At 32.9% G+C, this 144,179-nt stretch overlaps 3 protein-coding genes and 2 non-coding genes across 8 annotated transcripts in view; 4 read left to right on the forward strand and 1 right to left on the reverse strand.

Moving 5' to 3' along the window:
- Positions 1-18,911: 18,911 nt before the first annotated feature.
- Positions 18,912-51,468, reverse strand: LOC125072192 (inactive ubiquitin carboxyl-terminal hydrolase MINDY-4B). 4 transcript variants are annotated; one of them, XM_047682725.1, is made up of 11 exons: positions 51,385-51,468; positions 35,945-36,030; positions 35,635-35,864; positions 30,174-30,357; positions 29,069-29,134; positions 25,153-25,223; positions 24,569-24,716; positions 24,128-24,265; positions 21,731-21,810; positions 21,105-21,239; positions 18,912-19,248 (listed from the first exon to the last, which is right to left on the reverse strand). In XM_047682725.1, exons 1-11 carry the CDS (start codon positions 51,419-51,421, stop codon positions 19,185-19,187), a joined length of 1,239 nt encoding a protein of 412 aa, XP_047538681.1. In that variant the 5' UTR covers positions 51,422-51,468; the 3' UTR covers positions 18,912-19,184. The 4 variants fall into 4 exon arrangements, with proteins under 4 accessions (XP_047538681.1, XP_047538675.1, XP_047538688.1 ...); XM_047682719.1 differs by lacking the exon at positions 51,385-51,468 and adding an exon at positions 37,391-37,672; XM_047682732.1 differs by lacking the exons at positions 29,069-29,134; positions 51,385-51,468 and adding an exon at positions 37,391-37,672.
- Positions 35,204-35,276, forward strand: Trnaf-gaa. The gene has a single exon. It is a non-coding gene; the product is annotated as a tRNA-Phe (tRNA).
- Positions 51,469-72,787: 21,319 nt separating the features above from the next.
- On the forward strand, positions 72,788-72,860 carry Trnaf-gaa. The gene has a single exon. It is a non-coding gene; the product is annotated as a tRNA-Phe (tRNA).
- Positions 72,861-103,884: 31,024 nt separating this feature from the next.
- LOC125074237 (U-scoloptoxin(19)-Tl1a-like) lies at positions 103,885-106,746 on the forward strand. The gene is made up of 3 exons (XM_047685518.1): positions 103,885-103,996; positions 105,220-105,366; positions 106,593-106,746. Exons 1-3 carry the CDS (start codon positions 103,930-103,932, stop codon positions 106,730-106,732), a joined length of 354 nt encoding a protein of 117 aa, XP_047541474.1. The 5' UTR covers positions 103,885-103,929; the 3' UTR covers positions 106,733-106,746.
- Positions 106,747-137,649: 30,903 nt separating this feature from the next.
- LOC125068848 overlaps positions 137,650-144,179 on the forward strand; it is a 12,064-nt gene continuing 5,534 nt past the window's right edge. Inside the window, exons 1-6 of the mRNA XM_047678185.1 lie at positions 137,650-137,787; positions 138,162-138,289; positions 139,520-139,647; positions 139,822-139,939; positions 143,057-143,081; positions 143,771-143,848. Coding sequence (XP_047534141.1) covers positions 137,650-137,787; positions 138,162-138,289; positions 139,520-139,647; positions 139,822-139,939; positions 143,057-143,081; positions 143,771-143,848 — 615 coding nt within the window. The remainder of the gene's footprint in view (positions 137,788-138,161; positions 138,290-139,519; positions 139,648-139,821; positions 139,940-143,056; positions 143,082-143,770; positions 143,849-144,179) is intronic.

The raw sequence follows: 144,179 nt of genomic DNA on the forward strand, positions 1-144,179 counted from the left end.
AATATTCGAGTATAAAATATAACCGCACCGCATAAATTCTACTAAAAGAAGAAAATAATGGGAACATGAAATGCGAACAAAGGATTAATCCACGTCCGCGGCTCGGCTTAAACTCTGGTTCAACCGTAATTCACGTGTCATCTGCAATTAATCCAGCTGGCTTTAAACTTTACGTGGTAATACCGGTTGCAGCCAGGAAAAGGCTTCCTAGGTATAAATACTCTCCAGTTTTCAACTTCATTCATTTAATCGCTAAGCACTTTATATAATGCGATATATCTGGCTAGTTCGTATATAAAGGTAATTTTAGTTATATAGTCTCTTCCAATCGAAAATGGTAAAAAGAGGTAATTAAGATTCGTTATAGACCTAAATCTTGATAGTTTATGCACTACAAATAGTTCCTGATTAATGAGTTATCTACTATTTGCAGCTTGCGCAATGGTTTGAGGTCCACCTAGCGAAGTAAAAAGCCTTTGGATCGATCCCAACTCCTTGGGTTATTGTCGACACACATTACAAGCAACACACAAACTTTAAGCTTAATAGGAGTTTTGTTGGAATTGATTCAGGGTCACCTCTTATCTTTTAAGCCCCGGATGTCGGGGCAGAAGGAGGGCCAAGACGAAGGCTTTATCGTCTTCACCGAGCAGCCCTTTCTCGTTCGTGCTTCGCTGTCTCCTTCTGGACCATGACGATTCACCAGAAGGAGGCTAGGGCCTTCAACTCCGATTCCCTGCAGAACATAGCTGACACGATTGCTCGCAGGGAGAGATCTCGTCCAATACCGTGAGGTTTGATCTGCCTCTCCGAGCCGAGATGGCCCAGTGGCTAGAACGCGTGCATCTTAACCGATGATTTCGGGTTCAAACCCAGGCAGGCACCACTGAAATTTCATGTGCTTAATTTGTGTTTATAATTCATCTCGTGCTCGGCGGTGAAGGAAAACATCGTGAGGAAACCTGCATGTGTCTAATTTCAAACGAAATTCTGCCACATGTGTATTCCGCCAACCCGCATTGGAGCAGCGTGGTGGAATATGCTCCAAACCTTCTCCTCAAAGGGAGAGGAGGCCTTTATCCCAGCAGTGGGACATTTACGGGCTGCTAATGATCTGCCTCTCCGCATTCCATACGAGGCACGCCTCCAGCTTATGCAGGGCGGGGTCCTCGTCCGCGCCACAGTGGACACGCTGTAAGTGCTCTTTACCTGCGTAAGGCGGAAGGTGGATTTCGTCGAATCCAGGCTTCGAAGGGTGGCAGGATGGCTCCAACGACGCGTTTGCGTGCGAACTTTTCCTTGGGGAGATGGTCGCGGTACGTTGCTAGAGGTCTCCAGTGTTCTCACCGCTTCAACGCCTCAGATTATTCACGACCAATATCAACGCGTCAATTCAATGTCAAGGTTCTTTATTGGCCTTTACTGCTCTCATTAGATTACAATGTACGTCCAATCTCTGATGAACTATCATCGAAATAGGTACTTCTAATTCAATTAAAATTTTGTATACAGTACAGAGTTGTTAAACCGTCTTTATTAGTACTAACTTTTCATCTGAATGGTATCTGAATCTATATTAATCAATACAAACGCGAATTCAGTATTTATTTTCAGACAGGATTTAATTTTTTTATTGTGTTTAGTATAATTTAATTGCCGTAAAAATAACTAAATTTTGCCGATTCTCTTATCACGATTAGATTCTAATCTACATTCCGAACCATTAGTATACATTTAATATAATATTTGTAAAGTACCTGTAATTATTTAGACTAAAGAATATATAAACTCGATATGATTAAAAAGTTACCAGATATCACAAAGACGAGTAACGTTCGCTGTGGAAATTTGTGATCTCTAAATAATTATAAAGATTAAACACATCAGTTTTAAAATTTTAGCGCCATCTATTGATTTATTTTTGAATTCAAAGGCTTGTTGAGAAAGCTTGACGGATATTATACGAACTAAAATTATTCTACGTGGTAAAAACTTTTGGTAAGCCGCTAGAGATGGCGTTTTTTAGTAAATACACATCGATGCACACACTGTTAAATTATTTAATATGAAAGTAAATACTTATAACATTATTATTTATTTCACCTACAAAATTTAAGTAACGTTAGCTAATTTATAGAAAGATCAACTAATATATCGTTTGTGTGAACTAAAACAATAAAAAAAAATGAGTTAAATTATGTTATATTAAACCTATTAAAGAAAGAGTAAGACGGGGACAGGTCGCCTGGTGGGGCCAGCGCTTTATCTTTACGTGACGATTTTTACCTCTACTGAAAAGAACTTCAATTCTAAAAGCAGGGCCGGATTGTAAGTTTAGGGGGCCCTGGGGTAAAACTTCTTAGGGGCCCACGTAAGACACATCTGAACGTAGACATGAATTAAATTAATTGAATCAATTTGATTAATTGGACTCGCAGGGCTGCAAACCATACGATCTGTTTAATTTAAAAAAGCTATGGATTCTTTCGCATCATCGTCTATTTTTAAATTTGACTTGACCTAGCTCAAGCAATATGGTAGATCCGGCCCTGCCAAAAAGTATATCTTCACATTTTTTTTGCGTTGCATTGGTGGTGGAAGATTTAATTTTTGGCAGGGGCGGATCTACCATACCACCAAGGCTTAGAGTCGAGACGAAAGAAAAGTTGATATATATTCAAACAGACGTTATTCGAGATAAAAGAATCTAATTTAAAAAAAACTTCCAAAAAAATGGTACCAATAGGTATTCGAATTTATCTTATTAAATTGCAAGGCTTGGCTTCACGCACCTTAATCCCCGATACAAAATTCAAATGCGTAGCTAAGCGTTAGTCAATGAATGTAAGATTAATTAACGGGCTATCACGATCTGCCATATGAATAATTTATCGAATGATGTACCTTCGTCCCTTTCACATGCATACATTAAAAATGAAACGGCAGGATCATGCTAATCACATAAGGGAGATCGAAGCACATTTGCGAAAGCATTTTCGGGCGCCACCGTTGGGAATCGATACGAAACTACAGAGTTAATTGAAAAAAAAAAATACACGCTTTATCATTAAGCTGAATTTTAACTCAGGGGAAATTGAATGTATCCCAAAGTTCTTGAAATTGTTTATTTTTGACGTTTTCATTTTTATGCAATTATTTGTAGTTGCAATCAAAATTTCAACTACATAAGTCGGAACAACTAGTTCCTGTGATAATAATCTTAATCAAAGATTGCTAATTTCAATAAGGACTGAAGTACTGTTAAATTTTAAAGTACTTAATGTGTGTTATAATTTATAACGTGTTCCACAATGAAAGAGAAAATCGTGAGGCAACCAGTATCGGCTGTGTAACCCTTTGGGGTTGTTACTGTATTTTGGATAAAATAAAGCTGTCAAAATGAAAATTAAAGAGTATAAATGATAAAAGAATAAGAAAAAGTTTGTTTACAATTAAAACAAAAGAGTATATATAATGATTTGAAAACAATGACTGCATTCAGTAGAGTTATTCTATAACAAGAAACTCGAATCTCGCCGCAGAACACCAGCGTGAAATGTCAAATTGGTATATGTGACATTGACTATAATAATTATAAAATTTATACCATACACCGTGTATCAAAATGGCGTATCCCTGTAAGACGATGGTGAACATTTCGCGAGTGAGATACGATGTGAATTCTTACAGAATCGCATTAAAGTTGAATACCGAATGCTGATTTTCAAAGGTATCCATTGTAGCTATGACGATCTGTAACAATGCGTCTGTATTACGACGTAAAATTATAATATTTATATTAAAAGATCAAATAAATACGGAATAATAATATTTAAAGTTCATGTAAAGAAATTCATTAAAATATTACGTAGATTAAATCTCATTTTAAGAAAACATTGAAAAATTGCATTATTTAGGAGCAATGATTAAACATTTCAGCCCCCTAAATAATGCACGCCGTAGGGCCCCTTTGCCCTTTCTTATAATATATTTATTCTTCCACAGCGCAGTTAAGCCATAATTATTGTGTTTTTTTTTTTTGATTATTTAACAAACACATCCCGTCACCAAATTCAAAAAAAGCTCAATAATTGACTTCCTTAATTTCATGAACCATTAATTTTTAAAGACAACATTTTTAGTAATTACTAAGTTTTTCTTCGATTCCGAAACGGCCTGCACATTTTCACTGTTACTTTGGATCTGTTAATATGAGGTAATTATACTGCCTTCTTAGTTAAAGTGAAAACTCATCACTATAACTTTTTGAGGTGGACCGCTAAATGGGCCTCGATGATCTCACTCACCCTTCAAACCAAAACACAACAATACTGTGATACATTCTTGACAATCAATAGCAAGTGTAACGCTTTTATATTAAAAAAATATTTTTAACGTTTGACTTTGACAAAGTATTGTTAATTACACATAAATACCAAATACTACCCATCTTTTATATCACCAATGCGCCGCCAACTTTGGGTACTAAGATATTATGTCCAATGTGTTTATAGTTTAAATGGCTTATTCATCTCTGTTTGGCGATAAAACATTTGTTGGTGGTACCTACCAAGATTGACTTGGACAACGTCCAATTCCAAGTAAACATTTCTATAAATGCATCATAAATAATATCAACAAAACTTTTTAAAATATTTAACTCATCCCCGCCCTTATCTTAAGGTCTCCCTTGACATTCACGGGTCGATCCCCAAGGGAAGGATCCGACCGACATTTCTTGATAATAATCATATTTAATTTATGTTGACGGTTGATGTAATCTTAATTAATTGAACTTGGGTACATTAAGTATAAAGGAAATTCTCTTTTGATATTCTTCTCATTACATTATAAAGGTAATAAGAAAGCATTTCGTATTATTTTTCTTCGAAGCATATTTCCTTATTATATTTGATAAATTAAATAAAATACATTTAGTTCTAAGGTTGGTCGTACACTGGTGTAATGTGAGGTATGATAAATTCTTACAGCGCTTGTCTATGGGCGGTGATGACAACTTACCATCAAAGGCCCACTTGCTCGCCCTTTGCAAAGATATTACTCAAAAATACATATATAATAAAGTATTCAAGGATTATATCCTGGGATACGTGTTCACTATGCTTGCGAATTAGTTAAAATCCGTACTACTATAACTGTTTTAGAAGTGGATACGTTCACATTCTTGGAGCGTGCAATATTTAATGATTCGCGATAAACTCTATGTACTTAGTTTTTTTATTCTAACAACTCAATTAAATAAAGTGTAGTTCATATTACAAAATAAACTGTTTTTTTAATTAAATTTGTTCAGCTTTTGTGTTAGATCGCTTAATAATATAACAACAATGGCCGGACGCTCATTATCAAACTTATCACCACATTGCTAGACAGCCTATAAATAGTTATAATCTAGCTAAGCGAATAATAGATTTAATAAGCAAGTATTTCATTATCTCATCTCTCAGCCGAAGGACGTCTACTGCTGGGCATAGGCCTCCCCCAAAGATCGCCACAACGACCGGTCTTGTGCAGCTCGCAACCAGCGGCTTTCCGCGACCTTCACCAGGTCATCGGACCAAGTAAGCAAGTATTTTAGTATTAAGTTAATCATATTATTGATCCGTTTCCATCTTCCACTAAGTAAGTCATTAAGTAGTAAGGTAACTTGTCATTCAAAAAACTGTTTTATTTATTTATGGTTAAGGTATATATTGGATATAATAAAGTAAATTAAAACAAGATACAGGTTGATAAAAATATATCTATAACGTTTTAGTATACTGAGTAATAGCTGGAGAAATGTTCGATGTCCAATAAAGATAAATTATTACATACATTGATGTAGGCCATGCGGGTAGGTACTTGTTTTGGTCTGGGATAACATGTGCAGCAACTAACGCGTAATTGTTGTTAAAACAATATGTCTATATTTTGTTAATATTAAGCCTGTATAATATGAAAACGCAAATAAAATTAAATGTTACGAAAAAAAAAACAGAGGTAATTCTTTTTCTCCAAATTTAAATAGGATCAAACGGGAAGTAATCCGGTTCATAAATTATGGAGGTCTGAGCAACATAAAAAAATACAACTGAATTGATAACCGTCTTCTTTTTTTGAAGTTTAAAAAGTCTATTGAGATTATATAAGGTTTATTTTAACACGTACTTTACGAAAACCAGCACGTCCTTTTACTGTAAAATACGAAAAATTATAAACACAAAAAAACAAACAGTAAACTGTCTAGATTGGAAATCTAAATTTCTAATTTCATTCTAAATCTGAACCGAAAATCTGGATTTAATATTCAGTATGAATCGTACATTAGTTCGAATATATTTCAAAGAACCTTTGTTGTACTCAACGAAATTGCAATGAAACGTTTGTAGAAAAATGACCAGGAAATCTTAAAATAAATGCATTAGCGCGGACGACGAGATAATAACAAAAAACGCAACGTAAAGGGAAAACAATGTACAAAGTTACGAAGCACCAGGAAAAAGCTGCATAAATTGTCTGATTGTATACGAAAGTTTTAAAAACACCGGCCAAGTGATGCCGTTTTTATCAAGAGTTAAAGTTTTTGTTCAAAATGCTGTTCGCGTTTTAAACAATATCCCTTGGAAGCGGATTTCGTTGTTTGGGACGGTTTTCTTGGCTTGAGTTGTTGAAAAAATATTGCACTGTTGGTAGCCTGATACGGCTTTTCTGGTTTCCCATTTATGCTATTAACGCAAATATTTTTCTTGTTTAGCAACAGCTTGTCTGACTTTGGGCAAAATCTTGCGCGCCTATTAGGGATAACATTTGTAACAAATTCCACCATGCTTCTCCATTGCGAGCACTGGTTTCTAAAGTAGGTACACTTTAATTATAACCTTTTACTGGTTTTTACACAAGCTTTACTTAGTAGAAAATCTTGGCTAAACTTTGGTAAAAGTTAAAGTTAATGAGTTCTTCTGTTTTTAACTTGCAGTGCTAAACTCGTACCCCTGAAAGCACGCAAACCTATTGGTCCACTCAAATTATGAAGGTTAGAGAATAGAGAGGGCATCAGTGTTTTTATATAAGCTTGTATTTACAAAACCATAACAATTTTGAACTTATTTGTCGGTGACCCGTATTCTTTGAGAACAATGCTAAGTTTACACAGGTCTGATGCACGGAGAAGCAGTGTGTAGGCATAGCGGTAGCCATCCATCCCGTTTTGAAAGTTTCCAACTGAACTTTAATCCTGACTAACGTAATTGCTAAAGTTGGAATACAAAACCATGTTCGCGGAACGCGCGATTTAGTGTCAGACGTTTTGTAATTGATGTAGAGCCTTTGCAACTTGGATGAAATACGGTTCCTTGGCAAAAAATCTCGTTAGGATGATAATTTCGGACGGTAATTTACGATTCTTATTTCAAATTAAATTTCTTCGTTTACACCTGTTTTAAGTTGTATCTGTGTCGACATGACTTCGGTAATAAAATTATTATGATGAAATATTTTTATATTGAGTATCCGAAAAATATATATACAATTCAAAATTAGACCTATCGTACAAATCATTATATATCAATTTAGATTATTTGAATGAAAGACAATTTAGCCTTGTACTGACCTGTCAATAACTTAAAAAGGTCTTTCAACTGCACGCAGTACAAAGATATAATCTGCAATTAGAGACGAATAATTGCGCCTTCTGTTCGCCAATCGGCACAGCGTTTTCGCAGTGACTCCGTTTTTAATAAACTAAATAATCATTCAATCATTATTAAAATTTCACACCCAGAAACGCTATTACAGTTTGATCGTATGCAAATTTAACTTTATGAAGGTCATTTTCACTTTCCCGATAAGCCAATTATGGACAACAAACAAGCTCATACACATAAACAACCAAGCCGGACCACTATCACCAATATAAGCAATTAAACTAGCCACCATTAAGCTAACTCTTAACTCATCTTCAGCCGATCGCACGTTCGATGCCATACATTTATTGAAATCCGAACCCTCAAATTCAAACCGTTCACGAAATTTCCGAGCACTATCGACTGAACTATTCAAAATTCGAGCCATTTTTTTTACAAATTGGTTTTACACTGAATGCGCTGGTGGAGCGAATAGAATGTGTCGTTTGAATTCTCATGCTGAACCTTTGTGGCGGTGTGTTTACCATTCTCTTATTTTTTTTGTTTATTTAACTAATTAAGTATATTAAACTCTATAAAACAACTAATTGTAAAAATTAAGTACTGTTAGCTAAATAATATAGAGGTTGTCTAGCGATGTGAAAGTATTCTTGGTGGTAGGGTTATGTATAAGCTTGCATATGTAGGTACCACAGTCTCATCATATAAACCACTGCCAAAAAATAATAGTATTGTTGTGTTCCGGTTTGAAGGGTGATTGAACCAGTGTAACTAGAAGGACATAACTTAGTTCCCAAGGTTGGTGACGTATTGATGATGTAAAAAAATAGTTAATATTTCTTACAGCGCTAATATCTGTAACCATTGAAGTTACCACCTCTTACCGTCAGGTGGTCTGATTGCCTGTTCTTGCTTCGACATTTCGACAAAATGGACGTTTTAAATATTTAGACGAATTTGGTAGTATGAATATTATTGATCACTTCAGATGTTTGTATGTTTTTGGTGATCTTAAATGTTACTTTATGATGTTGTGGTGTGTGTGATGCTGACTCTACAATGTACATCATCTTATATGTGATGCTGGCTCTACAATGTACATCTCACTGAAGTAAGAGTCACCTTGTATATATTGCATGGAATACATCACAACGATTGTCTTCTAAGTAATTTACTTCAGTCTAAGTTACAAATTACCCGTACTGAGGGAGCTCCAGAAGCTTTATAACTCTGTCCTCTTCGAAGGGAGAACTCCGGAGGCGTGGAGTAGGAGTGTGGTCGTCCTGTTCTTCAAAAAGGGAGACAAGACCCTGCTGAAGAACTATCGACCCATATCCCTAATGAGCCACATCTATAAGCTGTTTTCAAGAGTGATCACGAACCGTCTTGCGCGAAGATTCGACGAATTCCAACCCCCGGAACAGGCCGGATTTCGGAGCGGATACGGCACCATAGACCACATCCACACAGTGCGGCAGATTATACAGAAGTCCCATGAGTATAATCGGCCCCTGTGTCTCGCATTCGTGGACTATGAGAAGGCCTTTGACTCGGTTGAAATCTGGGCTGTTCTGGAGTCCCTGCAGCGTTGCCAAGTTGATTGGCGATACATCCAAGTGATGAGATGTCTCTACAAGGCCGCCACCATGTCCGTCCAAGTACAGAGTCGGCAAACGAATCCCATACCATTGCATCGAGGAGTGAGACAAGGGGACGTTATTTCCCCCAAATTGTTCACTAATGCAATGGAGGACATGTTCAAGACGCTGAACTGGAAAGGGCGTGGCATCAACATCAATGGCGAGTACATCTCTCACTTGAGATTCGCAGATGACATCGTCATCATGGCAGAAACGCTGCAGGACCTACAACAGATGCTGAATGAGCTGGCTGATTCTTCTATGCGCATCGGCCTACGGATGAACTTGGATAAAACCAAGGTCATGTTCAATGAACATGTTCTACCGGAACCGATTGCGATACACGGTACCGTCCTCGAAGTTGTTCAAAAATATGTCTACCTCGGGCAGACATTGCGATTAGGTAGAAACAACTTTGAGGACGAGTTGAATAGAAGAATTCAGCTAGGTTGGGCAGCATTTGGGAAGTTACGACGAATCTTCACATCGTCGATCCCACAGTGCCTTAAGACGAAAGTCTTCAACCAGTGCGTCCTACCCGTCATGACATACGGAGCCGAAACGTGGACACTCACGACAAAGCTGGTCCACCGGGTTAAAGTCGCTCAGCGTGCTATGGAAAGGGCTATGCTCGGAGTATCTCTGAGGGATCGCATCAGAAATGAGGTGATCCGTCAGAGAACCAAGGTCATCGACATAGCCCACCGGATTAGTAAGCTGAAGTGGCAGTGGGCTGGCCATATTTGTCGTAGAACCGATAACCGTTGGGGAAAACGTGTTCTAGAGTGGAGACCGCGTCTCGGCAAACGTAGTGTAGGACGTCCTCAGGCTCGGTGGAGTGACGATTTGCGCAAGACGGCTGGCAGGAGCTGGATGCGAGTTGCCGAAGAAAGACCACAGTGGCGTGCATTTGGAGAGGCCTATGTCCAGCAGTGGACGAATGCGGGCTGATGTGTGTGTGTGTGTGTGTGTAAGTTACAAATTGCAATCCTCGTTTTCACTGTTGTAAGAGCTCAGTTAAAAGGTAAACTTAACTAATAAGCTTAAATCGAAATCGCTGTAATGATACTGCAGTTTGATTACTGCTAAAGCAATTTTCTTAGGTTCTATGCCTACACGAATAGAAAAACATTATAATATTATGTAAATGTTCAAAAAATTCTTCGAGTGTAAGGTAACATCTTCAAAAAGTTTTATCTTAACTTTCATTTATTAAATATATATTTTTAAGCCTGTACTTTTTTTTTGGAAATTTAATATTATATGTATATATACGTAGTAGTTTTTAAATTGTCAGTGAATAAGTACGTGTCATGCTATTATATTAAAATAGTTGTTGCCCGTGGCTTTGCTCGCGTAGAAGTTGAATATATTTACAAAATATTACGTTAATTTAATTTTCTCTTTGTATAACAGATTAGTTTGTATTTCACCCCTTAGGGTAGAATATCTAGAAACGCCTTAATAAGTCTCTACTCATTTTTAATCAGTATTCCAAAAATAAAGTTTCATGCTTTTAACTTTTTTTTAAACTTTTTAACTTCTAAAATGACGGAATTCCAAACAAACTTTCAACTCCTATTTCACCCCCTTAGTGGTATCATTTCCAAAATTTCTTCCTTAGTGGGTAACCCAATAAAACAATGCTACTCACCAAATTTAATTGCCCTAACTTTAACAGTGTGCGCTCGGCGATGATGAATCAGTCAGTCAGGACATGTTATTTTATAATTATAGATAAGAATAATTTGATTTGATGGAAAAGTGACAGATGTCAAATGGAATGATAATGAATTTGTCTCTCGTCACATAATCTTTTTAAATGGAATATATATCGGAAAGACAAGACAAAAGCCTTAATTCGAAATTCAATTCTGTTGCATAATCACTTCAAATGGAATTTGAATAATTAATACTAAGTCAACTTCCACGTAAAGAACAATCTTATTTAAATTTCTGTTCAATGATAAAATATAATGGTCGAATGGGGCAGGGACCCTGTGGAATCGTAATTTTTTATCGTCTATCCCCCGGGTGCGTTTTCTGTTACAGACGCACGTCGGCGAAATATCCCGCTGGTTTATGGTCGGCGAATTTCGGTAATATCTAGGTCGGTTGGCTAATTCCGTTTATCCATATCCCGTGTAAACCGTTTCCGGCTCACAGTATTAGGTATTAAAAATTTACAGTGAAGCTTATGGAAAAATCTTTTATAATCCTTTATTTGAAAACATATCTATACATATATTTGTAATTTATTGTATATTTTATGGATTAGGGAGCAAACGAGCAGGAGGCTTACCTGATGGAAAGTGTCTGCATTGCCGGCCTTTAAGAAATGTGTAGGGCGAGACTCTACACATTTTTTTAGTTCCATAGAGAAAGTAAAAAATAGATCTTCCATAATTCGAGCCGCTCCCATTGAATATGATCAAATGGAATAAGCTGCTACTGGGGAGCTGCAGCCCAGAGGTGAAAGCAGTACATCATCTGAGGCCGAATTCACGCCTTGGATATTTTTAGGCTACGAGCCGACATGAAGTGACCAGCTTGCCTTGCTAATCACACCGAGCTTTTTAGATGCCAATTTGGCTTAACCTTCCAATTGACCGTAGAATTGAATAAGGCGAAAAATATCAACGCCAAAAATGCCGATACTAGCTGTGGCAGCAATAAAAATATTTTCAAAGCGCGGAGATAAGACAAATGGTGATTTTTTAGCGGTTAACGCGTGTAACTTGTAAATTCGTCTAAAAGGTTGAATTGGATTATATGTTGACCCGGCCTCGGTCCGAGTTTTGGTTTAACAAATGCTCGATTTTAGATACAAATTTGTTCCGGTTTTCGTCAACGTGTTCCCGAGAAATATTAGCCCGTTGTGTAAGTTGTCTACGGTGCTGTCATCTGTCATGTTTAAGGGAGGGAGGCGACCGGACCTCCGGGACTCTCACGTACCAGACGAAACGTAGCAGCTTAGTTACTCTACGACGATTTTCAGAAAGAGTGTGATACTTTTCGGGGTTTGATGGTGGACTTTGTGCCCCAAGCCCAACTGGGTAGTACCCATTCATCATGCTCTGCCAAGCAGCAATAGCTAGTTTTGTTGAGTTTCAGTTTGAAGGGTGAGTCAGCCAATAAGAAATGGTTATTATTATTTATAGCAGCGATTATTTCTAAGAGCGGTGGTAATCTATAACCATCAGGTGGCCCATTTACCTATCAGGCATAAAATGAGGAAGGAAAAATTTAAAACGTTTCCCTGTATTTTTTTCTACAACTAATTTTATCAAAATATACACTGCAATTTAAAATTTCAGGCTATTACTGTTTATTGGCTCGACTCGGGACTTGAACCAAGGACCTCAACATCTGAAGTAAGCAGTAAAATCACGCCTGACTTGCTAAATATGAAACTATACACAGCAAAAACATGAGATATAATAAGTATTCTCTACTTATTATATAGGGTATTTGATGTGTATATCATTTTATTTAATGAAAACTTTATTAATTTACTTACAACCAACGCAATCATACAAAATATACATCATTTGTGTTAATAACTAGCTGAAGAGCTTAATGCGTACATTCCACTACTCGCGTAATATGCAACATGCAGCTGTATACGCCGGGATCCATCTTATGAAAGTCTATGGTTTAACTATTTTAAGCAAAAGGTTCACTAACCAGCGAAATATAACGTAAAAACCGTCTAACGTTGCCCACATAACCATGATCATAATTTAAAGGGATACCCAAAAATGTTTAGCACACCATTCCGACACAAAATAAACTTCTAAAATTAAACATTTATATAATGCGAGTTTGTTAAAAATGAACAGAAAAATGTAATTTAAACGCAGCGAACTCCATGCGAAATGAGATATATAAGGCTAATAAAGAAAAAAATGAGCACCGCGTAATTTCATCGCTATAAGCCCAAAGAATCCGCGAGGGATATTCATTTAGAAGATTCATTTATGTCGAATAAACAACATAATGAACGGAGCGTCTCCACGGTCGGTGCTTATCATCTGAAGTATGAACACATTTATATAAAAAAAAAACATATAATTGTTGATTCGTACTTGCCATAGTGTATAATGGTATGATTTTTTTTATAATGAGATCAAATTAAATATCACTTATCGATAAGCACTTTGCACTTAACACAAGGTTGGCCAAGGAGACCCTCTGTAGGATTTCATTTGTCAGAATAAAATGTAATGTTTTATTCAATTTCTAGACTAATGTTGTTAAATGTAAGATTTTTGGCCGTTAGGACTACATCGATGTAATATAATTACATTATTTCGAGTATATAATGACTAGCTATTGCCCGCGGCTTTGCTCGCGTAGAAGTTGAATATACTTATAGATTAACTTAAAATATTACGTTAATTTAAGATCTCTTTGTATACCATATTGGTGTCTATTTCACCCCTTAGGGTAGAATGTGTAGAAACGATTAAATACGTATATACTCATTTTAAATTAGTAGCCCAAAAATAAAGTTTAATGCTTCTAACTTAAAAAATGACGGACCTCCATAAAAAATTTCAACGGTTATTTCACCTCTTTAGGGGTAGATCCAGAAACGCTTAATCTACTCATTTTAATCAGTATCCCAAAAATAAAATTTCATGTCAGTGGGTCTAATCAATAAAATGATCCAACTCATACATTTCATGACCCTAACTTTAATAGTTTACGCTCAGATAACGAATCAGTCAGTCAGATAAGATTACGATACCTTACATTTTTATTTTTAAAATCTAGTATTCTGAATATATCAATATTCCTACTCATTTGAATAACACAAAGATAGTACGACAAAGGCTTATAAGGCGTTGTAAACAGATATTCGGACGCCATTTCAAAATCGGTATCGTCATTGGTTGAAATAATTTAGTGCAGGAAATCGGCCTAAATCTCCGTCCTATGTCGTCATATACCGGTTGCGTTGTAAATCAATTCACGTGGAATTATTATTCTCTCAGCAGATAAGTAAGTCATCATAACTCATCTTATAATTTAAATTTATAAATCATATCAAAAATTTTGATGCAAATTTGGCAGTTTTATATATATTACCGAAAAAATGTTAAATACCGTTAGATTATAAGCTATCTCGCGAGATTGTTGACCGTCGACAGATTGTCAGCGGGGATTCAACTTACAATAAATACAACAACTTCGATTGTTTATAATCTTTCGGTTAGGTTAGGTTACAATTTCTATAATTCGGGTTTATCAGTAGACTCCGTCGAAAAAAAATGGACGGCGAAAGCGAACCCACGCCGATCTATCTATTGAAAAAAGATAGATGTTGAAAAAGATTAACTACTGAGTTTGCTTGCGCTTCTTCTCGGTAGAATCTACATTCCGAACCGGTGATAGCTTTACTTTAAATAGTTTGTTAAATGATGATTCAAAAGTGCTTGCAAAAGCCTACTTGAATAAAGTATATTTTGATTTTTGAATTTAATAAAAAAATCCGTTGTGTAATTTTAAAGATCTAAGCATACATAAGGACAGCCAGCGGTAAGCGACTTTGTTTTGTACTATGTTAAGAGAATCGATTAGTCATAGTCGTATACATTTCAATACCGAAGGCCGCCTGAAGTCGAGTAAATATTAACTTATAAAAAAAAACAGATATTTATTGACACCATAATTTGAGTATAATTTCGGTTTTAATAAATACTATAAATGAAATAAAGAGGTTTCACGGTAAAGAGAATTTTCATGCAATGTTTGAATTGATTATTTCATTGAAGCTCATAGCTTAGTAAATACTATCTCCAAAACCAACACATTGATGTAAAATATAGATATGCGTTTATCCTGATGGTACGTAGTAACATAATCTAAAATCAAATTCCATTACCAAATCTACTACTTCACCTAGCAAAATATACGTAAATTTGAATGGCATATACTAAAATCAAAGCAATTTGTAATATGAACAAATTTCAAGTTCAAATTTGATGTTCTAGCGTTGACCATTTCGCAATAAAATAGCACTATCAGACCGTCACATATTGTCCGAAGGCGACAGCTTGCGATCAGTATTACTAAATCCAGTTTAAGAGATTTATGGCACTTCAATTTTAGACTTTATTACTATGGCCGTAAGATTTATACATAACTTGAAATTTATACGTTTAAAGTTATTGTACGTGATAATTATCCAGGACGGCATTAAAGGTCGTATTTTCAGAAATATCAGACCGTTACATCTATAGTGAAAGCAATGCTATTTAGCTTAAACATAATCTGAATGAACAATTTATTTTATGTTCATTATAAAATACAAAATTTTGGCACCATAAAAATTTTAATTGGCTGTTAGTTTTATCATTTATTAATGTTCTGAATGAGAGGTGTAGTTCTATTTTCAAAGGACAGTTTTCGGTACGTTTAATCTTTACATATAATAAAATTGGAGTGTCTGTTTGTAATAATAAAATAACCGCGTTCAACTAAATGCATATGTATGTATACACGGTACATATACCTAAATAACATTTTTTACAATTTTTGTCTGTCTGTTTGTTCCGGCTAATCTCTGGAACGGCTGGATCGATTTTAACGGGGCTTTCACTGGCAGATAGCTGATGTAATAAGGAGTAACTTAGGCTACAACATTAACCATTTTGTTCAATTCAAACGCGCACGAAGTCGCGGGCACCGCTTGTTGATTATATTTCTTGTTCCCTTTTTTCTTAAAATATACATTACGCATAACGTTCTATGGGGTGACAAAGTTTTATCCAAGATATGTCGTTCGTCGAGTCACACAAATAATTGGCGGGGACAATAGCCAAATGGCCGGCTCCTGTCATAAATCAGTATAGTCCGAGCAAAGTGCTACCATTCACGGAATTTGTCAGTAAATGTGGTACACAGACAAACGTTCGTATAGAGCGTTGAATTAATAAGAAATAATTTGAAAATATGAATATTATTTTCAAAGAGGAAAACGAGAAAATTCTCGATTCCTTTTATAAATCTAACTTAATATTTTTATATTGACTTTTGCTTATATAGGATTTTTTCAGAAAATGAATTATTACACATTAGGAAATAAATTGAAAAATTTAATATAACAATTAGGTCAATTCAAGTCGAATTGTGACTTTTGTGTCTAAAAATAAAATAATAAAAATTAATCAGTTATTTTATACAACAATATTGGTATATATCATTATTTCGATCAAACGTCATACTAATTGTCTCTGCAGGTTTAAGAAAAACGTAAAAAATATTAGTACAAAGTACAGGGATAATTTCACGGTATGGCTACTTGTATTGCGTGTGATTTTTCATAATAACTTATCCCGATATACATTCAGACTGAAGTATTACGTCAAAATGATTATGTTTATACAATAAATAAGGTTAACGGTGACATTGCTTTGGGACACCCACCCACAGATTCCTTTGTGTTATGGTTTCTCATTACAGGACATCTGATAGAATTCAATTGAGTTTATTCAATCAATTTTCGAGACAACTTTTTGGTTTTCCGAAGATTTTATCGTTTAGCATTTCTTTGAAGTAACGCCCAACGCCCACTTGCTTAAATATTCAATTTTGATTTAATTTTTTGTGTAAGTATTCTCGTAATATACTTACTGCTTGTACTTCAAGGTCATATGCATTTTTATATCACTTATATTTATCTAGTTTTTTTCATCCAGTATTAATTTATCACCATCATCTTTACCTCTAGTCATATCTTAAGTTACTTTTTTTTCTCTTCGTCTCTTTTGAGTCGAGTCATAGCACCATTGAATTTAGATCAACCACTCTTTCTGTAACTTTTTTTATAACATTCAGTATAAATTCGCGTTGCTTGCATATAATGAAAATCTGCTTATCTTAGATTTCTGTTCTAAAATCTTCAGTTTTAATTTTCCACGTATAATTTTTTTTATTTATTATGTTGAAAACGATAAAAAACTAATTGGTAACATGGTAAAATAATTAAATATATTTATACCACATAATATACATAAAGAGTAACAGTTATTTTTAAGCAACTGATATTGGAATCGAATAGAACATATGTCATTTTAGTATTTATATTTTGTAAACAATTTAATCGAATTGTCTATAATATGGCTAGTCTGTAACAAAGCCATAACAATCGCTAATTGCTCCCGGACTGGTCGGCCGTAGCGGACAAGATTGGTGCCAGTAAAATTTTATTCGATGATTAAACTTGTTTAATATATGCAGAGAAGTTACCCATATCAACGTTACGTTTAAGCCGACGTTAAATTTTACGTGAAAAGTTATAAACTGATAAAATGTCAGTTGCGGATTTTCGGAAAATTTCTGAATTGTGAAGTTTGTGTGCATTATGTGGACGTATTGTAGCCGAAATAGCTCACTGGTAATCTTATCTGAAAGTCGAGAAGTGAAATTGGCACAGAGATTTTAATATTGTGATTTTCGTGTGCTTAATTTGTATCTAAAATTCATTTCGTTTTCGGCGGTGATGGAAAGCAACACGACTAAATCTGCTTGGACAGTAAGTAACGAACCAAGCCTCTCTGACTGATAGAACAAGCCTCGTAAATATCAATTGTGTGAATATAATATTTTATTTACATGGACATGTTGAACAGCCTGTAAATTTCCCACTGCTGGGCTAATGCCTCCTCTCCCTTTGAGGAGAAGGTTGGAACATATTCCACCACGCTGCTCCAATGCGGGTTGGAGGAATACACACGTGGCAGAATTTCGTTCAAATTAGACACATGCAGGTTTCCTCACGATGTTTTCCTTCACCGCCGAGCACGAGATGAATTATAAACACAAATTAAGCACATGTAAGTTCAGTGGTGCTTGCCTGGGTTTGAACCCAAAATCATCGGTTAAGATGCACGTGTTCTAACCACTGGCCATCTCAGCTCATATATATGTATTTTATTTAGTGTAAACGAAATTGAACAAAAGTGACCATTAACATATTTTAATATTTCCTTTAATTCTTTACAAAATTTAATATACTTTCCAATATCCTCGTACACAGTGAGTTGCAATTCATCATACCTTGGGATTAAATGCTGATAATACATCAGAAAAAATATCATCCAGAAACGTCGGAAGTGAGGATACGTTTCGATTGACACAAGTTATGATAAATGATACTCTATAACATTCGTCAAGGGGCCCATCCATCATGGTTAGTTAAACGCTATTTGAGGTCTCATACAATAATATGTATTTTTTATATTACTTTAATTATTACGTGTAGTTGTAGGTTGTACCAATAATTGATGATGAATAATATTTACTATTATTCGTTTCCTTTGGATTTATTTACCATTTCATACATATAAGGCCTTTATATTAATAATTCTAATAAAAATAAATATTTTTTTATTGAATATGATTTAATGAAAGAATCGGAAAGTATAGATGATAAAAATAAAAATTTGGCTACACACGTTAAACAATATAATGAAGCAAAAAAATATGTCGCTTATATAAAAATAACAAATATGAGTTTCATTTAAATATATAACGAAAAATAATAATTAAAACAAAACATCAGTAAAGCATTTCATTTATTTGATTAAACAGACCTAGTGTGTCTAGGACAAAAGGACCTAAGAAACAGCATCAAGTAATCTACATCTTACTTTCCGAAATTGCGAAAACATAATGCAGTAAGTCTAATACAAACAATAATTTATAATCTATATTAAATCAATACACTAATCCCTCATTACATATATAATAAGCAAAATAATAAAATGCATCTAAAATCTGCGTCATATACCATACAATTTAGTTGAATGATATCGTAAAGCAATTATAACAGCCAGATTCAGCTCCACTAGACCAAAGCCGATTGCTGGAGCAATTAGACACTAAGCCGTTAGTTCGGCGAGTCTCCCGCAAAGGGCACCGGGCCAGACCAAGTGATCTTGGCGTCCTGCCACCTGAAACAGGTTAGTGTTTGTGAAACAATGAACAATTGTATTTCAACGTATTGCATTTGGAACTGCTAGAACGGTCTGTTGAAGATCTTATATAACTTAGGATTGAGATTGGAGACAGACGAATTGATGAGTTATACTGGAATCAATTAAATGTCTTACTTAAGTTATTTATAGGATACTTGATTGATGTAAATAGTAGAATGCAAGAAAGACATATGCTTATAAAAAAATGAAAAAAAGCTATTATCGAATCAACATATTTTAAAATTGTGTCGTACCCAATATCTGAAGCATGCACCTAATTTTAGCTAGATCGATTAAAAGTAACTGGATTAAAATATGATTAATATTACATTACATAACATTTATAAAAATAAAAACACATTTCTGTACGTTATGATTTTATAGAAAATATCTTATTTAAAACAAACTAATATTTTTATTATATGGATTTTTCTACTGTACAGAGTGCACAGTAAAACCATTTATTATTCACGACACACAGCTAGACATGTTGTTAAAAGTGTACTTTATTTTTCTTTAAATAAATAAAAAATAAACAAACAGTCCAAACATGCAAAAATATTCAACCGAGGAGTCTGACAAATACCTACTATTTAAGTCATAATACAAATATTACGTATTACAATTAAATACAAGTCTGTAGTAGTATATTTGTTGTGAAAAAGAATTGCTACTTAATACAATAATTAAAATATAGTTCCTCTATGATTACTTAAAAACAACTATGAATAAATTATATATTGCTCAAGACAGCAGTTTGGCTACTGCTGTTAAAAATGTTTAAAATTCATACCGTGTATTTCTTATACAATTCACTGAATGCTTTAAGTTTTTGATAATTTAAGTTGAGTTTTAGAAAATGAAGTTTATCATTTTAAACAAACTTTACCAGAAATAATAATCAGAGATCGTGTTACATTCCAAGAAATCTTCGCTAGATATATCAAATTAAAATCCCGCTAAGAGCATTTTAGGAAATTTTAACTATATAAGTCACAGAGAAAATTTATTTTTAGACCTGTAAGATACTGTACAAAGTTTGCAGATCCATTACCTAAATTCTCAACTAAGGGCAGAAGAGTAGGCCAAGTTATTCTGGCTCAATGCCACTTTAAGTTGGCAAGATAGTTTTACGAAATAACTACAACAGTTTCTCGTATAATTTCCGCAATTGGTAAAATTAAACTGACTTGAGATTTGTAAGTGGCCAATCTACAGAGACATGTCTCTCATTTATTACTTGCCTTACAATTAAAGATCACAAGCGGATATAATACATTTTAAGGTTTAAAAGTATTTTTGTATACGATATAAGTAATAGGAAGGCAAATGGAAGGATGGTAAATAATAAATCCATTCCTCAGATCGCAAACGCGCTACCAACCTTGTGAACTAAGGTGGTTTGTTCATTGTGCCTGTTAATACACAATGAACAAAACTCAAAACTCACTAAAGAATACTAAGTATTGACGTTTAGTAGAATATCTTATATACAAAGCCCTACCACTACTAAAATGCCAACATTTGAGCGTTTTGGATTATGTAGGACATATAACTTATTTGAAACTCGTCACATTAATTATTTCCTATTGTGGTTATTATGGTTTTGTAAAAAATATAATTGACTGAACCGAATTCAAATTTTCATTATTTTTTTCTTCATTTCATTATAAGATCGGTTCTATTTTTCTTAATATCACTTCCTCCTTCAGACCTTCGTCATTTATGAATTGATTTAAATTCATTTTTTGAGATGTTTAGCACAATTTTTAAGAAGAAATTTGGAGTCAGTTATATTTTGTGGATTTTTTTTTAGATTATGTTTTTATTACTTAGTATGAATGAGCTTCTCCAGCGGAGTTGCGCTGATGTCATCATTTCTCAGAGTCACGCTATCTTCATGAGCTCGAGTGTCAACGTTGAGAAGAACATGGCACCCCCCACAAGTGTAGTAGTGAATATCAAATCTAGAAATAAAACAGATTGTAATCTAGATACTGAAGCATTATAATATCATTATGTATATTTATTTATAACTTAAACTATGTTTTATTTTTGAAAAATTATGACAAAATATTTAGCATTTAAATGCTTTAAACTGTAACATAGTATTATAGTGTTTTATGATTATTTTTTTTACAAAATATTGTTAACTATAAAACATTCAGCTGATAATTACAAATGCGGAAAAGTACCTAGATAAAATTTTCTTTATATTATGGATATCCTTGATAAACAAAACACATATTATAAATAACGATGATATTATCACTAGTAGTATTTTAGTCTACTTTTAAAATCAGCGGTATTTTCGCTATTCATTTTTATACTATTTCTGCGAGATAGCTTTGCTTAGCATTGGGTTGAATTTGTATCATCTTATGATTCAGACCCAAAAGCAAGAAAAATCGTGCTCAGGTTTTTTTTAAAGTGGATTTAAATTTTGTTTAAGTCATACCTCCGTTCAGCATGATAGTTCCTCAAAAGCTCACGATTCGTGTTGAAAAGAACACCATAATGACCAGAGCAGCTTGTCACCTAGAATGTCAATAAAATAATAGAAATTACTTATTATTATAATTATTTATTTTAAATATAAATTTTCGAAGTCAAACAACGAACTTCCATCAATCGATAATCTATATCTAGTTAATATTATAATATTAAATTTAGTGAATGAAATATACTTGAAATACATCAACAGTTTTTTTTTTTAAATGTATATTATTTTTATATTAGGTAGGTAGACTGTTAAAGGGCCACTCGGTGGAAATTTATCACGACCACATTGATATTGACACTGTAAAATAAATGCAAAGTAAAGAACCTTTTTTAATTATTTCCTTTTAAGTAATTAAACTCGCATTCGTATTCTCAGTGACGTCATCTTATTTAATACCGATATTGAAGATAGGAATTTTAAATAAAATATTTCCGCCATCTTGGTTGTTCCGCCATGCAGGATTTAGACTGACGTTACATAATTAATCATGCATTGTCATCCAAACTGAACGTGTATACAAAATTTCAGCTCAATCAGTTCAAGATATCTCATTCAAAATTAAGTTGCAAGATTTCACCCGTACATACCTACATTGCAAGTTAAATAAAAGGTTGTAAACATAACCATCTCTATCAAAGACAATGCTCCACTAATTTTAATAACTAGAATATGTTGTCTTTTTTGCCTATACTTACTTAGTTGTAGGGCTTTGTGCAATTCCCGCCTGGGTAGGTATCACCTACTTATCAGATATTCTACTGCCAAAAACAGTAATCTGTGTTGTTGTGTTTCGGCTAGAAGGGTGAGTGAGCCAGAGTAATCACAGGCACAAGGGACATAACATCTTAGTTCCCAAGACAGCATATGTGATGTAAGGAATGGTTAATATTTCTTACAGCACCTTTGTCTATGGACGGTGGTGACCACTTATCATCAAGTGGCCCAAATGCTCGTCCGCCAACAAAAGCCACAAAAAAAACTTACCGTGGCTCACTCAACCTTCCAACTCTAACACAACATACTATTGTTGTTTAGTTTGTTCGGTTATAATGAGTTACTAGATTTTAATACCTACCCAGGCCGCACTGCAAAAAGTAAATCAACCAAGTGCTCACATACGTAAAAATATTTTCAACTCCATTGTCAAAGATGACAAATTAATCGTTCAAACAATATGCAAATTAAATAAATTACGTAGCACCTGCTATGGCCAAAATTAAAATATCTGTCAGTTAAACTGTCATTAATGCAGGTTTAGATTTATGTTTCAAACGCCGCATTCAAAATAGCAAATAAATCCTTTACATTATAATTTAATTGTGACTATCGGATTGTTTGCGGATAAAGTAACATTTGTTCCCATTGAAAATCGTTCAAACTAATACATTAATTACTCTCTTTATTTATCAACATATAATTAAAATCACATTCACTTAGTAGACTTTAACAAACAATGGTAATGATTAACAAAATAACACGGGATTATTTTAAGTACCCATTTGTATAAGTGATTCTTCAAATTTGAGTTTAATTACAACTGAACGTTAATGATTGTAATAATTGCAACACAAAACGTTATGGAACCTGGATTATTTTGCATGCTTATTAATATTTTCATATTCTATTATACAGAATATCAGTTACATCGAGGTTTAATTATACTCGTAATCAAACCCAGTTTAGTCATAGTTTGAGATATCACCGGATTTATATTCCAAATTAGGAGCAACAGTACTTTGAATGGTTTTTGTTGGTTCAAGAAAGTCAACTATTCAACTAGTAGGGGTCCTCGCGTTTTATGGGTTAGTCTTTAGGTGTTAAGCAAAAAAGTAGTTATCAAATTCGGTTAAGTGGTTTGGCTGTGAAACAGCAACACACATAGACAAACCTGATTTCGCATTTATTATACTAGAATATATAATAATTAAAATAAAATATGATTCAGATATGGCTTCTAATAACAATACAAACTATAATAATATATCAAATGGAAATGTTTGATTTTAATTTTTTATATTTTAATTTAATAAACGACGTCTCGAAATCAAATCAAAATATACTTTATTCAAGTATACTCTTGAAAGTACTTTTGAATCCTCATTTTAAAAGATTTAATAAAATTGCGAAATACTATTATACAATGAAGATTATTTATACTGGATTTTATTAATATGAAATCGTAAGATAACTAATGCAATAAGTGTAGCATAAATCCCGACAAGAGGTTCACAAGGTCAGTTTTAAGCTATTATTGTCGGTATATTTTGAAGCACGAGTCATATTAATGTTTATCACACTCAGGATCGACTGAAACATAACGTATGTATAATGATAAATATTAGTGTACTAAACCCAAATAGGAAGTGCTGGGGTTTTCAGCCTCGATCCAGGGTACTGCCTCGATATATTCTTGGTAATGTTGTCATCGTTTCCATACCAAACCAGAAGGCCAACGGGGCTCCGTGATAGCACCCCGAATTGCGGCATAGCCTGGAAATGTTTTTTTTTTTGATTAAATTTTTATACCAGAGGAAGCAAGACAAGTCTAGTCGCGACTAACACCACTAATTGTTTCTTTAAGCTGTATTTTTTTTTACAACCCCAAAATTAAAATATAAGTAATTTGAACGAGAGCAATGTTGATTTATTTGTATTGTACTATAAGCAAGATTTATTTCTAACTAAAGAAATTGCAGACAATAAGTAATGTATAAAAATAATACACCTTATCTAACAATGAGATCTAAATTTGACAACTATGTTACAAACGTTGATGGAATAAAGTTATCTTACATAATGATCTTCATCGCCAACATATTGCACTCCGTTATGCAAATAAGGGGTAGCGCGACCGGACAGAAGGAGGGTCGTCACGTTGAGTGAACCCTCCACTTGCGTCGACACGAGATAGGTCAGCTTACCGTCGAGATCTTTTTTAACGCTGTAAAGAAAAACATGTCAGGATACTTGACGGGTTTCACTTATCTTGTAATTGTATCAATCACAAAGTTCCTTTGATATATTCCTATTAATACGTTACTGCACGCACCGACTTCGTCAGAGTTTCTATAAAATTACCCTTCCAATTTTATTTCTTAGTGGATGCCTATTTTAGAAAAAAAACCCAAGTTCCAAATTGCAGCTTTCTAGACTAAGTAATATTGGATGTGCATTGATTATTATCAGTAAGGAAAGTAATTTAAATGACTGAACTGGCTGAAATAGATGAAACTGGCGCATGTGCACAAACAGGCATTTTTCACTCTTATAATCCGATGTGTCAGCATTTCGATATGACCGAAAAAATCAGGCGTAAGAACAACATATTTACGTTGTTTACGAGAAATTTAAATACAGTGAAATTATGCTATACTTACTTCTCGCAGCCTCTTGATAAGATACAAGCGTATAAGAGCAGCAGAGAACCCGAACCGTCTTCAGACTGAAACTATTAAAAAAAATCCAAGCTTAGCTGATTTTTATACAGGTCGAAAAATTTAAATTCTGTTCAAGAAATGAATGTAATTCAGATGGTATGATGAGTTTCTTGTCTATGCTTTTCAGTAGACTGCATTCGAAGCCGTTTGTGATTTCATATTTATTTATTTTAATATTTACTTAACTTTGAATTAATTCATGCTTTCATTCGTATTCCATGGTTTTTTCATATCGCTTGTATCATTGACTTGACAAGTGAGTAGTGAGTTGTAGTAAATTAAACAGATTTTGTGAGTTTTAATTATATTTATAATTGTTATAATTTTTTATAATTATAATATTTATTATTAAATTGCCATACTTATCAATGACCACTCTTCAAAATGAATTCCCCAAGATTATATAAAATCAAATGTACAACTAAATGATGAAATTTCAAGCTAAAGTCACTAAGTGCTGTGACGTCTTCCGCGTTTATAAAAAACTTTGTAAGGAGTTCGCAGTGCTTCGACAGGTCGCTCGCGGTGTTATTCGAATAGATTGTAAAGACGTTTTCAGATGGAAGATTTACATGTTGTATTAACACTAAAAGCATATCTTTCTAACAGTTTTTATAAATGTACTTTTTAAAATAATAAACTTAATATCTCATTATTGTAGCATGAACAAATTTTTAATATATATATATATTTTTAATTTTGTCGAACTCTTTCTCTTGATAATATTATTTTAGCAAACTAGCAGACCGACCACATGGCTACCTTATTCATTGAATTATTTTGTACAGTAGTGTTCAACCGAAAACATTCTCTGAAACACGCTAAATGTGATGGCACATATTTCATGTCAAAATACAAATGCGTGAAAAAAACAACAGCGTTTTTATATCCTTAGACAAATATATAGCAATTGTTTCTATTAATCGTAACAAATGATTAAGATTCGAGATGGCCCAGTGGTAAGAATGCGTGCACCTTAACCGATGATTTCGGGTTCAAACCCAGGCAAGCACCACTGAATTGTCATGTGCTTAATTTGTGTTTATAATTCATCTCGTGCTCGGCGGTGAAGGAAAACATCGTGAGGAAACCTGCGTGTGTCTAATTTCAACGAAATTCTGCCACATGTGTATTCCATCAACTGGCATTGGACCAGCTGGTGGAATATGCTCCAAACCTTCTCCTCAAAGGGAGAGGAGGCCTTAGCCCAGCAGTGGGAAATTTACAGGCTACTAATGTTGATTAAAATTCTACTAAGAATGACACTTAGGAAGTCCACCTCACGCTCCGCCTCAATCTCCGTTTCAATTTATACGCTATTAAAAAAAACTGAATAAAAATAAATTCATAGAATTTATATAGTATTCTAGCAAAGACCGGCTCGTTGTCCTGTCTGTATAAACCAATTATCGTTATTGCGATCGGTTGAACAGTATCGAAGAAGGAGTGCTGAAGCGCAATCTACTGGCAAATTGCAACAAAGTGTATAGCGTAAAAACATTCTCCATGAAGCTCTATTTGGGTCAACTTTCATCGTGATTGGTCAAACGATGTTGATGTTTATGATTTGAAACTTTACAATTTACTTGATTGACTTTGTGCAAAAAAGGTACCATCCACACAACAAAATATAATCTACTACCAATATGCAATACTTAGTATTATTGTGTTCTGGCATAAAGGGTGAGTGAGTCAGTATAACAGGCATAAGGGCCATAACGTCTTAATTACCAAGGTTGGGGACACATCGACGATGTTAAAAATGGTTAATGATTCTTACAGCGTTAATGTCTATGGTCTGTGGTGACCACTGGTCGTCGGATGGCCGATTGCCAGTCTACATACCTACCGACATAAATTTTACCATACAAGTTATCATATAGCGAAATTTTCAGGCGATCGATTCAATGAATTTCGAACATACCATCGTATAATGATCGTTCCGCGGCGCATAATCCAGATAAAATGTAAAACAGCGGTCATTTGCAAATGCATAATTAAACAGCGATGGAGCGCATAATGCAACGGTTTCGTGTTTTATTTTAATTTTTATTCTTATATAATTGAAATTATTTTAACGAATAAAATAATTTCATCTCGCATTCAACAGCTCGCACTGTTATTTACTGAGTAGTCAGAATTAATATAAAAATTTCAACTGGAATTTTTTAATTTATTTAATGTATGAATTGAAATTATTATATTGTGTTAATCTCCATTTCAAATGGGAAAAATAAGAAGTTGATCCTGAGAGAGTTGTTCACCAAGGAGTGCGTCGTGGCAATGCACCAAGCGTACAGTATTAGTTATTTTTGGTACAAAAAGACAGACTGGCAGTTGTGCCACTTACTGTCACCAATGCCCAATGGTCATTGGTTCCATAAAAATATTAAACATTCATTACATCGCCAATATGCCATCAACCTCGTGAACTAAGACTCACTGGTTCACTCGCCCTTCCACCCGGAACACAACAATACTAAGTATTGCTGTTTGTGGTATATGACGTGATGAGTGGATGGTATTTAACCACAAAGTGATTTGTCAAAAGATAAATATAATATGCCGTCGCACGATCCTACAAATACAAATTGACAAATCTCTATTTATTATTATTGAAATAAGGGTTACATATTATGATTTTTTTACTATTGAAACACGTACTTAGTTTATAATATTATACAGATACGAATAAAAGCTCTAAGAATATTGGTTAGAAGAATTCATTTATGTTTAATAAATATCATTATCTTGGAAACGCTCGTAATTGTCATTGACACAAATAATTTGTATGAATCTCGGTTATCTCAGAAATAAAAAAATACCATCATTCTTACGTATTATTGTTACGGGCCTCGCAAACATTAAAACATTGACCCTAAATAACGTAATTTTGAATTTCGAATTACTCTTTCAATCTTGACTAGACATTCCAACGCATAGCAGTCATATGAACATAAATGGTATGGTTGGATAAATGGTAAAATTATAAGCATATAATATTCGGTATCACTTTTAATATAGTTTATCAATAACCAGCAATGTTACAAGATACGCCACAAATTATGATGGTTACTTTGATGCAGAACGAAATATCCCAATTTTCAAACTTTTGGATAAACTTGCTATTGAATGGCATATTTTCTCTTCCGATTTATTTATAATTGTGAGACTAGGAACCTACTTCTGCCAAAGCTAAAAAACAATTGGTTATTTACTCTGAGATTTAAATAAGATCCAAGTCAGTGGACGATTCATTATCCACTGTAGATTTATTAATAATTAATGAATCGAATTTTTCATTTCTCATTTGTGGATACGCATTCCAGATTCAATCAATGCATCGTGGAGGGTCACCACTGATATTAACCACTAACATTATCAGTCACGGTTTTACTCGTGGAATATTAATAAATATTATTGCATTTTAACCGCATCACGTTTATTGGAGCCCAAAAATATTATAAGCATATTATTTCTCTTGGTGTACAAAGTTAAAAGAACCACAATTCAAACAACAACTCGAAGATTAAGGGAACAAGCCCTTTGTTTCCTTTTCTGTATGAAACAAAACTTTCCTCGAAATTTAAACTGTGAGTTGATAAGTCGGTCAATCCTTATAATGCCCTTTATCTTTATACAGTTTACGACAACGGGCCCTCAACAATGGTAGCTAAGATGTTATGTCCCTTGTGCCTGAAATGATATCAACTGTCTTACCATTAAAACTAAACAGAGTATTCGGCGTTACCGCTTTTTGAGTTCTCAAAATTGCAAGAATAAAAACAGATAAAAACTTGTATGTGTAATAGTTTAATATTGTTGGAAATAATATTTTATTTACACAAATACTCACCAAGTACAAGTATCTCTTCAGAAATATTTGCAAATCCTCCAGACTTTTAAATTCGAATAAGTGCAGCTTGAAACATCAACAACCAAATTAGTCTGTGGAAATAAAATCTTGTATTCAGGATCTATCCATCATTCGGTTGCTCTTATCTGATTTCAGAGATAGTATAGTGTTTTAGACATCGCATTTAAAAAAATAGATTATATCACTCTAAGTACATCCTTCCAAATTTTTTACATAATTTTTCTATAATATCTACTTCAAGCATGACTGAAATTTCAAGGTCAAACTTTAAAAAAGATTAGAATTTCTACACGTAAGACCTTTCTCTTTTTTCACACGTACGGTGTTGCAAGACTATAAGGTAGTGTTTATCTATAGCGAAAACCTACAAATATTATTCACATTTAAACTTCATATACGACTTCATTGACGACCTCCGTGGTCGAGTAGTGTGTACACCGGTTTTCATGGGTACGCCACTCGAGGTCCTGGGTTCGATTCCCGGCCGAGTCGATGTAGAAAAAGTTCATTCGTTTTCTATGTTGTCTTGGGTCTGGGTGTTTGTGGTACCGTCGTTAGTTCTGATTTTCCATAACATATTTATTATTATTATTAGTATTTATAATAACCTGTTATATGAAGTTTAGTGAACTTATCGTATTTATATGAATTTAAACTGCACTGAAGGCACTCTTCAATTTCTAGTGGTTTATGTTTTGATCGCAGTATTTTAAACTAAAGTAAATATTATTAAGACTTGTGCTTTTTATGAAGTTCGATTCGTATTTTAAATTCGAAAAACGCATATAATAATATTCATTACCCGTCTTGGTGTAATAAAAAACGAATTAAGAGAATGAGATGTGAGATCCTAGTGCGATCTGTTGTATTAAGGAACAATTTCTCATTATTTAGAGTTACCTCGGTTTGATCCGAGTTCCGAGTCATTTTTGTTTTTAAACTTATCTCTATATTAAGCTCACAAAATGTATACAACTGTAATCAATCAAATGTAGACGTAGACAATAATAAATAATTTATCAAATTGAACTGCCTACAGCTTTACGATAAAGGATTATAAAAGAAAATTAAATTTAAATTTTACCATTTCAGTGATCCCATCTTGATAATAAGTCGAACTGTGTTGCACATAAATGGTGCTGGTTGGCAGAGCTACCACTACTTTTACTTCAGTTTGAGCATTGAAACCACCGCCACAACGCCATATCACTTCGCTGCAAGCTCGCCACAAAGCTTCTTCCTGACGATCTTCATTAGGACGTAAATAGCTAAACATTAAGTAAAGGTAAAGTTGAAATCCAGAAATGTGTCATCATAAGTACCAACTGTTAACACAGAGTAGTTAAAAACCAGAGCTTACTAATAAAAATACTTTGTACAGGTTTATACTGTATTTGAAATTTTGATTAATCTATGATATTCATTTTGGTGTTGCGAAAAAATGGCGAAGTATTTACGGAAGCTTGGAAGTACAATAAAAATGGTTATAAGAAGTAATGTGCAATAGTGATTACATAAATGTATTACAATGAAGAACTGAAATCACATGAGAAATATAAATCTACGATTTGTTTATCTCTATTTTTTCTTCGAAATGATATAATGTTGTTATATTAAACCATCAAAATAAATTTCACTTCAAACTATTTAAGTAGGCTCTTACAATATCAAAATATAAAAATAAAAAAATTATCATTTCAAAGAACCAAAAACGTAAAACACAATTAAAAAAGTAAAAACAATATATTAAATAAATAAAACCATGATTCCATCGGTGTTCATGTAAGTGCAATTTTCAGCAAATTGCAGTTCAGACCGAACTCTGGGAACCATAGTTGATACCGCATTAACATGCGGTATCAACTATGTTTCCCAGAGTTACTTAAATAAACGTAAATATTAATTACCCAAATATGAATGTAAATCAAAATACAAAACGAAAACTTTTACTATGAATGAGTCTTTCTCTAAGTATTTTAAAGTCGTAAACACATTCTTGATTTATCGTGAATTTGGATATGGATATATAGGTTCTTGACATAGTTAGTTTGTAAACGTTAACCTTTTAAGTTTTTAATCATTCGTGATACAGCAACGTACATTATAACAGCTGCATTATTTATTATTGGTACGCTTAGCACATTGTACAACGACCTATAAATTCTATTTTAAAAATAGAAGCAGTAACGATAGCTTTACCACGTCTTCACTTCACTGGAAATTTACAGCGCCATTCACTCCAGTATCGGCTTCCACGATCAAAACCAATATGCTTCATAACATAATATAAATTTAGGGTTCATATCAATACGAAACCCACTCGCAACTTTGTGTACGTGTGCTTCAAAAATGGAGATAGTATTTTTACTGAGCCCCACTAAGGTTATTTTTATTACGTGGGTTGCCATATGATCCTTCTGGTGATAGTCCATGGACATTAGCGCCGTAAGAAATTTTAGCTATTCCTTACTTTGTGAACTAAAGTGTTATGTCTCTCGTGCCTGTAGTTACACTGGCTCACTCACCCTTCAAACGGGAACACAACTGTGACTGTGGAATATAAAATGAGTGAATGGTACTAACCTAGTTGGGCTCGTACAAAGCCCACCAAGTATCTAATAATATTTTCTCTGTAAAAGACAACCATATAACCAATGGGATATTTTTAACGAAATGTGTTATTATAATAATCAACAATGACAATTTTGTTTCATAATATATTTTTTCCGGTAAATAAAAGTTACCCTAGAAGTTAGTAAAATTCTGTTTTTCCATTATCCAACATCCCCTCGAAAGTTTGGTAAAGGAGGTCGTTATAGAAACATTTTAACAAGCGAAATTCCTCGGCAAATCCCAACCACACTTCGAATAGTCCATACATTGACGCGCTATTTTAACTATGAGATACTGTCAATTTAAAACTTCGCTGGTTTTACTATAATGTTCCATTTTAGTGAAATATCGTCATGCCATCGTTCGGATTTATGCTAAAGCACGTGGCATTCTAGAGAATTATGATCGGCATTTTGAAGGTACCTTATGTATCTGCGGAGTGAAGTATTCTTAGTAACGATATTATTACGATAATAAAACCACATTATTAGTTTTGAATCACAAATGCAGTATTTTGTGGAGTACACTGAGCATTTCTTTTTGGGAGCTACATCTTGCAGTAAAGTTTAACCATAGTAATAATATACATGCATTTATACCTACCGTTTTGGTCAAGCTAGTAAGCGAGAAATGCTTGCTCAATACATTGCGGCTGCTGCCATTTTATGTGGTAAAGATTCGATTATGCGCCGTCATATAATTACTTATAAATAATTCAGCTTGAGAACTTTTGAGTATATCATTTTCGTTTGTAGTTTGAGATAGCATAATAGTACAAAATGAGTACTATTAAAAAAAATACATACTGAAAATAATTCTGCAATATGATTTTAATATTGTAAGGATTGCTATGCAAGGATTAGAAGGAAACTATGAGCAGATTCTATGTATTTAGACGTAGTGTTCAAGTAGGAATAAAAGCAATAAAATGTTTAGAAAATATAACACCTAAACTTATTCTCGATCCTCTAAATATCGACCCTGATCCCACAACACCCCGTTCGTTGTAAACATTCTCTGTTTTTGAAAGGAAATGCCCGTAATTTTATTCTGTCGCCTGGTCCAACAGTGTTGTCCGGATATCAGTAAAGCCACTCCCTCTTGAATTATTGTTCGGTACAGCGTGTGAAAATGTACTTAAGCTTTGAAAATTGTTTAACAAAATCCGTGCGGTGAGGTGAAATCTTGTATTTCTAGATATGAGTGTAAACTTTGGTGATATTTTATAGGATGAATCTGAAATGAGATTGGTATTTCAGTATGGTAATTTTTGAAATAGGAACATCCTTTACAGAAATTTCCCCTGAACGTAGTTTTATTTTGTGTTGATAGTTCGATATTTATTTGACTTATTCGAGTCATATAAACAATTTAAAATATAATAATTATATTACATTAAATTTTATTATTCACTAGCTGAATCCATGGCTTTGCAATTGGTTATATAACGGAATTCCTTGTTTAGCTTGTTCTGTAAAGATTTATTTAAGTAATAATTTTAAATTAGGATGGGTATTAAATATTACGATATTATTACGAAACAGCGGTAGTTGTCGAGGCGTTGGATTTCAACGCAATAGTTTCATCAAATGGGAACGCACTTCAGAATTTAAGTTAGGTCCTTATAAGTCACTGCTTTTAAAGGTAAAGGAAAACGTAGATATAAAACCTATAACCTAAGTATAACCTATATGACAGTTTTCGAAGATGTTTAAAGTTTAAGTTGGCAATGTTCTACCGCTTTCCATCCGTACTAGGTTAGCGGCTTCTTTCGCGTTTTAAGAGTAATATGTTTTTTCAAAAAGTATCCTTTCTTGCTGTTTAAGTTTGTTTCATACCAAATTTTATCAACAATCAAGAATACCAAATATATCGATTGTTATCTCCTACTAGGGCCTAACTCGAAAACCGAAAAGTCTTAAAGAATATTAACATTCACATTTTTATATTGATATTGTACGGTAACACTGTTTGCTCTACTGTCGCCCTTCGTGATGTTTTTACAGTTGCTTTACGGTATATTAACAATTACAACTATGATGAATATTCAAAATAATATAAGTATTGTCGAAACAAATGGTGACAATCATTGTATTATACCTAGTTGCCAATTTTGCATATTTAATACATTCTTATTGGGGCATATGTGAGCCGAGATAGCCCAGTGGTTAGAACGCGTGCATCTTAACTGATGATTTCGGGTTCAAACCCAGGCAGGCACCACTGAGTTTTCATGTGCTTAATTTGTGTTTATAATTAATCTCGTGCTCGGCGGTGAAGGAAAACATCGTGAGGAAACCTGCATGTGTCTAATTTATTCCATCAACCCGCATTGGAGCAGCGTGGTGGAATATGCTCCAAAACCTTCTCCTCAAAGGGAGAGGATGCCTTTAGCCCAGCAGTAGGAAAATTTACAGGCTGCTAATAATGCTAATTGGGGCATGGTATTTGTTTCTATAGTTTCAGATTCAGATTTCAGATTCTACAGTTATATTAGGCTAGGCCTATTAAAAAATTTAAAGCTCATGTGAAAAAAACATTTATAAACAAGACATATTACTCAGTACAAGATAAAATTAATGATAAAAAAGGTTTGTGGACTGAGTATTTGTTGATTGTTGGCATGGTATATATATGTTACTGTAAAAGCTAGAACTAAGGTAAGTCGTAAGATTTTCCAGTAAAACCTAAAATTTACCGACACGAGTTGGAAATTTTAAGTTCGTTAGTTTATTATAAAGGGACGACTTTTTCGGACTTTTAAATAACTAACCTAACCTATTTAAATTATTTTCATTTCGGATATTATTTTATAGCACGTTATGACATGATTTTTTTCAACGTTTACCGTGCCTTAAATGTAAATCCTAAGATTTACTAAGTGAAAGCATTTACCGTTTACCTTTAAGAATCGGTAAATCTTAGGTTTTACTGGAAAATCTTAGGATTTACCGTAGTTCGAGGTTTTACAGTAACAATAAATGTGGAAATGAGTAAATACTTGTCGGTTAATCTCGGTAGAAACTACTTTCCGAACCGGTGGCAGCTTTAGATTTAATTTAACACTGTAACATGGATATTGAAAAGTGTTTTAGCCTATTTGAATAAAGAGTAATTGATTTTTTTTTACTACTGTTATCAGATAGATAGATAGATAGATAGATATATAAAGTCTTTATTTGGATCACACCACATGAGTAACCCCCCGTACTACAATATTGTAAGCTAACATATGTATTAATTTATACATTTTAAACTTCGAATTTGAAGAACAAATTACATTTCATGAATCGCATCCTCATCATCCCGTAATTTATCCCTTGAAACGTGAATTAGTAAAAAGTGGTGTATGTCCAACCTTGGTGAAACCCAAGCTTGTTTCGCAACAAAGCGTGACAGACAGACAGAGTTTCGAGTGATTTCGCATTTATATAAAAAGAAGCAAATACGTATTAACAGCACAATTTAATTGCAACCTAATATTTCGAGCTGTATAGTATCGCCGAAATAGCTCAGTTGGGAGAGCGTTAGACTGAAGATCTAAAGGTCCCTGGTTCGATCCCGGGTTTCGGCAATTTATTTTGTCGGAACTTAAAAACTATGGCAACACCATATGCGGCTCTTCTATTTTTAATCCCCGTCACTTTTATGATTATGAATCTTAATATCTTATAACTTTTCTGTACCTTGGGTAGGTGCAACATTTTTGGAACATTTTTATATATTTTTATTTGATAAATAGAGTTAAATTTATATTATAATATTATAAGTACGGAAGTAACTCTTTCAACAAACTGACGTATTTGTTATTTCAGTACAACTATACTACCGAACAGACCATAATTAGATTTGTCAAAGAAATTGCTCCAAATTTAAAAATGACACGAATGAAGTTCAGTGGAGTAGCAATATAATAATCACATACAACAAACCTGTCTGGTGGTTCCACAGACTTATTATCCTTTGTCATGGGACGGGAATCGAACAGCAACCATTTAATAATATGCGCTTGAAGGCCAGCTAGAAGAGATCTGGTCCCGTTCCGCGGCGCAGCGAGACCGTAACCAAGCGGCTGGTCTGAGGGTCTCATTATGAGAGGAGTATGGATCCATTCCCCGCGTGGTGGGCATGAAGAAGTACCGAATGCTGTCACACGAAGTTCCTGTCGGATTGGAAAATAGTATTTGGTCAATTTTCTTTTATATATGTGGATAGAATAATTGTTTTCAATCGCACACTAACGATTGCCAGTTCTTCAGTGATTGGATTCCCTCCTACCACGGCAGGCTTTAAGCCCGGCTGCCTGTTTCGCGCATATAGCACGCGTTCTGCAAACAAAAAGTATATTAAAGTTATCCTATCATGTCAGAAATTTTTAATTTTTCGTATTAAATTACTTTAAAAAACTTTTAATCTGCAATAGAATATATCGTGACAAATTGATGTAAAAAATGTATAATCTCAATAAACCCAGCTGTATTTATACTAATAATATATGTGTATCTAACAAAATAACTCGGTTAGCCATGTCATATGTCATGTGGATTAAAATTTTTATTACATTACATTTACATTATAATAAAGTTTTATAAGAAATTGATACTCAATAGTTTTTCATCTTTTTTTTTTAGCATTAGCAGCCTTTTAATTTTCCCACTGCTGGGCTAAAGGTCTCCTCTCCCTTTGAGGAGAAGGTTTGGAGCATATTCCACCACGCTGCTCCAATGCGTGTTGGCGGAATACATATGTGGCAGAATATCGTTGAAATTAGACACATGCAGGTTTCCTCACGATGTTTTCCTTCAAAACTAGCACGAGCGCCGAGCACGAGATGAATTAGAAACACAAATTAAGCACATGAAAATTCAGTGGTGCCTGCCTGGGTTTGAACCCGAACCCATCGGCTTAGATGTACGCTTTCTGACCACTGGGCCATCTCGGCTCTGTTTTTCATCTCTTTCTTTCAAACCAGATATATCATTGGAGTAACAAAAACAGTAGATCAACAGCCTTAATAAATAAAGGTATCGCACCATATATTATCTCTTCTTGTGATGTACCTAGTGCATGTTTTCGTATCATCGCGGTATTTGTTAAAAAAAATAAACTGTCATTCAATGAATTGTAAAATATAACTTATGTTTGAGAATGCAAATGAAAATTTATATTTTACGACTTCAATAGTACGAGTTCCAAACAGATAAGTTATTAAGCGTTGATGAAATTCAGAAAAGTAAACTAGATCACGTCCAAAAGATAAAAGATAGGGGCTCGACTAAGTTAATGAACTGGATTCACATATAGATAAAAGCAGATAAACGCAAGATGCGGATGGTTCAACCGTACGAGTTCCACTGATACTATTGCCATTCCGAAGACTTTTATTGAAACAAGGTGATACGGAATTGATTTTAAGTGAATAAAGCGAAGCAAGAATCGGAATAGCAATATTCCAAGTGTGAAATGTGAACTGCCTCGTAGTAATTGCATTCGTGTCACGATATAACAGCAGCGTAAAATACTATTGTATCAGGGGCTGATGCAATGCCAAAGATATGGTAATATAAATAAATAGGTATTTGCCAAAAGTTATTTGAATACAATGATACAAATTCGATGCGTTTAATAAATTTGTACACGACAATGTCATAATAACTGAATAATATTAAATAAAAAACATACGCGTACCTTCTACATGCATCAGAGCTCGATCATTGATTCCTCGAAGCATTTTCAAAAGACGAATTTCAAAATGGATACTTAATTTTTGTATCTCTTCACTAGTGCTGGAAATCTAGCAACTGCGAATGATTTTATTTGAACGCAGTACCACTCATATGATGGTCACAAATTGTGATTAAGCACTAGCTCCATACTATACAAGCGGGTCAAACGAAAACAACTTTAAACGTCCAAGTAATAAGGTCGTTCGAACTGCACCAGCGTTGGTGTTAAAACACGTCACACCAGAGTCGGTAGTTGATATCAAATGGATGCATTTACGAGTGGTTTGATGCAATTTGCCTATGTTACACGCAGAACAGCTTTTAACATTGAGCAATCAATTTCAAGGCTTTGTTGGCAGGACTGTGGCGTGAATAACTTCGTTTTGCCGATAAATGCGTTGTTTATTGAAAATACATTAAAATGTGTTGATAGTGTTTGACTGTTTTATTATTTTTATATTTTATAGCTCTTTTCGAATCTGTGAATGATTTAAATATTTGTAATAGCTAATTTTAACTAGGCTTTTTTTTCGGATAAAAATTTAATGACCGTATGTGAATTTAATACTTTTTGACGATATCTAGACACGCGGTAGCGTGTCAGCCAAGTTCTAGTAACAGAACTGGCGTACAGCACCGTGTGTAATATTACACGAACCATTTGGAGCCACTTTTGACCTCCTCATAACTCAAAAACTGACTGACATAAATGTGTCAAATTTGGCGCATATATTGAGACTCGCGAGATACATATGTGTTCCAAATTTCATAAACGCATCTCAAATGGTTATTTAGATATTAACGTCTAAAAATCGTCATTTTTATCACTGACTGACCTATAGATCAAAACTATAACCTACTTGCAGGTGACCTAGAAAGTTGAAATTTGGCATGTAGGTAGATAATTAGGCCAATATAAAGGAAAAAATCTGAAACTGGTAATTTTTTATCATTTTATTATAATTTTTCATTTTATTGGGTCTATAGGAACAATTATATACTTAGTTCCTGTAATAACTGTAATAAAAAAAATGATGTAAGAACCAGCAATCAAAACTTATGACAGCCGGTCTTAATGTGGATTTTAAGGTCTTCACGTGAATATATAACAAGTTGAATACCACCCTTAAGTTTTATAAATCCAAATATTTCCGTTTTATTACTTATTAGTATAGCCAACTTTCGTATTTATTACGTTATTAGCTAGCATTTAGCGCACATCAGTGGTGCAAAATCATTATACTTAAAAAATAATAATAATAGGCATTTCGGTACACGGCGCGCGACGTGAAGCCGGAGCAGCGGGATAGGAGCGTTGCGATTAAACCTTAACGCGGACGTGTCTGAGCGAGTGGCAACCGCGCTCATATGAATTATTTCAATGCCTTCCGATGGAAGCTTCCTAGTTTATTCGACTGCATATTTTTTGTTTGAGTATACTAGTATACAACAATAAAATAGGTTTCGTGAGACTGTAGTAGAGTATGTATACCGTAACAGGAATGATATAAGTTTGTACTCTAGCGCTACAAACGGGGATCCTTATTGCTTGGAAGAACAGTATCGAGCGAGCATGCTGATGTCAGCAAAGGACTGGTGAATGGGTCCAATGGAAAAATAGAGAAAGTACATTGAGGACGTCGACAACAGCAATAGTGCACGTAAAATAACAATTCAATTTAAACATAATTTAATTTGCGAACTAGAAGTCAAAATCAAGTTACAGATATTAAGTAATGTACATATATGTTCAAAGGAAACAATTCTCTATTTGCTTAGCATATTCTGCTACTATACACAAATCACAAGGCCTTCGCCTCGACGGTGCTCTTTTCGACATAGGCTCCTCTATATTAAGTAAAGAGCAGGCTTACGTTGGCCTCTCCAGAGTTAAAACCTTAGATAGAGTACATCTTATCAATTTAGGTCCAAGTCAAATCAAGACACAAGAGAGCTCTATTGTAGAGTACAGCCGTCTGCGCACGTTATACCACCCCTTCTTGGGCAAATTAAGTATAAACAGAAAACGCGTAAAAAAATCCGGACACTGAATGGGCAATTCACTCGAACATTTCAGAGGTATCTACAAGAAAAATAAGAACGTATCAAAAAAAAGACCATTATACTCCGTAAATATAAGAAAATAGAATAGTTTAACAAAAACCATTTGGTATTAATTTTGTTATTAATAAGTACCTACAAATAATTTATATACAAAAAGTAGTGATATCCCATCAAAAACATAAATGTAAAAATGAGAGCCAAGTTAAATATTATAATATATACCTCGGTTGTTGTCTTCAACGACAAAAGAAGTGAGATCTAAATTTGTGCCAAGTTAAATATTAGTCCTTTCTGAAATTTATTTATAACTACATAAAATATCATTTCTTCTTATAACTTGGTAATATATTGTTGCCTAAGGTCTGACTTGGCTAGTTCTCATATACAAATTATATTATAGCCTTCGTAAGTTCTAAGCCTGTTACAAATGAATTATAAACACAAATTAAGCACGCAAATATTCAATGGTACTTGTCTGGATATGATAACTCGCAATATCCGGTTAAGTTTCATGTTTTCTAGTGACTGGACCATCGCAGCTCTTAATGTACGTTAATACTAACTAAGCAATACTGAGCTGTCCTCCATTCTTCTTAGATGTTCTGAGTTATAATTTGTTATTCTAAACACAAACTACAATTTGTGTTTATAAACATATAAGAACTAGCCAAGTCAGACCTTAGGCAACAATATATTACCCCAAGTTATAAGAAGAAATGATATTTTATGTAGTTATAAATAAATTTCAGAAAGGACTAATATTTAACTTGGCACAAATTTAGATCTCACTTCTTTTGTCGTTGAAGACAACAACCGAGGTATATATTATAATATTTAACTTGGCTCTCATTTTTACATTTATGTTTTTGATGGGATTCCTATTATTAGTTGAATATGTAATTTACTTTTTTTATAATAAGCAAAGTTGTTAACTTAAAATAAACTTTAGTCAAGTGCTATATCTTTGCAATTTATATTTTTTATTAACTGATCATAGTTATACTACGATCGATACTTTTTTAAATTCCTTAATCGGAATGCGGATTGGCAAATGGGCCATATGTTGGTAAGTCTATGGGCAAAGCTGACTGCCCATAGACATGGTTGTGTAAAAATATTACTAATTCCTTATATCACCAATGCACCACCAAACTTGGAAGACAAGATGTTAAGTTCTTTGTGCCTGTAGTTAGACTTCTTATTTCCCCTTTAAACATAACGATATCAAGAATATATGATAAGTAGATGGTACCTATACAGACAGACTAGCCTTTTTTAAAGTATGAAAAACACATGTAGCAGTTAATTTCGAGCAGATCCTTCTTAATATACAATAAGCACGAGCGTAATAGCGTGCTAGTAAAAAGCATATAACTTGCTTAATCGCAAAAAAATAAAGAATAATTCGAATTTTGATTTTCGATTCGAAATAAAATATTCATGACATTATCAATAGACAATAATATAATCACTGTGTGTTATATCTATTTGCAGTTATCTATAGATATCCAACACTGGATTTTAATTAACGTTTGAGTTTAGGGATCTCGGGAAGGTTCAATTTGACCCTTCAATGCTATTCGGGACTCAGGATATGTGTTTTGAATTAATTGCAATAACAATAGAATATACAAAATAAAGCGTTAAATGAAACATATCTAATATGTAAATTCTGATAATATTATTTGATTTGAAGATAATAGCTTTAAACAGTGTATGGCACAAATCAACACCACTTGTGTACGTATGTGCTGGGGTGGTGTAGGTGGATTAGAACTTCTATCTATCTTTCGTCTGCCTCAGTTCTGGTTAAAAGGAGATAAGTGGCGTATTAGCGATGTAGGGAATGTTTAATATTTCTTACAGTATCATTTGCTAATCTATCTTCTTATTTTATAATAAATAATAATTAAGAAAATGAAGGCATAGATTTTGGCTTTCAATTGCTCACAAAGTAGTGCCAAGCCATACCGTCAGGCTATAACGTTATGTGCAGTCGGCCAGTTTAGAGTAACTCACCAGAATCATCATCGATTAATACGACAGCTCAATAGAGAAGTTGAAGATGCATTTTTTTTACCTGTATAGGTTTTATTGTTCCTTTTCAATCAAAATCAAATTTCAATGCCTATTTCTTAAAACTATTTTTCATAATTCGGCTACCACAGTGGAGAATAAAATTAGTGAAGATATACAAAAGAACCGGACAACTGCGAGGCGGACTCGGCACTGAGGGTTCTGTACAAATTTGTAGGTTATTATAAAAAGTTTGAAGGTACTTTTTATCAAAAATAGTCTTTACATATATATCAAATTATATCCAGATTTGTGAGAGGTGGCCGAAAAAGGAAAGAAAAGAGCTGTTTCTTATTTAAATTATTCCTCTTAAGCTGAAAGTGTACAATCTGTTTAAGATTGTGTAATGAAGCCCTTTCATATGACATCCCACTTGACACAGTTAGGTCAATTCAAGATTTGGACCCAGGTTTTTAATGATTTAATTAGAAATGTTTAGTTTTCAGATGTTTCCCTAGAGTTATAGTATAAAACTTGCCAAATTTCATAGCTATAGGTCAAGGGGATTGCCCTATAAATTTTGATTCCCTTGTGTCGAAATATACGTTTCATACGGCATAAACGATCGTATCTTTTATTCAAGTTAACTTCGAAATTTGATTTTTTCACAGCTTCAAGAGACTAAAGTTGAGTATATTGTTTTAATTTCAACTCGATATCTTCATGCCTTCCCGGACGGACAACAAAGTGATCCTGTAAGGGTTCCGTTTCTTGCTCTTGAGGTACGGAACCCTAAAAAGTGACAAAACCACTAGTTCTGTACATAACTGTTAATATTGTGTGGATTTCTTTTTTATATTAATTTAAAGAAAATTAATAAAGGTTAATGTGCAAATCTATCGTGGGAAAGAAATAACAAAATAAAGGACATCTTGATGAACTTGTTATGACGTCAATAAATATACTGTTATAAGAAAATGAAAAGGTTTCGTGTATTGTATCTCACACTAATTATTACTTTAAGATATAATTCTTCGATTAGACGCTATAATGTTTTATCTTAAGATATCTTTGCATAAAATGTAGAATCTCTATCGCGTAAAGCGCGTTAAGCTGAACTTCTTATCTTCTATACATATAAAAAAATTGAAGTGTCTGTTTGTAATATTAAAATAACCGCTTTTTACTAAATGCATATGTATGTATATACGGTACATATACCAAAATAACATCTTTTTCAATTTTTGTCTGTCTGTCTGTCTGTCTGTCTGTCTGTCTGTCTGTCTGTCTGTCTGCCTGTTTGCCTGTCGTTTGTTTCGGCTAATCTCTAGAACGGCTAGACCGATTTTAATGGGACTTTCACTGGCAGATAGCCGATGTAATGAGGAGTAACTTAGGCTACAACAATAACTTTTTTGTTAAATTCAAACGCGAACGAAGTCGCGGGCACAGCTAGTAATATATACGATTTGAAAACTTTCAATCACACTATACAATGTCACATAAAACGCAACACAATCACATCGACAATTTCAACTCAAACACGATCTCGTATATTGAAGTTTTGCCACCTACCGACCTTATAGAAAATTAGTCTTTTATTTTTAGAACCGATCGCGCCTTCGTGCGCCATTGCAATATAAACCGCGGCCATATTTCAAAATGGCGTCGTTTGATTTAAAAAAGATTGTTACTTTTTTTAGACGATTTTATTTACACAAATAATGTTTTATTGGATTTTTTGGGCTTTAGTGTTTGCAGTTTTAAGAGTGACGTAAAAGTAATAGTTGTAAACGAAAACTAGATAACATTTTTTATTTGTTATAATATAATCGATTGGACAATATGACTGCTTTATAATATTTGTATGTATTTGTGCGAATTTGTTAATATATTTTAAAAAAGTCTGATCAACATCAGGATCTGATAATAATGTATTTAGATAAACTAATTAAAAAATACTAACTAAGAAATAACACAAGTGATTTATCCTCCTTAAATGGCTCCATGTTTGAATAGCCTTTTACTTGGTGTTAGGGCTTTGTGCAATCTTAGGTAGATTAAGATTAAGATCTGAAGTATGGGTGCAATCTAACTAGACGGGCGTCCTTACATCAGATATTCTACTACCCAACAGCAATACTTAGTATTGTTATGTTCCGATTCAAAGGGTATGTACGCTAGTAGTGTTGTTAGGAGTGGTTAATATTGCATACAGCGCCAATTTCTATGTACAGTGGTGACCACTTATAATATAGAGTGGCCCATTTTTTTTATATTATAAACAAAAGTCGTGATAGGCCCGTATTTAGAACAATTGATTCTTAAACGAAGATGGCAGATCCAAAACTCGGTGATTAATTAATTTAGTTATTTGTGTTTATACCCCATCACGTGCAGCATGAGTATGCAACAATCCGCATTGGAGCAGCGGGTTGAAATACGTTCTATAACTTTTTCTAAAACGGGAAGGCTTTAGCTCAGCCGTGGGACATTTACAAGCGATTATTATACGTTTTTTTAAACAGCTGTTACATTGTATTGTCACAGTGTAACGTACAATATTATACACAAAAAAAACAAACTCATAATATTAATTACAAAACATATAATTTCAAAGACACTCGATTTTCCTTTATACGATGAAATTCAAACGATCGAAAATTACCTAATAATGATTCAACTGGGATTTACTCTTAAGATATAATAATAGTCATTACCACGTTATAAGCAAAATAATCTGCGATTAAAATTTAAAGAGCTAATTATAGATATTGCTTATAAGGTTTTATGTTTTATTTATTGCATACTTTAAATTAATTTGTTTTGTATATTCTATTTGTATGTAGGCAAAGTTTTAACTAAGGTTCGCCCATAGCTCCGACCGCATGTTCGTAAAAAGTAAAAAAGAAGCATTTGTCGTTACTTGGGTTTCAAGCTAAGGGTGTTAGTATATATATTTACTAGATGAACCTGCGGCTTTGCTCGCCTGAAATTTATAAAATACAAAATTTCAAGCCCCGTTTCACCCCCTTAGGGGAGAGGTCCATAAAATCCGTTCTTAGCAGATGTCTACACTCTATAAGGAACCTACCTGCCGAATTTCAAGTTTTTAGGTGTTATATTATAGGTGTTTTTGAAATTTCGTGATTAATCAGGGAGTTGTATTTCGCTTTTATTTATACAGATTATTTATTAACGGACAAAGTTACCTTACATTTAACATTAGGTCGTTTATTACCGCACCTTAAATATAAATACCTTCTTAATAAATCATAACATCTTAAGGGCAACATAGTGTGTGCGCAAACATAGATACATTTTATATTTCCTCACTCTCATAATCCGAGAGGATGGCAAATCTGGCATGACCGGAAAGAGCTCAGGCGCAGTTCCAACGTCTTTACGTGCTATTCGAGGCACGGCAGTACACACTTCCATATTAAGATTGTTACTGAGGATTTTTTAACAAAAATATCAATGACGTTTTATTGGACCGCCTTCAGGTTTGATTCCAGGACCTTGGAATCTGTGGCTCTAAATCTAACGACTGGACCAATTAGGCAGTCGAATATAATTCGCTCATTCGGCATCATTATAATGTATATACTTCATATTAGACTTCTTTAATTAAAATGTATTTCACCGAATTTCCATGAATTTTCATATAATATTTTATACAAAAAAAACACAATCAAACTTACCTCTCGGCTTATATTCATAATCGTCATCCATAGTTATTATTGAGGTTTTAATAAAAATTGCGTATGAATTCACTTTAAACTGCAAACTTTAAACTCCATACTATTATTAAACTATTGTTTCAAAGTGCATAATATGACCAGTTCGAAGAACGCCAGTTACAAACTAACCCAATGAGCTAACTTCAAACGATTTTTAGAACATTAGCAACAAGTCACAAACGATCGCGGAAATTAAATATTAAGCTAATAGGCGTCAGAGCTGAAAAAGAAAAAAAAACGAAAACTGTTATTTTAATTATAAGTTTTCGTACAGATTTTTACTTCTCTTTTGAAAATATAAATTGTATTACATACCTTTACATTAGCAGCCTGTAAATTTCCCACTGCTGGGCTAAGGCTTCCTCTTCCTTTGAGGAGAAGGTTTGGAGCATATTCCACCACGCTGCTCCAATGCGGGTTGGTGGAATACACATGTGGCAGAATTTTGTTGAAATAGACACATGCAGGTTTCCTCACGATGTATTCCTTCACCGCTGAGCACGAGATGAAATAACACAATCTAAGCACATGAAAATTCAGCGGTGCCTGCCTGGGTTTGAACCCGAAATCATCGGTTAAGATGCACGCGTTCTAATCACTGGGCCATCTCGGCTCATAAATTGTATAAGCTGAGATAATTACGTTAGAACGAGTTTACCATAAATGAAGATTACGGAATCAAGCTCAGGCAATATTTAAATATTTCTGAAAAGCATTATATAGGTATGCGAGTGATCTGATTTTATTTAATAATATATTTAAGCGGTCAGACCAATGGAATGCCTAATGGTACAGTTACGCCCATATACATTGGCGCTGTAAGGAATATTTACCAATACTTATCGCCAATGCATCACCAACCTTGGCAACTACGACGTTATGTCCCTTATGCTTTTATTACATTTCGCATAAATATAAAAAATAACAATTATCCAAATATTTTTTCAATACGCTTAAAACTTTGAATGACATATTAAAATTGTGCGTTTTATTAATTAGAAAAAACATGACTCTGGTCTAATATTCATATCAAAGTCTTTCACCGTTCAGGCGACGCGTTTTAGAAATAATTGGATCGTTAAGCTCCTCGCGACTGTGTAATAACAGTAGTAAATCCCTCAAAGTGGTAGCTTATAGCCCACTCGATGTGATATTGGTTCAATCATTGGATTATAATAGAAAATTACCAATATTCGATCTATATTGTACGGTACGGGTTCGAAGAGAATTAATTTAAATCAATTTTAAATATTTTGGAATCATTCGCAATAATCAAATGTTATTTAATTTTAATTAAGAATCAGTTCCAAAATTATTATGGCAATAACATTGTGTCAACTATACAGGTTTATTGTGTTACGAAAAAAAATTATTACGTACGTTATATTTTTATTTAAATTTCACAGAATTCTTTAAATATGAAAATCACGAATAATCATAGTTCAAAAGAATCACACCTTCATCGTCACAATCACAATGATCATCTTAGTTATCATTGTGATCGTCACAATCAAACAATCAATCAAATTACCTTTTCACGGTTAAACCACTGAAATAATTGAGATGGAATTTAGTATGAAAATAAAAAATAGTCCCGACGTACTTTTTATTTCATTATTCGAGGGGATAAAATTGAGAGCGACGGTTTGTATGTATGTATAGGTAAAGTTTTATTTATTTCGCTCGGGTAAAGCCGCAGGTTCAGCTAGTATTTTATAAATTCTCAAAATTCTTTAGCAACATTAATCCACACACATAATACTGTACATTCGTATTTAAAATATTTGTCTCCGAGTGAACCTCAGTCAGTCTTATTGCTGGAGTTATGCCAAGCCAAACCCTAATACTGGATTTGTTTCGGCTTAAGATGAAAAAGCACAAACGTCTCATATGACCAAACTTTGATATAATTCGCAGACATTAATTTATTTGAAGGATATACTCCTATTAAACAAGAGTCGATTTTAAGTCTAACTAACGGATGAGTCCACTGTAATGTTTTTCGAATTAGTGTTTTTCGTATTATATATCTTAATATTCAACGAACGCATTCTTTATTCCTTGAATTACGGACTTCAGTAGATACATATTATAGAAAAAAGTCGAACCGTGACTGTCTGTATGTCTGAACGCGATAAATTTAAAAATACCGATTTAATTTTCGCATGATTTACCAATAGATCGAGTGGTTCCAACAGTAAAAATCGATTCTCTTATATGTAGGACTTGAAAATAAGTAAACTTTATTCAATCTTCGTTACATATATATTAAAGTCATACAAATATAATACAAACTGGATTATTCAGCCTATATATTTTTAGTAAAAACTAAGAGTTAGATTCTTTTGCTAGGAGAACCAGGAATGGCTGCTGTAGCCAAAATTGATTAGGATGTCATCATTGATAATTATATCATGACGATGTTCACTGGCAGTTCCAAGTTTTTTAAAAGAAGGCACCAAGAGCTTTCAGAATATTTCCCCAATAAATAAAAAAATAAATAAAGGCCATTTCAGTTTTAGCACATAATATACGAGTATAAAAATGTTCTCGTCAATACAAAACAAAATGTCTCGTAGATAGTTTATTGCTTTTGGTGTTTATGGCGTGTGAATTCAATAGTTTAGCTATAAAATGATACATGGTATGTTCTCTTCCACCAGTGACGAGTAATTTAAGTTTGTATTATTTAGAGAACCACATTCATATTTAAACTAATATTATTATAGCGAAAGCAACTTTGTGTGGCTGTGTTGCGCTTTCACGGCTAAACCGCTCAACTGTATTTGATGAAATTTATACCTAAAACCTAGAAATATGATATAAAAGTACCAATTACTTTTTTTTATTCATTTATTACGCTTACACGTCGTAACTACTGGACCGATCCATCCATATTACATACATACATTACATTAGCAGCCTATAAATTTCCCACTGCTGGCCTAAGGCCTCCTCTCCCTTTGAGGGGAAGGTTTGGAGCATACTCTACCACGTTGCTCCAATGCGGTTTTGTAGAATACACATGAGGCAGAATTTCGTTGAAATTAGACACATGCAGGTTTACTCACGATGTTTTCCTTCACCGCCGAGTACGAGTTGAATTATAAACACAAATCAAGCACATGAAATTCAGTGGTGCTTGCCTGGGTTTGAACCTAAAATCATGATCATTCTCACTGGGCCATCTCGGCTCATATTACACATACAGAACAACATCCCCCCCCCACACTTTCTATACTGCGGATGAAGACGATCGACTATTTACACACGGCATATTATTTCATAGTATATTCTTTCATATTAATTTCTTATTGTACTTAAGTGTTGCTTTAGTTTTAATAATCTTCAAGCTATTGTTTTGACATTTTAAGCATTCCTTAAATAACCAATGCATCAGCCGTCACCAGCCTTGGGAACTGAGATGTTACGTCCCTTGTGCGTGTAGTTAACTGGCTCACCGTACAAACCGAAACACAACAATTGTAAGTATTACTGCATAGCGGTAGAATATAATATGAGTGAGTGGTACCTACCAGACGGTACGATAAATATAATAGACCCACATAACATACAATTTCAATATAACGGGATGGTAATACTGTGATTTGAATTAAAATCTACTAAAAGATAAGAGTTAAAATTTGTAATAATTGTTACAATGATAAAATATTAGATACCTTTATCAAAAATATATAAATTAAATTCTCCGAGCGCCTTTGAATCGTCTTTACAATTAAATTATTGGCAATTCAATTATATTACGAAAAATCATTGAAATGTAAAATCATTTTTATTAAATATTACACAAGTAGACAAATTAATATATTAAATTATATATAATTATAATAATTGTTATATAACTAAGAGATTACTCAACCCATACAACTGCGGAGATAATATAAAAGCGCGCTAATAACTCGCAGTATATAATACTTTACATATACACTACATAACATTATTGTCGTGTTTAATTGTGTTATGATTTTTAAGAGTAATTTGCTTCAATTAATTTACAAGTTTACTTGGTGGTAGGGCTTTGTGCAAGCCCGTCTGGGTAGGTATCACCCACTCATCAGATATTCTACCGCCAAATAACAGTACTCTGTATTGTTGTGTTCCGGTTAGAAGGGTGAGTGAGCCAGTGTCACAGGCACAAGGGACATAACATCATAGTTCCCAAGGCTGGTGGCGCATAGGTGAAGTAAGGAATGGTTAATATTTCTTACAGCGCCTTTGTCAATGGGCAGTTGTGTACCATCAGGTGGCCCATATGCTCGTCGACATGCAATACCATAAAAAAAAATTATATGATTGTGAGTTTTATTTTTGTTAGCAACAGTTTTATGCATTTTTAATAAATTCCACTTCTGCATGCTCATAAACTTTTTATCTATTGATATTATTTTGAAATAGATTCGAAAGTGACGCAAAAAAACAATTATAATTACGCTTAATAGTAAAAAAATAAATATAAGAAAAACATAAATCAATCAAATTACCGCTTAAAATAAAAACAAATGACAACTTACAATAAAAATAAAAACAAAAACAGAAAGTATAAGAAGCAGTAAAACAGTTAAAGTTGAATAATATATAATTATTTACAATGTATGTTATAATTTTTTATATGCACGTAACAAGAACATATACTTTGAATAGCCACACTTACAAAAGGGTACAAAAAATAAAGATTGATTATTTTCTTGGTTTATCTCGCGTTAAGGCGAGGACATATAAATGTACATTATTAAGGAGACTCTTAGAATCAACGAAGTTATGGCCATTTTTATATAATATCGTTTCTGTGCTGTAGTTTACTTGATAAATTCGCATATTTTAAAACGAAGACAGACAGTGCGTACGGACCTTAATAGTTAAACAACAAAAGTGAACACGAAATCAAAAATCCAAAGTTTAATAATTATTGACGTATTAACAAAAGACGGTCGTCGTTTCACAATACCGTAAGTTTTTATTCGCTTTTGATTATATTATATTCATATTTGTTACAATAATGTATCGCGTACTCCAATCATTTGTTTTACAGTTTGAGGATAAATCGATTCGATTTTGTCTAGAAAATATTTAAAATCATCGTTCAGGTTGTATCTTGCACCATAAATGAAAGGCCGATTTTACGCTTTCATCAAATTAATCGACGTGATAAGCAACATGTAATCGTGGTGTTAGAAACGTTTATTTCCAACGTTTCTTGCATGTGCAAGTGTGACCTTCACTTTGAGCTATATCTGTTAAAATATGATTGAAATTTTGATTGTACTAAGTGGCAGTCTTATTCTATAGGAACTCACTTCGTACGTATATATTCGTATATACTTGGTGGTCGACCTTTGCAAGACCGTTTGGGATTTTAGATTTTTATTTAGTATTTTTGTGTTACAAGGAGTAGTAAGCCAGTTAAACTACAGGCACAAGGAACATGACATCTTAACTCCCAAGGTTGGTGGATCATTGGCGATGTAAGGAATGGTTAATACTTCTTACAAAGCCAATAAAATGTCTATGGGTGGTGGAGATCAGGTGACTCATTTGCTTGTCCGTCTACCTATATTATATTTGAAAAAATATCACTTTACGATGATACGTACGTAATTATTGTTGTCAATGACGTGTAAATAATTTCTGACACTTCACGATCGTGTTTAGCGGTGAGTTTCGAACTTATTACAGAATAATGCCGCAGAGTTGATTTATTAGGTACGTTAAACGTCCGATTAATGTGGAAATACTAATCTTACTAATATTATAAATGCGAAAGGTTGGGTATATAGATGGATGCTTATTACTCAATCACACACGAACGGTTGATCGGGTCTAAATTAAATTTGGCACTGAGAGATTGTAGTCTATAAAAGCACATATAAAAGTTTTTATCCCTAACTCCCACACACGCGGGCAGAAACTAATTTAAATATGTTTGTGGGAAAATGTTTTTGATAATTTTATTGAATATTGCATTTTTTCCACATATATAATGTTATGTCAAAAAAATCGTTAAGTATTTATCATTTTCATGAATTGTATATTATTCACTACTAAAAATTTGAATATTCAGTTATATTTAATTGACTTCATTAATATAAATTATTAAAGTGAAATAAATATTTACCTTCAGTAATTCCTAAATCAGGCGACAGAAGCAGCATCCTCTTATCGAGTTCACCGTTCTCCAATTTCTTATCATTTTTCTCTGTTTTCATCGCTGCATAGTTCATTGCGGTTTTCGATATTGGCGTTTTGTTATACACGAGAAATTTCGTCAACTGATCCATTTTAATTATTTATTATAATTATACGCACAGTTTTATTTACAAGAACGTTGCTCTACTTAACGACGGAACTAAGATGCGGTGATAATGATAAAAAAATTGTGAAATTGAATTTTAATGAAAATATTTGATGATGTTTTAAAAGCGAATTTAGTAAATCGATATTCGGGGAACGACTGATTTTAAAATAATTGAATTGCAAATTCAAAAATTGATATGCAATGGAATATAACGAGAAAACGGTTTAGTTGATGATGTGGGCGAAAGTTATTCGAGTGAATAAGGTGCCTCAGATCGATAACTGTTCGTATGGTTGTTACGTGGAGGTGCAAATACTTTGTGCCGCTCGATTTGGCAAATTTAAACAAAAGCAATAAAGATAAAACGATGTGCAGGTGCGAACGCCGCAAATGGCGGAATAATTCTGTGAACGCCAACACAATGTGGCACAGAATGCTTATGCAAATCACAATTTGCGTTATTCGTATGGGCGCTTGCTTAAATATTCAGGTTTGCACGTGAAAATGGCAGGACCGTCGACGTTACAAATTGATTCAAATTTTTTCCTCTCCAGTCTATACTGCGTCAGAATTCAACGCCGAAAAATTCTTCGAGCTGGAAATTTTTTGCATTGCAAATTTTTCAAAAAAAAAACAAAAGAATTGAATATGTTTAAGCTTTTATATTATATTCGTAAGTGAAATTATTGTTAACAAAGATGTCCACAATAATCCAATACACGAAGATAAATGTGCTGACGTGTAATAATCTTGACGAAATAATAAATGGCCACTACTGTTTTCTCTGAGAGTAAATCCAAGTCATAAGCGAAACAAACGCAATTCCAAGCAATCTTGGAGCGAAATATACTGCTGATGTAAGTTATTTATTTCGTCATGGGATAATACAAGTATATCCCATAATCGCATCTATTTAGACCCTTTGCGGCTTCGAGGAAAAATACCGAAGAGTGACGTCCAATTTCAGACCCTATTTCTTATGTTCGTTTGCCCTTTTCCGACGATCTTTTTTATCTATAAATTAGTACAATTTGTTACATCTATCTCTTTATATTATGACGTGTCGAGTGAAAGGAACATCCATTAGTATTAAGTACACTATTATCTTTTAATGAATAGCCGGTTAATAACTATATAGGTTTCATTAATTCAGTTTATAGGATTTAGAAACTTTAAAAGATGGAGTTTAAAACTCGCGCAATCATGCAACTTCTAGTCCATTGTAATTTGAATTAAAATATAGTAGCCATCTTATTACCAATAAACAAAATTGTATTAATTATAGAAACAGTTTGAAAATAAATGAATGGGTCAGTTGACTCATATCCAATCCATATGGTTTTCGTTTGAGTTAAAAACACAATCCACTAAAAAGGTTTAAAATTCAACCGCAAGATTTTACTCAATTATACAAACAAGCTAAGTAAAATATCTCTATTATAAAGCTGTAAAATATAAAGTACTGTTAATACTACCAATTAACTACGAACGGTACCTACTATTTAGTTTATGGTATGTTATATATACGCATATAGGTAGTTGTTAACTTTGCAGTTTGTCAGTATGCACTTGTAAGCGAGCTTATCGCGCTGAACTTTGACAGTGACATGTATAGAGCGCTCGAGTAGTTTTGATATACAATGTAATCATAAATAATTTTATTATCATGTATTTTACGTTGAAAAACAATTCATATTTTGTTGAATTTACCACGTACTTCATATAGAGGAGGTTTTTTTTACTGTTTAATTTGTACTATCCTTTTGAATCGCTCTGTTTATTAATAAAAATCCCATTAAAATCTGTTTCATAGCTTATAAGTTGCGTACAGACGGAGGTAAGGGGACTTTGTTTTATACTATGCTATGCAGAGATATACACATAAAAACACATTAGCTTTGAGTTTTGAGGTCATGTTTGTAACTGTTATATAAGAGTTTTATATTACATTATGTGTCCTAAATAGTATTAATACGTTTTCGATGTCATAAAATACTAAAATTGATGACTAAAAAGGAGATTTATCGGTGGAAAAAAATACATTAGCCGCCATTTTGAACGAGACATCAAATAAATGTCTGTGAAATAATGCTATGTTTTTAATATATGTGCTATGTGACTACTTTGTTTTTACGGTAGTATAATTGTTGTTTCAATTTAATGTTAGCTTTCAGAGTTAAGTTATATTTTTTTAATTTAGGTTATTTTTTCAACACTCAATGTTAATCAGTCACAGTATATTTCGAATTTAGAATGATTTGTAATTGGTACACACCACTAACTAGCTAGCTATCATTAGCACTCACTATATTCTCTACTTCCATCCATTAGCTATATGTATTATATATGAGATGCATACACTCGTATATATACATTTAAATACGTAGAGAAATGTTTCATAGTTTGCATTGACTAACAAAACATATAATATTACATATAACATTACATACATACATTTTTTACATTAGCAGCCTGTAAATTTCCCACTGCTGGGCTAAAGGCCTCCTCTTCATTTGAGGAGAAGGTTTGGAGCATATTCCACCACGCTGCTCCAATGCGGGTTGGTGGAATACACATGTGGCAGAATTTCGTTGAAATTAGACACATGCAGGTTTCCTCGCGATGTTTTCCTTCACCGCCGAGCACGAGATGAATTATAAACACAAATTAAGCACATGAAAATTCAGTGTTGCCTGCCTGCCTTGAACTCGAAATTATCGATTAAGATGCACGCGTTCTAACCACTGGGCCATCTCGGCTTACATATAACATTTTGATCAATTAGCATTTTCAGTCATTATATAGTTTTGCATATACTGAAGATTAATTCTAATTCTAACTGGATGGCTACGCAACGATAACAAATGATAGCCTCACCTTTGATTTGTTTTATTATTGGAAGCCCGTCCGGGTAGGTACCACCCATCAGATATTCTACTGCCAAATAGCAATGCTAAGTGTTATTGGACTACAATGGCTTAAAGGGTGCAATCACCCTTCCAGTCCCAGTGTAACCCGCACAAGGGTCATATCTTAGTTCCCAAGGTTGGTGGCCCATTTGCGTTGTAAAGAATGGTTATTTTTTCTTTCAGCACCAATGTCTATGAGCGCTCGTGACCATTTACTATCAGGTACATAAATAATAATAAAAAAATCTTAAGGACGAATGAAAAAAGCATTAATTTTGACAATATTTCAAGAAATTTCTTAGAATCAATTTTAGATATAGGTTGGTTTAAAGAATGATAGCCGAAATTTTTCTTTATATAAAATTATTATTAGCTCTACTCCTCAACAGTTAGATCGATTTCATTGTTTTTTTTTTTTGTGTGAAGTCAGTTCATGAATTGCTTAGATAGGACATGGCAAGTGACGCTGCGAACGGGAAGTTAAAAAATTTTTATTCACCCGGTGAATTTGAGACCACTAGCTACACATAGTAGCTGCCCACCATAAGTGATTTTATATATATTTTTGGTATAATAGTTTAGTGATCAGAGTATAGCCAAATAAGAGGTTATATAATTATTTTTGATATATGACAATAAATGATAATAATTATGCTTCGGTATGGTGTTGAATTTAAATCTGATATTAATGATATGGTATGTGTGTGTTTTTTTCTATAGGAGTAATGTTTGTGTGTGTGTGTGGGTGCGTAGATGTGATTTACATTTTTTTATTACCAATTACGAATAAATGTAACATTTTAATGGTGGCTCGGATGAATGAAATACATATATCCCATACAAAATGAACGAGTTCTTATAGATGCGGGAATTAACAGAGTTTTTACTGTAATTAGTGTTCGGGCCTATACAATTATACTTGTAGGGTGAGAGAGGATAAAAGATCAGGGCAATCTATTTATTTTTCCTCTTAGAATAAAACTAGTGTAATATTGAACCAGTGTAACTCCAGACTCATGGGACATAACATCTTAACCCCAATATTTGTAACGCATTGACGATATAAGGATAGTTGATATATGTAACATACTATATTTTAGAAAAACGTACATTTTCTTTGTTGTGATCAGGAAACAAATGATGAGCGTTTTTATATCTATCGCAGATTTCGCATTCATTGCCATGAAAGTAATTAAGTTGTCAAAATATGACTCTGTTAAGTTGTGTTTGGCGAAAGCATCCTGTTTTGGTTCACTTGCAGTCTATTCCAATCGGAAGAGGAACAGATCTTAATACAGCTTAGATTTACATATTCCATGGAATTTGTTAAAAGCATTTCTTCCTTTATATATATTTTTTGTATAGCAACACTGTCCCACTTATCTAATACTGTCTGACTCCAATAACATATAGCAATAATATAACGACAATCACGGTTGTTTTACTGATGTTTATTTTAAAGAATAAACATCAGTCAAACAAGAAATTCAGGTCTTTAAGAAATTTCAAGGAATCTAGACATGAACTGTTGCTTCTCAATATATTCTTTAATATTGAGTTTGTTCAGAAAAATATTAATGATTTTGTAAGAATCATTCATAGCATTGGTACAAGGAATAAACAAAAAATTATTAGGAACTCCTTTTACTCGACTGCATAGTTAGAAACTTTTTCGTGGGTCAATGTATTCGGTATTACAACAAGAGCCTAGAAAACGTTAAAAATACCACTGTCGCCAAATTTAGAATTAGTAAGTTTTTGTTTGATAGCACACCTTAGGAATTAATCGATCGTGCTTAGGCTGTTTCTTTGTGTTATTGCATATACGTACACAATTACACCTTGTCAAAAAAAAATTATAGCTGAAAAATTCGCCGGTTGTTCTCCTGTCAGGGTATTTACTTTTCCGAGCCGCTAGTAGTTTTTAATTACCAATCAAACAACTGTAATGCTTCTATATTGAATGAGGGAATTTAATTTAAATGGAACCATGTCATGATACCTCTTTGAAACAGGAATGTCCAAATCCGTCTTTACAATTATGAAGGATTTATGCTCGAATATACTTTAAAAAAGTATAAGCATTCGTAAAAACATCCGTATCATAGCAGTCGGATAAAAATGCCGTTATAATGAATATCATAGATTGTTCAAGAGCTTTACTAACGATATCATGTCAATTCAATCGCTTAGCTGTTAACTTAGCTTTATTCCTGCCGTAGTTAGAAGAGGTTATTCATAATCACTCATAACACATGTTAAGTTAGCTGACGTCACTAGTGATGGATTGTGAAATGTTCATAACGACCTAGTTTAGATGCTGACGTGTATAACTACTTACGTCACGTTTTTGCGAACTAGTGATAGAGTATAGTCATCATCAGATGTATAAATCTTATCGTGTTTTTTTATTAAACAAATATTTTTTTTATCAATAAATTACCACAAAAGCAATTTACATTAAACTTACAGAAGAAAATCCAGCGCGTTTTGGATAATTTGGTATGATGAATATTATATAAAATATTAAACTAGCTGGTCACCTTAAGGAATATGTTGGTAAAGGAGGTGTATTATTCAATACAAGACTATGTAAGTTTAAATAAAAAGCGTGGAGTTCCACTTGTTGACTTCCAGGCAGTATGCATTATATACATAGATATATAATTGTATTTAACTAATATGACTTTGTAATTTAAAATTGTAAAAGATTAACTACTGAGTTTCTTGCCGGTTCTCCTCGGTAGAGTCTGCATTCCGAACCGGTGGTAGCTTTTCTTATACATGTATGTAATAAAGTTTGTTAAATGACTATTCTAATTGAATAAAGAATATTTTGATTTGGGAAAACCTCCCAATAAACTATAAGTCAAGACTACAAAAGAAAAAACAATGATTTTTCATTCAATATTCCACAAAGCAGTGATCTCTTTTGTTATTATTTCGTATCAGAAATGTAGTCATTAGTAAGATAAATATAAAAGTAATTTTTTTATGCTGCATGTGGACGGACAAATGGACTAACTCATAGTAAGTGTTCACCAGCGTTCATACACAATGGCGCTGCAAGAAATATTAAACATTCCTTACATCACCAATGCACCACCAACCTTGAGATCTATTACCAACTTTGATCTATACTATCTTATGTGGCTGTAGTTACACTGGCTCACTCACCCTTCAAACTGAATCACAACAAAACTAAGTATTGCTGTTTGGGGGTAGAATATCTGAGTGGTCGGTACCTATCCAGACAAGCTTGCACAAAGCCCTACCACCATTAAAGTAGTTCGTAGGATAGTAATTTTAACATTTAAACCATTAAAACTGTGTTCCAATAGTTAGTCTAGAATTAAACATAATTAGAATAATTAATGAAATAAATTTAAATCAGTAACTGATTGTTCAGTGTAAATATTAGCCTTTGAATAAAATTTATTATTTATGTAATTTTTGATGAGTTTAATGTGACTGAATTAATAATTTTTTGTAATATAAGTATAAATATTGGACAACATCACATACATTACTCTGATCCCAATGTAAGTAGCTAAAGCACTTGTGCTATGGAAATTAGAAGTAACGATGGTACCATAAACACCCAGATCCACGACAACATAGAAAACTAACGAACTTTTTCTACATCGACTCGGCCGGGAATCGAACCCGGGACCTCGGCGTGGTGTACCCATAAAAACTGATCTGAACTGATCCCAATGTAAGTAGCTAAAGCACTTGTGCTATGGAAATTAGAAGTAACGATGGTACCATAAACACCCAGATCCACGACAACATAGAAAACTAACGAACTTTTTCTACATCGACTCGGCCGGGAATCGAACCCGGGACCTCGGCGTGGTGTACCCATAAAAACCGGTGTACACAGTTCTCGACCACGGAGGTCGCCATTTTGTGTATTTAGTGTTCTATTTAAGTTAATAAAAATATTGTATTCAATACTTTCCGGGTCGGTGGCAGCTTTATATTTAATTCAACAGTGTAAGATGATTCAAAAGTGCTAAGCATACTTGAAGAAATAATATTCCGATTACGATTTCGGTTTTGGTCGTGGGAATATTGTATTTTGAAAATCAGTTGTCTTGAAATACAAAAGATTATTATAGCCGTTGGGGCAAGAAGGTTCTTAGGAGTGGAGACCGCGAATCGGCAAGCATAGTAAGCGTAGGACGCCCTGCGGCACGGTGGAGCGACGATATACGGAAAGTGGCTGGTAGAACATGGCAGAGACCTGCGTCCAGCAGTGGAGTAACACAGGCTGATCATGATGATGATTATATAATGTTTCCCCTTAAAGAGGTGAGAGCATCTAGAGCATCCCACCAAACTGTAAAGAAAAAACAATTACATGAAAATACTCTAATACAAGCGAGTCACATATTGATAGTTTAAGTTTAGTTCAAAGTCTGATAAGAAAGGTATACTAATCTGTCAGCTTGTGTGCTGCGGTTAGCCCTAGGGACTGGTAGAAAATGGTAGAAAAAAAGTGATTCGGCCTCGTCAGATATTTAGAGGGTATGTCAGAAATTGAGAGGGGTGTACTGTTAACTCTAAAAATGCTATGACTCAAAAGACTGACGATTCGAAAGTGACGTTAACTCGTAGAGAATTTTTGAAAATGCCAAAAAATAAAATCTTCGTATCGAAATACTCGAGCGTGTCAGATTTTTAAACAGATGGTTCAGCTGTACTAGCAAAAAACCTGGCGATTATTTTGAGAAGTATTTTTCATCTGACGGTTAGAAATATATATATATAGGTATTTAACTCATTGACATAATATCTCTATACTCATTTTGTGCCTGTGTTGTCAGAGGAGGAGGATTCTCCTAAGGAAATTTGAATTTATGGAATTCAAAGATATATAAATATTTGTAAGTGAAAAAAATAATATATGCTGAAAAAGTCAATCATCATACTCCAGCAGCAAGCACATAACTTTATACACGATTTTGGCTACTTCGGCTTTTGGGTATCGGCAAATTATATTAGTTTCTAAATAAAAATCAACAACGCTCAAGAATGTCCAGATGTCGTTCAAGACGACGTCCTGCCACTTTGTACGCTCAGAACACACGAATCGTCAGATTATGGAACAGTACACTCTCCACCTATTAATAAATTAATCCACCATTAATGCGTTTGAGTATTTCTGATCAACGATTATTTTATACTACAACCCGATATTACATATGATGAAGGTACTCTTGAGTATGCATGGAATTAGTTTAATCCGCTGCACTCTAGAAGTTAGTTGTTTTGGAGTACTCAAATCTATACAGCATTTGCAACAATTTGAGTGTTACAGATGATCCCAACCTGTATATTTAATACATTACATTTATAAATTTAACTCTCATCACACTCAAAGAAGTTTTCAAACTCACTCCCAAAAATAAAAGTTATTCCAAAGTAGATTTTTAATATTTCACCCAAATAAAGATAAAACAATCTTGGAAAAATTTCGGTACATGAGAGTGGTTAGCAATGTTTAATTTTGTCACTTTAGAGTCATAGTGTCATGTTATCCAAATCCATCGCCATCGGCTTCAATTATTTATTTGTAGGTACATATTATATTATTAATAGATTGATAGATTTTAAGGCACTTTCAGCAACGTGATTACACAATACGTTATATAATAATCGAATTCATAACGAATACTTCTTATTTTAAATCAAAATAAATTCAAATACGCTGAAAAGATTAATGGGATTATTTGACATGAAACGTTTCGTCCATGCCATAATTTGTCGCAAATTGATTTCATGTTAAAACCTATAATTTTCAATAAACCACGATATAAATAGGCAATTAGGTCGCTCGGTGACCTATTAATTAGTAGTATAGTAACCCTTGTAATAAAATACATCAATGTTAAAACCGCGGTTTTGAATTTGTGACGTAACTTACGATAGGTTTATATTATAAAGCAAACTCTGTCCGATGGTCTATTCAGCTATCCTTTGAATGTCGTAACAGTTTTTCATTTAATATTGGCAATGGAATTTGGAGCCGAGATGGCCCAGTGGTTAGAACGCGTTCATCTTAGGCAGACACCACTGAATTTTCATATGCTTAATTTGTGTTCGTGTTCATCTCGTGCTCGGCGGTGAAGGAAATCATCGTGAGGAAGCTTGTATGTGTCTAATTTCAACGAAATTCTGCCACATGTGTATTCCACCAACCTGCATTGGCGTGGTGGAATATGCTCCAAACCTTCTCCTCAAGGGAGAGGAGGTCTTAGCCCAGCAGTGGGAAATTAACAGGCTGCTAATGTAAAAAAAGTAATGTATACAAACTAGCACCCACTTTATATTATACCGCCAAACAACAATACTTTGTGTTGTTGCGTTCTAGATTAAAGAGTGAGTGAACTATTGTAACATGCACAAAGGACCTTAGATACACAAAGTTGGTGGCAGGTAAGCAGGTATTCCGCCTACTGATATGACAAAAATATAACCGGCAACACTAAAGACTTCATTTAATGACAATGGCAATGAAACAAATGAACGTTCACAATAATCGTGTTTGAACCCAAACAGTCTTACATTATGGAAATAATTTTGAGGGACTGTGCCCTTCAATTTCCCTTCCCTCTAATTGTGTCTATTTATAAAAATGCCAATTTTTAATAAAATAAAAATCAACGTGTAACTAATTTCCAACTTAAATATTTACATCATCTTGGAATCGTACTTTATATAATTTAATGTGCACTTACCTTTGTCTCGTTTAAGCGTCTCGTTATTCTGAGAAAGATAATTAAGAATGCAATCTGATTTCTTTGGATTCTGTGCCACATTGAGTTTCACGTTTTTCCAACTACTCCCCGGACTACTCATATTAGTGCAGTGTACATGTTTACGTGTTACTAAGCACAATCTAAGCGTATACTACTTTCGACGAAAGTGTCCGTGTGAATAAACTCAATCCAAACTTGAGTCAGTATTGTATCTATAGATAGTTTTACACGAGGTGTTAAAAACATCACTTTTCTTTTTGTTATATAACGCCTGAACAGTTTTGATACATTTTAGAAGATAATATAGTTTGAATGAAATTAAATTATATATTTTTAGTCTTATAAACTTTTGCATGTATAATGATTTGATTAATGTCATATTGGTTTATAATCCATGATTTTGTATGTTTGAAAATTCTATCTAGTTTTACGAAACAAACAAATAATTAACATAATCAAGATCCTAGAGGGTAAGATAGATATAACAGTAGTTCTTGTTCTCTTAACACTGAAAATTTCTATTAATAAACTGTACGAGGTGGTAAAGAAAACCCTTGAAAAACTAATGGATCCGGATAAATTCTACATAATCCTTAGTTTACAGTTAACTACTCGGAATACTTGGAATATAAGCTCTTAGCATTTTTATTTTTTACAGTAATTGTAACTTAATTAAACAAACAGTTATTATTTTAATATACATTTCACAGTATGTGAACAATTTTATTAAAATATCAATTTGTATAATCCGAATTAAATAAAAGCGTCGTAATTCATCTTGCAGTTCTCATACTTACCTAATTACATACATACTTAAAGATATATTTTAAATTTAGCTAATTCGATGAATTCAATTTTTTTAAAATAAAAAGCAATGGGATTATAATTCCAACTAAACCTTTTCTAGTTCATCAAGGTATTTTCCCTTGTGTAGCGTGTTGTGTAGTGTATAAATGCGTTTTACAGATAGCACGTTACAATGTAGCGATCGATAATTATAAGCGATGCCAAATATCAAGACTTACTTATCAATCTCTAAATCGACCTGAGTGTCGTTTTATAGTATCATTTCAAGGTTCCCTGGCTGCCATTATGACGACCGAATTGAACACGATTTGAGTGCTCGAAGTCATTAGCGAGTAACAATCGCGAAATGAGTAGCTATTTTGCATGTTTTTATTCGAATTTTAATGGACGTATCAGAGGCTAGAATGTAAGCTATGGAAAAATAATACGACCTTTTCTTTGTGTAACATAATAGGTTGGTTTTGTTTGGATGATTTCTTGTAGTGAATAGCGTTATTTTTAGTAAGCAGAGTGCTCTATGTATGTGTAAGTCAAATATTAAACTTACAATATCAGTGTTGACTGCATCTGAGAGTATTTACCTCGAGTAACGAGTTAGTCGTAATCGCAGTAAGCTTTATAATTATAGCTATATATATAAGCAAAGTGAAATATTTAATTATATATCTTATATCTTTATAACGCGGCTTAAGTTCGCGTGATATATTTTATTCGCTTACGCAGCGTCGTCTGACTGTCGCACTATTTTCACCTTACGCAGCTTCTGTGAAGATACGGATGATAATTATGTTTTGGCTGACAATTAAAATGTAAATAAAACGCACTTAGCCTTTTAGCGCTTGTTCCCAAGTGAAATACCTTAAAAAATTTAATAAAAGGAAATATTCGTGGATTTTTTTCGACAGTCGAGTTTTTCGTTCAGTTACTTTTAAGTGTCGACAAGAGATAGTCGATGGAGAAAATACATCCGTTGTGTCCTTATAAGGAGAATATTTGGAGTTAAAATCTGCGATGCTCCATTGCTGTTGGTAAACATAGAAATGTATATATAGAAATGATCTTCATCCTACATTTACAGGTTTCGCCGAGCGTGACATGAATTACAAACACAAATTAGCATACGAAAATTTCAGGGAGCGTGCTCGGTTTGGTCAACAATCTTCAGTTAAACGTTAGATGTTCCAACCACTGAGCAATCTCGGCTCACACCTATCGAAACGCCGGAAAAAATAAAAAAGTCACAATCGCTTGTGGGATTTACAAATATATTATATAAATTGTATAACAAGTACAGCCTGAAAGAGTCCGTCCGCTCGGTAGTTCTTAAGATTATTCCACCAAGATGCTTAGCTGCATGTTGGTTGATATAAGTACATGAGGTAGAGTACAGTATAAACGTTGGTCTGGTCACGATATTTCTTTTGAATTCCGAGCACGATGTATGTAAGTGTACTCATGTGTTCCAATCGAAGTAGCTAAGCTACTAATCATAGTTTGAGACTTGGGGTTTCGGTTGTTTTGTGCTAGTTTTCCGTGTCATAGACTATGTAAAGCAATATGGCAATATTAAATCCAAGATGGCGGATATCACTGTTATAATACTCGAAGGAACTAAATTAATCATGTCTATAATGTATTGAAGGATGTTTTAACTACTAGTTTCTATAACATATTTATACTATTATTATAAATATATATGTAACATTTGTTAAGCTTTCACGGCCGAACCAATGATCGAATTAAAAAAAAATTGATTTAATGAGATAGAATGAAGTAAGTTTTAGCCAAACGCAAGGAAATAAGATAGTTTTTAAACCTTACACCTAACAACCAACCCCTAAAACGGAATATAACATAACATAACATAAGCAGCCCGTAAATGTCCCACTGCTGGGATAAAGGCCTCCTCTCCCTTTGAGGAGAAGGTTTGGAGCATATTCCACCACGCTGCTCCAATGCGGGTTGGCGGAATACACATGTGGCAGAATTTCGTTGAAATTAGACACATGCAGGTTTCCTCACGATGTTTTCCTTCACCGCCGAGCACGAGATGAATTATAAACACAAATTAAGCACATGAAATTTCAGTGGTGCCTGCCTGGGCTTGAACCCGAAATCATCGGTTAAGATGCACGCGTTCTAACCACTGGGCCATCTCGGCTCAAACGGAATATTAATAGACATTAATGTTTTTTGCTACATCGCTTATTAAAGGTTATATCAAAGTTTACTCTTTAAAATTTTATTTTATAAATTTAATTAAATTAAAAATTTTAATGAAAGAATAATTTTTAATAGCTTTAAATTTAAATAAGTAAATCACATTCGAATTAAGTATAAACGAACAAAAATTTAAATTGATATAATTAATTCCTCCGTCTGACCCGACCAATTTTCTATAGACGGGCTTAAAAGTTTACCGAATTTATGAAAGCGGGGAAACAAGACAATCTGACAAATAGACATGGTAGGATTATAAAGGCTTTTTATTTGATTATAAAATCACAAATGGATGAATCGCTTGAAAGACAAATATATTTAAATCGGTACCTCTTTAATAATGTTAGAAATACTAACATGTCTTTTATGTTGGAAAATATAATAATAATTGACCAAAATAAATGACCAAAGCCGGGCTTTCATGTTGAAAGCCCGGCTTTGGTCATGTAAAATAAAATAAAAATAAACAAATACGGTTCATCCTTTACTTTCAATATAGCATATAAGTTTTTCACAAACTTTGATCTATAATTTATCGAAATGATTATTTGGCAAACTTTCTGAAGGCAGGTAAACGTCAAACATGGCCCGGTGAACAGTCATGTCATTAAATGTTATGGATTTATAATCGAAATATCTCGATAAAGCGAATAATGCACCGCCGGTGCGAGACCGTCACTTTTGCGAAAATCCAATTTTTCAGGAGAAGCATTGACAACTTTGACATTCTAAGCGTCGCCGTGATTCGCGCCGAAACCGTAATGACACTCACGCCATCTTACGGAATCTATGTGTTACGGTTATTGCACCAAGAAAAGGGTTGTTTCAGACACTTATTACTTACACTTCTCGTACCGGGGTTGCAATATGTTGTCGACTAAAAAATTATTATGTTCTAACGATTTAACGATATTCAAGTTAATGCTCCTTCTCGTATGCCCCGTATAAAAGCATATAACTTATTTAATATTCCTACATTTCAATCAAACTAAGGCCATAACGCTGCTGTTCCAAGGCTCTGTAGACAATATAACATACTTTCTAGAAATAATAATGACCTCGATATTCATCGTTACATTTTGTCCAAATTCAGTGTGTCTAACTAAACTTTAAACCTAATACAAAAAAAAAAATTAATAAGCTATTCTTAATTCTTAAGTTACTTATTTATATTAGTTTTTTACTGCTACGTATATATATTTTTTTTCACTTTTTATCTTAATTGTATTTAAATTATTATTTAGTGCACGCCGTGGTCTCTTATAATTGAAGGAGCGCACAACTTGTAACCCTTATATTGTTTAATTTTAAGAATATGTATTTAGTGTGTATCTTTTGTTGGACATACGAGAATTAAATAAATAAATCTATAATTGTGGGTAGGTTTCGATCGGATCAAGAGCCGAGATGGCCCAGTGGTTAGAACGCGTGCATCTTAACCGATGATTTCGGGTTCAAACTCAGGCAGGCACCACTGAATTTTCATGAGCTTAATTTGTATTTATAATTAATCTTTTATGCACTTAATTGTTTTACAATTCGTGCTCGGCGGTGAAGGAAAACATCGTGAGGAAACCAGCATGGAGCAGCGTGGTGGAATATGCTCTAAACCTTCTCCTAAAAGGGAGAGGAGGCCTTTAGTAGTGGGACAATTAACAGGCTGCTAATGCTAATAAAAAAAAAATGTACGGGTCTATCGTAGACACACGATATTATTAACATAGAAGATAGTTTGCAAGTAACAAAGTTGGATAAATACCTCGTCTCCCGTTTCTCTGCAATACAATATACTATTCTTGAGATGATGAATTATTGGCAAGCGATTGACTTACAAGTATATGTAATATCGAAGCGGGTCACGACGTCCTCGCATCGATAAATGTTTATTGTGTAAGCTGATTTGAACTAAGAAATTGTTCAAGTGGAAAAGTTATTAAATTTCAATATATACATAGATTTGAAACTTATCGTATATATCGTATTTGGATGTTTCGTGGTAATTGATTTTTTAATGACGTCATCTATATCTATCAATAGTATAAGATAATATTATTCCGTTTTTGTCTGCAATATTGCTTTGTTCTAAGCTACGCAATGGATTTAGTTTTTTTTTTTAAATGGTTTAACTGTAACGATGTTTTCTCAAGGAAAAAAATTATATAGGCTTAAATGGCTTCGCAGGTTAAACCTTAGGCGATAAATCAAAATAAAAAAATAGAAAGTTTTAGGTCTTAAAAATACACAATTTTTATCTATTATAGATAAGTAAAACATTACAGTATAACGAGTTGAAGAAAATTATCTTTACTACTTAAATTATTTATCTTGGGCATGTAATAAAGATGATACTTTAGAAGATATGACCAAATCGAAATTTCATGCAAAAAAATCCTTGAAATAGGAAGAGCACTATCAAAAAATATATAAATATATAATATTTTATTTATAATGTATCTTTACTTGGTGGTAGGACTTTGTGCAATCCCGGCTGGGTAGTTACCACCCACTCATCAGACATTCTACCGCCAAACAGCAGTACTCAGTATTGTAGTGTTCCGTTTCGAAGGGTGAGTGTAACTACAGGCACAAGGGACATAACATCCTAGTTCCCAAGTTTAGTGATGCATTGGTTGATGTAAGGAATGCTTCATATTTCTTACAGCGCCTTAGTCTACGCCGATACCATTAAAAAAAAATCTGTATAACACTGTCTGTTAGCTCTTCATGTTGGGGCAATGTATACGTTTTTACAACAGGATCCCAGAAAACGTTCAAAATTATTCAGTTATAAATTATAAAAAGAGCGTTTGTGTGCTAAAGGATAAAGGATTACAACTCTAATGACTTTTTAGTTGACTGCACACGTTGGGAATGAAATGATCGCCTCCAGGTTGTTTCAAATAACTAAAATATAATTAAATAATAATTATATTTTAGTACATGCAATTTGGAAAAAAAAAAACAAAAAAAAAATATCGCGCTGAGTTTCTTTCGCCGGTTCTTCTCAGGTCCGAGGTGTTAATTCCGAACCGGTGGTAGATTTTTGACGATCAATAAGAATTCTATACTGAATAAAGATTTTTGACTTTGACTTGTTCGTGTGCGAATTCATTGGTCGCTAGTATTATAAACAAAAGCTTCGTATCGATTTGAAAAATATGTTAAACATGTCCGACGTAGCGAGCTATTCACGTTGGTAGATAAATACGTATATATATACGTTTTCGATTCACGCAGTATCAAAATAACGTGAAAATTAGCGTCAACGTTAAAGACACGTAATTTTTCAAAGTAACTAATAAACTGGTTCGTACGTGAGCGAAATCTGTAGCGCCGTACAAATGTTTCGACTCAATCAACGTCGTTCCCGTCACCTCTATTTATTATCAGCTTTACCTGCTTCTCTTATGTATATATGTACAAATATACATATTATATAATCATTAGATTATGTACAACTATAGTATGTATAACTGTTTTTGTTATAAAGGTAGGCTGATTATGAAATAGGCCTACACATGGTGACGGTGGTCACCACAGACACTTATAATTGTTACGATAAGAAATAGTATGTGATAAATAAAATAGTATATATTACATAGAATTTATTGGAATAATGCAGTTTTCGTTCCTACCCAGACAGGCTTTAAAAAAACCCCCTACGTACTAAATATGTTTAGCTTCCTTCGTTGTCTAATTACTCTAGCTTATGTGGATGCAAATTATGCGTTCCAGATTCGAATTAAAAGTGGAACCAATTTTTTTTTTTTTTCAAAGTAACCGACATTTACAGAATTCATAATTCATATATAAAAAAAACTCAAAGGTCTTAAATCACGTGTTTTAATTTGATGAATAATACTGTATTTAAACCCATGAACATTTCAAATGAGTTTACCGTAAACATAAACCCTCATTCAGCGATATATTTGATAGGCTTACATAAATTCTCAAGTGTGAGGACGGTCGTTGCTGTATATAATACCCATTAAGACTTTTAATGTATCTATTGTTACGTAATAACTTATAGGGTAGATTAAGAATCGGTTGCTATATTTACATATTAAAAAACAAAGTCTCCCCAACGCGTCATTTGAGTGATTCATTAGAAGTATTAGTGTTTGAAATAGGGTAATAATTATTAAAAATGTCGGAAGAAATCAAACAGACTGAGAGTAAAGTAAACGGATAGTTTTCTATAAACATTTTTTTTATATATATTTATTCAAAACTGTGAGAAGTTTGAAAATATATTTAGACGGATACGATATTTCCTTATAAAATTAAATACAATGCATTTAACACAATACAATTGATTAAATACCTCAAGAGTTATCGTAAATTAAAAGCAACGTGCGAAAATTTAAATTAAATATTCTGTTATTATTAGAGTGGCATTAATTTATTTTTCTATCGCCTTATTTATTCAGGAATGATCCTAAATACCTTACAAACTTTTTCTTTTATATTTGGTATAAAGTTTTGAAATCCATTAGCAGAAATGTTTTCCAAGTTTTATATTTTTAATACTTATGACTAAAATAAACCTTTATGTATATATAAAAGCGAAATACCACTTACTGAGCAATCACGAAACCTCAGAAACTATAACACCTACAAACATGAATTTTGGCACGTAGGATCCTTATAGGGCGTAAACATCCGCTAAGAATGGATTTTAAGAAACTCTACCCCTAAGGGGGTAAAACGGGCGAGTAAAGGCGCGGGTTCAACTAGTAGTATATAAGCTTAGGAGGAAGAAATTTAGCAGTGTTATATTGCTTTTACTAGCTATCATTAGTTTGTCCTTGAAATAAATTGTCTAATCTTAAAATAGGATTATTGGTTTTCCTATAATTAAATATACAATTTTAAGTACAAAATTATATTTATACTGTATTTATATAGATGCAAGTTTCAATGCTAATTTGTACGCAGTTGTAGTTCATTCAATCGCAAATGTATGCCCACTTCAACTGTAAGTTCTTAAGAATTTAAAATTAGTTCCGCGCCTTCAAAGCGGAGGCAGGCTTTACGACCCATAAACACTAAAATTGCATTTAGTTTTGATTCGAGTTACGTGAGACTATGATACTTTTGCGGAGTACTTTGTACCATTAATGGTTATGTTTTGTTTTGAAAAGTTTTGTATTTGAATTAATTTGACACTTGGGAACAGAATTAAGAACGTGTGTTTTAGATTAGTTGAATCCGCAGTGATGTTTATAAAACTTATTAATTTCTCAGAGATATGTATTATATTATATGGGTATGTCTGTATGTATTATATTTGAATAAGTTTACATGTATTAGACATAGCTATTTATGTATGTATTTATTTATATTTATGTGTGTATCGTGTATTATTTAAATCCAGTATATTATTTATTCGCAATTATTTTTAATTACATGAAAATTGTATTCCTTCCCACATTTATTCGTCTCTCCAAAGGTTGCCTGGAAGAGATCGCTGTTTCAGCGATAAGGCCGCCATTTTGCGTTCATGCCGCTTTTGTTTATTCGATATATAATAATTAGTTTTAAGTATTGGTGCAATAACGAAGAAATAATAAGATGCACATGTACCTGAATTCTAAATAAATATTAAATAGACTATAATACCTTTTCTAGAGATTCAAGTTTATGGCTTGACAAATGTCATCAAAATCGGTTCAGTGGTTAAATGCATGCCTTGCAGAAAGACTGACATCGTTACTGTATAATATTAGTATGAATGAGTAAATGTTATCTAAATTATAAATGTCTCCTTTATTATAGTTATCAGATTTAGCCTTAAAATAAATAAATATTGGACAACATCACATACATTACTCTGATCCCAATGTAAGTAGCTAAAGCACTTGTGTTATGGAAAATCCGAAGTAAGGACGGTACCACAAAAACCCAGACCCAAGACAACATAGAAAACTAATGAACTTTTTCTACATCGACTCGGCCGGGAATCGAACCCGGGACCTCGGAGTGGCGTACCCGTGAAAACCGGTGTACACACTACTCGACCACGGAGGTCGTCAATATTAATACCAATTAAATATTCAAAATATACATAAATTTAACAAGTAACCAATTAAGTTACTTAGTTGAACAGGCACGCCCTATTCGTGTATGTAATGTACATATATGAAGTGTAATGTATCTCTCCTAGGAATTTTAAGGAAATTGCTTTAACATGAGATAGCATTGTAGGCAGGAAATTACTGGAAATACTTACATATAGATACCTAGTTGTCGACTGCGGGTCCACCTCGCGTTTTAGGGTTGGTTATTAGGTTTTGGGTATAAAAAAAGTCTACGTCCTTCGTTGAGGTTCGAGCTTCATAACATATTTCATAAAATTCGGTTTTGGTTTGGCCGTCCTCAAAAATAAAATATATGGGGTTACCAAAATAAATATGACTATAATTAAATATTACTATTAGCTAAGTACTCTTTCATGTGGTTTGGCACTTTACAAAAAATTAGCCCTTCGAAATTTCGAAATTCGAAATTCGAAAAAAAAGAATTTCGATTTTAAAGGTGCGTTAATCAGTGTAAGCAATACATAAGATGATTTAAATATGTTATCAGGAAGGTGACAGTTGATTGTCAGGTAGCTCATTTGCAATTCTGCCATTACATGTTTGATACAAAGAAATATATTAACAATGTTGATTTAGTGCCAAAGTAGACCAATGTTTTGGCCCAATATTTGGCGTATTGGTTGAGTTATATTTTATCATTCTTATGTTTTCAATAGCAATAGCTGGTAAATACATAAAATTTTAAACTTAAGATGCAGCGCCTCTCAGAGAAAGTTTTAGTATAAAATATTGTCATATATATATTATCAGAATTGCGTATTCTCGTATTTTATATAGCATCTATAATATAGCAATGACAACGGAATTGAATAAATGACAAATTAACTATACTTGCATTGTAAGACTGTCAATAACGCAATGCCAACAATATTAACGACGGTGAGAAATCTTTCTCAAAATGTATACTTAAATGCTTAAATGCTATATTCATAATTATAATATAGTTCATACTAGCGACCCGCCCCGTCTTCGCACGGGTGTAATGCTGATACAAAACGTTCACAGCTGTTCGGTCATTTAACAATTGCTTGGTTGGTAAGAGCAAAAATTGTGTTTCTATACTATATTGTGCATGTATTATACATATAAATTTAAAACCTTCCTATTAAATAAATCTATCTAAAAAAAAAAACCGTATCAAATTACATAAAGTAATTGTATATATCTAAGCGTATATAGGGACAGACCACTGTAAGCGACTTTGTTTTATACTATATATAATACACTCCTTTTAATGCAATAGGTGAGAAAACAGACAAATGGACCACCTGGTGGTAAGTGGTCACTATCGTCCATAGACATTAGCTCTTTATGAAATAGTAAAAAATCCTTTCATCACATCAATGCGTCGCTCAACTTGGAACCTATATCCCTTATGTAGTTACACTGGCTCACTCACCTAAACCTAATACAAGAAATACTAAGTATTGCTGTTTGGTGGTAGAATATCTGATGAGTAGGTGGTACCTACCCAGATAGGCTTCCACACAAATTACCATCGTGTAAAAGTACTCTGGAGATCAATAACTATTTTGATGAGTAATCAAAACTTTAGCAAATATAAATCCGAAAATCGAAATCTAGTCCGATACGAGGCCAAGAAACCATTTCGTTCAAAATAATAACACTTCAGATACTGTTGTTCTAGAGATTCTCGATAAATCTGGATTACACCAGTTTCGACCAGCTTCAACATTAAATTTCCTAATAATGAATGTTTTATTTAAACTTTCCAAATTTTGATTACAACGATCGAGTAATTTATTAAGGATGTGCCAAAATCAACTTTGAATAACTAACGAATCGTTGAAAGCATTATTAATAAAAGTCGATTAACCCGTCAAGTCATTCAGGTTAAGTGTCTTAAAAACGGCTATCGAGAGCGTTTCATCAAAAAGCAATTTCCATTAAGTGTTTACTATTCGTTTTGAATTCAGATTAAGTATTTTATTTAAAAGCTTTAAGATAGTTAGTTGCACACTGTTTATTAAGTTTCTATATACGTATTGCATTTAACTTTATTGGTATAGAGTTTATTTGATTTGAACAAGCTTATATTACTACGAGTCCGATTTGAGCAAATATTTGTTATCGATAAAGGCTGGCTATAGCCTACGGGGCGGAAAAGAGTTTTTTCAATATCGACTTGGTAGTTGGGTTATATGGCAAGTGATTACTGTCAATAGATATTAGCATCGTATACATTTTTAAGTATTTCTTATATTGCCAAAGCGACACCAACCTAGCGAAAGAAGATATTACGTGCCTTGTGACTGTAGTTACACTGGCTGACTCTCTCTTTCTCTCTTCAAATCGGAATACAAACAATACTACCAGGTATGAAGTTTAAAGTTTAATTTTCTGGTAAGTGTAAAAGTGTAATTTAATTGTGAACTAATATTTCGAGCATCATCTTATCGCCGAAATAGCTCAGTTGGGAGAGCGTTAGACTGAAGATCTAAAGGTCCCTGGTTCGATCCCGGGTTTCGGCAATTTGTTTTGATAAAATTTCAAAACTATGACAACACCGTATCTTTTTTTATATATTTTCAACAAATTGAAGTACAAGTTCTTTAAGCATAAGAGGCACACAAAGTTCCCTTTTTTTTTTAAATATAATTTTTTTAAGAATTTTACCATTTAAGTATATTGACAGTACAGATCATAAAATTAAAAAAAAAAATACAAAATTTAGTTTAATTACGCTATCACTTCATAAAATCATCAAGAATTTTTGCATACACTGTGAATGCTACAGAACAGGTCATGAAGTAGCTAACACTTCACCTTCCAATACGCGGGCGGAAACTACTACTATATAAGGCAGAGGATTTTGTTTCTTTGTTTGTATTTTAGTACGTACTTATCTAAAGAACTGCTGGTCCGATTTGAGAAAATATTTCTACAATAGATAGTGCATTTATTGAAGAAGGTTTAAGATTGCGTCACACATTATTAAAGGGGCTTTACGGTGACGTTTAATGTGCATGAAACCGCAAGGAGCATCTCGTTTAGGTCTTATTATACTGTCCACACTTTGTAGGGCTTTGGGCGTCTGGGTACACCTACTGATCACATATTTTAACGCTGAACAACAATACTCAGTATTGTTGCGTTTCGGTTTGTTTTGTAAACGAGTCAGTGTAGCTACAGGCATAAGGAACTTCAGATTTTATATCCCTAAGCTGATGGCGCTTTACCGATATAAGGAATTATTTCTTATAGACACAGATCAATGTATATAGGCGTTAGGGACCAGTTATTATTGACTAGTTCGCTTACTATATACAAATAGTAGCGTTATATTTGTGCATCAGGTGGTCGTGTAACTTCTGAACGAATTGATTGATTGATTTCATATTATTCCACAATATATTCCTTTAATTTTCCTCTTCATACTAATTCCTCCCATTCAGAAGATTCCAGAACGGCTGTTGTATACAAATATATAATAAATACGTTTTTGTTTTAAAAAAAAACGACTGTGCACGTTTCGTGTCGTTCTTGGAAGCCGCTTTCCGAAACGGTGGTAGTCGAAATATTGACGAATCAAAAATGGTTTTACGTTATTCATAAAAATATACGTTTTGAACTCTATAAGCAATACTTTATCTTAAATTATGGAATGTATTGATTCGGGACGTCTTATTTAAGGGTTAATTAAAGGTTACATAATCTGTCTGAAATCACAGCCCAATCTTCAAAGTCATTAAGCTATGGACCCACTTATAATCGCGGAAATACGATGGTCCACATTAATATCCGAAGTGGAAAGGGATCGGAAACCATTAGCCAACACAAATATCGATTAAGTCATATAATTATCACAAATGGATGCTCAATTATATTAAAGAGGTTGAGTTTTTGTAAGACTCTAGATTTATGCAGTTACATTAGCAGCCTGTAAATTTCCCACTGCTGGGCTAAGGCTTCCTCTTCTTTTGTGGAGAAGGTTTGGAGCATAATCCACCACGCTGCTCCAATGCGGGTTGGTGGAATACACATGTGGCAGGATTTCGTTGAAATTAGACACATGTAGGTTTTCCTCACGATGTTTTCCTTCACCGCCGAGCACGAAAAACAATACATAAAAATTCAGTGGTCTGCCTGGATTTGAAACCGAAATCATCGGTTAAGATGCATGCGTCCTGACCACTGGGCCATCTCGGCTTTATCTAGAATTTATTAAATTTCAATAAACGTCACTGATTCGTTAGCTAATTTTCTAAAATTAAAATCGAGTTCTAAATTTAAAATTTTATACATTAGAAAAAGAGATGACATAAACTTAACGGCTTTTTTTTAATTCATAAAAACAATTAAGAAATTACTGCTTTGATTATTTAAATATTTATATACTGTAATACACGATTAGAATAATTCTGTTAGAACGCAGAAGACTATCGTGAGATATAAAAATGTAATATGACACATTAACTAAAAAAATACTATGGCATTTGAATTACGTGTATACGTATCAAAGTAGCGTATCATCGTAAATCGGTTTCAAACATTTCACAAGTGAAATACCAAATGGACTGTAGTTTCAACTTTTGAGGTCCAAATTCCCAATTCCACTATACAGCCATCTTCAAATTCGTTCAAACTTAAACGAATACATCTGAACTACATCTTGCGCAACTAAGATTAAATCAGTTCACAAGGTCGACGATCGTGTGGAAATAGCTTACGTTACTAATATTGACCAAGATAGCTTTTATCCATATTATATAGTCCTACATTACCAAATACGAAAGAGTTTTTACATACTAAAAACACACTAACGTATGAGAAACAGATGTGTAAACTATGTCACATGAATGACTTAAACAGCAAGTCTAAATCATCATTACCGAAGTTACTTGCAAAATTGTAGTGACCCAATGATGTTAGAAGTGTTGTAAAATTCGGAGAAGATAACAAAAACAAAATTCCTGGTTATATTTAGTAAAACTGGTATAGTTTAAACTATACCAGTGCTGGTTTCACATTAAATTTAATATTGTTATTTTAAATAGACAATTAAAAAGTACATGTATAAAGTTGAGTGAATTAGATTTTTTAAAACAAACTTTTTTAAACAGTCATGATAGCAAAACACGCTTTTTAAAAAAAATCAACATCCAAGTCGAAAAAAATATAATAATAAAAAAAAAAAACAAAAGAATCTTAGCGATGCATCGTTTATGAGGAAATGTATCTAAGATATATTTACAAGTATTACGTTTTTGGACCTATATAACGTTGGCTTTTGTAAATGAATATTTGAGTCTTATCCAAATATCTTCAATCTTTGACCAAGAGCTTGCATATTTTGCGAACGCTAAGCGAAAATGCGGGTTCTTTGTTTCAAAATAAATGAGTTGTGAAGACGTTGAGATTTAAGGAAACAGCAATTTGGAGAAGCAATTTCTGTTACCAGTAACCCTGAAGTGCACTTTTATCCGATGCGAATGTAAATCTATATAAATTTTTCTTTCAAACTAAAGTACTTCATATTTTACAGTTAGTATTTAAGCTTTTGCACGATATAGAAGTAATTTTAAATAACGCTTCTTAGGTAAATCATTTGGATATCGTTTTAAGTAGTATTGTAATTAATAAATGCATAATATTTTTATAAGGGACGAAAACTATACATGACCTTGAAATTGGAACCATCTCTGGCTCTGAATGACGTAGACAATCAGTAGTACGCCAAGGAGAAGCGTAAAATAATATTAGGCATAAAATCTCGATTTCTTTAAAAAAAAAGATTAAAAATAAAATCTATAAATTTAAAAGAACTACGTTATCCCAAAATTGTCTTTTCTCTGAGAAACTTTTTATATCCAGGAATAGTAACTTCAAGACCCAAAATAAAAACAAACGGACCTTATGCTGAGAAATATATGTAGCTATAGTTTATGGCAAGTGAGTAAAAGTAAAATATTGTCGATCTCGTTGGTCTAGTGTTTAGTTTATACATCTGCAGATCTCGAGGTTTTGAGCTGAGGTTAGTGTTAATATAATGGTATACCTATGTGGTGTTTACTATGCTCACTAATACAAGCGCTCACTGATTTTGGCGTTATTTCAAGATGAGCCAAGATGTTATGTCCTTTGTATCTGCGATTATACTGGCTCACTCACCTTTCACTACATTTTTTTTAGCATTAGCAGCCCGTAAATGTCCCACTGCTGGGATAAAGGCCTCCTCTCCCTTTGAGGAGAAGGTTTGGAGCATATTCCACCACGCTGCTCCAATGCGGGTTGGCGGAAAACACATGTGGCAGAATTTCGTTGAAATTAGACACATGCAAGTTTCCTCACGATGTTTTACTTCACCGCCGAGCACGAGATGAATTATAAACACAAATTAAGCACATGAAATTTCAGTGGTGCCTGCCTGGGTTTGAACCCGAAATCATCGGTTAAGATGCACGCGTTCTAGCCACTGGGCCATCTCGGCTCACCTTTCACTACAATACTACGTATTGCTTGGTGAAAGAATATCTGATGAGTGAGTGGTACCTCGCCACGGGCTTGCTCCCAAGTAACCATACCAGTAAGTTTTATTTTGTAGTTTTATGTTTCTCAAAATGCTATCACTTGAAAAATAAACAAAGGTTCAATTTGTGATTTTACTCAAACTTACCTACTGAACCATTCTATCCTACCGCATGTATAGCGTCCATTATATACTCGAACCCTTGGTAAAGTACTCTCAAGACGGCAACAAATTCAACACGTGCGTATAAAATATTACTTCCTTTAGGATTTGTTTCGCACGTCGTAGTACCCTTATTTAAAAGTAAGAAGTGCCCCCTTGTATCGAGATTTATTTTAACCAAATTGAAATAATTATGGTTTAAAAAAACAAATAAGCTTTCATTTGTTTCTTTAATTAGAGTTATGTAATGCAATATAGAATAGAACTCGTAAAATTATTGTCGTCAGAATTATATATATCCACTAAGTTTCAAATCCTTTTGATACTATGGCAATATAGGCAGCATTTAGGCTGAGGAGGTCTATGCCGAGCCACGAGCAGAGCACACGACGGACGGGGTTAAACATGTTCTATAATAAATAAAAAACAGAGAGCCTTCTCAGAACCCTTACCGAAATCTAGTTCAGAACCCCATATATTACAATTTCTTCTACAGCTCGCATTGTAGGAGTGATAGAATAATCTCCAAACCTTCCCAGCTCATAGAGTTTCTGCCAAGACGTGAGGAGTTGTTCAATCGCATATTCTAGCTGTTTGATATACATCGAATAAAAAAATTAAACTTATATTGTATAATATAAAGGAAAGAGGACACTGGGTCACCTGAATGAAAGTGGTCACCTCCTCTCAAATACATTGTCACAGAGAATAACGAAGGATGATGTCTATTTTGACTACAATTACTCTCTCTGTTCAAGTAATATATAATAATATTTGATAATAGTTTAACTGATGAGCCGAGATGGCCCAGTGGTTAGAACGCGTGCATCTTAACCGATGATAGCGGGTTCAAGCCCAGGCAAGCACCACTGAATTTTCATGTGCTTAATTTGTGTTTATAATTCATCTCGTGATTGGCGGTGAAGGAAAACATCGGGAGGAAACCTGCATGTGTCTAATTTCAACGAAATTCTGCTACATGAGTATTCGACCAACACGCATTGGTGCAGCGTGGTGGAATATGCTCCAAACCTTCTCCTCAAAGGGAGAGGAGGTCAGCAGTGGGAAACTTACAGGCTGCTAATGTATAATGTAACTGATGAGTGAAAGGTACCGTTAACAGTAAAAACATATGCCGTTTTTCTAAACATGCGTAAAATTGTCATATATCCAAATTATCCAAGAGCTTTACCGTACTCTGTATCAATTTGGAACAGTTATAAAATTACTTATGCATGAAATATTACATATTTATTATTCTCGTCATAAAACTCGGATCACGTGAAAATAATTGGCGGAATATTTAAAAGGTATGGAATAAATGCAACACGTATATCACGTTGTGACAATATTTCTTCAAATCCAATATAAATAAAGAAAATAACTCAAGATTTAGTTCAGATTTTTCAAAATACGTTCCTCAAATGTATTTTATTAAGTCACTGTACGTGTCTAACATTGGATACGTTATCATGTTGGGTTAAGGTTCACCTGAACATTTTATTTCCTTGCTCGTAGATAAATTGCGATGAATTCTTGTAACATACGATTTAAAGGTAAGCATTCTGAATTTAAAAATATTTTATTTTAAAAATATCTTACGTACTAAGTTTTCTTGTGGCATTTTATAGAAATGCTAATCCTGGATTGAAATGTAAAGTAAGGTATTGATAAGTCATGATTGAATTCGCAGTACCATCTTGGGATTTGGAAGATCTCGTCTATCAAATGGCATAAAAAGATGTTGTTCCTGCTGTTCTCATGGTTTGTATAGGATTGTCGCTCAAAAAGCGACTGAATTAAGTATTTTTTGCGCAGTTCAATCGATCTTAAAACAGCCATGACCAAAATTTGGTGAAATTGACTCCAAGATTTTTCCTCAGATTGGGACATATATTTCTTACATTATCGAAGTATCTTTTAATAATTAACTTTCTTTTAAATTAAACAGAACACTAAGATTGACACTGTTATAAAAATAATAATTGAATTTATAAAATGGCTAAAAAATAAAGATATTTATGAAATAAAGTATTACAATAATATTTTACAATCAAGAATAAAGCAGCTCCGCAAAATGGCGGGTCACATCGTAAAACAGTCAAAATTTTGTCGCTGTGTTACCTTAATTGTGCTATTACGTCGTTTTCTCCTATCTGCGGTTACCTTGCTCTTCGTGACTGTTCGCATACTTTCGAATATTAAAACGAGTCTCTAAAAAATTTTAAATATTTCCTTTTAAATTGGAATGAATTCTTATGAATGAAATTATTCGGGTGGTTTGTTTTTTTGACGTATTGTTTTCAAATGTGATGTCCTCTTGATAGTGTCACCACGTCCTTTTTATTGCGAGCCAACTGTCTAAAAAGATTATATATATTGAAATAAAACTAGTTTTTTAACGGATTTAATCGCGTATATTAATTATTTATTTTAACATCCCGACGTTTCGAGCACTTTGCAGTGTTCGTGGTCACGGGCAGGTCAGTCTGCACGTGACCACGAACACAGTTTTATTTCAATGTGTAATAATCGCGAAAATCTAAGACAACATTAAGATTATATATGTGATCTAATGTTCGATGAAAGGCACTATCCTTAGTCTCCAACCTTACAAGCCAATTTGGAATCCCGATTTAGTAATACGTATATTGTTTACTAGGTACAATTATTTTACAAACAAGGGTTTGGTCAGAGTTTTCTTTGCCAAATGGTTTATCATTTATTTTTTTCTAAGATTGAGACAGTCCCTGTTGCAGGCAATTGCTTAGTTCTCATAGTTGATAGTGCATCGTTGGATATATATTCCGAAAGTAGGTGGAAGTTCTTATCACCTGATGGTAAGTGGTTACCGCCGTCCATTGGCACTGTTAGTAATATTAATCATTGCTTACGGTCCCATTAGCCACCAATCTTGGAAACAAAGATGTTATATCTTTTTTTTTTTCTTTTTAGTTTTCCTTGTAGTTGACTGGCTTACTCACCGTTCAAAATGAAATTTTGCTGCTTGGAAAATATTTGATGATTGGGTGGTACCTACCCAGATGGGCTTGCATTTTGTTACAAATATTGTTTCCTACTTATAAAAGTCGTCTAATGTTATTGGAAACAAACCGTTGAAATGATAAAACATCGCTCGTCCAAACCCACCTTACGGGAAAGTATTTTCTGGTTTGCAACTGTATTTGTTGTATCACGTCTTTTCCACTTGTCATTGGTTTTGTTTTAATGGAGCCAAAATTAGAAAAAATAGTACTTAAATAAAATAAAATACTATTTAATTATAATGATATATTTTCATAAAAGGTTTTTGGAAAACAAATTCGTTAAAATATATATTTGTTTAGAGAGAGAAGAGAGAGAAGACGATAAAATAGCAGAGATGTCTATAAATACGAAATACCATTGGAAATATAATAATTAAAAATATACTTCATTAAATAGACTCTAACAAGGAAACGTCATTTTGTAAGAGTAATTTTAAAATCAAGTTACCGCCAAATTTATATCGAAACAATCAACTTGAATATTATTTACCAAAAAGTCAAAATCAAAGTACTCTTTATTCAAGTACGCTCATAAAATAACTTTTGAATTGACGTGTTTCAGTGTTAAATGAAATATAACGATACTCGTACCAATCAGCTGTACACAGTCTACTTTCCGAGCCGGTAAGAAACTCGTTAGTTACTCTTTTCCACCATTACTTTTATAATTAATTAAATACTATGTCAGTAAGATATAATATAATATTATCATGTATTGAGTAATAAGTCTTATTTATTAATATATTTTGACGTGAGGCTTAATTTTTTTAATAATGTTAATAATAACTATGTTATTTTAGTATAGAAAACACTGGTCCCCAAGGATAGATTAACTTTGCGATGTCGGAAACTAACTTACGGACCTAACGTCGGACCTTTCCTCCTTATGTCTGTAAAATTATTGTCACCGTTTCCCTCAAAAAGATCAATAATATTATTTTGAATATACATAATATTATAAAATTAAGAATTACAAATATTTTTATTACTTTCATGGATTACCTTTTGAGTAGTTTAATTTAGGGGGAAAATTTGATTTTTTTAGCGCGTTTTGAATAAATCACACGATTGTGTTTTGCGCTTGCGCGCATTCCGTGTCATTAAACCTACACGATTAAGTTGCTCGCTATATAACCGCCAATTAAGTGTCAAGTCGTTCGAAATAGACACACTTTACCTTTTTCACAATGTTATTTACATTACTAATTTAAATTTTGTATGAATTTTATTTATAGTAGTGGTAAAAAAGAAGAATTTACATTTATTATAACAATAATGGCCGAGATGGCCCAGTGGTTAGAACGCGTGCTCCTTAACCGATGATTTCGGGTTCAAACCCAGGCAGGCACCACTGAATTTTCATGTACTTAATTTGTGTTTATAATTCATCTCGTGCTCGGTGGCGAAGGAAAACATCGTGAGGAAACCTGCATGTGTCTAATTTCAACAAAATTCTGCCACACGTGTATTCCACCAACCCGCATTGGAGCAACGTGGTGGAATACGCTCCAAACCTTCTCCTCAAAGGGAGAGAAGGTATGAGCACAGCAGTAGTAAATTTACAGGCTGCTAATGTTAAATATAATGTAAAAATAACAATAATGATTTTTTTATTGTAATTAATTAAATGCACGCAATCAAAACTATCCATAGTTATATCGAAGAATTTTAAAACTTCGCACGCACGCACCTAAGCATACCTGTTACTTTTTTGTATTATATATATATAAGGTCGTGGGTTTTTCAAGCATTAAACAATTTGATTCATCTAAAAAATAGAGTTTAATTTTGTTAATAACAAATAAATTTTACAATACAAATGATTAAACTAATACAAACCTAAAAAATAGAGAATCGACAATTGCAATGTTCATGCTTTATTTATTTCCTTAAAGAGAACTGGAATTGTCCTTTCCACTCTTAACTGAACTAAAATACTAATTAATAAAAAAAAACGTTTATCACTACGTTTTAAATAAATATTTAAATTAATTGACACTTCTTATGTCATTAAAAAAAATATTATATAGTTTTTTACTGAGACGGCCTCCTTCGACTCAACTGCCAACACTCAAATGTAATCACAAAGCTTACATCTCCCCCCTTCGAAATATAAATGAGAAAATTTATATTTCCTCTTAAGTAATATTTAGCTGTGAAAACTAAAAATCAGTATGCATAGGGATAAGCTTTGTGACATGATATAGTCCAGTTGATCTTGTTCCACGACCAGTATTTATTTTAAAAACTGAATCCGATATTTTTTCTTCTATTTCAAATGGGCCAATCCTAATTTCATCCATCTTTTTTTTGTTTAATTTGTTCCCATAGTCAACATATACCATATCTCCTTTTTTAAAATCATATTGTAATCTATTCTTGGCAAATAAAGTTTTATTATAGTCATGCGATTTTATTGACCTTTGGAATGCTATTTTCCTGTCTTCTTCCAAACTTTTTGTTAATAACTGTTTTTCTTTTAATTCATGTGGTAACAAGTCTGTAGATTCCCCAGATAACAAATATTTAGGAGAAAATCCTGTTACAGAATGGTCTGTTTCATTATATCTGTTTCTACATTCTTCAGCTATTTTTGACCAATTTCTTTTTCCTTTTGATTCATTCATTTTGCATCTTATTTTGTTTACAATAGTCTGATTTAGCCTTTCGTTTAAACCATTTGAGAACGGTGCGTCTACCGCAGTAAATATTAATTGAATGTTTCGGTTCTTAAGATAATTTTTGAATTCAATCGAATTAAAAGCTGGATATTGATCAGAGAGTAAGATGTCTATTGTTTCTTCTTTAGGAATTTTTTCTATGAGTTTAATGAAGTCTCGAGCGTGTTGATTCTTAGAACATAGAGTATATGCATATCTAGTAAAGTGGTCAACTAGTAGATGTAAATACTTTTTTGTTGATCTTTGCCCACCAAATCCTCCTATTGTGTCCAGTGACATTATTTGAAAGGGTTTATTAGCTGGGCCCAATTGCGATATAAAGCCATACTTTTTATTTAACCTTGTTTTATTTTTTATACAAGTCTCACAGTTTTTGCATATATATTTGATATTTTCTGATAGATTCGGTGCAGTATAGAAGCGTTTTATTTTAGATTCTGTTTGATTTATTCCAGTATGACAATATTTTTCATGGGTTTTTTTTATTATAATTTTACTGTAATTTTCACTTAGAAGTATTTTTTTATTACTTTTACCACTTTTTTTATAGTAAATTCCATCTTCTAACACAATGTTCTTTTCATGTTCTTTTATTTGCAAATTTTGTGCTTGATCACATTTTATGTCATGAATATCAATAATATTAACCGTCCTTAAATTATCTTCATTATTAGCATCTATGTCCAACACTGGGTTTCTGCTGAGACAATCTGCTTCTGTATTATTTTTTCCTGGGAAATATTTTATTTCACAATTATATTGTGACAGATAATATGACATATCGCCTAATTCATCATCAGGTCTGTTTCTTATATTTAACTTCTCTAAGGGTTTGTGATCTGTATAGACAGTAAAATAGTTTCCAATCAACCAATGTTGCCAAAATTTTATACTCTCTTTTATGGCTAAGCATTCCAAAAATATAGCTTTTTTATTTCTTTGTGATTCATTTATTTTTTTAGAAAAATATGCTACCGGTTTTTCTTCACCATTATGTTGAATTTGTTTTAAAACTGCTCCTATTCCTACAGCACTGGCATCTGTATAGATAAGTATTGGTGCTTGTGGATTATAAATGGCTAGTATTGGTTTGGAACACAAATAATCTTTAATTTTCTGAAATGCATCCTCACATTGTTGTGTCCAATTAAATATCTGATCTTTCCTCAGTAATTTATGTAAAGGGTCAAGAACGATTGAAACATTTGGAATGTATTTTCCATAAAAATTAATTTTCCCTAAAAATTGTCGTATTTGTTTTCTATTTTGAGGAGCAGGAAAATCTTTAATTGATTTTAAATTGTCTTTTAGAGGTGTAATCGTATTTTTTTGTAATATATGGCCTAAATACTTAACAGAATCACTTGCAAATTTGCATTTTGTAAATTTCAACCTGAAACCCTCTTCTTGAATAGCATCCAACAATTTTTTTAAGTGTGTGATATGTTCATCAAATGATTTAGAAAAAACCAGTATGTCATCAATAAAATTCACTGCAAATCCTGACAGGTCATTTTTTCTTATAATATTTCCCAAAATTCGTTGAAATATGGCCGGTGATGTTTTAAGGCCAAAGGGTAAACAAGTCCACTGGTAATGACCTTCCTGTGTTACAAAACCAGTTTTGTATTTGTCTGTAAATTTTAATGGAATAGACCAAAAAGCTGAATTTATATCTAGAGTTGTAAAATAATTACAATTTATTGTTTTTGTTATTAAGTCTTCTATGAGGGGAAATGGTTGTGATTGAGGTATGATGAGTTTATTTAAATCTCTGAAGTCTATGCATAATCTACTTTTTTTTCCTTCATCCCTTTTAAAAGCTAAGGTCACAGGTGCCGCAAACGGACTGTATGATTCTTCAATCAATCCATGTTTTAACAGTTGTGAGATTTGATTTTCTATCTCTAGCTTGTCTTGAACTGAACATCTATAAGGTCTTTTATAACAATATTTTTCAACTTGTAAATCTATACACGCTTCATAGTTCTTCACTTTTCCAGTGTCAAATTTATTTTTTGCAAAGATATCAGTGTAACTATCCAATAATATGTTTATCTGTTTCCTTTGATCAGTATTTAAGTGTTCTGTATCTATATTAAATTTGTTTGTATCTATACCTTCATTAAAGTTTACAGCATATTCTTTTTCTTCTATATATATTCCCATATTTTTAGTTTGTTCGTCTTCAAAATTATTCTTATTTCTTATTTTGAAATTGTCTGTTTTTTGTATTTGGATATTTAAATTTTCATCATGAGTCAACCCAAATTTATGTATTGAATCTAATCCTAGTATTAAATCATACTCAAAATGTTCATTTTCATAGATAAATGCATTTATTTTAATCTTCTTATGCAATAACTCCGCATCTAACGTAATCAATCCTTTTGTTTTGCCTCCTCCACTTATTGTTTTTATTGTGTTATAAAAATAATTTGGTTTCATATTCGTCACATGAACTAGTTTTGAATTTATTAATGTTATTCGTGAACCAGGATCATATAGTCCCTTGGCTTCTAATGTATTATTTAACTTCACTGTAATCTCAATAAGTGGAGGAAATTTTAGTTTTTTGGATCTTCATTACTCAGTTCAACTTTTAATATTGAATTAGAACTAAGGTTTTTATCATCTGTTGTTTTTTTTCCATAATTATACCAGCAAACACTCTCTGGATGAGATCTATTCATTTTTCCTTTATTCTCACAAATCCTGCATGATTTTTTTTCAGTTTGTTTTATTTCTTGTTTATTGTATTTATTCACAGTGTTTAAGTTTTTCTTTATGTCGTTTTTTCTTGTTAAACTTTCTAATCCTCTTATGCTGTTAAATAAGTCATTTACTTCTTTAAGGTTTTCTCTGTCTATTCTATCCGTTACAAAGTTTGGTAGACCGGTGGCAATCAAATATATTAAAGTTGGTATATCTATTGATTTGTTTATTTCTAGTAACAGTCTCTCCTTTAGAGCGTATTCTAACATTGATCCTTGTATATATTTAAAGTTCATAGCGTACCTTATTGGTGACCAACCTTTATCAGCAAATGTTTCACTCAAACTTTTCTTCCATACAGACCAATCTGAATCTATAGTATGTTTAATAATCATTGAGCTGTACCAATCTACACAACTGTCTTCCAATAGCAATCTTAGAATTTCTACTTTTTGTATATCTGTATCTATTTGTAATCGTGCACATTCATTTTCAAAAGTATCTAACCATTGTTTAACATTTGTTGTATTTTTTGAAAACTTCTCTATTGAAAATTCTGATATTAATCTCATCTTATTTTCTGGTTTTTTCAACAATATTGGTTCTGTTGTTAAAGACTCATTTCTTTGTTCTATTTTTTCAAGTAAAAACCCATCAAACTGTAAGTTGTCATCATCTAAATATGTTGATTTCATTTCCTTAGTTAATGTTATCCATACCTGTCTCTTATCGTGCCTTTTCTGAAGAGATTTTTTTATTTTGTCAAATATTTCATGCTTTATTATTTCTTTGTGTAGATGCACTGGTTGGTACTCTCTAGGCACAATATAAGTTTGGTTTTGTATATCCGTAATGGAGGTTATGGCATAAATACTTGTCTTATTATCATCTGGTTTTGCTTTTATAATAAATTCAAATCTTAATTTCTCCATTACGTAGGTACAAAAGAAAATATTTCCTTTTTTTACATGTAACTAAATTGTCGATTTATAAGGTCGTGGGTTTTTCAAGCATTAAACAATTTGATTCATCTAAAAAATAGAGTTTAATTTTGTTAATAACAAATAAATTTTACAATACAAATGATTAAACTAATACAAACCTAAAAAATAGAGAATCGACAATTGCAATGTTCATGCTTTATTTATTTCCTTAAAGAGAACTGGAATTGTCCTTTCCACTCTTAACTGAACTAAAATACTAATTAATAAAAAAAAACGTTTATCACTACGTTTTAAATAAATATTTAAATTAATTGACACTTCTTATGTCATTAAAAAAAATATTATATAGTTTTTTACTGAGACGGCCTCCTTCGACTCAACTGCCAACACTCAAATGTAATCACAAAGCTTACATATATATATATTCCGTGCTGAAAATTTTGTTAGCGCGATTTAGAAATGCTTATAATAGATTAACACCATCTTTGAATACTAAGTTGTATTGTATGTCTATTAGATTTTGTGCATTTATAAATGTACTATATTGAAATTCCTTTATAAAAATCTAAAACAAAACATACCACACACTTCCCGACCTTACCATCGTAACATATTTAAATGCAAATCCCTTGGCTCACATAAAATCCAATTTAACCCATTTAATATAAACACGAGTTCCGTAAGAAATTCTCACTGCATATGCAGGTAGAAACAATAATCATATATTCATTAGACATTCTTACAAGCCTTATAAAGAGTATTTCTCTTATATATACGTAGTATATACTTTTAGTATCAAATGTGCTTGCTATGTAATATGCCTTTGTTTTCTTAGACGCTATTAAAGATCTTATTTCGTATCTAGCTGTTTTCCTCATTTACACTCATCGAGTACACGTGCATGCATACTATGAATTATTTACAATAGTTTTTCGGATACATTTTTATTCAACCTTTAAGGATACTGCTTCTTTTTTAGGATTTAACGTGACGTTACATCTATAGCCTCGCTTTATAAACGGACTATCAAATACACAAATAATCTCACAAACAAAACTGCTAGGTTCTTAGACTGTTGAATATATCCTTCGGCTTTCTAATATTATTACAGATTTCAGCTGGTACTCCTAAAAGCTTAGTCATATTATTTTGTTTCAATCTGAGAACGTTTATCGAATAACGGCAAATAAAAGATGTTCAATATATGTACTAACAACCTTTTGCTTGTGGCATGGCATTAACAACAACCTGAATGACGTATTTGGTAAAGTATTTCTGCTTTCCAAACGTGAAAACTGAGTGATATAAACATTAAAGCTATATAAGAAGAAACTTAAAACTCACCGCAGAACACGAACGTCTAATGTCCGAATCTCACGAATATAGTCACGTATCAAAATGCCGTCATCATCGGAACTCGGTTGTCAAAATTTCACAAGTGATATACGAAGTGAATTACAACGAATAGTTTTAATTATAATATAAATTGCTCTTTAAATAATATATAATATAATAATAATAATAATTTATTTAATTAAGCGTCATATTGAACAAAAACAAGATATGAACGATAATAACTGCGATATTATAAAACTGTGGTGCAGTTATTAACGCCTGCCAACAAAGCGGCATCGCTCTATTACTTACACACACATAAATTGCACATATTTGTTAAATATATAAATACAAAAAAAAAAAACAAAACACGATAGAATTATAAATTAACAGATTACAAAATTTAAAAAAAAACACCAAAAACAAAAAAAAAAATCAATAAATAGAGACATCGATTTCGCCAAAACAATTGTAACAATAAAGTTATATTACAATTAGTGTATGTACTTAAATTAATAAGTTACAATAAGAAGATGAAAGGATTATTGAATGATTATTACCATTGTTTTTATTGTAACTGTATTTTTATTTTTAGAGGTTTATAATTGTTATGTTTTTATTAAGCCTTAAGCCGTATCTTTTGCCTAAGTTTAGTTTCTTTTATTATTATTATTATTATTATTGTTATTTTACTTTTTCTCTCTTATGAGGTAACTAAATCCTACACACACGGGCCGTAGCCAAGCGCTAGTAGGAGCTAGGTAATGGCAGCTGAGATGGATGAGGTCGTAAGGAACTTGCGGGTGAGGCGGCAAGTGTTGAGGATTACTGCCTTTTGGAGTAAATGATTAGTGTGATGAGATATGTGTAATATATCGAGACTGCGTTGTAGGCTTTTAGGTACGATCCCAGTTGATGAGATGACTATGGGAACAATATGAATGGTGTCTGCACGCCACTGACGTTTCAGTTCTATTGCTAAGTCTTGATATTTACTAAGCTTTTCCGAAATTGTCGACTGTATGTTGTGAGTGTTAGGGATAGCTATGTCAATAAGATAAACAGTTTTATTAATTTTGTCATGTAGTGTGATATCGGGTCTATTGAAATGTATTGTTTTATCTGTGATTATGGTTCTATCCCAGTATATCCTGTATCTGTTATTTTCTAGTATGGTGTCGGGTTTGTATTTATAGTATGGGATCTTCTTATCTATAAAATTATACTTGTGTGCTAGATGTTGGTGTATAATAGCGCTCACTTGGTCGTGTCGATGTTTATAATCAGTTTGTGCAAGGGCTCGGCAAGCAGAAGTTATATGTTGAATGGTTTCAGGATTAGAATGACAGTGTCGGCATGCATCTGATTGAAGATTAGAGGTGCGTATTATGTGCTTCTGGTAGTTCCGGGTATCAATGACTTGATCCTGGATCGCTAACATAAAAGCTTCCGTTTCTGGGAACAGTTCACCACGCCTCAGCCAAGCGTTTGACGCTGCTTTGTCAACATGTGATTGCTGTAAATCGTGGTGGTGTCTTCCATGAAGGGATTTCTGTCTCCATAAAGCAGTTTTTTCGTTCATGTCAGTAATCCGTTCGTTTTTTTGCGGATGTCGGTCTTTAAGGTTTAGTGGGGTGAAGCGTTTGTCTGCGAGCGTTACTGTTTCATGAAGTGGATAGTATTCTGAGCGTTGATGGAAGTAGTGTCTCAGGGATGTAATTTGCTTGTTATGCAGATTGACTATATCTATTAAGCCTCGTCCGCCTTCACCTCTGGGTAGAGTCATTCTTTGGACACAAGATCTAGGATGGTGTTTTCGGTGGGCAGTTAGAGTAGTATTAATGATACGTTGAAGGTTGTGGAGCTCACATTGGGACCAATTAATTATGCCGAAAGAATATGTAAGTACTGGGATTGCGTAACTATTTATTGCTTTAAATAAATTGTGGTAGTTGAGTTGAGATCGGAAAAGGATATTTAGGCGGTGTTTGAATTTAGTTTTAAGGCTATTTTTTGTTTCTTTTTGGTTAATCTTCCGAGCTTGTTGAAAGCCTAAGTATTTATAAGTAGTTTCTTCTTCTAAAGGTTCAATAATATTTCCTGATTCTAACATGTAGCTTTTTGGGACGATTTTTCCATTTTTGACCGAAAATGTTTTACACTTTTCTATTCCAAATTCCATGTGTATGTCCTTTGAGAAAGTTTGGGTGATATCTGCAAGGTGATGTAGTGATTGTAATGTGTTACTGTATAACTTAATATCATCCATGTACATGAGGTGTGTGAGAGTGGTGTCTTTGTGTGGAGTGGTAATAATGTAGCCGAGATTGGATTTTTGGAGCATATTTGAGAGAGGATTTAGCGCTAGGCAAAACCACAGTGGGCTAAGGGCGTCGCCTTGAAAGATTCCTCGTCGTATTAAGATGTCAGGTGTTTCAGTATTAGCATGTCCCGTGATTTTAAGAGTTGTTTTCCAGTTTTGCATAGAGTTTTCAAGGAAATAAATAAGTTGTGGGTGAACTTTATAGTGATGTAATACATAAAGAAGCCAGCTATGTGGTATGGAGTCAAAAGCTTTCCTGTAGTCTATATACATGGTATTAATATTTTTTTTCTTAGAAATAGCATGTTTCATTGTTACTGAGTCTATTACGAGCTGTTCTTTGCAACCTTGTCTACCTTTTCGGCATCCTTTTTGTTCTTCAGCAAGAATATTGTTAACGGCAATATGTTCGTGTAGGAGTTCAGTGATACATCCTGTAAGTATTTTGTAAATGGTTTGCAGGCAAGTAATTGGACGATATTTAGCTGGATTTTGATGGTCAGTGTCTTTTGGTATCATGAAGGTAAGGCCCTGTGTAACAAAGTGCGGCATTATGTTTGGTGTTTGAATGAAATTGTTCATGTGTTTGTGTAGTAATGAATGGGTTGATGTGAACTTTTTATACCAATAGTTGTGTATATGGTCACTACCAGGTGATTTCCAGTTGTTCGCCTTATTGAGTACTCGCATGAAAACTTCTACAGATATATGTTCAAAATTCATAGGTTCGATAGAATTAATTACTTCGTGGTCTGTATCTAGCCACGCAGCGTCTGTATTGTGACATACTGGATCACTCCATATGTTAGACCAGAAAGTATGTATTGCATTGGCTGGTGGTGGTGTTATGTCTTGTGTATTTGTATTAGTGTTGCGTTGTGTGGCAGATGATAAGATTCTATAAAACTTTTTCTCATTATTACAGAATTGTGTGTTTTGTGATTTTCTAAGAGTGCAATTTAAATATCTTTTCAGCCTACTAGATGCGGCATTTAGTTTTTGTTTGAGGGTGTCAAGAAAATGTTCGTTACTAGAGTTAGGTTCTTCATGTTGAGAGTGTATTTTGTATTTATTTTTTATCGCTTCTACTAGTAAGGTAAGCCTATTTGTCCTATTGCCGTTAATATGTTCTGTGAGTCTTCCGATGTCTCTTCTGAGATTCTGTATCTTTTTCTGTAACCTTTTCTGCCATGCGGGTATTCTTTTCTGGAGTTGGCAAGGTTGGCTAGTTATGTCCTTAATGTTAGTTCCATTGCAGGTAGCCGCTGTGTAGGCAGCACAGTAAATAAGTGTATGAGTGGTCACAAAATCTTGTTCGACTGAAATATGTTGAGGCAGTACTTTGGTGTTAATGATATTAATAATTTGGGCTAGTTTTCTTGAGCTGTTTTGTTTTGGTATGTAGGGACGGCTAATTGGGTTGGTGTTTTGAAATTTTTCTAATGTAATGTTGTATTGTTTTTTAATTTTTTCCACATCTAGATAATTAGGGGTTTGGTCCTGTTCAGCTATTGTAGAGATGTCTAGTATTGGTTGTGTTTGTGGTGATATATGTGGGTGGTTGTTGTTTTCTGCGGATGCCGTATTTTGTGGTATAGTCAAGTGTTGTGAAGTATTTTCAAGATGGTTACGACGCAAACGAAGATCGTTTGATATTTTTTCACGGATTTCTTTAAGTTTTTGATCACTAATCATTTTGTTATTTAAAATAACTCTAAGCTGATCTGATATTCGCTGTTCACTTACTTCTGATAATTCCGGGTGTTCTGCGATTACCGCTTGATGAAGGGGTTGACGGTAAGCTGATCTATTTGCTTCTAATTCTGTAATTGTGTAGTAGTTTCTAATAATGGTTTCATTATACTCAGTGGTCCATCTTCTTCTCTGCTTTATACCTTGTTGGTGGCTATTGTGTATTTGCATGCTTAAATTAGTTTGAATATTTAGTGTTCTATCTTGGTTGTTGGTTTGTTGTAGGCTCTCTGTTACTTCTTCTTTTATTTGTTCTAATATTTCTTGAGAAAGTAATTTATTTCTGACTATAGCTCGGCATTGGTCACCTAGTCTCTGTCTAGATGCCTGCATCTGAGGAAATTTTAGTGAAAATTCGTGGTGTAGATGAGCAAGGTATATTTTACTGGTGTTCAATTTTGTAGCAATGAGGTACGTGCGCCAGATGAATTTATTCATTTCGTCTGACCATCTTTTACGCGCACGATTTGTACCTGTGGCGGGTGCAGGTTCAATAGCATGTGCCTCCTGCACAACATCCACAGACATAGGTGAAATTGTGTTTGATCTTGATGAAACCTGGTATGAAAGTGGAGATGAACTAGGTGATTCATATGAGTTGAAGGGTGAAGGTGAAGCTGAAATTATATCGTTAAGCATATCGGAATCCTTTTCGTGTTCTGCTTGGGTCATATGCTGGGGGCGAGTCGAAGGGGTATTTGTTTCGTTGCTCAAGGGATCGGCTGTAGCTTCTACGTTGTGAGTCCGCCTGTTCAACTCACAGCGACCGGCTGTAACAATTTTGTTGATGAGTGCCCGCCTGCTCAGCTCCTCACCACCGATGGTTCGCATGCTGTAGCATCCAGCATCGGCTCCAGATGCGCCCCGGCGAACCCCGGGAAGCGGCCGTAAATTGTATTCTTTTTTACTCATCTCCATTTGGGTTTTGGGTTTGGGACCGTTAGTTGTGAAGGGCATAGCCAAGGTATTAGCAGCTATTAAATTTATGTATCTCCTGTTTCGTTTATTAACAGGGTATATATGGTTAAGTTCTTGATGACCATTCGTCCCTTCCCTTAAGCCCCCCCACCACGGCAAGGTGGTCCCATGGGGGGGTTATTATTATTATTATTAATTTAAGAGTGTATTACTTTTTATTGTAATTCAATAGTGCTGTAAATACCTGTAGTGGTGTATCACACTGCATTGGTCCGTGTACTTTTGATTGAATTGTTTTTGTGTATATGCCGATGGTGTTTCAAATAAATAAATAAATAAAAAAAAAAAAAAAGGAGATGTTGCCTTTTCTTACATATTTTTTGACTCTACATGTTTAATTCAGAAATCAGCAAATGGATATTAAATCGGAAATTAAAGAAAACGTTTATTTAATCTTATCTTAGAGTACCTTTCATTGAAAAGTGAAAGAGTTAGTCTATATTCAAAGTTAAACTTGGAAAGTTCAAACTACATTTCTTTAGAAGAATTTAATCTCTCAAGTAATTTTGAAACCTACGAGTGTTGTTTAAATAAATAAATCGTACCCATCTCGATGGCACCACGTATTCCAGATCTAATAACAGTGTTTCGTAAACAGAACTGAGGCTGAAATTCCTCTGGAGGCGATAATTTTGCAAGCAACGGCACTAAAACGACACTGACATTGGATTTTCCTACTAAAATATTAAAATAACTTCTCGTTCCGTGTGTTTATTAAATAGTTCCAACTTTATTTACAATGAGAGTAAAGGAATATTTATTTTTAAATATCTTAGCATTGCCTGTTTAAGCAAATTAAAGTTTATTAAGGATATGATATAAAATAAAATAAATTATACTCTATAGCGCTCAAAAATAATGTATCTTTTTACCATTTTTTGTTCACATTTGTATCATTATTTCCAGAGACTACCCCCTACATATATTCAAACAACCTTTTAGTATTATATTTTATTTAAGTAGGCTCTTATAAGCAGACAATTAACCAAGCGAGTACTGTGTTATAAATGAATATAACACATTTCCAAAATGTTTTTAATACGTTTTAATAGAAATCAATCATCGTTGTACAAAAGTCGAGAAGGCTCTGTAGTTAGAACGCGTGCATCTTAACCGACGTTTACTGGTTAAAGCCAAGGAAACCACTATTGAATTTATATGTGTATAATTCATCTCGTGCTTAGCGGTGAAGGGAAATTTGTCTAATTTCTATGAAATTCTACCACCTGTGTTGGAGCAGCCTGGTGAGCACAAAACCCTCCACTCAAAAGGAGGCCTTAGTCCAGCAGTGGTATAATTACAAGCTGTTTTACAAATTACTTTACATTAATTTTAGTTACTCCAAACTATTTGCTTCTATTCAGTAATACCGTGAAATATAACTCTGAGTTTTCTCGTTATTGATGTTCGCAACGTTACCTGCTACAAACAAGTTCACTTTCTGGCGCATAATTGGTCTGGAAGTTGATTCACGTTTGGTAACTGTTTGAATGTTTTGTATACAAAATGAGGAATGTTTTCAGCGAGTAACAACATTGTGAAATGGTCTAGCATGTAGTGGGTACTGGTGAATCTTAACAAAAAGTTGTTGAAGTTTTTCGTTTCGGATTGGCTCCTAGATTTATTGGTAATGCTTAATAATTTTTAGACATTTGGTACCCGTTTCAATAACACGGAACGGTTACGCGTTACGTTCACATTTTACGTTTACGCGTTAATTGTATACAGTGTAAATGTGTTTCATAAATAAGATGCCAATATAAAGCCAATGGAAGCTCAAAAGTACCAATCATTTCGTCTCTAATTTCGAATGGTATCTTTGTGCCGTTTGCAGTTGAACATTGACGTCGGGCTAAAAGTGCAAAAACATTTATAAAAGATATATAATTTCTTATTGCTTTTACTGCGAAAAGAAAACTAGTTCATTTTTTGTTCATAGAATCAGAATCTCGAATCAATGAGGAAGATATTTCGATGGATTTTTACGAAATATTCCATGGTTTGCACAGTTGCTATCATTTTGATTTAATCTAAGTATATAATTATATTTTATTAAAGTCTGTAGCTTTATAAAAATCTTATGCAAATATTTGCCAATTAAAAAGAATGATCAATATCGAGACGAGGTTTCTTCTCCATTGAGTTAGGAATAACCCGAATTTTCGGTATGCTTTGAGATGCCTCGTATCTTTGGTACGTGCGGTAAACCGACCCCGTAGCTCATTAGATCCGTAGAGAAGACAACCATAGCAGGAATATTATGAGGAACGGTTCCTATTAATTGCAAAATAAAATTATGTTATAATTTGGCAGATAAATGGCCCACCTGATAATAAATAGTCTTCACTTATAGACATTGGCGTAAGAAGGCATTTCATACATTCATCTCCAGGATCCACTAACCATGGGAAATAAGATGTTATGTTCCTTGTGTCTGTAGTTACACTGGCTCACTCACCCTTCAAACTGGAATACAACAATAAGTAGTTCCATTGTTATGTCCTATTTCAGATAACCGGAAGAATGTACGTTCAAAACCCTAGCACCAAATAAATATTGGTCCCATCTTCACTGGGTTAACTGATAATTGGTGATACATCACATCAAACTTAATCGTTAAATAGACGACAAAAAAAAACATATTTAATATTAAAAATAACAGCAATGGCACTTGAAAATAAACAAATGAATGATTCAGTTAAGTACTAATAAAATGAACGAATGATATAATATATCGAATGACCCTCACTCTCTTAAATTATAGTTTGGGACGCTTGGACAGGTGAGTTTGTGCTAGTCACTACGTGATTGATTCACTTTTGATTAACGTTAGATCGTCTTGGAGAAGAATGATTTAAGGGGTTTTTCTTCGCCAATAGAGAAAATTTTATTTTTCCGTAATGACAGTATTATTGAAGTACATTAGTAGATAAAATAGGACGCTATTTAATAGTACCTTTTGTTGCTAAAGTAATAGCAGTTTCACGTAAAACTCTTTGAGATTACGCATATTGGCCACCTGATGGTAAGTGGTCGCCACCGCCTCACTATATCACCTATACAGAGTACTGTTATTTGGCGGTAGAATATCTGATGAGTGGGTGGTACCTACCCAGACGGGCTTGCACAAACCCCTACCACCAAGTGTTATATAATTTGTACAATTAATAAAGTGCTTATAGACAAAATTGTAGTTATTTAAGTGTTTATAAGAACTTGTTATTGTAACAATAAATAATAAAATGAAAAATTAGATCTAGAAATTTTATTGATTGATGATAATAAGTAGAACAGCACTTAGCTTAGTGTAGTCGTATTAAAGCCATCTAGTGTTACCCTTACAATGATTAGAGTATCAATTGGAGTTACCTTAATATGTCACTATAAATAAATTCGTTTTCATTTATTTTGGAACGTGTCCAACTCATATAAACTTGAATAACGTTAGGATGATATTTTGTAAAACAATTTTTTTGAAACAATATCTATTAAATACAACTGTTAGTATTTAGGTCAAATCTTGCAGTTGAATTTGAAATCAGTTCGTCCAAAACGATTGAAACGTTTCTGTACATATTTTTAGTGCTGTATTTACATAAAAAGAAAAAGAATGTCTATATAAATATTTTCGTGTCTACGATAGAAACCATCTAAACCTATCCACAATTATAGATCGTTAAAAAATAACGTATATGTTTAGCCAACAACATATTATTATATCCGCAAAATTCGTAGAATCGGGATATATCGATATTAAATCCATGATATTCAATGACATGACAGTTCAACGGGCGGCCATGTTTGACATTTACGAGTGTGTCAGATTAAGTAAGAAATAAATAAATAATTAGACAATTACAAACAAGGCTTACACTATGTATTGAATGTTTTAGTTAATTATGTCATAATAATAATAATTTAATTTATTTTTGAGTTGTATTGATAACATTGATATTAAATATGAGGGTACTTTGACTTTTCTGTTCAATATTGTGAGTCACGTGATTTGTAGTGAGGCTTATATAAGTGAAGGAACAGTGCTCGGTACAGAACACTTTAACACTTTACGTTTACTTGACTTTTACTTTACTTCGACTTTACACTTTACTCTTCTTGGAGCAGCAAGGTGCTAACATTTAAGGTACGATATAATTTTGTGATATAGTATAATTGTTATTGCTTGTTAAATTATTATCCATGAATATATGAATTGTGTTTTTGCAATTATCAATATACAAAGTTAGTATAATTGTATTTAACTAACATGATTGTATTTTTGGATATTGAAAAAGAGTAACCACTGAGTTTCTTGCCGGTTCTTCTCGGTAAAAACTACATTTCGAACCGGTGGTAGATTTACTTTAAATAGTTTCTTAAATGATGATTCAAAAGTGCTTGTGAAAGCCTACTTGAATAAAGTATATTTTGATAAAGGTAATTGGTTTTATTGTAATTAATATTTGATAAAAAAATCGAACAAGTGCATTCAGAAAGTGTGTTGTGTATGTGTGTGTTGAAAGTAATTTATTTTAACCGAGCGAAGCCGAATTTTCATCTAGTAAAATTATAATCTTATTCAGGTTAAATACAAAACGATTCTCATAAATTTGTTTTTAATTGATTTCATCCAGGAATTGGTTATTGTGAGATATTGACAACATCATTGTGTTAAAATGTAAATAAATATTAATTTTATTTAATTGAACTGTGAATTGTTTTACATAATATTAACCTTCAATTAATTTAATTTTCATTCAAAACAGTATAATGTCATCGATCTAAATCGCTTTTTAAGTGAAATTTGTAACATTTGGAGATGAAACGTTTCTGACACGTCTTTAGGGTTCTATCACGCGTACTGAATTAGACAAACTCTGGTTTTATTTGCAAACGATACAGTATAACTTAATTGAAAAAACGACGCGACTTTCAAGTTAAACTGACTATACATCTACGGATAATCCTTGTAACCCCATATGACATTAGTTCTCGTTAGTGACTAAATAAAATAAATACGGATTACGCGAGCTTCCTCGTAAACAGGGACAATTTTTTCACATTTTCTCGGCTATAACTGTGATATGTATTGTCTTGAGATTTCTTGACTAATATATCTTAGGGCACGTTAAATTTTATTCTGATACTAATGCCTTACTAATTCGATAAGTTATCTTGAGTTTTTGTTTTTAATTTAAATATAAAACTAATCATATAAATCATTTATTATTTTTGTGAATACAAAGATTTTAAAATAAGAACGTTGGGCTCAGTGTCTTTTTACAGACAGACACTGAGCCCAACTTGTCATTAACTCGTATTTAGCAGTGAAAAAACCTAATTTCGCTTATGTAGAATTATTCGAATACACGCATTAAGGAATAAGCTACAAAGCCTAGAAGAGATCGCTGTTTTAGCGATAAGGCCGCCTCTTGTGCATCTTTTTGTTTTTCTTTCTTTAATATGACTAAATTATGTGTTTACTGGTGTACAATAAAGAGTAATTTGATTTGATATGAGAATACTTTGCTTTGTAGTGGGATATGGAATTTAAGTAAGTAAGTAAATCTTTATTTGGGACATAAATATTTGACAAACATTGAAGACAAGAAACAAAATATAATAAAACTATAATATAAGTAGGTACAAAAAAATAACATAAAAAAAAAAACTAAAACAAAACCAAAGTATAAAAAAAAGCAAAACATACTTAGAACCAAAGACTTAATTAAAAAAAATAATAATAATAATAACAAAAACAAAAAGTACTGCTTATGTCCCAAAAAGGTATGCCACTCAGCATAACCTAGGAAATACCTAGAAACTGGTTTTCAGTAGCAGCATTTTCATCCATGACGTGCAGTGACAAAACTAATTTTTAAAATTTATTACTAAAATGGCAATCAATTTATAAAATTAGACCTGAATTACAAAACAAAAAAATAAGAAAAAATATTAACAACATAAAACATAAAACAATATACATTACAAAATTATATCAATTTACTTATCCAAAACTTATCTTATAAGTTATCTGTTTGGATTTTTCTTATTGTTGCATGAATGAAATTTTGAATGAAAATAGCCTACCCAACATCTGAACCGCCGCCCCTTCATAGCGAAGCTACGGGAACCTTAGTCTTGCTACCATTCCACGTGGTTATTTATTTAATACTCAACTTCGTAGGGGTTAAATTCATACAAAGTTACCGCTCACACTTTGGTGCCAAGATTGTCATAGATTTATTCAAGATTTCGACCAATGATATCGCGTCGAATCAATGTCAAATAATTTTATTTGACTTTGGTCCTCTTGTGGTTGGAATAGTCTACAGACTCCATACTACTGAGAATTCTCGACAGAAAACCCCAATAACATTGAATACAATATCGCTATTATTAATCTTTAAAATTATTTCGTATTCAGACACGACCCAGATACAAATCTATTGTATGTTGGGATTAAATACAAATCGCTCGTTCACCATTACTTATACCAAAATAAGATAGATTGATATCTTTTCTGGGAATCACGCGAAACGGAGGGTTAAGTTTATCTCGGTCCTTTGTAAACGTATGCGGGTTATATTATACATTATAATTATTCAAAGGCATGTGTTTATTGCGTGTTAATATGATAAAGATATTCACGTAAGTCAGGTAAGAGAAATATATTACGTTTGATAAAAGTACGGGTATACAAATTCAATTAATTTATATATTTAAATTTAACTCGGCCGAGGGGCCAGTGGTTAGAACGCGTACATCTTAACTGATTGCGGCTTCAAACCCAGGCAAGCACCACTGAATTTTCATGTGCTTAATTTGTGTTTTTGAAGAAATTCTGCCACATGTGAATCCACTAATCCGCATTGGATCAGCTTGGTAGAATTTTCTCTAAGCCTTCTCCACAAAAGGAGAGAGCTTAGTCCAGCAATGGAAAAATTACCGGCTGTTACTATATATACACACGCATAACATACTCTACCGCTAAAGAATAATTCTTAATATGATATGTTCCGATTTGAGCCAGTGTAACTACAGGCACAAGGGACATAAAATCTTAGTTTACATGATTGATAGCGCATTGTCGATGTAAGAAATGGGGACTATTTCTTACAGCGCCAATATCTGTGAGCAGTGGTTACCATCAGGTGGCCCATTTGCCCAAGTGTAAAACCCGGCATATGTTTTTCTGTATATAATTTCATAAGCTTCCACCTAGTGATTACAACAAAGTATCAAAATATTTATAATTAGTAATAAATAGTTATACAAACAGTTATGGTAATCAGATCATGTGGTATATTCACCCCAGGCCGATATTATAACAAATAAGTTTTATGTATAACAAAAAAATATATAAAATATGTACATAATTTTGCTATTTGTGCAATCGATGTATCATTCGATTTTACTTTAGTACTAGAAATTTACAAAAAAATATTAAGGTTATTTTAAGATCAAATTCGAAATCGAAATTCGTGTAGGCTTTTAGAATCACTTTTGAATCGTTACTTTACATATTTGTATCTATTCTTGACCCTAAAGTTGTCTTCAGACGGTGGTAAAGATAATAAAATTTCTAAATGAAACACTTAATTTCACAACCAAAAAGTCTTAAGTATTGTTGAAATTAATGATGAAACAGACAATTAAAATATTATTAAAAATCAAGTACATTGACCTTTATGTAAATAAAAAATATACTATTCATAAATAATATGATTGTATTTTAATTGTAATTTAAATTAAATTGTATTTATATTTTGTCATGATTTTGTACAGTCAGTAATTATAGTACTAAAAGTTATAAATTTTCACGTCTATCGGTGGTCCCTATACCGGCCAATATATATAAATTAAAGCTTAAAAGAAGAATATAAGTCTTAACTTAAAGATTGCAGGTCCAAGCTCACTTAAACAACACTGGAGCTGCGTGAAAAAATAATCTCCAGACCTTCTACTTAAAACGAGAAGTGGCCTTAGCCCACCAGTAATATATGACAAAATAATAATACATTTTCCAGTCACACACACTCATACGTACGTTCTCATATTGTCAACGATAAGCAAGATGGAGGAAGTCAGAGAGCTCGCGAGCTATATCAATTTAAAGGACCCCCATTATTTAAGCAGTCCGCTCTTTACAATTTACGTCATTCCTTTACTCGAGTGCAGTGAATAATTCAAAAACAATTTCGCCTGTTAACCAAATTAAACTGTCGTCGTAAATAAGTTTTTTAATTTTCTCATGTTCGCAAAGTCTGATTTGTTACAGCGATTACATAAAGTTGTTTTCTGTTTTTAGATCTTGATAAAATTATATTAAAATACATCAATAACACCATTATACTATTCGCTAAGAAATTAAAGTAATGAACAATTTACTCAGTATATTCTTTGATAAAAATTTATACTTAGAACTTAAGAATGAATTTATTTTGTCTATTCTTATGGAAACCTCGAATAGATCTTCCAACATAGTCTTATTAACATACATATTATAAACATGGCAGCATTAATAATTATCACAGAAAAAAAAACATATAAACTTACATATAATAAATTCAACAATCATTTACTTACAAATTTAACTAAAAAGGTTTTATATTTTAATGAGCCGAGATGGCCCAGTGGTTAGAACGCGTGCATCTTAACCGATGATTGCGGGTTCAAACTCAGGCAAGCACCACTGAATTTTCATGTGCTTAATTTGTGTTTATAATTCATCTCGTGCTCGGTGTTGAAGGAAAACATCGTAAAGAAACCTGCATGTGTCTAATTTCAACGAAATTCTGTCAAATGTGTATCCACCAACCCGTATTGGACCTGCGTGATGCCATATGCTCCAAACCTTATCCTCAAAGGGAGAGGAGGCCATTTAATGATTCATAAATTTTATGACAGAATTATAATTTCTTATCATTTCATCTTCAGGATCCACGTCGTTTGTTACGGATCCTCTAATATTTTTCTCATAAATAGCGTAAAACATTTTTCCCATCCAATGAAACCCTTTGGCTTAGCAATTGAGTAATTTTGCGGATAACATCAAAATAAATTAACTTCTTAATAAGGCGTTATCGTTAAAAGAGCCGTATTTCGTTTCAAGGGCCTTTAATATTTTACAATATTTGCGTTTTTTAATATGATTTCTAACAAAAAACTGACTCGAATTCGGGCGGTCATATTAAATGGTTAGATTTAATTTACACAAAATATCGTAACACATTTAACTCGTTTCCACAATTGTTTTTATTATTTCTTGCTGGACTGGATTATTGATGGACAGATAAAAACTTTATCTAGTAACCGTAAGCAAAGAGTTCGAAAATCAAAAGGTGTTTTCGCTTCGTGTATGCAGTGATACCAAGCTACTGTTCACAGATAATCGAAAGGGATTCAAAGGGACTGGGGGCTATAAAATAGTAGAGGATAATTTTAATTCGATGGTAGAGCAAGCCCACCTGGGAAGGAACATTATCTACCGACAAATATAAAAAATCCCTATTATTGTGTTCCGTTTGAAGGGTGAGTTAGCCAGTGCAAATAGAGGCACAATATACATTACAACAGTATTAGTATGGTAAGGTGGTTAATTAACGGTGCCATGGTGATATGGCGACCACTTACCACGAGGTGACTAATTTGTTTATGGATCGGTAAAATAGGAATATTTTTCACACAGCAATGTAATACATACATATACATACATTGAACGAACATGTATATATTTGACGTATTTTAAGCAGACTTTAAAAAAATGAGGTTATCAATTTGGCACGTTATTTACATAATAAATTACGCGATATCTTTGCTCGATTGCGGAAATAGTAATTAGATAATTAAGGTACCGTATATCACCGGTTTAGAACCATCAACACGTATCTACATGTTAGTTAAGAAATCGCTACTTCACGATCAAAAGTGCGCGATAAATTCGCTTTACGTACCTCTAATACAAATTAAAACACGAAATGATTTTATTAGTATATAAGTAGTATTTATTACAATTTTGACAAAATTATTTTTAATTGATTATTTCATACGATTCATTTATGTTTTTTTCTCAAAGTGACAAAGTTGACATATGCTCTTTTGGTTATAAGCATAATCCATTGATATCTATTATTGGTAGTTTAACGTATGTTGTAATACTTCACTATCGAGATGTACGTCGCTTCATCGATTTGTTAATAATATGGTCATTTCTGTACAAAAAAAATTGAATAGTAAGCATTTTATTAAAGCATATATATATTTAAAAAAAACATACCATGTCGATCGTACGTTAGGCTTTAATTATAATTAAACTGAGTTTAAATAATAAAGCCAAAACTACGTAAGTATATTAATATATGCATAAACATTGTTTTAATTTTAAAGTAATTACTAGAACTTCTTTTAAGTGCGATGCAACCCCATTTAATGTACTGTATTATGTCACGAGTGAGATTTTTTTATTGACCGTATTTACATTTTCGTAGTGATGATGAGTCACCAATTAAAAATGGATCCTATAGAGTGGATTAGACTCACATTTACTCTTTAGTAGGATTATGTGCAAGCAACTCTGGGTGGGTCACACCTACTCATCAGACATCCTACCGCAACACAATAATGCTCAGTATTAGTGTTTCGGTGTTTGTGAGCGAAAGTAAATAGAGACAAAAGACATACAATTTTAATTCCTAATGGAAAGTCAATATTTCTTACAGCACCAATGTCTATGGGCGATAGTCACCACCAAAAATACTTCAAAATTATGAAGACTAGGCATTGAGACATTATCAAACATTGATTTGTTTGGTGTATAAAAGATACTGTCGCAAAAAATTAAAGCTCGTTCACATAATCCTTAACCGGTAATTAATTATGACAAAGGTTACAAATAAACTGCCTAATAATACAAACGGTTCCAATAAAACAATTAAAAAAACATTTCGCCACACTAAGCTATCCGAAAATAATTTAATTCAGACTGGAACTATAAAGAAAAAACGGATGCGATAACGTGATCGTTGCTAAAGAAGTATTAGCATTCAAACGATGCGGGTCGCTTCATATATATATATGGCAACACCACGATTCAATTATTATATATATATCGGCTGTGAAACGAATAACTTACGTTATGTTGAAATACTTGATATGTGTGGTGTTGAGTTCTCTGATATTGGATGTCGTTGTGTCATATGAATGTAAGTGATAATGGTATTACGTTGTTTATGTATCGAGAGAAAGTCTTTGGAAATAGATTGGATTGAAATTTCAAGGTCGAATTAAATTTTCATGTTAAATATTTTTATTTATTTAGAGCCGAGATGGCTCAGAGATTATAACGTGTGTATCTTAACCGATGATTTCGGGTTCAAAACCAGGTAGGCACCACTGATTTTCATGTGCTTGATTTGTATTTATAATTCATCTCGTGCTCGGCGGTGAAGGAAAACATCGTGAGGAAACATGCATGTGTCTAATTTCAACCAAATTCTGCCACATGTGTATTTGACCAACACGCATTGAAGCAGCGTAGTGGAATATGCTCCAAACCTTCTCTCAAAGTGAGAGCAGGCCTTAGCCCAGCTGTGGGAATGACTGCTAATGTATGTAATGTAATGTTAAATATTTTACGTTCTAGTGAAACGCGTTTGACCTATTTGTTAAATTTAACACTTTTCGTCAAATGTAACGTTATTATCGCGTTTTGATATATTATTCTCATTGGCAATATACATATATTAATACATGTAGGGAAAATTTTGTAGACGTTTTTAAGGATATTTTGCGCATAGAGAATTTTGATATTGAGAATTATTAAACTTCATATTATAGATAAGTTAAAAAAAGCTTATAAGTAAGCTAACATAATATGTGTTCCAATTCATTAGGTATATTCAATAAACGAAAATATTAATAGTTTACGTTCATGTCAATGACCGCACTCGTCATGCCAAACTTACAAATTAATCACGCATTTTTTGTCCAGAGTAGTCTCATTTATTTCTATATTACGAAGCTATGTATAATTGCGTCCAAATTTCGACTAATGTCCGACCACCAATATGAGTAAATCATTTTCATACGAAATTATTTTCAGTTAAGCTTAATAAAAGCGGTCGTTGACCTAAAATAAAACGCATTAAAAGTAATTAATTAATATTTATATTTTATTTCAAATAGTTGATAATGATATATATATCTCATGAATTTAATGTATATTAGTCACCGCTTAAGGAAAATACTTCATGCGTCATTGTATTTTTACGGTAAATTTAATTCCATTGTTCATTATTGTTATAAAACACTTTGTATATAAGTAAATTCTCTGACATCTTTGTTAAAAACATTGGTCTAAAACTCTTGGAATTATTAAATAAAATTAACAATGCGATCCTTTTTAAAATCCTCATTCTGATTACAGCTGAAGAACTTTCAAACTACGAGCTGCCATGTCTAACTTTTGGCGGGATATGTGTGCATACGGACGATTGTCCGGTGGATAAACATTCAGAAATAAAAGGCCTTTGTCCGCTGCAACAGAAAAGTGGTGTTGAATGCTGTCATGCGAGTAAGTACAACGTTGTTTTTTGAGTTTAACAGTCACAGTTGTCGGCAATTACTGACATCTATCTCAGTACTAAAGCAATTGTTTAGTGAAAGATTTAAATTATATAATATATATATAATTAAATAAAAGAAAATGTCATATGCCACAGCAATGATTATTAATATTATCACTTATAACTGAGATCTTTTAATTATGCCTACAAATAAATAAATATAGGATTCATTTTTAAAAAAATATCTAAAAACGTGGAGACTCGTATAAAATGGATATTCTTAAACAGGCAAATTACAATTCAAATTATAAGATACAAATAAATTGCTATCACATATTATTAAAGAAAAAACAATTGTGATAATTTCTCTGTCTGCGTTGCCTGGACTTTATACCGATACGCGTGGACTTCATAAGTGGATCGACGGATCTACATTGCACGCTCTATTTCGGACCATTTTCAGCGCAGTCTCGGTTTTGCATAATATTCGGTTTACGGGCAAAATCCGGTCAAATCTCGTCTACTATACTCGATGCATATTTTAGATCGAAATCGAAAACCATATTTCCGGTGTGAATAATGATAATGATTGATCTGTAGACCTCTTCACTCACGGAGGTGCATATGATAGAGTGAGTGAGATGCCCTATGTAAGAATATAACGTCAAAAAAGATTCAACTTAGATTATATTTCGTACCTTCGTGTGTAAATGCATCCATATTCTTGTGTTTTTTTTTTTCTATTTGCCAATTCTTAGAATGAAAAAGTATAAGTCAAAAAGTTTTAATAAAACCTTTCTTAAAATAAAGAAAAATGCCGAAGTTGGTAAAAACCATCTTTGGCATTTTTGTTTATTGAAAGCACTTTTTCTAAATAAAGGGAGGATTTATGGCATAATCACTTGAGCCTCTGCGAATGCTTCGTGTAATTTCCTTGAAATTACAAAATTATCAATAAAATATAAAAGATTTGTGTGTTACAATTTCATGTAACATCATCTACATAACAATATTAAAGCCAAAAGATAATCTATTCAAAATTCCTTTAAAAAAATATTCCAATCAATTAGCCTTACGGTAGTACCGGTATTTATTGTTACCTCTCTAATTAACGCAATCAGAACCTCTCTACAATCAAAAAACCAATCTATCGATAAATAATTTAAGCGATACAAATTACAGGTTATCGAGAAGTACAATAATTCACTAAAAACAAATGCATTTCGTTTTTCAGTTCCGATATCCGAAACGAGGTGCAGACAAAATGGCGGTAAATGTTTTGCGAAAAATCAAACGTCCTGTCCTGAAAACTTAACTTTTATAGAAGCAACCGACTGCTCTGAGGATGAAACGTGCTGCATTTTAGTTAATTAAAGACCTTACGTTTCGCCAATGTTTTATTTCAACACTTACTTTGTGCCTGGTATCTTTTTCATCCTCTAAATTAGAAGAATTTTTAATGTATCCTAGTTTGAGTATATCACAGAACCTTTTAATTATTCTTACACATAACATTTCTGCTAACATTCATTTTTTATAGCCCATAGACTTAATTTGAATCTTATTATTACAAGGATTATAAATGTAGATGAGACTACTTAACTAATTTATTTATGTAAAATTTAGGCGAACGGGGGAAGTTGTTGCCACCGTCGCTAGACGCTGTAAAAAACATTAACCATTCCTTACATCACGTCAATACACCACCAACCTTCACAGCTAAGATGTTATGTCCCTTATACGTGTAGTTACTTACCCTTTAAACCAAAATAAACAATACTAAGCATTGCTGTTTGGCGGTAGAATATCTGACCAGCGGGTGGTAACTGCGTAAGTATATTAATGTCAAAACGCGGTTATTTCGAATATATAAATTAAAATCCCCACTGATATTTATAAATTATCTTTTGATAATTGCTGATAACTGTATAAATGTACATTAATAAAGTATTGAAAAAATTCAGCAGACTTCGACTGCTAAATCCACAAATCTCTAGTATCTGAACTATTCGACATGGACTCACGTTTATAAATGGTTACGAAACAATCCAATTGAACTTAAGATAATTAATAGAATATTATTCGAAAACTCGAGATCATTAATGTTGATAAAATAACCTATTTAGTTTAATATTATTTAATTTCCAGCTGTGTTGTTTGAAATTATTGCGTGCTATTATATTTTGTTTAACGAGCGATTCAGGAACACGCTATTTGAATATTATTTGAGCTTTATTAACGCATTGTAGTCACTCTAATGAATCCATTATGTAACGAAGGAATCGTAAGCCTTTGTTTAGTTACTTAAATTAATACCAACAATTTACGTCATTTATAAAGTTTATTTGTTCATGAGTTTGTTGAATTGAATCTTAGTGCCGTATACTTAAAGGACTTGTTTTGAAATATAAATAAAGAATATTTTGTATGGGTAAACTACGCATCACATATTCTACTAATATTGGTGTATCTCGGTTTGAGGTGTGAGTGGGGGTAACTACAAGCACAAGGATAATATCATAGTTTCCATGGTTGGCGTTGAAAGGTTTAGTTAATATTTTTGTTCTATGGGTGGCTACTTACCATCAGGTGACATTATTTTGACAGGTGGCATTTGAAAAGTAATAATTAAATAATAGTTTACAGGTCCAAGGCTAAGCTAAGGGCTCCTTCCTTTTTAAGAAAACAATGTTAGTGCTTATTTCCATCAAGCTACTTCAGGTTAGAGGATAATCTAGCGGCGGAATTTTATCCAACCTAAGTAAGATTTTTCAAGACGTTTTCCTTCGCCGATAAGTGAGAATTAAAATCATAATACATAAGTAAATAAAAATCAGTATCGCTTGCCCTGATTTGAACCCGCAAACTTCAATTAAGGTAAACGTCTTCTCTCCGATACCGATCACCTTGGTTCTAAATAGTATTAAATACTTTAAAAAAAATATGCGAATATTTTTTGAACTTACCTTTCTTTTTTTTAATTCTCTAATTGTTTTCACTCTAAATATTTGCTCAAAAGTCCTGACAATAACAGTTATTCCAAGTCAAAAATCATAAAAAAACACATCGAAGGTTTTACTCCAATTAACACCATGTACAGATTCAAAGCGCTGTATGTCAAAGTCTACACACAATTAAAAAAAAAAACATGGACGAAGCAAGCTGAAGATTTTAATTCGAGTGAAATGCGAGTTTTCTTATTTCCTACGACTTCAAGAGACGCAGTTCAGCTTGATTAATAGCTACTGGGAGAGATAAAAAACTACCAAGCTTGCTCCAAAAGAGAATCTACGCTAGTTTCAATTTGGCATCGTTAGTGTTACTACTTTCTTTTTGATCCATTCGATTTCTCGCTTCCTTGTAGCTGTTTTCAAGATTTGAAATATTGTTTCTTGCTTCGTTATTGGCTTCACGAGAGTTTGAAATTTTAGAATTATCAAGATTAAATCCAGAGTTAACTTGTTAAATTTTGTTGTGTTGAGATATAATTGGTAGATAAATATTTGAAGCATTTTGTGAGATAAAATGTTTTCGGCATGATGAGATTGCAATTTGGTACTTGTGTTTCTTATAAATTGCATTATCGTTATCCACTGTCAAATGTACTAAATATTTTTCTTATAAACAATGCAATGTTATTATTAGTTTCAAAATGATATTCTTTACTACGAGTAAATTAAAATGTTACAAAACTTCATGTTGTTCTACTTATACTAAACACACTAGGAATCTAGTACTTTTTACAACAAGTATACTTAAGTTGGTACTTAGATATTCCCTGCCTATCCTTGAAGAGTAATTTCCTCGTTTATTTAAAAAAAAAACTGCCTCTACTAATGAGACCCATTGAAGCGAAATCCAGCAGGATCTAGCTAATTGTTTGTAGAAAATTCTGCACCAGAAAATTTGCTACGAAGGCTGCTATAGTTACTTTTTCACTATTTATTAATGCTCAAGTCAATGCCGAAGATATTTTAGACTATGTTGTAAAGAGTTATTTTTGTGAAGTTCGAGTAATTTAGTACTCATTTTGCTTCGAAGAAATATGGGAATTTAACTTTTTGGAACATGTGAATATTATAGCAGATACATCACATAATATGTCACTAAAATTATTTTATAAATCTTAATTCTAATAAAATACTTCAGACATTCAGATTATATCAAAGGTGTATTTATTGACATTGGAAACAAATAAATGATTAAATTCAACAATAAATAATTACTAATGACGTCACGATTAGCTTAATTAGATATTCATTATATATATTATCAGATATAAAATTTGTAAATCAAAATGAAAGCCACAGATTAAATAAATTAACATAAGGAATAGTTCATAAAATTGTTCTCGATTAGGTAGGATGTATAAAAACCTGATAGCAACCGATCACCACCGTCGGTATATATAACCATAAGAAATAATAATGATTCCTTACATTTTCAATGGGACCAACCTTGGGAACTAAGTTATTGTGTCTCTTGTGACTAATTAAGCTGGCGTACTCACCCAGAACACAACAATACAAAGTATCGCTGCTTGGCGGTAGAATATATGATGAGAAGGTGGTACCTACACAGAGGAGCTTGCACCAAGCCCTACTACCAAGTTGAGATTGATACATTTTTTTTTTGCTCATTTGTTTTTAAAAGTATTTAGAAATATTTTACAGTACAAATGTGCCATGCTTTCTTCGATAGTAATGGATTCTTAGATATTTTGAAATTGCCAACCCTAAAGTCCCAGATTTTGAGTACTAAGCAAGTGCTGTCTTTCGTTTACTTTTCATTATATTAATTTCCATATCCAAAAATCAAAGGATATTATAGCAGAGATTGCATTTCCAAATGTGAATGATATTAAAATAAAATAGAAATATTTTTGCAAAAAGTCCAAAATCTTCACCGTTTCTTTTAATCAATAATCAATTGATTTGTATGACTTGGAATCTTGTACCAGATAAATATTAACATTTTGGACTGGAATGTCTGTAAAAAAAAAAATCACAACATGTATCACTTCTCAGTCCAATAAAGTAAATTTAATATTCTATGTTAAATTTATGTTACCGAACGCATTTTCATCGCGAGGTCTCGCAAGTTGAACTAAAAAATTGATAAGCGGATGGCATACATAGAGACCCAAAAATACCTGACCGACAAGTCTGTCGGGACAACGTGGCTTGTTATTTTTCGCACGTTTTATCCTTTAAGCGAAATAAACAGAAAATGAAAGATGACAATTAAGAACTTTTGATGTATTAATGACATTCTCAAAAGCAGATTTCAAATGTAGGTTTTTTAAAATAAGATATTTATTATCTGGATAGGTCGTCAATGTAAAGATTTATGCCTAATACTGATTTTAATGTTGAAGATCTTAATATAAAAATCTTGACTTAATATTCGAAACTTATTTTTAACAATAATAAACCAAATAGCCATGACATGATAAAATGAAATTCATTTAATATTTTTTTATTTTCATCTTATTTATGATAGGTGACATGGTACGCTCATTTGGAACGAATATGATTGCGATGTATATTACGTATTTAATAACAGACACAATAAAATAAATTAACAGCGGTTCAAAATAATTTAAAGACAATGACAAAATTGTTATTAAATATATATATATATAAAAATAATTTTAACTACAACAAAGAAGAGACAGAGACTGAGAGAAATATAAAGAAAGGCAAGGTCGCCTAGGCCAACACCTGCCCCCCTAAACGCGTTTTACTTGCGCGGCGTTTTTTGCCAGTTTACTCTACTACAAGTCGCGTAAACTAGAACTTCGAACTTCGTTTCGAAAATTAAATATAAAATCAAACTCACTAAGCCTTACAAATCCTATTATATCAATGCATTTCATAATTGGTATCGAAACTAAATGGAAAAATGTTATCATGTTTCACGCATCATTAATTTGTGTCGTTATGTCATTAAGAATTTTATAGTTCATTTTGTTTTTTTTTTTACAATAAATATACAATTCGTCATGAAAGCAAAATATATCATCACTTAAATTCCAAATCCGGAAAATCCCACCAAGTCAATGAGCGTGACGGATAAAGAAGGGTTTACGATCTTTCGTAAGCCCTCTTAGTCCGAACATACCATTTAAGTTGTTACACCGATGTGTAAAGCAGAACTAATGTTTTGCTTAGATATAAAGATTTGGAATAAATAACATTTAATATTTATCTTGTCCTTATATTAGTTAATGTATTAAGTTTATGTTCTTCATCAATCATATACAAATAAAACGATATATCTTGTATGAAAGTTAACGAACAAATACATCAAGGTAAAATTACAAAATTAATTTATTTTGTATTAAAAATACTTATTCTGATTCATCATTAAGAACAAGCATTTAACTGTATAAAAATTGGATTATGTCTCTTATTTAAGATAGCAGCTTAACATTAGATTTGTCATCCAAAACGCTGTTGTTACGTCTGTCTGTTACACGCTTAAAATCATCAATCATCAAAATAATCAATTCCATATTAAAATATATTTCATATCCTCTAATTTTCCCTTTTTTTTTTAATATTGTCATCTTTATGGTAAGTATTTCATTTTAAAAATAATGTCACTCATTCGAAGTACGACTTCTATTTTTAAACTTTGGAATATTTTAAAATAAATTCAAATTTTTTTAACTAGCAAAGGATCATTGCCAGAATTTATTTATGTCCCTGTTATATGTAGAAAAAAAAAATTGAATTAAATTTTTTAATCATTACATGAGCAATATGTTGGCTTCAGCATTGTCGGATGCGAACAGGAAGGAAGTGTCGGATTTACATGAAGTTTTAATGAAAATACTTTATTAAAATTTTATTAGACGATGACGTGTACTCGTGACTTTGTTCGCATACTTTAAGTTTTAGTTTTACGGCTTGCAATTAAATGTCCATGAAGGAACATTTCGTATTGAGGGACGACAATGTTCTTATAATATAGTAAGCGGCTAACACCAATCAGATATGATTTTTAAATTTAAATTAGGTAGACAGACAGATTAATAAGCCACCTGATGATAAGAATCACCACCATTATTAAGATCATTCATATTGACTATCACTTATATCGTATCTGTATTGTTACTGTTTGGTGGTATTTAAGCAGACAAGCTTGCACAAAGCCCTACCACCAAGTTAAAGTAATGATTTTAATGACAATTTGATTTTCTTATTATATAATTAAAATAACTAAGAAACCAAATCGTTACGTGTTTGTCTATCGCTTTGCATTTTTTTTTTTACTGTTCCCCAAGAATCAAAGAATCTGAGCGCATGTTTCAGTTTGAATGGAACTAGCTTTAAACGTATTTTGCACACAATTTGATCGTAATGAAAAACGTTTCCAAGCGCACAAAAACACGGACACATGTTCGTAAAACTCATAGTCGTTATGGATTGAAAACATGAAGAATTGCCAACATTTGGACTTCCTGAAACCATTTCAATAAATAAGACAACGAACTGGGAAGTTACGAAACAATAAAATTAATCTTTTCATATATTTCATACACAGAATACAGTTATGATAATAGTTTAGTATACGCATATTTTTTATTAGCCTTTAAGAGCGTGTTTGTTAAAAGTTTTTATAATGTTGTTAATTTTTCAGACGAATTTTAAATATTTGATTGTAAAATTTAAAAATACAATAAAACTCTCCTCTAGTACTGGCTACGTGTGTCAAGTTTCTAAATTAGTTAGCACTGTGACTACGCTCGGGTAAAGTTAGGTTAAAGTTACGCTAAAGCTACGTCATGGTATTTTCTATATAATGAGATCTAGACAAATATTATAATCACTTGGTGGTAGGCCTCTGTACAAGCCTGTCTCAGTAGGTACCACACTCTCATATAATTTGTTCTGAATGATAAGAATATTGGGATGTATGGGTGGTGACCACATACCATCAGGGAGCCCATTTGCAAGACCGATTATGAAAAATTTACACTCGTGAAAAGTTTTATGCGCTAAGGGTTAACGTCCGCATGACCATCTTAGGTATTATTGAATATCTTGTATCGATAAAAAAAAGCCGAGATGGCTCAGTGGTTAGAGCGCGTACATCTTAACCGATGATTTCGCGTTCAAACCCAGGCAAGCACCACTAAATTTTCATGTGCTTAAGTTGTGTTTATAATTCATCTCGTGCTCGGCGATGAAGGAAAACATCGTGAGGAAACCTGCATGTGTCTAATTTCAAAGAAATTCTGCCTCATGTGTATTCCACCAATCGCATTGGAGCAGCGTGGTGAAACATGCTCCAAACCTTCTCCTCAAAGTGAACATATGTATGTATACATATTTCGGAGTCGGTTAACCAAAACAAAAATCTACGTGTACGTTAACGTGACATATACAATAACCATAGAATTAACCAGACGTTGAGTTTAATAGTAATGTTGTAGGTTGTATGTGTCCAATTAATTGTAGAGAAGATTGATTACCTACGATACGACAATTATTGGCGGTATCTGTCTGAAACAGAACTATTATAGCATCGTATATGTACTATACAAGTATGTGGCATTCGTGAGATATGTTGAATATGGCATGTAATTGTAGCATTGAACGCGATTTAAATAAGATTATAACAGGAAATATCGATATTGTATCGATAAATAATATACGTATTCGAGAGTTAGATACATTTATTTGATCTTTTCGAGTACTTTTGTCAAATAATAATTATCAAAGCAGGTTTTAGATTGGCAGTATGATAAAAAAGCGTGCAGTTAATTGCTTGTTAAATTCCAGGCAGGAGACATGACATACTTATTTAATTGTATTTAACTAACATGACTGTATTTTTAGATGTTGAAAAATTAATTAACTGCTGAATTTTTTGCCGATTCTTTTCAGTAGAATCTACATTCCGAACCAGTGGTAGTTTTACTTTAAATAGTTTGTTAAATGACGATTCAAAAGTGCTTGAATAAAGTATATTTTGTTTTGATTTGATTTGATTTAAAATCCCTTGCAAAGAAGAAGCAAGTGTAGCCGTCGATACAGGATTGTTATCCCATATCGTGACAGGGATCATAGCATGTACGCGTGTGCGCAGACGAATTCCAAGTATAAATGTCAAATATGCATACACCCTGCAATGATTTTAGTCTCACACGGCTAACTACTGCCAAACACCACTAGAACTTGCGAAGGTGACCTCACTCTTCCGTAAAGTATTTACGTCTAGTAATTATTAATATTAATAAATACTATTAATAAATATTGGACAACATCACATACATTACTCTGATCCCAATGTAAGTAGCTAAAGCACTTGTGTTATGGAAAATTAGAAGTAATGACGGTACCACAAACACCCAGACCCAAGACACCATAGAAAACTAATAAACTTTTTCTACATCGATTCAGCCGAGACCTCAGAGTGGCATACCCATGAAAACCAGTGTACACATTACTCGACCACGGAGCTCATCAAGACTTGGTACCTATTATCATTTAACGGTTTCAAGGTTGAGTAAATTAGTGTAACTACTGACACGAGAGACTGACAGCTTACTACCCAAGGTTGGTCGCTGCTTGGCGTTGTAAGCAATGTTCGAAATTTCTTTCGGAACCGATTATATGGGCAATAGTGAACACTAATCCACCAGTCGGTCCATTTACTCGTCCGCCTATCCAAACAATAAAAAAAAGGATGTTATTAGATTTAATTTTGAAAATGTAGTGATCAGCCGAACTGAATAGTGTGGTGACTATCGAGGGTTATCGATATTTGAGTTTTATATTTTTTGTGGATACAAAATATGATCTAACTGACCATTTTAGTTCTTTAAACAAAGCACAAACGCATGGAAATGAAATATTAATGTTGGTTAGAAGCATGTTATACGTCGTTGGCGTTTCTATGTAAATTTTAAAGGAAAATTTCACTCCTCAGGGAGGAAAAAGAGGATTCGTGGCTTGTTTCTGTAAACAGTACTGTTCGTTCAAACAAAACTTATATCAATTTGATGCCAATCCATATTTGATCTTTGGAACGTTGAAAATTTAACAATTTGACATGATTAAATTTTATTTAACGTATAAAATTTTCCCCTAATTTAATTCCTTTACTCGGCCATTATATTTTGAAAAGGAAAATATTCAATTGTTATTCAAATAATTCAAGCGATCTGTGACTTATTCTCTTAATACTTATTAAAAAATAATCCTTAAAAAAATTATATTAGACACAATCATTTTCAATTTTAAGTTTACATCGGCAATGTCGGATACTATTTTTTTTTTATGGCATTGGTTGGCGGACGAGCATATGGGTCACCTGATGGTAAGTGGTCACCACCGCCCATAGACAAAGGCGCTGTAAGAAATATTAACTATTCCTTACATCACCTATGCGCCACCAACCTCGGGAACTAAGATGTTATGTCCCTTGTGCCTGTGATTACACTGGCTCACTCACACTTCTAGCCAAACACAACAATACAGAGTACTGTTATTTGGCGGTAGAATATCTTATGAGTGGATGGATACTAGTTGTATACTAGTTGTTGCCCGCGGGTTCCCTCTGGTTTCGGTATAAAAACGTAGTCTGTATCCATCCTTGAGGTCGAAGCTGGCTTTTTACAACGGCAGTTAATTTTTTGTACAGAAAATTACAAGAACAAAATTATTTTATTTAAAAATATTTTTTTGTGTATGAATTTGTTCAATAGCGCACCTTATTCTCAAATTATAAAGCTGGATATAAGACTAAATTTAAGTTGGATGAAAAAAATTCAGTGTGTACTGATTGACCGTACTGCCCTTCAGAGTATCTCTAAGCGAGGAATATTAGTCTTCGCCTTGAGAGATATATTGAGCTCCGAACGACGTCCTTCCCAACGGTGACTCTTACAATATTTCTTGGGTCAAAACTCGGTCATACCAATCATAAAAAATAACGTTTTATACCAAAATAATTTCTAATTCACCTTATATAATTGAAAACCAATTCCACGATAGTCCACTTCATCGAACTTGCACCTTAAATTCACCACAATAAAGATTATAATTCTATGATATTACGAATAACCAAAATTCTTAATAAAATGTTAGGTTATTGTATTCTATACCTTATACTAATAATATTAACGATTACTCAAGATGTAACCGTCAAGTCCACTTATTCTCCCTTTTCATAATGTTATCGTTATTAGTATTTCGTTTACTTGTGCACCTGCTTCTGAAAGCAAAGGAGGTGAGGATGTACGAAAAACAGAGAAGGCAAAGTCGTTTTATATAAAATTTTCCAATAAATTTAAATTGTATTATAAATACAAAAGCTTGCGTATTATATTTCTAATTCACCAGACAGAGGAGAGATAGAGAAGGACAGATTGTTATTGAATGGTCATGTTGCATAAGCATACACACGAGTAGTGGATAAGGCTGTGTGCAAAACTGTCTGAATAGAACCACTCATCATATATTTAACCTCGAAACAAATATACATGGTATTGTTGCGTCCACTTTAAAGGGTGAGCTTGTGTAAATATAGGTACAAGGGATATACCGACCTTGGTCCCGAGGTTGATGGTGCGTTCGTGATAATACTTTGGAGCTAATGTTTCTTACAATTCAAATGTCTTTGGGCAGTGGTGACCACTCACCGTCACTTACCATCTAACTTATTTTTTATAGTTGTATTGGAATAGGCGACTGTCTTCCATCTCACCTGATGGAAAGTATAGATGAAGACGAAGGTGGTACACGCCCATCCAAAAGAAACCTGTTCACTCTACTCTCAAAGGCTTCAGAGTTCAACTTATCAGGAAAATTAGCCCCAAGTAGGTCGTTCCAAATTATGGCGACTCTCACCAAAAACGAGCTGTCAAACTTACCAAATTTATAGGTACGTCTTGTTTGGATATCAACGGATACGACCTCCACGCTTTCGATCATCTATATATTACTGTAGTTTGTAATAAATTTATTTATAAACGATTTTTAGCATACACTTTCAATGTATTAATCAGCAAAGTCAAATACATACACACTTCGTCTAATAGGAATTTTGTAAGGATACTTTGATGTATCAAAATTGTTTGCGAGATCTTATTTAAAACGGGAATACGGACCAAAACAATGAAGATTATCTTATGAAGTAAATAACTTAACTTAGCTCATTACACGGTCGTATTATAGCAGATTTTCAATGATTATATTTGCAGTGCTTTGTTTCATTTCTAAAAAACATGAAAAAAAATATTCGGTTAACATTTGGTTCTAGTTGGTAGGTCTCTGTGCAAGCCCGTCTGGGTAGGTTCCACCCACTCATCAGATATTTTACCGCCAAACAGCAGTATTCAGTATTGTTGTGTTCCGGTGCGAAGGGTGAGTTAGCCAGTATAACCACAGGCACAAGGGACATAGCATCTTAGATCCCAAGGTTGGTGGCGCTTTGATAATGTAAGGAATGGTTAATATTTCTTACAGAGCCATTTTCTATTGGCGGTGGTGACCACTTACCAATATTCTTTACATAAGTAGGCTCATAAATGAACTTTTATATCTTCATATAAAGTACCTACATATATTTATAGTATTATACTACTACTTCCCACAATTCCGTACAGTCAAGATTTATATAGTAACTATTTTTAATTCGTATCTATTCTTATGTAAATAAAGCTATTTCATGTTTATTAAACCAACTACCGGTTCGGAAAGTAGATTCTATTATAGAATCGGCACTCGGAACTCTAAAAAATACATATTAGCACAAGACAAAATTGTAACTGTTTCATTTTTAACAAAAATTGTGACCAATCAAAGTAAATTTTAGTTTCAAAAACATAAAATGGCACCCGGCAAACAATAAATATGGAAACTGATGGTTGACTTGAAAGATTATCAAATTAAATAAAACCAATAAATTATTATAGTATAGGTATAATGTAATTAAAATAAAATGATTTACATAAATAGAATAAATATATTTTTAAAAGTATAAAAATCTTTACCTATAAAATTACACGTCCTGACTGGTTGATTCATCATCGCCGAGCATAAATTATTAAAGTTAGGGCCATAATTTGGTGAGTAGGATCATTTTATTGAGTAATCACTAACCAAGGAAGAAATTTTAGAAATTCTACCCTAAGTTTATATGGAAGTCCGTCATTTTTTAAGTTAGACACGTGTAACTTTATTTTTGAACTACTAATTAAAAATGAGTAGATACGTACTTAAGAGGTTCTGGATAATCTATCCTATGGGGTGAAATACCACCAATGTGGTCTTAAATTATCGTAATATTTTAAGTTAATCTGTAAATGTATTCAACTTCCACGCGAGCAAAGCCGCGATTAACAGCTAGTAATATATATGTAGCTACGAACTATGTATAGAATACCCCATACGCATCACACGAGGGAGTAGAAATCGGCGTCGGAGAGGGGCATGAAGGCTGAATGTCGTGCCGTCCTATGTCAAGCCAGCGACGAACGAATCGGTCCTTTTGTTTTTTTCACTGGAAAAAGCGTTTCGCGTTTCCCCCACGTGATGTGAAGTTGGGTGGGGGTATGTGGGACTCTCCGGGGCCCTGGACGCCGAGTGCGCCCAGGTACACCGAAATACCTACTAAAAACCAGCGGTACCCTTTACGTCTTTCGGCGGGCGCCACGGGATCGCTTACGAATGCTACCGTGACAAACGAATCGGTCCTAACATGTGGTACACCAAAAGATTTTGCACATGAAATAAACACTCTTTTGTCATAAATTAATGGAAATAGTCAGAATAAATGAGCACACACTTTATTTGTTAACAATTTGCCATTTTAAATGCAAAATGGCCTATGAACATGACTAGCAAGGTTGTACAAACTTTTTATTAAAGATTAATCTAATATCTAATCAACAATCGCTTTATTAATAATAATGCAAAATTATTAATAAGCTCAATGGTTCTTTGAAACGAGATATAAAATCTCGCTTACCGCATACATTCACATACAAAACACTAAGAGATATTATGTCTACGTATGTTTCCCTAATTTGTTTCCTTGACAATAAGTAATTAAACAAACTGGAAATGTATTTGTTTCGTACATTCGTAACATAATACTAATTGTTACCTGTACAATTTGTACACATTTGTTAAGTACAATGTATTACAATTGATAAACATAACACTTATGGCTTAGGTAATAAGGGTTAAAATGTTATTTTATCTTCAACCACCTAACAAACCTTTGTCTGTCTTACTCTGCAATGTGTTGTTTGGTAAACGTAATGGTGTCAGTGAAATGATTTATTATGGCTTGAATACAGAACCAAGTTTGTATTATGTACTGTATTAATTAATAAAAATTATTATTATTATTATTGATAAGGGATATCTATCACTGGGGATAGTCGGCCGAGTCGTATACCGTCACGGCAAACGACATGACGCTCTTTTATACCATAAGGCATGAATCCTTCTCTTCAATACCGCTCTCTGCTCCCTATATGTATACTATATTTTATGTACATATATAACGGATTATCAAGCGGTTGTTATTATAGATTTCAATTCTTTGTTAGTCATCCACAGGCATGTGTGGACTTGAAAATGAAATCATCGAATCTATCACATTTAATTCTATATTTTAAGGTTATAGAAGACACGCAAACAACAAATTTTGATTTAAGCTAGTGTTTAACCTTTAAATTCAATCCTTGTTCATTTACAATTATTATAATAAATCTGATGCATATTTGTGTTTCAACCTTTTATGTTTAAGTATTAACTCTTGATGCATAATAATTGAATAAGTCAAATGTTGCTAACTACAAACAACGAATTGCTGACATAGAAAAAGAAGAAAAAAAGACCGGCCAAGTGCCAGTAGGAATCACGCACGAAGGGTTCCGTACAATTATCAATAAAAAGCGCAAAACAAATCATATCTCTTGTGTGGGAGCACCCTTAAATATTTATTTTATTCTGTTTTTTAGTATTTGTTGTTATAGTGGCAACAGAAATACATCATCTGTGAAAGTTTCAAGTGTCTAACTATCACGGTTCATGAGATACAGCCTGGTGACGGACGGTACCCTTTGGGTAAGGAGCCCATAAAATATAAACAACTTCATGAAAAAAGTAAACGAAATTTACTTTTAAAACATAAAATATTTAAAAATGCAAGTCTCGTAAAACAGTTCCTTCATATTTTTGAGTTAGTAAATTTTCAACCAAGAGCTGAGATCGGTTTCACGATTTATTTTTTAAATATTTTTCTGCTGTCAGGACGGACAGTAGACTATATACTATTACGCTACGACCCGTTAAACGCCATACAATATTACGTTCGTTTAACGTTCCTGACCGTAGGATAAACATTTCAGTTGTAAAGCTTTACAATTGAAAAGTTGTTCAAAAAGTACGTTTAATTTATATAATTTAATATATACACCATTATTTTTATGTATATATTGCTATAAGGAATTATTAAGATAACTCTATTTCTATTAAATTATTAGTTTTTAGGTAAATATTAAATGAAAAAAAAAAACAAAAGCTAACAGAAAGGAGTGTCTTTAAAACAAAACCAAAAAGGTTTTAATACGTGAAAAATCTTTAAACTTAGATCAAAGATTTGAAAACAAAATGATAATTATTATAATCGCTTATATTAGTATGCAAATATCCAGGTGTACAGAACATAACGTCTTGACATTATGAATTAACACTATCTAAATACAAAAGTCACTTTGCATCTTGAACTTTATTGCAAAGACGTAAGGGTTACTAATGTGTGGCGTTATACATCACTCTAGTTGAAAACTGTCTCCCCAAGTGTAAGCCCGACTAAGGCGAAGTTGCAACTTGAAATAATACACTCCACAAAGTTTGTCTCTACGTCCAAGTTTAAATACTACAATATCACTGGAAACTATAAGTCTTTAGAAAATACTGGTATTTTTTATAACAAAATATGTAAAGGAGTTGAAGAGGAAATTTTTAATTCTAATTTCCCATCACATTTTTGCCGACAGACTTTTAACTTTGCAAATAAGTAAAACTAAATATTAATTTAAAAAATATTGTAAGGCTTTAGCATTAGCATTAGCAGCCCGTAAATGTCCCACTGCTGGGATAAAGGCCTCCTCTCCTTTGAGGAGAAGGTTTGGAGCATATTCCATCACGCTGCTCCAATGCGGGTTGGCGGAATACACATGTGGCAGAATTTCGTTGAAATTAGACACATGCAGGTTTCCTCACAATGTTTTCCTTCACCGCCAAGCACGAGATGATTTATATACACAAATTAAGCACATGAAATTTCAGTGGTGCCTGCCTGGGTTTGAACCCGAAATCATCGGTTAAGATGCACGCGTTCTAACCACTGGGCCATCTCGACTCTAATTGTAAGGCTTATTATGCAATATAAAAAAATATTTTCTTATTAATTGAGAATTAAATTTATGAGGATGGAGGTATTAATTTGGCACAATCTTTTTTGTCCCAGTGATTGTGGGTGGATAGTTGCACATAAAAAAACGGTTATCGTCTCATTTTGAAGAGCTCCAGATGTAGATGTAAAAATAAAGAGGATTTTTTATTGAAATTTACTAAATTTATTAAAATTAATTTTAGAGAGCGGAAAATTGTTTCTGGCCGGCTAGAGAACGGTACTAGGAACTGACTGCTGTATAAGGAAAAAGTTGAAAAAATTATATTATATATTTGACATTAAAAAGTTAATTTAAATATGGTTTCATCATTTTGGCGCTGAATGTAGATGAGTGACTTGCAGTTTACAATGAAACGAAGTCAAAGTAAAACTTATCATAGGTATCGAAATTACGAATTTATTTTTTGAAAAATCGCTTTTATTTTTATAATAATTAAAATTAATACATAATATTCATAGAAAAGAACATTGCGCACCAAGCGTTTGACACGCACAGATCTCGCCTGCGGTTTGGTGTCAGGTGACAGGTATGAAAAAGTAGCATATGGGCTTTATACTAAATGTCATCAAATTCTGTTCAGTGTTTGGTCGCGAAAGTGTACCAGACCGAGGGGTAGAAAGAATTACTTTCGTACTTATAATATTAGCTTATATTTATACTAACTGTTGTCATTTCAGATGTCATGTCAAGTCACGTCAACATTAAAAAACAATTAGGTTTTTTTGACATAACATTCGAATATTTTATAAATGTGTCAGAAATTATTTACGCTAGAATTTAGACCACGGAGCGAACACTAGTAAATGATAAAAAGGATTAAAGTTAGGACTCCACATACAAGTTACGATACTTAGCACGTGGTGGTACCGCGGGATTTGTGTGATTTTTAAAATGTGCAATGTTGATGTGTAGCAGCCCTTATTAGTATTTGTGTTCTGTTTATATTCTTGTGCATCAACTGTTAGGACTTTCTGTAAATGTTGATTTGACTCTACTATCAATCAATTAATCCGTTGATATTGACTGATGCCTAAATAAGTTAAATGTTTACAGATATTAAGATTGAAAAAAGTCGATTTAAAGTTCGTCAAATATTTATGTAAATTAGTTATGGGATCATGTCTTAAATCAATAAGCTAAATAATTTATGATTTATAGATTCTATTTGTTTATCTTACCTATAAAGAAAACTTGGTTATTTTTAATATAAAATTCCTATAAAAATATTGGTCGAAATTATAACTCAAATACAATATCAGATACTGCGAATTTAGCTTATTATCTTTTTTTATGTAGTTTATAAAAATATATGTTATTTTTTTATCCGCCTTCCAAATTCAAAAACATGACATTCGTGAAAAATTTATAAAATTTTCAACGTTGCACTAATGTTTAAAATTGGTATACGTATGGAATACTGGAAAAATTGCTTATACAAATCGTAAAAGGATAGTAAAAAGTTCTTTCAAGATATATTCGTCTAAGCTACGTTTTTCGCATATCATTCTACGATAAAATGGATACAAATACAGTCAGAGAGTGAATGCGCTTCGAGGATGGAAGTTTGCATATACTAACGTCATTCCATACAGTTTCATACGTGACGCCGTGTTAAGTTAGTTCTACATGAAATACTCTCGAAGAGATTTTCTTATAGATTTTCTTACGTTCAATAATTGGCTATTTAAGTTACCTACGTCTTTCGCGTTCGGATTTTGAAAGTGCAATGATGCGTAGCTTCAAGTTTTAATGTTGTTCTGTGTCTCTAATTAAACTGGTTTCCTTCGTTTCAGATTATAATAATAGAGAACTAAATGCTGAAAGATACAAAATCAAATAAATCAGTTGTACCCCTTTTAGTTTGTTAGTTAATCAATATTAAATATATGGGTTGATTGGCAATTAAATTATATTAATTGTATTTTTTTACACAGATAAGTTATCTTTATACATATACATTATATTTTCAAAGTAAATAAAAGGATGTAAGGAATGATTAAATTTTATTACAACGTCACTTCTATGGCCGGTGGTGACCATTTACGACCAGGTGGTCCATTTGCCCGTTCGCCTATTTATTAAAAAAAAAATATATAAAAAGAGATTTGAATCAGTGTTATCAACCTGATTAGCCTGAGAAGCTAGCCCTATCAATATCGAATTGTAACCACCTAAAATAAAAAAATAAAAAACATATCTATAAATGAAAAAGCACTTACAACATTTGGTTAATTTAATAATGAAAAAAGCTATTGATACCGATATAATATCTAAATATAGTTTATAGAATATAAGGTAAGCGTGTGTCATTCCCTTAATGTCAGCTACGTAAACGAACTAAGCCATTATTCTCCATTCAATGGCACACACGCAACCTTTGAGCAACTATTACAAAGCAGTTTTTTAACTTAAATAAAAAGTTTATATACTAACAGTATTATGCTTCTGATGAACTTTATAGACTCGACTGTGTACAAATACGTGAAATGTTACCAACAATATCTCGTCGACGAGATGTTTCATTGCAGTTATTGTGTGTAAATTGTGTTCGTATTTTGATACTAATTTATATCAAATCTGAAATCTAATACATGATAATGATACATCGACGTTTATTAAAAATATTATCCTTGCTGTCAATATTCTTGCATTACTCTTCTCGCACACACTAAGACACACAGCAAACACGAGTTTCATACTTATGGACGCTGAAAATTTAAGGTGGGGGGGAGCTTCGTTTGTAAATAAATTAATATCATTAATAACGTGAACAGGCACAACATGAAACATTATTATTATTATTACACAGTTTATTTTTTGTACTATACCGTCTGTTTCAAGTAGTATGTAACTTAATTTAAATTAACCTACTGAGTTTTTCCAAAGTAAATTTTGTTCTTGTGAGAATTTCGCTGTTAAAGATCCGAAACATCAATATTAAATGTTGAAATTTTATGTCGACAAGAGGACGCGATTCTGTTTTATAGTAAAACCACGATAGCTGTTCTTTTGTTCGAAGATTTTTTTATAAAATACCAAGGGATCGCTACTGCTATAGTCATTGGTGCTGTAAGATATATTAAATACTCCTTACACTATACTCCTTACATTAATGTGTCACCAACCTTGTGTAGTAAGAGTCATGTCCCTTGTGTCCGTAGTTACCTAGACTGACTTTTTATATGCGTAACTAGACCTTTTATTTTGATTATACTTTAGGAACGCACCCTTACCGTGACAATAAGTGTCACATTCACCCATAAATATTCGCAAAGTAGGAAATATAAGTCACTTTTAACACCTTCAATGCGGTGCCAGCCACGTGATCTAAGATGTTTGGATTACTGCTGGGACATCAACCCAGACGGTATTAAGCAAAACCCTATGAACCTGTAATCGTAATAAAATTAAAATAAATGTACAGTTCGATGTTTGACATTTATGCGTTCCTAAAGCCATTGATGTAACTTTAGTGAATTCTGCGTACGCAAAGCTTCTGGTCCAAAAAAAAAACAATATTATTTTTGTAATGTTTGTTTTTCGATGTCCTTTCTAAGCCTTGCATAGTCTATACTGGTTGCTACTTAAAAAAAAGGGTATCTTGCATTTGATGTGATTTCATTTATATTGTAATTGAGAAAAAACATTTGATGTATTAAATCCCCAAGTACTTACGTCATTTAGATAAACCGAAAGCATAACAAGACTAATTACCATACATTTACGTATAGCTAAGACGATAAAATAAAATAATCCTCTTGTTTCAAAACATGTCACGGGGATCTTTCGAGATTACGAGTGATACGAGAAATCCAAACACATCTAGTTAAATCGGATCACTTCGAGCTCTCGTACATAATTCGTAAATCAGATTTTGTGTGATAATTATTTCCGCTTCTATTATAACAGTCACCTCGTAATTAGTACCCAATTTAGTTTTTATTTAATAGTGAAAATCTAATACAGCACTAATTTCATCTATCGAGAAACCGTTGAAATTGTACGAAAAGTTTTTACGCCCTAAATAATCGGGGTTACCAAAATACCAAGCGATGCATGAATTAAGAACTACCATTCGACTGATCAATTAATGAATCTGAATCTTAAACGAAGGTCGTGGGTTAAGGTAAAACAAGTACCACTGAATATCCATCTGCTTAATTTGTGTTTATAAGTCACCTTAAGCTCAGCGGTGATAGAAATCACCCTGAGAAAACCTGCAAACTAATCTGCATTAGAGTACATACTTGGTGGTAGGACTTGGTGCTAGCACGTCTGGGTAGGTACCATCCACTCAACAAATATTCTACCACCAACCCAGTGTTGTTGTGTTCCGGTTTGAATAGTGAGTGAGCCAGGGTAACTACAAGCCCAAGGAACATAACATCGTAGTTTCCAAGGTTAATAGCATATTGGCGATGTAAGCAATGGTTAATATCTCTTACAGAGCCATATTGTATGGACGGTGGTGACCACTTAACATCAAATGGTACATTAGCTCGTCCGCCTATGTATATCATAAAAAGGGCTTCAAAGCAACTCCTCAAAAGGAGAGGACACCATAACCCAGTAGTGTGACATTTTGCCGGCAATGGCTGTTACTCAACCACAGTTCTAATGATCATGAATCGATCACGTGGAAATCACACCGCCTGATTAGCGATAAATAACGTCAGTAACGGTAACGCAAACAATTAACTGATATTTTTTAAAATATGCCATTAAAATCAAATCAAATCAAAATATACTTTATTCAAGTAGGCTTCTACAAGCACTTTTGAATCGTCATTTAACAAACTATATTAAGTAAAGCTACCACCGGTTCGGAACGTAGATTCTACCGAGAAGAACCGGCAAGAAACTCAGTAGTTACTCTTATTCAAAATTTAAAATAAATTCATGTTAGATAAATACAATTGTATATGTGTGTAATATATCCTGTCTGGAAGTCAACAAGTATTAACTCCATTTGTGAAACTATCACGCAGTAGTTAATTGGTTTGTTATACTAGGTGCCAACTCTAAGATAAAATTTATTTTTAAAGATCGTTATTCTAGACGTTATTTCTTACTATATAAGAATGTTGATTTATTTACTTCAATTAAAATATTTATCATATATGATTGCTCCTATTTCACGTATTTGGGTACAACGAAATTTTGCTTTACGACATAAAAGTCAATCGTACTTTACTTATGTACTTAATAAGGTTTTACAATACTAGGTAGGAGTAACTGCTGAGTCTCTTGCAGGTTCTTCAAATATATATATATATATATATATATATATTTTCAGTAAGTAAGTGCTCACCACAACGCATAGACATATTCACTTTCCTACACAACGATGCCCAACCAACCTCAAAAACTAAAATTCGATGTCCCCTCTACATACACTGGCTTATTCATCCCTAAAACTGGAACACAAAAAATCTAAGTATTGCTTTTTGGTGCTAGAATAATCGTTCGTAGTGACAAAATCCTACCGCAAAGTAAGTATCTATATATCGATCAGGCGATAGCTTTACATATACTAAACATTTCAAAAATGCTTAAATATAATCGAACAAAACCTTGTTCATTGTAATATTATTGTGATTGAGAAAAAAATCCTTATCGAATAGCATGTTTGCGTGATTGAATTTAATTACACCGAAAAATAAATAGCATATTATTACTGGCGAGAAAATAACAGCAAATATTGAAGCGTGAGTTAATTTGATAAACGCATAATATTTTATAGAGCTAATAAATCACAATACTAAATTGTTAACAATTTTTGTTGAATGTCGTAATTATTAATAAATTACTAGTCATTTCAATGGCGTGGGTTACTTAGTGGTAGGGTTTAGTACAAGCCCATTTGAGTAGGTACCACCCACTCATCAGATATTCAACCGCCAAATAACAGTACACTGTATTGTTGTGTTTCGGTTAAAAGGGTGAGGAGCCAGTGTAATCACAGGCACAAGGGACATAACATCTTAGTTCCCAAGGTTGGTGGCGCATAGGTGATGTAAGGAATGGTTATATAATGATTATATAAATGTCAAAAAAAAATTGATAAGTATTAGCACTTGTTGATTTTCATATAGGATATTATAATACAAATTTGATGTTTATAATTAAACTCAAGCTCAACTTAAACTCCTTTATTCAATGTAGAAGCATTACACTTACTTATTGATAGTCAAATTAAACACTACTACCCGTTCGGAAAAGAAAATACCCTGACCTGAGAAGAACCGGCGAAAGAAACTCAGCGATTATTGAAGATATATATATAAAAAAAAATATATATTATTTTTGAATTTCTTGAAATTAATGTTCTATTTGTAAGGTTGAATTTAAGTTATGTTGTAAAATATCTATTCAAAAGTGCTTGTTACTTAAAAGAGCCTAGTTTAATAAAGTATATTATTGGTTTTTAATTTTAAATCGAATGTGATGGTGTCACATTCCGAATCAGTGCTGGTCACTGATTCGTAATTTAGGTTCTACCGAAAACTATCAGGCGGACACATTGGCCGTTTCTCATAAATATATGTATTTGATATTAGAAATTAAACACAACTAAAACTATGTAATAACAGACACAACAAAATAAAACGTTTGAGAGTAATTAAATGCCAAGGACATATTTGACTTTAAAAATCCCATCTGAATTAAATGACGGCAGGTTACGGGAACATTTTGTGACCACAGTATGGGCCTTAAACTTAAGGGGAAGATCCATACGATCATGGTCAGACCTACTGTACTATATGAATGTGTTGGGGCACAAAAAGGATGAATGAAGGACAACTGCATGTAGCGGAGATGAGAATGTTGAGAGAAATGGATGATGTTATGCGAATGGATAGAGTAAGGAATGAGTACATAAGAGGAAATTTCAAAGTGGCAACAGTAACCGAGAAGTTATGTGGAAGCCGGATGTCATGGTATGGACATGTTGTGCGGAAGAATGAGGACCATGTTATGAGGATGGTCTTGAGCATGGATGTGGATGGATATAAAGGAAGGGGACGACCAATGAAACGATAGATGGATTGTGTGAAAGACGATATGTCTGGAAAGAACGTTACTTGGGAGATGACGTCAGACAGAGAAGTATGGAAGAAGAAAGGCTGTGCCGATCCCAAATAAAATTGGCACAAAGGTAGGAGGATGATGATAGAACGAGATAGAGAGATAAAGAAAGAGAGACAAATATCACCTGGTGGGGGCAAAACGAGAAGTAAGTCGCGTGAAGAAATATTCGTTCCAATAATACAAGTAATACTACAGATAATACCACAGATTTTGTATGTAATTCAACGTCTTGTTATCACTATGCATATTATAGCAATAAATTACTGAAGGCAACAATATATAACACAAATAAATCACTCAAGCTAGGAAATAATGGGTGATACATGTACTGACGAAAACCAGTATAGTGTTTAACCTCTAGAGAAATAGCTTGGAGCGATAGCGAGTGCAAACTCCTTCTGAAGTGAGTAAGCCCAGGGGTACGTTTGTTTCATATAAGACAATATATTAATTTTAGTTTGCTAAATTCAGCTCATATCAGCCTTATAAAATTTAAGAAAATAATTTTGATGTCTTTAATTTTAAATTTTCTCGAAAGATTTTTTTCTTTGTTTAAAGTTAGCTTTTTTATTGTTGAGATTTATAAGAAAAGTAATACAAAATACTAAAGGCCAATTGAATAAATGAGGTTTTGACAATTTATGTTCTACGTGTTTACTTCGTTGCTATATATTTATTTAAATATATAAAAAAAAAAGAATTAATTTCAAAGCAACGAATCTCTCTGTTTTTTTAACTCTATGATTACTTATTGATTTAATAATAAATTAATTCAATATTCATCAATTTCGATGTTTCATATCTACCGAGCGACAGGGACAGCCATATATTTTTGTCCTTTAAAACCATCTCATATTGAACACGTTAACCAATTCCAAAGTCGTACTGTATTATAACTTTATTTAAAAGATTTTGCCTAGTCAAGAGAAAATGGATAACTAATTAAGGCAACCCGTCCAAGTTCATCTTGATAATTACTCTCAATATCGTAAAGGTAAATTAAATAACATTTTGTTTGTAACAATAAACAATATTTTAAGGATTTCAACGAGTAATTTCATCTACAAAGTTAAACAAATCGATTTTCAGATCGTAATTTTTTTGTTTATAATATAACAATAAAAAAATGATTGTTTGAAAGGTTTCTCTTTGTAAAATAATATGTAGTGTAGAGAATCGCGACTTTGATCGTGAGTATCGCTTTCGATGTGGCCTTTTGTGTACAAATCGTAATCGAACTTTTTGATTTATTGTTAATGAAAAAGTTAGGTTATTTCCAGTCCGTACTGGTTCACATAATGTTGTCTTAGATTTTCGCGATTATTACACATTGAAATAAAACTAGTTTTTAACGGATTTAATCGCGTATATTAATTATTTTAACATCCCGACGTTTCGAGCACTTTGCAGTGTTCGTGGTCACGGGCAGACTATGTTATGACGGGCAGAGTTATGTTATGTTTTTCTTCGATCCAAATTTAGTAAACGTATATATATTATGTAGATATTAAATATAATTTAAAAAAATCTAATCCGACAAGAACAACTTTCAAATTACTTTAAATGTCCGATATTTGTTATTAGCCAACATGCTGTTAATAAAATAAAGGTAAAAAAAATCCACTCAGTCTGTGGTCAATACAAAACTTCAAAAGAAAAAAACAATTTTTTTCAAACATTTTACATGTTAAGTAAACTACGAAGTTATTAGTAGAATTCAACGATATGAAAGAACAAATAACCAACTTGAAGTAGGTGACAATTACCAACGCGTCGTTTCTTTGTTACTGAATAAAATCAAAAATATGTCAGACAAAGGTAAACGACGTGAAAGAAACTGGACTCTCGGAAAACAATAAATACATATTTCTCAGAATGTATGCAATAGGACTTAAACAAATGCACTTTAAAAACATTTAATATATTTCGAAAAGCATTTTAAAGTGAGTAAAACAAAACTCGAAGCAGAAAAGTTTGTTGAAACAACAAGCACCTATAAAACTATTACATTTGAGAATCTGAGAGACAAACGGAAAACGTTCAGAGTAAAAGAATTGAAACTTCGGGATGATACAATTGAAAGAGATGTCTTGATATACAATAGGATATTTCCTAAGAATACTGGTTTTATTCATTAAAGTAAAGTTTCTAAGATTTTTCTGATAAAAGAAAATTATTGTATTGATGTCATAATAAAGAACGTATATAATCTATACTAAAAATTTAGAAGACATTTTGTAAAGTCTTAGTGAAAAAAATGTCGTTATTAATACATTGTATCATTCTTATGTAATGCAAAACATATTGTGGGAAATCCCATATGTACGTAATATGTTTTGCTGGTGTCCATAAAATTTAAACCTGAAAATTTACCATATTTCGGAGAAGAATTTTCTATTTAATTTAATTTTATACAAGTAACTACGCTTCCCAGGCTCCCTTTTAAATTTATATCTTTGAAGTGAGTTCTATAAATATAGTCATAAAGTAAAACTTATACTTGTAACTTGAATATTAATGCTAAAGGTGTTTGGATAATGATTTACATTTACTGGTTCAATTCTGACATATATAGAAAACACAGTTACTAAAATGCAGACAAGAGACACTAGAAGCAATTTTAGAGTCCAATATTTTCTGAACCGCGTTTTGCAATTTCAAGAGAACTTTTTATTTTTGTGACATTCGTAATATTACGTTCGTGTTCTGTAAATTTAAAGATAAAAAATGGATATGAGGAAGCTGTTTATGAAACCATAAACCAAATATTAATTTATCCGACGTTCGGAACGACTTGGTGATAGGACTTTGTGTTAGGGCATCGGATTGGGTATATCCCACTCATCTCATACTAAACCGCCCAAAAATAATACTAAATATTATTGTATTCCGGTTTGAAGGTTAAGTGAGCCTCTGTAATTACAGAGGCATAAGGGACATAATATCTTAGTTCCCAAGGTTGATGACGAACTGCTGATATAAGCGATGCTTTGTATTTCTTACAGTACCAACATAAAGGTACAGAATAATTGGAAAAATTATCACAATTTTAAAATATGATAATTTATTTAAAAAATGTCGCCGTAATTTTTTTAAGAATAGAATCAGTGTCATTAACCTATGCAGAACACTCTAAATGTTTCTCTTATTTCTGTTTGTGTGTATGTGTGTGGCTGTGTCAAATAACTAAAATATAATAATTATTGTACATGTAACATGGAAAAAAAAAATATCCCGCTGAGTTTCTTTCGCCGGTTCTTCTCAGGTCCGAGGTGTTAAATTCTGAACCAGTGGTAGATTTTTGACTATCAATAAGCAAGTGTAAACACTTCTATATTGAATAAAGATTTTTGACTTTGACTTTTTTTTCTTGCTTATTTATAACTGCTGTTATATAAGATCCCAATAAGTATATAAAAATATTAAACTCGTCGAAATGTTATTACTGAAATCTCGTAACATTAAAAAACATGTACATTTTAATAGTCTTTTTAAAATAATAATAATACTTTTAGTATTATTCTTTTAAACATTACATATAAAACTACGAATTTGGTACTATAATTCGAAGTTGAACGCCGCAACTTGCTGCATATGGTCTTGTCCAAATAAGCCTTATAAATGGCGAAATAATATTTCCCTCGTTACACCGTCACGTCGTATCGCTAACCGAATAACTCAAAACGCCTTTGTTGTTGCTTTCCTGAACATAAATAAGAATTTTAGCGCGACCACAGCGTCAGAATCCGTTACACTATCACATAAGGCGGGATTTATCACGCCCCTTGATTACGATTTACGTGACGTCACAAGTGATGAGTAACCAGCGGGATTTTTTGTCAGCACTACATTTTTGGTAAATTTAAACTTCGAACATCAATTATTTTGTGTAACCATTCGAGTAATGATGTAAGTGGTTGATATAAATTTGAATTAGGAATATGTGGAAGGATCTCGAGATGGGGATAGAAAAGTTTTTTTTTTTTTTGTATAATTGGGAATTGCATTTCGTTTTCAATTTTTTTAATTTTAGAATCATTTTTATATTTATTTTATTAGTGATATGATCTTGTTCGGGGGAATATAGTCTGTTGGTTACCAGTTTTTTACATCTCAGCTAAGTACTTGGGTTTTTGTTTTGAGGGAACAATTCAATAATTGTTGCGGAAACCAATTGCGTGATGTTAACCTGATTCATGCACAATGAATACAAAAAAATGATTATTAAATGATCGGCATTACATTACATTAGCAGCCTGTAAATTTCCGACTGCTGGGTCTAAAGCCTCATCTCCCTTTGAGGAGAAGGTTTGGAGCATATTCCACCGCGCTGCTCCAATGCGGGTTGGTGGAATACACATGTGACAGAATTTCGTTGAAATTAGACAAATGTGGGTTTCCTCACGATGTTTTCCTTCACCACGAGCTCGAGATGCATTATAAGCTCAAATTAAGCACATGAAAATTCAGTGACCCCGAAAACCAGTTTGAACTGTTGTTGAAATCATTTTTAAATATACTTAGTGAACCTAAATCTAAAAGAGACATGATATTTAGAATATAAAAATAAAATGTTTCGCGCTATACTTTGCTAAGATGTCTTGTCTGTAATAACACGGACACACCATTCGAATCGAAACAAAGCAAATACGCAGTATACGCTCGAATAATAATAGAGTCATTTTGTAGGAACAAAACCAAAACTCACCGCGGAACACGATCGTGAAAGTGGTCCGCGACATTGATTACATTTTAATCCATTTAAAACATCTAAATACTGGATCACCGTATCGGTTTTAATAGTCGAATCGGGTCGAGTGAGATACGAAATCGTTACTTACACAAACTATTGCAGAAAGTGTTGAATGTTCTAACTTTAAATAATATAAAAATAGATATTGTTTATTATTTCATATTGTAATTTGATACACACAGGCTCAATTCAGAGTCTAAAGAAATACTTACCACAGATAAAAAAATAAATGAATAATACAAGGAGGTTTTTTATTTCGTTGGCTTTTGGTACATATCATCATTATCTTTAAATGAAGACAATTTCAAAATTTTTAAATGTCGCTTATTAATGAGACGTTTTTATATCATGCATAAGTGAAAAACAACTAAAAAAAATATACATAAAATTTTTAATTACCAAAAGATGATGCGTGTTTCGTTGAAGTTTGTAATATATAGTATTTTTTTTTTATTTATTTTTTTTATGACATTGGATGGCGGGCGAGCATATGGCCCACTTGATGGTAAGTGGTCACCACCGCCCATAGACAAAGGCGCTGTAAGCAATATTAACCATTCCTTACATCACCTATGCGCCACCAACCTCGGGAACTAAGATGTTATGTCCCTTGTGCCTGTGATTACACTGGCTCACTCACCCTTCTAGCCGGAACACAACAATACAGAGTACTATTATTTGGCGGTAGAATATAAGTATCTACGCTTCGTAGTTAGAAAAGCCTTAATGTATATTTTTTTGAAATTGATACAAATGAAAAATAAAATGGTGTTGAACACTTAATAATGTTTAAGTTTATAACTTTGACCACCACAGAGCTTGATAAGGGAAGAAATAAGAATGTTTTTATGTGACTTGCGACTTGAATGCGACGCGATTCAGGAGAGATTTTTTTTTCCGCTATTTGTGTCTTCAGCCACGTAAAGAGAATTTACGATTGGACATAAAATTTTCAATTTGATTCAGAGATCCCTCTCAATTTACAAGTGCTTAAGAAAAATGCTCAAAATCAACTCAATTTGGATTGTGATAATTTCTAGAAAGTACATAAAACGATTTTCATAATTTTTTCATGTGATAATTATCTGTTTTAAAGTAATTATACCTTTTTATGTGCTTAATTTTTACTCGGTGGATATTTTTGTTTGAAATTTTGCTTGAATTTGAATTATGATTAGATCATTAGCTCTTTATGTGTATAAGTTGTGCATTGGACAGTCTCTGGAAACATCCATGATAAACCACTAGCTGCCAGCATCGAGGTTCATCAAAACATCACCCTAAGTCAGTTTTCAATATTTCACGTGTACAAAGTGAGTTTGCAAATGATGCTTTCTTAATAAATATAGTAATTATAATTCAAAACTTATTTTTTTATACATAAACCGTATAAAAATTCTCTAATGGACATTAAATAGAAACATATATATGTGGGGAGACCAAATCAAATCTAGACTCAGTTCTGTCTATTTTCTAGATCACGATTAAACGTTAACGCCGTCACTAAAATTAAAACTCCGATCCCTTTATCTATCCGAGTAAAATTCCCCAAGAACTAATTTCGTGAGAAAGTGCCTCGCTAAAAATTCCCGTCCGTCTATACAGGGTGCGCGTGCCACGTCACTACACTTGATATAATTTTAATTAAACTTCGCCGAGAAATGTGGGGTGAATGGAAAAGATGTGCTCATTTTATATGGTTATGTTAAAATATTGATATTATTTTACACATTATTTTCTAAATATTAACAAGCGAGAGTTAAATTTTCTATCTAATGTATATTTTATGGTTGTAAACATTTTTGGAACTTCCAATCGAAAGTGGCCATTGTTAAGGAACTTTTCATCTAGAAATAGTAATCGTCAGGTACCATCAAACTTAATATATTCACAGTATCTGATCAAGTAATTTTAGAGTAGGCCTCTTGTACTTCTTTATCTGAAACCATTATACCGCGACTTGTTCTTGTCTCACGATATAATATATAATAATATTACATTTTTTGGTGGAAATTATCAACAGACAAAGATCGACAGTCCATTGAACACCTACAGCTACCAATTTACCCTATTAAAAATTTTGCTATTTAACACGACGTTTCATATAAATACTAGAATATTTAATGGATACCATTGAGCAGTCATAAATTTTATTTAAATTTCGAAATATGAAAATTAAATTTCCTTAAAATAAAACAGAAATAATTTCTGTTACAGCAAAGCAAACGTTCTAAGAATTTTCGCCCGACTCCTCTATTGTAAGTGTTTCTACTACTGTTGACTATCTAAGGCGAAATTAATCTCGATCTTCTCAGAAAATACTAAGTCCACATTTTATAGAAATATGATATAAATTTAATTTATTATACTAATCTTATCAATCTCCTTATTGTTGAGTGCCTCGTAGTGGCTAGCTAGATAAGGCCGCTTATCCCGAGATTCTGGGTACAAACCCCAGGTTGGGCCGATTTTATTTTTGTTGGCTCTAGGTGGCCAACTGGCAAGAGGTTCACTTGATGGAAAGTGACTACCACCGCTTGTGCGAGACAGAAATCACGCTGTTGTATATCAAGGTGGTGGTGGTTTCGTGTTGAAAAATATGTCTTATTTATCTATTAATGATTTTTTTTAGAATAAATGATTTGAATGTATGAACCTGTAAAGTTACAAATATTTGCGCAGTTTTAGTCCAGAAACGAATACCATGGATCCCCAGGAAGGGACTATTGACTTTGTGGAGTCGGACACTTGGCGTTAATTTACCATGTCATTAAAAAAATAAAATAAAAAAAAAACAATTTCAATGAGAGCAACTGGGAATTATAGATATCTTTCCAAACAAAAACTTTTTTTTAGAATAGGTTCATAAATTAAATGCTTTACTCGCGTTTTAAAATTCGGTTTTCAGGTGTTAGTCCTATAAAAGTAGTCCTTCCTTAAAGTTCAAGCTTACTTTATACCAAAATTACAACCAATTCGTTTCAGTAATGCTAAACCACCAAACTGAATTAATAAAGTGCCAACGTGAAAGAGCAACCGACAGACGGACGGAGAGAGTTACTTTCTCATTTATAATATTAGTATACATAAAAATACGTCCAAAAGAAAGGGTCTATTCTTCTTCTTTAAAGTCGATTTGAAAGTAGGAATATCCTTTGAAAAAAAAAACAAACGTATTAGTGGTCAAATCGTTGTATCGGCTTAGCGTGCATTTAAGTCCTATAATGTACAATGATTCTTTAGACAAACTGTCATACAGGCAAAAAATATTTAAGTCAAAAAAAAAACTACAAAAGAACTGTACTTCTTTCATTTCAAAATAAGAATTATTTCTCTTGAAAAGATTTCATCAGCGACGGCTATGATTTTTCGAATGAAACTTTTTAATATCCCGTAATAAGCCGAATATGGAAATCCGCTGGCAAAGAGACATGGCGAAGTTTTTAATAGTTGGAACAGTCTGTTTATACAATTTTCAAACATTGTAGCGTACTGGGCTGTCCGCCAGCGCTGCAAAAAGTTATTAGCTTATTTTTGTAATGCTGTTCTATTTAAATGCAAAAACAATTTGAGCAATTTCGAGCGCTGGTTTTGAAACCAATGTAAAGCGTAAACAAATCAGTAAATGTTAACGTAAATATAATCACGGTGGGTGATCTATATTGTCTGTTAACAGTATTAATAAATTAATAAATCAATTACTTTATTTCAATGAATGTGTATTGTATTGAACCTATTTTTTTTTTAATGTTTCATTCAAGATTTTTAAACATGCAAAAAAAAAGTAAATTCAATTTATTTTTTTATTCTACAAATCGAAGCGAATTTCTTAAAAAGAATAGACTGATTAATAGAGAAAAAAAAATCGGCAGAATATTCTCATACTTCTGCCTATTTCGAATTGGATAAATTAAAATATTTAAAAATTAAAAATCACAAACTTCACTCAAAATATGTCCGATTGATGTTTTCTAACTGTCCTTTTTTAATTAAATAATGGACGATACTTTGGGATTTGAAGAAAGCAGCAAGAAGTCTTCTACGGAATGGCAATTAGGTGTCCAGAGCGATATATCACTGGCTGCTAGTTCGAATACGCAACCAATCCACCAGGATCTTTATGTGATACCACAGGTATTTAATTACGGAATTCTGTTAATCTCATCAATTTTTGACAATTGTTATATATATAGTATAAATATATGTACGTGCCTCTTATGTTTAGTAGTTAGCTATCAAAGCTTTAAATGACTAGGTTCTGGGTTTTGTTGGGCTACAAAAGCATTAGATTAGAGTTCCAAGGTTAGTTTAGTTAGTTCCCTGAACTCTACCCGGTAAAGGTAAACAACACAAGTAAGACTTTATTTACACACACATACTCACACGAACTGTGTACTATATAATAAATTTATCATCGTTCGCTAGTCTTTACTTAGGATGGTTATCATGGTTGAAATCAGTCATCGTAGCCCATTCAATGAATACTAAGTAATATTGTATCACCACAGAATGAGGAAAAGTCACTCAGGCCGACTATTGACGCGTCTTGGATAGAAAAGCTGTCGTTTTACCGTTGTTACACGTCAACTGTGAGCAAAATTGAATTACTGTGTATGCAACAGAACAGTGTGAACAGGTACGTTTATATTAAAACAAGTTTGAATAATAAAAAAAGTTTTATATGATTTAGAATATATTTATGCCATAAATCTGAGAAAGAAATGATTTCATCGAGAGTACCCAGCTCGAAAAAAAAGAGGGGTGCCATGTGACACCCACTTGGAACGAAGTTGATTTCGCTATATATAACGTATTATATGTATGAGATATAAATGTATGTTTATATATGTTTAAGAATAATTAAATGACAGGTAATATATTTTTTATTAAAAACTTACAATAGAAAGAGAGATAGAGAATGGGAAAGAGAGAGAAAGGTCGCCTGGGGAGCATCACGTTTTTTCCTTAGGTGACGATTTCTGATGAGTTCACTTCGCTGTAAGCCGCGTAAGATAACTTCGTTCAAAAAAGTATGGATTTACCCTTATGCTCATAAAGAATGTTTTTCTTCTTTAATCTAAATACGCAGCATACTATTATTATAATTGGCAATAAAAATAATCTTATTCTAAATCCTATATTCGTCTATATAGCTGATTTAGTGGATTCATCCGAATTTCTTCATACTTTTAGTAGCTATTTTATAGGGTTATAGATTCGGAGGAACTGGATCAAATTTGGGATGGCGAATAATTTACCATACAAAAATGTATTATATATTACTTGTATGTAGTCTAGTACCTTAGAAGATGGCATTCATTATTTTTCGCATATTAACATTGAAATTGAAGACATTGAATTTAAGCCGGCAATAATTATTCTCGTGACTGATTACAATTACATAAACTGACTGTGCAAAAGAGAGTGCATCTTGGCTCACACATGAAATTGTGCATTATAATTCCTGCGTTTTTAATTCTCTTAGTGATCCTTTATGAAATCCCATTTAAGTCAGACTGCTATTTGCTATTCACAAGCAATAATATATCACCACTACCTACCACTTTGTGGTAGAGCTTTGTGCAGGCCCGTCTGGGTAGATACCAACCACTCATCAGATATTCTACCACCAAATAACAGTACTCTGTATTGTTGTGTTACGGTTAGAAGGGTGAGTGAGCCAGTGTTATTACAGGCACAAGGAAAATAAAAGCTTAGTTCCTAAGGTTGGTGGTGCATAGGTGATGTAAGGAATGGTTAATATTTCTTACAGCGCCTTTGTCTATGGGCGGTGGTTATCACTTACCATCCCATATGCTCGTCCGCCAACCAATGCCATAAAAAATATATATTATACAATTTACAGATTTTTCTGGTTTTATATATTCAACGTGCTATGCAAAAGCTTACCAATGGCCTACGTCTATATTTTTCTGAGTACATACGCTCCGGATCATCATTTTTTTCTTCCGAAAATGGTGCCAATATGCTATGGTGAGTTAAATATTATAAAATAAAAATAAAAATCTATTTAAGAGTTCAAGTTCAATACTGCGCCAACAACGCTATCATGACAATATAACCTAGTACGAGCCTCGTGATACATATTTTAAATTAAACTTTAAAGATTAGTTGTCAACTTACAAATAATTATAACAATATTTACAGGGCTTAACGTAATATTTGTGATTACTGGCATTTTCGAAATATTCATTTTACTAAATAATACGTCCCTCTACATACTTTTCATAGTAGCCGGTCTGATGAACAAGATGCCGTGGAACAGGTAACGAAATGAACGTTATAAGCAATGTTTCATCTCATAGATTTATTTAAGAAGCTAATCATTTTTCAGATGTTTGAATACGACTATGGAGTTTGATGGCGGTATATTCACTTGTTACAATTTATCAGAATTCGCAAAGAAAGTGAGCGATACAAACATAACGTATGAAGGATACTACTACGCGACCTCGTCGAAGGAAAATATATCATTCGCTCAAATTGAGTACTTTGAGTATGTTTTTTTTTAAATATAATTGGTTGTATGATTACTTTGTGGCAAGGGATTGTGTAATGCCGTCTGTTTAAGTGCCTACCCATCAGATGTTCTACCGCCAAACAGTGAGATTTAGTATAGTCGAGTTTCGATTTAAAGGTAAGTGAGCCATGACATCTTAGTTCCCAAGATACACTATGTCTTAAACCCAATGTCTTTCGATGGTAGAGACTACTTACCATAAGGTGGCACATTTACCAGTACTCCTTTAAAAATTTAGAACCTTAGACAACTTCCGTGGTCGAGTAGTGTATATACCAATTTTCATGGGTACGCCACTCCGAAGTCCTGGGTTTGATTCCTGGCCGAGTCGATGTAGAAAAAGTTCATTAGTTTTCTATGTTCTCCTGGATCTAGGTGTTTGTGGTACCGTCGTTACTTCTGATTTTCCATAACACAGGTGCTTTAGCTACTTACATTGGGACCAGAGTAATGTATGTGATGTTGTCTAATATTTATTTATTTATATAAATAAAAAAGATGCAATGGTCATTATACTTCCAAATGAAGTGAAGGAATTATTGTATTCGTATCAAAATAGATACCTCTTTCTTTTCAAATTATACATTTAGATCACAATCAACCGTTAACTTAATAGCTTTTAATTACATATACATACATACGTTAACAGCCTGTAAATTTCCCACTGCTGGGCTAAGCCCTCCGCTCCCTTTGAGGAGAAGGCTTGGAACATATTCCACCACGCTACTCCAATGCGGTTTGGTGGAATACACATGTGGCAGAATTTCGTTGAAATTAGACACATGCAGGTTTCCTCGCGATGTTTTCCTTCACCGCCGAGCACGAGATGAATTATACACACAAATTAAGCACATGAAAATTCAGTGGTGCCTGCCTGGGTTTGAACACGATATCATCGCTTAAAATGCACGCGTTCTAACCACTGGGCCATCTCGAAGTAATTCTTCTTTTCCAAAAACGTTAAAAATCTTTTAAAGTTTGATTATGAGTCTAATAATGATTTTTGAGATGCACGTACTAGTAATAATATTTGTTTATAGTTATTTCCTTAACACCGTGACTGAGGGCCAGCACCATCAGCAATTCATATTAATGGCTGCCATGTGGATTTTTGTAGGACTTAGTTACAACTATCTCTTTAACAATCTCGTTTGGAAGGTAAATATTTTATATGAATGTAAATGTCACGAAAATATCTCACAACTGAAATGATGACAAATTTTCTGTTCCATTTTGGATTAGAAATTATAATATCCATTATCTTGTCGTGGAAAACTCACTTCCTCGTTATACAACCTTAGGTCCCATGTGAAATAAATGAAGCACAAACCCTGGCTCGAGCCAATAAAAGAAAAAAAAAATTGAGTTTTCTGTCGATATGCTTTTAGTAACCCCTGTGCCTGAAGTATTTTCAATCTTGTCGGATTTACCGTCCCATCTGGAAATAGGGCGTAACTGTGTCTGCTTACAAACTGGCGCACATAAATAAATCCTGCGCTGATAGTTGACTTGAGCATTGTCCGTGTGGCCTAAATTGGTCACGGAAAATAAACTACGTCATATAATCCAGAACCTTTTTTTGTACTCGGTTGAATTTTAATAACTCTAATACTTTTTGCTTTTATCACATGAAGCCCAAAAACGGAGTCTAATGTATTCAAGATTTATATGTATGTGAGTTTGTTTATTCCAACATAACTTTTAAATGCCTAACCTGATTTGGGCGAATGGGATTCTGTGAGAATCCTTACATCATCCCTAGTGTAGGGAGTTTTTGTACATTTTCGTTTTGTTGCTTGTGTGTTATAGCTTTTAGCATCGTTTCAATTTAATTCTTGAATCGATGATAACCAGTCTCTCAGAAGTATAAGCGCACCCTTACATTGTTAGTAGGAATTAAATGGTAAGTCCGTTTTGTCTGTAATAAAGTATACTAAAACTTACTTTATCATTGCAGGTATTACACTATACACACTTAGCACTCATCAGTATGTTCATAATGATATTTATACACTTAGTAATAGTATATGAAGACTCAGAAATTCAAATAGTCGAAACCCATGATGAAGATCATCGAAGGTATTTAATGGTAAGATTTGTAATACGTACAAATGAATATAATTTGAGTGTCACCTTTGAATTCAAAATGAAATTGGTTAACTGTGCTGTTACGATCTAGTACGGATAGATGGCGCTGATTCAATAAAACATATTACTGAATCGCGCAGGCTAGATTCGTCCCCGGATATTTATAGCGTAAAACAATAGCTTTTGTATTACTAAACGAATTACTTAAAGGTTTGTTTTATTCCCTCTTTGGTTCTTCGATAATACTAAATTACTGTGACTCATTACAAATCAAAATAATTAATTTTTCAACACGAATAAAAATAAATATTTATAAATATAATGATATTTCCATATTTCTTTACCGCTATTTTATGCATGCCAAATGTTATTAAAAATTATGTTATTTGTTATAATCACTAATCATTTTCATGATTTACAAAAATATTTCCAAAATTTCTTGAGATTACAAATAAATTATTGCATTGTTTTGTTAACAAAACACCTGCTGTGTTTCGAGATTTATTATTATTTCCCATCTTAAATGTGATATATTCTAATAAAAAAAACGTAATTAGTATAACATCTTCGTATATTTAAATAAAAGCCCGAATAACCGGTTAGGTGTTCTGTAATCGTTAAATACATTCCGAATGGCGTTAATGTCACTTAAGAGGGAATCGGTGCATCGTAAAAAAACTTAACTGCAGTCACTCGAAGCTTAATTAGGAGACCATTCAAGGCACAATACTTAAAGCAAACATTTTAATTCTCTGCATAATGACAAATTTAAAGGCAAAATTCAAATAATATATGGAATATGCTTTTGATATACCTTCCTGTTGAATAATATAAAACCTTTATTAATAGTACTTCTCTTTAGATATTACATTAATAACAATAATGACTGCTTCCTTAGTGAGTACTATAAGAATACTAGCAATACCCCAAATTAAATAAGGAATTACTAATATTGCTCCTTTTAAACTTATCACTTGTGTTAGGTGTGGGTACGACAAAAGCCCAAGAGGTCAGGATCCATCCTGCGACTTTTTGCATCGCTAGGCGGCCCGTAAATTATTGCACTATTGACGTTTATAGAGATTCAAATTCCGAGGTCCTTGGTAGAATGTCAAACAAATATCATTCAGAGACCAACATTTAAAAGTTGTTAGTGTTAACACCGTATTGCACGCTATAACGCTACTTTGGCTCCTGAACCCTTTCTGGTCTTTCAAATTTATATATCAAAGGATTATGAGAGAGAGGGAAAATACAGTGTGCGTGTGTTTGCTCCCACTAAAGCACTATAATATCTCGTGTGCAGTACCTATTCGTATTATAATCTGCGAATGATAGTCGTGACTGAAATCGGACAGAAGGATGACATCAGCAATTCAACTGCTTGCGATATCATTTCTAGCCATTAATATAACATGTCACTGAATGACTTTTATTTTCTTAAAGTGTCTAAATTTAATGAATATGTACTTATTTAATTTTTAGAACGCTGATTTTGACTTGTTAGCAGAATCGATGACAGCGCCCCCGATAGCTCATATTGTAAGCGCTAGAAGCACGAATGAGGTATTTAATATTATATCTATATTTTTTTAATTTATTCGTAATATTCATACTAAATGTCAGAACATAAGAATTTTAGTGCGTCGGCTACCGTTGCGTGCCAATAGATGTTTCACACGAATACCATTTATTTCAGAAAGATATATATATATTTTAATGGTATCGGTAGGCGGTCGAGCAAATGGGCCATCTCATGGTAAGTGGTCACCACCGCCCACAGACATTGGCGCTGTAAGAAATATTAACAATCCCTTACATCACCAATGCGCCACCAACCTTGGGAACTAAGATGTTATATCCCTTGTGCCTGTAGTTACACTGGCTCACCCTTCAA

Source organism: Vanessa atalanta, chromosome 2, assembly GCF_905147765.1.
Source record: "Vanessa atalanta chromosome 2, ilVanAtal1.2, whole genome shotgun sequence".
NCBI lineage: Eukaryota > Metazoa > Arthropoda > Insecta > Lepidoptera > Nymphalidae > Vanessa > Vanessa atalanta.

What these genes read in the sequence shown, in the direction of transcription:
- LOC125072192 (XM_047682719.1), bottom strand. Translation starts at nt 37,433, where the DNA reads ATGCTTCGAGGAATCAATGATCGAGCTCTGATGCATGTAGAAG. An exon ending in CCCCAGCACTTCCTATTTGG is followed by an intron (nt 21,811 to 24,127) that starts GTTTAGTACACT and finishes TTGACATTCTAG; the next exon opens with GTGACAAGCTGCTCTGGTCA. An exon ending in GAGAAGCTCATTCATACTAA is followed by an intron (nt 19,249 to 21,104) that starts GTAATAAAAACA and finishes AACCTGTTTCAG; the next exon opens with GTGGCAGGACGCCAAGATCA.
- LOC125074237 (XM_047685518.1), top strand. Translation starts at nt 103,930, where the DNA reads ATGTTGAAATACTTGATATGTGTGGTGTTGAGTTCTCTGATATTGGAT. An exon ending in TGTCGTTGTGTCATATGAAT is followed by an intron (nt 103,997 to 105,219) that starts GTAAGTGATAAT and finishes TTCTGATTACAG; the next exon opens with CTGAAGAACTTTCAAACTAC. An exon ending in TGTTGAATGCTGTCATGCGA is followed by an intron (nt 105,367 to 106,592) that starts GTAAGTACAACG and finishes TTCGTTTTTCAG; the next exon opens with TTCCGATATCCGAAACGAGG.